Source organism: Cryptomeria japonica, chromosome 3, assembly GCF_030272615.1.
Source record: "Cryptomeria japonica chromosome 3, Sugi_1.0, whole genome shotgun sequence".
Taxonomy (NCBI): Eukaryota; Viridiplantae; Streptophyta; class Pinopsida; order Cupressales; family Cupressaceae; genus Cryptomeria; species Cryptomeria japonica.
The window spans coordinates 880482974-880627152 of record NC_081407.1 but is presented as its reverse complement, the minus strand read 5'-3'; positions in this window follow the sequence as shown (position 1 = coordinate 880627152).

Sequence of the window (144179 nt, the reverse complement as noted above, 5' to 3'; positions counted from 1 at the left end):
TATTTATCTAGAATCTAAGGCATCTATGTTTTTAGAATTACTGTTAATGTACCAACCCTTAAATTCAAATTTAAGCAAATACCCATGCCTCTTAAACAATAACCACTCCTTCAAAATGATGAACCATTTACTAGGGTATTTCAATTATGACTTCACACTACTACCATAAAAGAATATAAGGTTAAATAGAGAAGAGTTATTATTGAATAAGGAATTAAATTTTACAAATGACTTTTTAGTCATATTTACAAAACATACCTACTTTATATGTTTATAAGAGAGTTCCTAAGTATAGTATGCGACAATTTAACTTGCATATATTTAATTAAACTATTGCACATGCATATATTAATGCTTTCATGATTATCTTTTATATCAATTTAATTCCTTATTCAATAATATATATATCATTCATGATTGTTCTCTATTGTTTCAATGTCTGGGGGTTTGTATTTCCTCATTTGAGTTGATTCATGTTTTCATATGTTTCTCCATGCTTGGTTGTGAAGAGGTTTATTTGTTATTGTATTTGGAAGTTCATTTAATGATGTATCTTGTTGGATAAAGTTAGGAAGGCTTTATGTATGAATCTGATTCATTTTTCAGACCATGGATTCATGTATGATTCATTTGAGAGATCTATGTTGTTTATGTCTATCCTTTCTTGAAATGGAACCCTAGGTTAGAGGTTCCTAGGTGCAGTTTAGGGGGAGTGGCTCTCAATAGGGCTAGGGGCTCTAAAATGGCTAGCCAAGATAACCCATTATGATTTTATTTAACAAGTGATAAAGTAATAAATAAAACAGGGAAAAACATTAAACACAATCATTTTGATGCCTCTCCCATGGCCTTAGTGCTTGTACAAACTAAGGATGGGAGTGGGAAGGCCTAGCTCTTCGTGGGGCATTGATTTGGCATGATCAAACTTCCTTGTCTTCATGAAAGGATTGTTTGGTTCCACATTAGTTGTCAAATGGGGGCCAAGCTCTAGAGAGACTGCCAGGGTAACCCATGTTGAGGCTATATGATGATACTCTTCCTTATTTGTACTCTAGGGACCTTTCCTATGTGGTTGTGTTAGAATCCTCTTGTGGAACCTTATTGAGTATCTTAGTTATCCTTGTGTATATTCAGTTTCCTTTGTTATGGTGTTGTGTTTGTGAGTTGGCCTAGTTTGATTATGTGTGTGGGGCCTAGTGTCTATCTCCAAAGCATGGTGGGGTGGACCTAAGGGTTCCACATGATTGGGTGGTTGTTTCCAACCTCCATTAGGTACCAATGGACTTGTTCATGTGCGTTAGATGGAACTTGTATCTTCCTTCCATTATCTCTTTATTCATGATACATATTATTCAATTATTGCATTAGTAGATGATATGTATCATTGGAAATTATTATAATTGTATTTTTGGACACTCCTTAGGGAAATTGATGTAATATAATTAAAGTAATAAAAAAACAATGTAATCCTAGAGTAGTGTTTAAGTGGTTCAATGTTGGTACCAGCTACTCTTATGTGGATGGATGTTTTATCATATCAAGTATGCAAAAAGGTTATCATAGGAACACTTAGTTTGGTGTTTAAAATGAACCTAGTGATAGATATGAATGTTCTTACATTATGTAATGTTATTATCATTTCATTATGGTTTAAGTTTCTTAGATCTTGTTTAGGAGTGTTGCATTAGTAGAAACGTTAGGGAACCTGCAAGAGGAATTAGTTTATGTGAATGTTTATCTTCCACTTGTGCATTTGTTATAGTTAATTCCATGATGAGTTTATGATTTTAATGTACTTTGTTTAAAACAAAAATTATTTCTATGTTAAAGAAATAGCTGAATTGAAATGAACAATATCTCTTGATCATGAAATTATCGTTGAAACACTATGTCAAGAGACCAATATCATGACAAACACATTTGACTTTAAACACTGTCTCAGAATACTATCACATTGAATATATCATCATCAAAGCTCTTTGTAATAGTCTTTCACACATCTATACCAAATTTTCTTACAAATTATTTGCATCCACTGCACATCAATTCACACATTCCATATCTTCACTCATACATACACACTCCTTTATATACAAGGTTAATCATCAAAACCCTTGACTATGTTAGTTAAAGATTGAACAATATTACATAATCTGGCCACTTGAACCAATAACAATAATTGTGACCCACTCTAGGAGATAAAGAGGACCCAAAAAATCATAACACATTCTTTTCAAATGATTCCAATGAACCAAACATGCTAAAACATCTTCCAAAGTTGATATTAAATGAAATGTGTAGATAAGTAGTAAAGCACGTTAGCTAGTCAGCCAAATAATAAATCTTCAATGTAAATTCCATAATGCAGATCTACACATGCCGTGGTGAAACCCAAAAAACTAACCATAATCATCCTCCAAAGAAAACCTGAACCAAAAGAATATGGTCAAAGTAGGATACAACATCATAGTTAGTAAAAAACCAGACTAGTTGATAACACAAAACTCAAAACATCATAACTCGACTTGCCAATCAAATTATTACTTAAAAACTAAATTGGAACATTGCATAGACTACATGAACATATACTCCAAACCACAACATTTGAATCCACATAATTGAAAGCCACCATACATTCTCTAAACCTATTTTGATAGACAACCTTACTATAAAAAACAATACCAACCAACTATGCCAATTGCACAATAGAGTGTTGGCATATGCACACTCCAATGAGACATTGTAGGTGATTAAAGGTTTTGTCATTGATGGCAACCTTACAATCCTATGGAACCGGCAAGGCATTACATCGGCAAGGCATTGCACTACACCGGCACTCAGACCACTAGCACTAAGACCACTGGCACTGAAACAGAGAAAGGAAGCATACCGGCATAGAGGCCGACAGGATTTTTGATATATTATATTTTGTTTATTATTGTAAAAACTTTGTAAGCCGACTTGGCAAGTTGTAAAATGACTCCTATATATAAGAGAGATCATTGTAGACATTTTTGTAAGGTTGAAGAAGGAAGATAGAAGATTGTATTTAGGCGAATTAAGGTAGACCTATTATGCGAAATATAGGTTAAGGGTTTATGTAAGAAGTAGAGTAGAAACCAGTATTGGATCTGGCATTATAGATGCTATTTTGAAGCAGTACAAGATACTAGATTTGTATAATCCATCATTGTAAGTCAGTGAGACTTCCCATTGAGCAATGAGCTCTAGGCAATTGGCCTTCCTGCATGTGCAGGCCCCTCTTGTAAGTAATATTCTCTTATTGGCCAGTAAGTGAATATTGTGGGTCAGAAATCCCACCGAGGTTTTTCTCACACCAGCTTTCCTCATTAAATCATTGTGTTATGGTGTGTTTTTCATGTGGTTGCTTTTAATTCTGTTTATTGCATTATTTCTTGCATACTGGTACACTGTTATAATATGTTCTGCATGTTTTAAGTTAAGAAATTCTACTCACCAGTTAGATACTGATTCACCTCCCCCTCTCAGTAGCTGTGGGAATCCTAACAATTGGTATCAGAGCCTAGTCCTCTATTTTCAGAAGCCTAACAACTTGAGGAAGATCTTGACACCAGTAGATATGGAAAATCTGATGAAGCAACTAGAAGCAACTCTTTCAGACTATGATGGAGATAAATTGAAAAATATCAAATTAGAAGATAATCTAAAGGCAGCTCAGGATATCATTTAGGCACTTCAAGAAAATCTTACCATTTCAAGAAACAAGAGAAGAGAACTTTGTGAAAAGATGCAAAATGAGAATGATGAAAAGTAATCACTTAATGATAAGATAAGCAAGTTGAAACTGGAGAACATAACAATGAAGAATGAGATGCAGGATATGACTATGAGATTTTGTAAAGAAATTGAAGATAGAAAGAAGAATGAAGAAGATTTGACCAGAAGACTAAGTGATGCTACAAATGAAAACACAAGACTTAGTTATGAAAATGATTTATTGAAGACAGATCTGATGCACACTCAGAATGACTCAAATGAACTGATGAGGCAGAAAGAAGTATTAGAAAGAGAACTAGCTACTGCAAATCAACATAAAGAAAATTTCAAGAAAAGCTCAGAGGAACTTGGTAACTTGCTGAAAAATCAAAAACCTAAAGGTGACACTTCTGGAATTGGCTTTGAAGTTGGTGAAAGCTCTGGTACTACAAACACACAGGATCATAGCAAACCGGTAAGGCAACCTAATGCTTATAAATTCAATGGAAAATACTTTAACTATAATAAGTATGGTCATAGAGAAAATGAATGTAGATCTAGAAATTATCAGAATATCAACACACCCACCGGTGAATGTTCAAAATGAAACAAAGTTGGTCACAACTCTGAAAATTGTAGAATGGATGTGAGATGTTATGTTTTTGGAAGATTTGGCCACCTATCTAATCAATGTAGAACACAAACCGGCATAGGCTATGGCAAAGATATTCAAAAGAATAATGTGACTTGCTATGCATGTAACAAAATCAGACATATTGCAAAATTCTATAGAAGCAAAGGATCACCGACAGACAACAAAAGTTCTAGCTTGAAAGGGAAAGAAAAAGTTGAAGAGGTAAAACAAGAATTCTCAAAACAATGAATTAGAAAAGCTAATCTAAATGTTGGGAATAATCCTCCACGGGTAGAATCAATCAACACTCCACCGACATAACAGAGCATTACTCCACCAACAGAATAGAGTAGTGCTCCACCGACAGGAAGTTCTTCATCAAATTGAAGAAAGTTTCTTTGAGGGTTTGGCAATCTAATGACACGTGCTATTATTCCCTCGGTTAGAGATGAGAAGTTGGAAATTACTTCATTACTGACAGACAATGTTAAGTGACTACTTAACCGACATCCATTAAATGTGGTAGATGGCAAATTAACATTATAAATTTATGGTTTTGGCTCCATTTCACTTCACCGAGATTTCAAACATTCGAAGAGCGCGATATTTGCAAAGCTAAGGGATTTCGAGCAAAGAGGCGAAGCACTTCAAGCAATCAATCCATCCAAAGCCAGAAAAAGGTATTTATCATCATGGCATCCACCTCTGCACTTGAATATATAGCAAACCCTACTGTAGTCAAGGTTATAAAATGCCCTAGGCCCATATTTCAACTAGTTCTCGAGGTAGCAAAGAAAGATGACAATATAGGTGCTTTTTCCCAAATTCCAAAGGGAGTTGTTTTCACAGAAGATCCCCAAATATATATTCATTGCAACATAGAGGAATTAGGAGATGAAGAGATCAAAACAATATATAAATCTATCATATGTGATAATTTCAAAAATGTAAAACCGGAACATAAAATTATTGAAACCCTAGGATTTACTGAAATCCTTTGCATTCCTAAATTTCCAAAGGATGTGATTAGGATAGTCTTAAGCAGAGTACATGGTGAATTTTTCTGGTTAGATGCTTACCAAGGAAGCTGTGAAAGCTGTCACAGGGTTACCGTCCACTGATAAAACACCAGACAAGACCAAGAAGGTCTCAAATGACCTAGTAACTAAACTAATTGGTGCAACATCAGACAAAAGGTCCTTGAGGGTAAATGATGTAACATATATAAATATAATATTTGTTACCATAATTTTAGGGTATAAAGCTACTCATGCAAATAGAATCAACTCAGTTTCAAGTTTATGCATTAAGAGTGCTTATGACATGATTACAGACAATGTGAAAATTGACATATGTGAATGGTTAAAAGATGAGTTAATTGACAACTTAGGCAAGATAAAGAAAGATAAGAAAGGAACTTTTAGGTTTGGTAATCTGCTTGTATGCTTGATGCTACACATAACCAAATAGGTTCCTGGTATAGTCTATAAAGAACTTGGATTTGATATACTGGGAGGAAAACAATTAATAGAACTATTGAATAACATGGGTGAAGACAAGGAAAAGAATATTCATGACTACTTTCAAGGCCAAAATGAAGAAGAGAATCAGATTATCACAAAAGACTGTTGACAAATACAAGGATGATATATGTTTTGTAATAAAAAAGGATGAGATCTGGATGGAAGCATTCATCCCAAGAACAATCTGGGTAATAGAGATGGGTTATGAGACAGATGATCATATAATTGAAACTTATGCTAAAGCACTTCTGGAAGCACCAAATGAACCAAAGGAAGAAGTATTTGGTAGTGCTGAGATAATAGAAAGTCAAATTCAATATAAGAAGAGAGTGAAAAAGGTTGAAGTAGTTGTGAGAAGAGGCTCTGGACAAGCTAAAGCTATTAAAGAAGATGTATTGAAACAAACCGGTATCACTGAGGATGAGTTAGGAAATCTACAACCTAAAACTCACCTATCACTAGTAGCTACTTGTTTGGAGAATGACATGCCTGCAACTTTCAAAAGAGTTGTAAGGAAAAGAGATCCTTCACCGATAACCACACCCTCACCTAGGAGAACTAGACAGAAATAGCAAGCAATGAGATCTCCGGTTAAAAAGACTACACCAAAGAAGAAACTGACACCCAAGAAGAAGAAGAAGACAAAACAAAACATGGCCCCTCTTGACATATTGCTAAATGAAATTATAGAGGAAGGGAAACTAAAGAATATAAAGAAATTATATGACACTCTAACAACAGATGAAAAGGAACAAGTGGAAAACAGTGTTATTTTGCACATGGACATGTATAAGAAATTTTTGATGGAAGTGATAGATGAAGTACCAGATGAACTATTCAAAAGACTGGAAGCAAGAAGACAAGCTGTTATAGAGCTTGATAAGAAAATCAAAATTGAAAAGTTACTAGCTGTTTAACTAGTAAACTCACATAAGGAGATAGATGATTTAATTGCAGAAGCCAACCAGTCAGTATTCTCTACTGCACACTGGCATATTGCTTTAATGGTTGGAAGAGTTAATGAGGTAACTGAAGAAACATAAAATGCATGGGATATATTCCTAGTTGAAAAAGAAAAATAGGAAGAGTACATGAGCCACAAACCTATAAAGGTATATAAGAAGGACAAGGACAAGGGTAAAGGAAAAAATGGTGGACCTCCTAGTATCAAAGTAAAAGACAACTTACCCCCACCTCCTTTGATTACATCACTGGTAACAACAACTACATAAGATCAACCGACAGTTGAAAGTATGGATGTAGAGGATGTCAATCCTAATCTTGAAGTCTTATAGACAATAGATGTTGATACACAAAAGATCAACATTCTGGTAGATAAAGATACAACTGGCAAGATAGACATGGCTAGTAAGCCACCAGTAACTGAGAAAACTGATCAAACATAAGAGAAATCGACAGATGATAACACAGAGCAACAAACAGAGAAACAAGAAGAGCAAAAGGCTTCATAACAGATATAGGAACAAAGTCATGAGGAAATAGTACAACCGATAGTAGGAGAAGTACACAAACCATTGCTTAAGGAAATCCAAACACAAACAGACCTACCAGAGGTCACAACAAGCTTGGTTACTTCCTCCATCGGTGAAATTCAGAATGTTGGTTCCTCCTCAGGAGGCCACAAATCAACAAATGTAACTCAAGTACTCTTAGATTCAATCAAAAGGATAATAGATTGTAGTTCATAGGCTTATAAAGCTATAGATGACACAATCCCAATTTTGAAGGTAATAGCTCCTACCTGTAACATAGACAATAAGGATTCTGTAAAACACCTTGATACTTTGTGTAAATACATCACTGAGAACACAGTGACTATTGAGAAAATAAAGGAAGAGACTTTGAAGAATAAGATAGAAATTGAAAAGAAAAAATTCTTTGAAGATCAGATAAAGAAGTGTACTAGAGAATTTGACACACTTCTACCGGAACAGTGCAACTTATTAAAGGAATTTAAAACTCCGTATAAAGATACTTGCAAAACAAACTTTTTGACAATAGACATAGATAAGAAGATGAGCAAGGTACAGGATGAAATCAATAAACTTGCAGACAGTTTTGTTAACTCACCTGATACATTATCAGTTTTTGAACAGAAGATAACAACTTTTGAGGAAGAGTTACTTAAGCTAGGAAGAGAAAAGGAGAGAATAGTGGATAAGGCAAAGAATTTGAGACTAAGACTGAGTCCAAGATTGGACTATCTAGCATTTATGCGGAAGGAAATATCTGAGGTACTTGTACAGGGACAGAGAACACCGATAGAGCATATGCAACACCTCACCAGTACAGTTCAAAGAAGAGAGACAACAGGAAGTTTATGGAGAGTATAAACTTGATTTTGGCGGATCTATTTCAAATTGTAGCTACCCAGTTACAAGGTTGAGGCTACAACTCTATTGACACCTTGGCAACCTTTGTCATTGATGCCAAAGGGGGAGTAGTAGTATGAGAAAATAACCGGTAAAAGATTTATCTGCTTAGGGGGAGCTCTTATATTTTTGGTAACATATTTCTGGAAACATAATTTTGGATTACAATTTTGGATACACTTTTGAATTTTCTCATGAGTGTTGCCATCAATGCCAAAGGGGGAGATTTTTGGCATATGCACACACCAATGAGACATTGTAGGTGATTGAAGGTTTTGTCATTGATGGCAACCTTACAATCCTATGGCACTGGCAAGGCATTACATCGGCAAGGCATTACATTACACTGACACTAGCAAGATCAGACTCTACACTGACACTTAGACCACTGACACCAGCACAGAGAAAGGAAGCATACCGACAGAGAGGTCGACATGATTTTTAATATATTATATTTTGTTTATTATTGTAAAAACTTTGTAAGCCGACTTGGCAAGTTGTAAAATGACTCTTATATATAAGAGAGATCATTGTAGACATTTTTGTAAGGTTGAAGAAGGAAGATAGAAGATTGTATTTAGGTGAATTAAGACAGACCTATTATGCGAAATATAGGTTAAGGGTTTATGTAAGAAGCAGAGCAGAAACTAGTACTGGATCTAGCATTATAGATGCTATTTTGAAGCAGTACAAGATATTGGATTTGTATAATCCATCATTGTAAGTCAGTGAGATTTCCCATTGAGTAGTGAGCTCTAGGCAGTTGGCCTTCCTGCATGTGCAGGCCCCTTTTGTAAGTAATATTCTCTTATTGGCCAGTAAGTGAATATTGTGGGTCACAAATCCCACCAAGGTTTTTCCCACACCGGCTTTCCCCATTAAATCATTGTGTTATGGTGTGTTTTTCATGTGGTTGCTTTTAATTCTATTTATTGCATTATTTCTTGCATACCAGTACACTGTTATAATATGTTCTACATGTTTTAAGTTAAGAAATTCTACTCACCGGATAGATATTGATTCACCCCCCCCTCTCAGTATCTATGGGAATCCTAACATAGAGGACTTGCAATTTTGATAGTACAATATACATAGAACATAGACATTATATTTATAGCCACAACACATTATATTTACATACTGAAAGAATGCAAGGAATTATTCCATTGGGACATTAAATATTGTTTCCCACATATTGAATGTTCGACTATACCAACCTTCCAAAAATACTTCAGCATCTCCACAAGATAATTCAATAATATTAGATTACATAAAAAGTATTTCCTGCATATTGAGACTTCCACTAAACTATCCTTTATTCACCGTCAAAGACACCACAAATAACAATACCAAAACACATAAATACTCTTTCCTACATATTGAAACTTTAGTACACCAACCTTGCTTCAACATCAATGACAACACAAGATAGGTCAACATCAATGAAAACATAGGACATGTTCACATCAATGAGGAAAAAGTACAATCACTCAATTTTCCAACAAGCATGTCTTTTATGATGTCCTTTTAGGTCCTTTGTGGAGTCATGCTATTGCATCAAAATGGGGGATCATCTTCAAAGAAGGAATTCCATGATCAAGTTATAAGACACTTTCATTGTTAGATCTAGCCTCTGTTACATACCAACATGATTTCCTTTCAAGTATATTTTAATTTAATTTCAAGGTTGATTCCAAAATTGGGCTATGACTTAGGCAAATCCCTTTCTACCCAAAATTTTCCTTTTTTGTTTGTAGGAATAGGTGACAGAACCATAGAAATGGGTACAAAGCAAGCATGTGGAGATCTACAATCTATGATTCATCAGAGTTGAAAATATCAAGAGTGGGCTATTGGTTCCCAAATCAATAGATTCTAAGTCTTAGAGAAATTGCCACTAACTCATCAACAAACGTAGAATGGGACTTGGCCAACGAACGAGATTCAGTCACAAGACTGAAATCTCTTGCACTGTTGGCTCTATGAGACCAAGGCAAGTCAACCTACCTAATGTATAAACAACTTTCAACTTCAAATACTCATGACATTACACAATACAACATATCATCCCAATGAATATGTACTAAGGGAGATGGATAAACTCCTGGTTTTGGATACAAACTTAGACTGTAAACATTGATGCACTCATTGAGGTTGGGTTTCTATACTAATCTACTCCTAATGCAGAAAGAAAAAGAGATTTATGATAAAAGGAATGATTCCAAAAATTGAAAAACAATCCCATGACCAGTGCCTAATCAGGGCAACAAAGTTGACTCTACAACATGTAAATATGATATCCAAATAGAGTAATATGCAACCAATGAGCTTGCAATATTAGTTAATTACACCAATATTCTCTTTCCTAGTTTCAATAACAACCATACTTGAGGATGTCATATATACACAACACCATTTCTTTATCTTGTAATAAGCAAATTAATCTCTTCCTTGAAGAGAAGCAAAAAACAAAATAAACACGTGACTTGCAGGAATAAAATAAAAGACCCTTGATCATTTCATTTCATAAAATAGTGCCTACAAAAGAGAGACAACTGCAATAAAACATTTAAACATGCTTGTATTATAGTTGCATATTGTTTTAAAACATGAAAATACTACAAGCTATAAGAAACTAACTATAATCTGCACCTAACTATTAGTTGTACATGGAAGCCTTGCTTCTAGCACTTACAAAACTTGCATTCAAATTCATTAACTAATGAGAATAAGAGAAAAATATATACATCAAAGAGAGAAGACCTAAAAGAAAACCCTAAAGGCATCTTTGAAAAAGACATGTCTTCATCCTTGAAATCTGCAACTTGAAAATCTGCTCTTCTTCTCCTTCAAAAATTGGCTTAAATTGCACCTGCACCATGCTAGAAATTTCAAAAATCTGAAAAAATGCCATCTTTAGGAACTTGGCAATTCATAGCATTGCAGTTTGATCAAAATTTTTCAAATGTAGCTGCTGTTCTGCATTGTGTCAATAACACACTTTTCCCTCAGTTCTCAAAACTAAAAAATACCTCTTTTGTGAAAGTCAAAATCTAACTTTTTGTTGCATATTTCTTTTGGCTCAAAAATAGAAAAAACCCTTTTATTTGAAAAATTATTTACATTTTTTGGTCATATTCCCCTCTTTGACTTCAAAAAATACCCCCTTTAATTTTATTCTCTTTTCCATGGACATCCACCCACTTTTACCCTTTTCTGAGCATTTTCACTAACCTCCATTGTAGCAGTAAATACTTACAACTACAATTTTACTTTCTTATTTGCACATGAGATACTCGAGTATACAGAAAATGCCCCTTTGAGTGAAAAAGAATTAATCTATGCATTTGGTTTACCTTCTCTCCTTCACTCATACCTTTAGATACTCATCAAATCTCTGATTTATCATAGTATACCAAATGCTATCACTGAAAATTACTTTACCCAGTACATTGAAAACATGTCCTTATCCCTTTTACCAAAATTTCAACCATAGGTAAAATTTATCATTTCCCCTCAGTCTAAAGCCATATTGATTATCTTGAAACCATAAAAAATGCCCAAGTTGATTTAGGGTTTTGACCTATGCTGTCATCTAACCCTTCCCCTTTCTCCTTAGCTTCAACAAAAGCCTCAACCCTAGAGAGATCAGTAACATTACATGTGCTCAGGTTATCATGATTGCCAGTCAGGATCCTTCCCACAAAATCTCAACTCGTGAAGATTCTCTCCATGTCTTGATGCATCTTCCCTTATCGACATAGGCATGGCATCCCATCTACGTGCATGACCCCTGTTCTTTCAAACACCCCACATTCTATTGTTTGTGCTTTGGCGGATCTCTACACACTGGGTGCAATCTGCTATCATGGTGAATCAACTATGCTTCTCATTCATTACAAGCATACAATGGCACCACATAATACATTATTAGCCATCCATACTTCCACATTTTGTGTACATCACTGCTCCATATTTTGTATTGTGTGCCCACCGCTACTAGATCTTGGCTATCTACAAACTATAAATCATACGCTTCATTCATTAACTAGAGCAAAAAATTTCCATCGAGCACTATGGAGTAGAAATCCTTGGTGAGAAATGACAACCCTAATCATATTTGCTATGCATCCCGAAGACACACAAAAGACCCTTAAATCTTCCATTGCGTGGTGCTCATTGTTCTCTGGTTGCCCTAATTTTTTCTTTCATGCAGGCTCACTTTATTTCAACCCTTCTTGTTTTAGGTTGACACTGCCTTCTCTTATCATGCATAGTGTTTTGGTTTACCTTGGAAACCATGTGGGATAAAATTTTCATCTTCATTCTTGTCCCTCTTTCTTGCCCCGTGCCATGCGCATCAAGCATCCTCTTATTGCCTCGGATAAGAGTTTTTTATGCCGCTACGTGTACTCCTTTGCTATGCTTAGCCCACGCAGGTCCATTCTTCCATGCTAAAGCCCTGCAGGGTAAAAATAATGCTTGGGCCCTCCATATTTTATTTATCCCATGCGGCACATGTTTCCCTTACCAAAATCATGCGAGTTAAGAGATTTTTTTTTTTTGAATTTTTTTTTATGCCCGATGGAAACTTTATCCCTCTTCATGGGATGATAAGAATTTTATTTCATACTGTCTCTTTAAACATATAGGCCCACCATCTTTTGAGGAATAAAAGCATTTCATATATGAAATTTTAGATCATTCAAAATGATTTAAACATTCTTTCCTACAAAATCATGTGTTTAAAATAATAAGATGTTTTATTTCTTTCAATTGCCTCTTTAACCCAAAACAAGTTTTTGTAATATTATTTAGATCGAGATGATTTAAATAATTATTTTTATTTCAATGGGATTTAATCGGTCAAATTGGGTCATAGCATTAGTCGGGCCCCACATGGGCTCGACTAAAAAAAAAAAATGTTTTTGGGCAACTGGCTTGCTAGAAAGCTTTGAGACACTGATTGGATATGTTCTTGATGTGAGAAGTTAAATTTGGGATCATCAATCTTGTCATTTTGTAACTTTGAAATTTGGCCACAACACCTGATCAAGGCTTGCAGATTGGCACACCAATAGAATGTAATACTGAGAATCCATGGCAATAGATGGATTGTTATTATGACCTCCAAGGAAAAATATTTTAACCTGCAAAGTTGCCTACTTAGAAAATCTAGAAAGTGCTGGTTGAGAAACCCTGAAAAAGTTCATTTGGAATGGGCGTTGAAAACATATCAGATGAGGGGTTGGGGGGCTACAAACTAGGAATATGGCAGAAAATTTTATAAGGAATCATGGGGTACAACCACCTTTATGTGTAGGTCAACTGGGCATGAAATAAAAAATTCACAAACGGGGGTACAAATTGCTGTTTGACATAGTCCAATTTACAAGACTAAATTTCTGCAAATAGAATCAGCTTTGAAAACTTAGCAAATAGATTCATGGGGCTATACCACTTCGCATGGTTCTTCAAAAAATAGTAGAGAATCATGGTAAACTCTTGGTTATGCTTGACAATCATCCGACACAAAGATATAATGCCTCAAAAATGGCTTACTCAAAAAGGTACAATATGTGCAAACAACAATCCTAACTTGTGGACCTCCAAAAGAGACTTCTTAAACACATCATAACTGATCCGAAGAGGCTAAAAATGGACATATGGCATGTCCAATAGGTGCTTAACACTTTCCCAAGAGTATTTTCATGACAAACAACTGGTGCAAAAATATGGGTTGTGGAAAAGAGTAAGTCAAGCTGCCTGCTCAAAAGGGCAATTCTGGATACAATTAACAAAATTTTGAACCTGGGTCCTCAAAATTATGCAAAGTTTTTGATGTCCCAACATGGGCCAAGAAGAGTGCCTTAGTCTTGGGAGCTAGTCAAGATGGGCGACTTGCTACCTCTAGATATTTTTTTTGTAGGTTGGTTATAGTCTCATCTACTAGATCTTCTTCCAGAATTGGTCTGCTAGTTCACTATCTCCTTGTGCACATAGAAAGGTCATATTGTCACCCCATTTTGCATCCTTCTTCCTAAATTGTAGAGTCATCTTTCAGGTACTCCCATGAGGGACTAGTGAATTCACCTTATGACTGTTGGCATATGTGCAGAGTATGATGATATGTTGATATTGTATGTGTTGGTATTTTGGTATGGTTTTATCATTGATGTCAACACCTACTAAACACTTATCAACTTTGGCACTTCGGAGAATCAACAACATTCACTGGCAAGCAAGTGACTCATGCACAATCACCGGTATCTGGTACACTGGCAAGATATAATGATCACCGACACTTGGAATGATATTGAAAATACTTGGTTATGTCTAAGACATTGTGTGGACACTTTGTCTTGGATTTTTGTTCATTGGTACTATAGCATTTGCATATTTGCTATTACTGAAAAATAGGTCCAGGTTACACCGACAGGTTTATCTTTTCCAAATCAACATGGTACACTATGGAGATGACTTATTATTGTTGTAAATGCATTAAGCCAACATATTGAATCGGTTATTGCATTGGGTATTAATTGATATGTAAATTAATTTTATTGTAATATCTTGTAGAGCCGACCTACTAAAATTGGTCTTAGGTTATGGTATAAATGTAAGATCTTATTTGTAAGATCAAGTGTGTAATGTGAAAAAGGATTGTGTGAAGGTATATGCGAGAATAAGTAGAGCTATACACGCAGACATCATTTGAAGATTGAAGGAGGGTTTTTTTGAAGACAATCAGAACTACACCGGTACTGAATCCAACATATGAAGATGCTAATTTTAGCAGTACATTCTTATTGGATTTAACCATCCAATTGTAGTCAGTGTGACTCCCATTTTGTGATTGAGCAGTGAGCTCTAGGCGCTTGGCCTTTCTGCATGTGCATAGCCCATTTATGTACACTTACTATTTGCAGTAGTATCATCTGATTGTGGGTAAGGTTTCCCACCATGGGTTTTCCCCTTATAGGGTTTCCACATACAAATATTGGTGTTATGTGTTGTGGATGACTTTGTCTTTATGTTTCATGCACTAATCCTTACTGGTATAGCAATTAACTATTAAAACTGTCTACCGACATATTGAACTGGTTTAACGGTATTAAGTATTAAGTTGGTTAAGTTGTTTTTGGTTTGAATTTATTTGACAACAGATTCACCCCCCCCTCTCAGTTGTCTCCAGGACCTAACAATTGGTATTAGAGCCTAGTCCTCTTTTGCAGAAGTTTAACAGCTTGAGGAGATCCAATGTCTACTAACTATTTCAGGAAGGATAGTCCTAAACTTGATGGAACCAACTATGGCATATGGAAGATCAGAATGGAGACAAATTTAAATTGCATTGGAAAGGATATCTAGGATGTTACAAAGAATGGTTATACTGCTCCTACTCTAGGTCAACCTAATCCACCTATCTTGGTAAAGGATGAAGAAAATAATTGCAAAGCAAGAGATGCACTTTTGAGCGCATTATCAAATCAACAAATCATGGGATTATCAGATAGGTCTACTACTAAAGCTATTTGGGATCATTTGGAAACACTAAATGAAGGAGATTCCATAGTCAAAATTGCAAAACTTGAAAGCTTCCAGGTCAGGTATGAACATCTAAAAGTGGAAGAAGATGAAAGGATTTATGCTTTTATGGAAAGAGTAAATGAGATTGTTTTGGGTATTAAATGTTGTGGAGGAACCTTAAGTGAGGATGAAATTGTTTCAAAAGTCTTAAGAGGATTTCCATCGACATATAAAATGAAATTCACTGCTATAAATGAGTTAAGAACAATGCCTAATACATGAGTAACTAGGGATACATTGATTGGGAAACTTTCAGCTTTTGAAATTGAAGAATTTGGTCCTGTTGCTACTATAAAGATAGATTTGGCCTTTAAAGCATCAACATCATCTACTCCATCATTTGACAAATTTGATTGGAAAGTCTTTTATGCAAGAGAACTTGAAGAAAGCAGGAAAGAAAATGAAGAACTTGAAGAACTTGAAGCACTATTTGCAAGGAAAATGCCTAAAGGTCCAGTTGGAAGTAAGTATGAAGGTAAAGCATCCTTTAAATGTTTTAACTACAATAAGATTGGTCATATGGCTTCAAGATGCCGTGATAGACATGCTAGACTAACATAAGAAGCTAGAAGAACATACATGCCTAACCTTGAATATCAGAGATACATATTTAAGAAGAATAAAGACAAATCTTGTTACATTGTTGATGAAGGTGTGACTGATGATTTTGATGAGGATCCAACAGACAATGGATGGTTTTTTGTTTCTATAACTGAAGATCAACCGACACCTACTGCTCAACCGGTAGAACAGGCCTTGGCAGCTAAAGTTGAAGTAAAGGATGAATGGATAATTGATTCAGGATGCTCACATCATATGACAAGAGACAAAGGTAAATTCTTGAACTTTCAAGAATACAATGGAGGCTTAGTGAGATTTGGAGATGACAAAGCTTGTTTGATCAAAGGTAAGGTACAATATCTCTTGATGGTAAGCATAACAATAACAATGTTTACTATGTTGAGGGATTAAAGCATAATCTTTTGAGTGTTGGTCAATTAGTTGAGAAAGGATTTTAGTCACAATTCAAAAATGGAAAATGCAAAATCATGAATAGAACTGTTTTGGAAATTGCAACTAGTAATCAGACTAGAGGTAATATCTTTGTTGGTGTAAATAAATATTCATTATGGATATTATTACACTTTACTTAAGTTAACTTAGGATAATGCATTTCTTCGTAGTTTGGATTTGAGACACTTAGGGAAGTGTGCACATAGGGATAGAGCTTGTAGGAGAAATTCCACCTTTTGTGGTCTTGTTTTGTTGTTACACTCCACATTCGGTGGGTCATCCACCTCTTGTGGAATATTATATTATTTCTCCTACCCGCCCCTAGTATTTCTTACCTACCCTTGTTTCTCATTGAGCCACATGTCATGATTGTGTGCTCGTACATCCATATGGCCTTGCCTATATAAGAAGGCCTATATTCATTGTATTGGTGAATCCAGTTGATCATTTTCATATTGATGAGAATATAGTTTGTTCTTGTCATTCTTTTGTCTCTATTTTAATATTTTTCATTGTGCCCTTGATCTTGGTAAAATCTCTCATGATATCAGATCCATTGGGGCTTCATTGATTGGTTTTTGGAGACATCATGGAAGGCTTCTATTTTCGGATCTGAGGAACTCCACTTTTTGGAGGCATCTTCAAGCGTTTTCGACCTCACCATTGCGTCCAGGAGGCCGTTTTCATAAAAATCGAGTATAAATTCGACCTATTTTGGTAAAAATCAATTTTTGGGTGTGGAGGAAATTTTCTGCCTAATTCGGGCGGTACGGTATGATATTTTCAGATTTTTTTCAAAAAAAAAAAAAAAGTTGAAAATCATTTTTGGGATCCATACCTTTTGCACAGTCAGCAGCGCACAATCAGTGCCTAGTCAGCAGCACCCAGTCAGTGCCTAGTCAGCAGCACCCAATCAGTGCCCAGTCAACATTTTCTTAGGAATTTTTTAGACCCCTCTCCGTTGAGCAGTTTGGATTTTTGGGTCAACTTTGGAGGCCCATAACTTGCTCAATTTTGCTCCTTTTTGGGTGCAATTTTTTTTGATTTGGGCTACATTTTCATGCTCTTCCTAGTGGTGTGGTTATTTTATAGTTTTGGTGCATAGGGTTTTTGCAATTTTTAGATTCTCTCAGCTGTACCTGTCCAATCCTTAATTCTGCAACTTCGAAGGCCTCGTTTGAGCTCATACGACCTCCTTTTCAGGTGCTGTTTTTTTTGAAAGTGCATGTTTTTTCATCTACTTTCATAATCTATGATCAGATTTCAAATATTTTAAGTATAAATTGTACTTTCAGATATTAGTCTTATTTGGCCTATTTGGTACTTGTAAATTGCTTGGATCTTAGTTTAGATCTCTTGCATTATTAGTTTGAGTCTCTTTTGGCCTTATTGAGTTTTTTGTAAAATTGAAATTAGAAGTCCACTTTGCCATTTTTTACAAGTGGCCCATTGTACATGCACTAAGTATAAAGTGCCAAATCATCACTTTTGGGGGGGTTCTTTGATTGAGTGAATTTGGTGGGGTGTCTTGTGTGATTTTGTCTCTCTTTCCTTGTGCTCTTTCATTTTTGTTGTAATGAGTCCTCATAAATTGCCACCTTTAACTCCACATAATTATGCATCATGGAAAATTAAAGTATGGAGCAAATTAATGGAAACAAGTCTCACACATTACATAGATGGAACAATAGCAGCACCACCTGATCCTAAGGCTGATCCTAATGCTCAGTTAGAATGGCTCACTAAAAATTGTATGGCAGGGAATATGTGAACAAAAGACTTGAGGATTTTTGTACATTTGAGGGGATTGATCTTTAACATTCTATAGCATACACTCCACAATAGAACGGAGTTGCAGAACGCAAGAATAGAACTCTTAAAGAAATGGCTAGCTGTATGATACATGCACGTTCTCTTGATCCCGCCTTTTGGGTAGAGGCTATCAGTTGTGCCACACACATCCAGAATTAGGTTCCTCACAAAGCTTTGCAAGGTATTACTCCTTTTGAGGCTTGGGCTGGCAGGAAACCGATTGTGAGACATTTCAGAGTCTTTGGGTGTCCAGCATGGGCTCACATACCTCCATAGAAATGCAAGGCATTGGAACCTCAGAGTCGGCCTTGCATATTTGTTGGATATCCTGAGGGTGTTAAGGCATATAGATTGATGGATCCTGAGACACATGAGGTGTTCATTGAGAGGAGTGTTCACTTTGAGGAAAGCTCTCCTAGCTTAGCCTCTCTACCTCCTCCACCTTCCTCCATTGTGGATAGTGATGCCAGTGATTCAGATGATGAGACTCCTTCAACTCCGACTCGCAGGGTTACACCTCCACAGGGTCCACTTGTAGTTGAGGAGCCTCATTCTCCACATCCACCTAGACCTCATTGGGCTCGATAGACACTTGAGTCTGTGCGTTCTCTTGTTGGGGATCCTTCAGATACATGAAGAACTTGATCACAACATCAAGATCTTCCACATGCATTCATTGCTACTGCTTCCGATCCACAAACATTTCGGGAAGCATCAGGGGTTCTTGAGTGGGACCAAGCTATGGAAGAAGAGTATAGTTCCTTGATGAGGAACAACACATGGGATTTAGTCCATCTCCCTAACGGGAGAAAGATGGTTCAATGTAAGTGGATTCTATCAAACCAAATATGCAGCGAATGGTAGTGTGGATAAGTACAGGGCTCAGCTTGTTGCGAAAGGTTTCTCCCAAGTAGCAGTTGTTGACTATACTGAGACCTTTGCGCCCATAGCCAAGATGAACTCCATTCGCTTGACACTTGCTATTGCTACAACATATGGTTGGGTTGTACATCAGATGGATGTGAAGAGTGCTTTTCTTCATGGTGACCTTGATGAGGATATTTATATGGAGCAACCGCAGGGTTTTATCTAGGATACATCCTTGGTTTGCAGACTAAGGAAATCTCTCTATGGTCTTAAGTAGGCCCCCAGGGCTTGGTATGCCAAGATGGATTCCTTTCTTCTCTCAGCAAGGTTCACCAAGTGTCATTCTGATCCAAATGTCTATATTTTGCGACAAGATGACTCTCACTTGATACTTGTGCTCTATGTTGATGACTTGATCATTACAGGGAGTACCACATCCATCATTAGCAGGGTCAAATCTACTTTGCATGACAGATTTTCTATGACTGACTTGGGTCTTTTGTACTACTTTCTCGGGATAGAGATTTCACAGTCACCTTCTGAGATTACACTATCATAGCCCAAGTATGCTCTTGATCTACTTGCATGCTTTCATATGGCTAATTGTAAGCCTGCCCTGACTCCCTTTCTTTCAGGAGTCAAGCTTGAGGCTCAGTGTTCTTCTCCACCAGTTGATGCCACTTTGTATCGTTAGCTTGTGGGTAGTCTCATCTACTTGACCCATACACGCCCTGATATTTCATTTGCAGTTGGCATGGTTTCCCACTTCATGCAGGAACCACATGAGCTTCATTGGAAAGCTACCAAATGCATCCTTCATTACATCTAGGGTACACATCACTATGGATTCACTATGCAGCAGGCACAGGACTTCGCTTGGTTGGTTACACAGACTCTAATTGGGCTGGCGATCTTGATGATCCTAAGTCTACTTTTGGTTACAGTTTTCACCTTGGTTCAGGCCCCATTTGTTGGCAAAGCAAGAAGCAGCATGCTATTGCTCTTTCTTTGACTAAGGCTAAGTATCGAGGTGCTATTAATGCAGAGACTGAGACCATTTGGCTTCAGCAGATTCTCATAGAGTTTGGGTTCACCGCTCCATGACCGATAGTTCTACATTGCGACAATCAGAGTGCTATTGCAATCTCAAAGAACCTGATCCAGCACTAACGGACCAAAAACATCGAGATTCATATGCACTATATCCGAGAGCTCATTCAGGAGTAAGTCAATGATTTGCAATATTGTCCTATAGCAGAGCAGGTTGCAGATATATTCACCAAACCATTCACCAAGAGTAAGTTCCAATAGTTGCAAGCTCCCTTAGGGGTGCAGGATGTGTCATTAGGGAGGGCCAACTGACTTCTCCTTCCTCTCTTATGGGGGTGACGTTTTCCTCTTTGAGGTTTTGTCCTTCTTCTTTGAGAGTCTTTTAAACTTTCATCTCTCTTTTGGGGGGAGTTTTTTCCCACTAGGTTTTCTCCTTTTCTTCGTTTGTGAGAGATTGGTTTGCATGGTTTTGCTTGCATTTGCATATTGTACATGGGTACCTATAATGGCCTAGTAGCTAAGACCCATCTTGCATTACTAACTTGAGTATTCATTCCCCTAAGTTGCACTTAAGGGGGGGTGTTGGTGTAAATAAATATTCATTATGGATATTATTACACTTTACTTAAGTTAACTTAGGATAATGCATTTCTTCGTAGTTTGGATTTGAGACACTTAGGGAAGTGTGCACATAGGGATAGAGCTTATAGGAGAAATTCCACCTTTTGTGGTCTTGTTTTGTTGTTACACTCCACATTCGGTGGGTCATCGACCTCTTGTGGAATATTATATTATTTCTCCTACCTACCCCTAGTATTTCTTACCTACCCTTGTTTCTCATTGAGCCACATGTCATGATTATGTGCTTGTACATCCATATGACCTTGCCTATATAAGAAGGCCTATATTCATTTTATTGGTGAATCTAGTTGATCATTTTCATATTGATGAGAATATAGTTTGTTCTTGTCATTCTTTTGTCTCTATTTTAATACTTTTCATTGTGCCCTTGATCTTGGTAAAATCTCACAATCTTTCATTTGAATAAAAGTGAAAAGACATGCTTAATAGCACATATTGATGAAAGTTGGTTATGGCATAAGAGACTCTGTCATGTAAACTTTGATTGCATGGTGAAAATCAGTACTATTAAGGCAGTTAGAGATTTACCTAAAATTGTCAAACCTCACAATACAATATGCAAGCAATGTCAATTTGGAAAACGAGTTAGAGCTAGTTTCAAAAGTATTCCAAAAAAATCCAATAATGCTCTTGATTTAATTCACACCGATTTATGTGGTCCAACTAAAACTAAAAGCTTACAAGGTGATAGATATTTCATGCTAATCATTGATGACTATTCTAGAATGTGTTGGGTTACTTTTCTTAGAGAAAAATCAGAAGCACTGGGAAATTTCAAACTGTTCAAAGCAATGGTAGAAGATGAAACCGGTAAGAAAATCAAATGTCTAAGTTCAGATCAAGGAGGAGAATTTACATCTAAGGAATTTAATACATTCTGTGAAGTAAATGGGATCAGAAGATAGCTATTAGCACCTCGGACACCACAACAGAATAGAGTTGTTGAAAGGAAAAACATAACTATCTTGGATGCAGCAAGTAGTATGTTATCAGAAGAAAACCTACCACATGTTTATTGGAGAGAGGTAGTAAGTACAACAGTCTATACATTCAACAAAGTTCACATCAAACCTGAAACTGGTAAGACCCCTCATGAACTATGGTTTGGTATTACTCCTACTCTTAAATATTTTAGAATTTTTGGAAGAAAATGTTAAATCAGAAGAGATTAGTATATTGGCAAATTTGATCCTAGAAGTGATGTAGGAATATTTCTTGGTTATTCATCTAAGAGCAAGGCATATAGATGTTTTAACAAAAGATTGCAGAAAATTGTTGAAAGTACAAATGTAAAGATTGATGAACAATTCAGAGGAACTTCAAGGTATATAGACTTTGAACCGGCAACATAATTTTTGACAAATGAACCTACACTAAATCCATTGGTACAGAATGAAGATCCAGTTACACCGGTAGATTCCACAGTAACTGAGGAACAACAGCAAACAAAGGCACCTCGGTATGTAAGACTGAATCATTCTGAAGATCAGATAATTGGAAACAAGTTTAAAGGAGTTATGAGAAGAGGAAGATTGGCAAATGAAGAGGTATGTCTTATTTCTCAAATTGAACCATCATCAGTTAATGAGTCATGTGAAGATAAATTTTGGATTAAAGCTATGGAAGAAGAATTAGAAAAAATTGAGAAAAATAACTCTTGGACATTAGTTCCACGGCCTAAAGATAAAAATGTAATTGGAACCAAATGGGTATTTAGAAATAAACTTAATGAAGATGGTAAGGTTATCAGAAATAAAGAAAGACTAGTGTGTAAGGGACATTCTCATAAAGAAGGAATTGATTACAATGAAACCTTTGCATCGGTAGCTAGAATTGAGGTAGTCAGATTGTTTTTGGCTTTTGTAGCACATAAGAACTATAAAGTATATTAAATGGATATTAAATGTGCATTTTTTAATGGAGATCTTGAAGAAGAACTTTACATTGAACAACCTGATGGATTTTTTTTGACAAATAAAAAAGATATGGTTTGCAGGTTAAGAAAAGCTTTGTATGGATTGAAGCAGGCTCCAAGATTTTGGTATGCAAGATTGGATAAGTATCTTTTGAAGATTGGTTTCTAAAGGAAATGCAGCCGTCAATTTATACTATAAAGTGACTAATGATGACATCCTGGTTATAGAAGTATTTGTTGATGATATAATCTTTGGATGAGAAGATGGATTATGTAAAGAATTTTCTATTAAAATGCAACATGAATTTAAAATGTCTATGATTGGAGAAATAAAATTCTTTTTAGGATTGCAGATTTCATAGACTGATAAAGGTATATTCTTGAGTCAATCCAAGTACTTAAAAGAGTTAGTAAAGAAATTTGGGATGGAGAACTCTAAACCGGTAAGCACACCTATGACCACAAATGACAAATTATCACTAAGGGATGAATCTACACTGATTAATCTAACTAGATACAAATCTATGATAGGAGGTTTACTATATTTAACACAAACCAGACCTAATATTATGAATGTAGTATGTATTGTTTCAAGATTTCAAAGTAATCCTAGAGAAAATCATGAATCAACAGTAAAAAGGATTTTTTGGTACTTACAAGGTACTATAAATCTTGGATTATGGTATCCTAGAGATGAAAACTTTGAATTATGTGCATACACAGATGCAAATTGGGTAGGAGATGTGGATGATAGAAAAAGCACCACCGACGGAGCATTATTTCTTGGAAACAGACTAATTTCTTGGTTGAGTAAGAAACAAAGTTGTACATCTTTATCAATAGCAGAATTGGAATATGTTGCAACAACAACTAACTGTACACAGGTACTATAGCTCAAGCAAATGTTGAAAGACATAAAGGTAAAATGCAAGGAACCTATTACTGTCTATTGTGATAACATTGCAGCAATTGATATATCTAAGAATCCGGTATTACATTCCAAAACCAAACATGTTTCTATCAAACTGAATTTTCTAAGGGAAAATGTTGAAGCAAAGGAAATAAAACAGGTTTATGTGAATAATAAAGAGCAAATTGTAGATATCTTTACTAAACCTCTACCTAAGGAGACTTTTGAATATCTCAGACATCAGCTTGGGGTCATACCCCCACCGGTAGAGACTTAGGAAGTTGATGATTATGATCAATCGGCAGAATTAACAGAGAAATCTTTTATTCCGGCTTTGATGGGAAGCTACTTCTCTGGGGGAGTAGTTGGTATACTAAATTGATTGGTATTTTGTATATGAACTTGGCTTGGTAAGAAATTTGGCATTTGATGTCAAAGGGGGAGAGATTGGTATGGAAAAACACAAGGAAAACACATGTTGCTCCCAGGGGGAGAGATTGTTGTTTGGGAGAGATTATTACTCTCTGTATCTTGATTTCAGAGATTGTTGGTTTTTGGGTATTTAGCATTTCAGTTATGGCACTTTGATGGTTTTTCCATCTTGTGTTGCCATCAATACAAAAGGGAGAGATTGTTGGTATTTTGGTATGGTTTTGTCATTGATGTCAACACCTACTAAACACTTATCAACTCTGGCACTTTGGAGAATCAACAACATTCACCGGCAAGCAAGTGACTCATGCACAGTCATTGGTATCTGGTACACCGACAAGATATAATGATTACCGACACTTGGAATGATATTGAAAACGCTTGGTTATGTCAAAGACATTGTGTGGACACTTTGTCTTGGAGTTTTGTTCATTGGTACATTAGCATTTGCATATTTTCTATTACCGGCAAATAGGTCCAGGTTACACCGGTAGGTTTATCTTTTCCAGATCAGCATGGCACGCTATGGAGATGACTTATTATTGTTGTAAATGCATTAAGCTGACATGTTGAATCATATATTGCACCAGGTATTAATTGATATGTAAATTAATTTTATTGTAATATCTTGTAGAGCCGACCTACTAAAATTGGTCTTAGGTTATCGTATAAATGTAAGATCTTATTTGTAAGTTCAAGTGTGGAATGAGAAAAAGGATTGTGTGAAGGTATATGCGAGAATAAGAAGAGCTATACACACAAACATCATTTGAAGATTGAAGGAGGGTTTTTGTGAAGACAATTTGAACTACACCGGTACTGAATCCAGCATATGAAGATGCTAATTTTAGTAGTACATTTTTATTGGATTTAACCATCCAATTGTAGTTAGTGTGACTCCCATTTTGTGATTGAGTAGTGAGCTCTAGGTGTGTGGCCTTTCTACATGTGCAGACCCCATTTATGTACACTTACTATCTGTAGTAGTATCATCTGATTGTGGGTAAGGTTTCCCACCATGGTTTTTCACCTTACAGTGTTTCCACGTATAAATATTGGTGTTATGTGTTGTGGATGACTTTGTCTTTATGTTTCATGCACTAATCCTTACCGGTATAGCAATTAACTGTTAAAAATGTCTACCGACATATTGAACTGGTTTACAGGTATTAAGCATTAAGTTCGTTAAGTTGTTTTTGGTTTGAATTTATTTGACAACTGATTCACCCCCCCCTCTCATTTGACTCCGGGACCTAATAGTATGTTGTCATTGATGTCAATATGCTGAAGAGTGAACATGTATATTCAAGTAAGCAATTTACAAGAGAAATGGTATGATTTTGTGAACCAGTATATGTGAAAAAGTGAAGCGGTGTGTCTATCCAAGTGAACCGATATGTTGGAATGTGAACCAGTATATGGTATATGGTATGACTACCATTTGGTAGTCAACTTCAAGGTTTCCGGTTGAAGTATTCCAAGCCTATCGGATTCAACAGATGACATCGTGTGATGAGTTAGCATTATAATGAAGAACAGATTGTGTTGCCACGTCAACCTTGTGCGCGTGAAGGATCTTGCATGAAGGAGAATGATCTTATCTACCTCAGGAATGTGTGAAGTCTCTATAAACGATGAAGAACGCGTGATTGGTTATCGGCCTCCAAGAAGCGATGAAGAAGGAACGATGGAGAACATCCTGAGATCTATTCAAGACTGTTCTAAGCAATGTAATATGTTCAACGGTTAGGATTGAGACGACTAAATTGCTTAACCTAAATGTTTAGGGTCTAGGGTTTATGCTACCAACCTATCTTTCCTATAAGGTCAATGTTGTTTTTCATATTGAAGTTGTTGGCAAATGTTGGGTGTGTATCTAAGTGCAGAGATATGTGATTCTTGCCATACCAGATAAGAGAATAGATACCTATAGAGTGTGATTGCAAAAGGAACTAAAGTGGATCTACATTGGCATTGAAGTGTTATTACCAGATCATTGTAATACCTGTTGACCTCTAACCACTTCAACAGTTGGAAAATCCCTTATCAGGGTAGCTTTAATTAGCTTGCTATAAATCCTTTAATAGGGTGACTCAAAATACTCTAATAAGGTAACCTTTAACAGGGTTTAACCTTTAACCAATTATTTTATCTATCCCTTAATCGGATGATCCCTAGTGGGATCGATTCCTAACAGAACCTATTGTAAAGTCTTTAACTGGACTAGGCTCCTACCATAGTGGACTTCAAAAGGGTTTAAAGAATAGCTTGTGGGTATTCATCCCCACTGTGGTTTTTCCCAGTTCGGTTTCAACGTGAAAAATATGTGTGTTATGTGTGATGCTTTTCATGTGATTGTTTGTTATTCTCTGTCAAGCGGTAAAGCATGTTGAACCAGTAAGTCTTTACATTTCTGTTGATGTTTTACTAGTGTATGCATATGGGTGAAGTGGAAATAAGATGTTAGATTGTGTGGAAAGCTAAGAGTTACCGGTTTATGTGTTTCACATTCTTACTATGTTTAACTGGTAGTAATCTAGTTTAGACCGGTGTTATTGCTTGCCAGTCAAGTGCATTGTTTTCAGACAAACCGGTTGAAGGAAAAGTGTTTTTTTTAGTACTGATTCACCCCCCTCTCTCAGTATTGGTTTGGTACTAACTGTTCATCATTGAATCATCATTTGGTATCAGAGCATCTTCTAGGTCCTCTGTGTTGTAAGCTTAACCGCTTGAGGTAAAGATCCTACTCTAATAATGAAGAGGGAAGGTCCAAAGTTCAAAAAAGACAACTTTAAAATATGGAAGGACATAATGAAGATATGCATCAGAAGTATGGGTGCTCAACACTAGAGCTATGTTGAGAATGCTTATGTTATCCCTACTAGTACTCTCATAGATGATTAAAAGAGAGAGATTCAGGAGAATGGGCAAGTCATGGAAGCCCTAATCAGTAGTTTATCTGACATTGAGTTTATTGATGTTCATGGTAAAGAGAATCCTAAAGAGGTATGGGATGCACTTGAAAATATCTATGGCGGCGATGAGCATGTGAAACAAGCTAAGGAAGAAAGCCTTAGAGGAAAGTTTGAAGACATGTGGATGGTTGAAGGAGAGAGCATTCAACAATATGGAATAAGAATCAAAACCGTTGTTGGAGATATTAAGAGTGCAGGTGGTAAAATGGAAGATTCCACTATTGTTAGGAAATTTTTGAGATCCTTATTACTGGTCTATGCAATAAGGGTTGCTACTATTCAGAAGTTGAGGTTTGTAGACAAGACAAAGGTATCCTTGGATTCCATCATTGCAAAGTTAACAACTTATGAGCTAAATAATTATGATGGCAGTATTCACAAGACTGAATTAGCCTTTAGAGCATTTGCTGCACCATCTAGAAAGGCAAAGAAGTTAGTACCAGTGGTGAATAAAGACAAAGTAGAGAAATGGATGATGAGGAGATCCTGATGGAATTTGAAGCTCTTCTTGCTAAGAGACTTCCCAAGGGAACCGGTAAATATAGAGGTAATCTTCCTTTGAAATGATTTTCTTGTAACCGGATAGGACACATTGCTGTAAACTGCCCTAATGGTGACACCAAGGACAAACTAGAGAGGTTCAAGAAGTTCAAAGGAGGAAACTAGAGAAATTATTTTGTAGAAGTTGATGAAGATGTCATTGATGAGGAATCAGAAGATGAAGAAAGTGAAGATATTGTGTTTGTAGCAGTCAAGGAAGATGTGTCAGACAAGAAGGCTCTTGTCTCCCACTTTAATATTTCCAATGAAGGGATTATTGACAGTGGCTGTTTTGACCATATGATTGGTGACCGGAGTAAGTTTCTATCTCTGGAAGACTATGATGGTGGTGTGGTTCATTTTGGTAATGATGCACCATGTATGGTAAAAGGCAAATTGTCCATCTCTCTAAATGGAAGAAGTAGTGCTGACAATGTGTATTGGGTAGAAGGTCTTAGACACAACCTTTTGAGTGTTGCTCAACTGAATGATAATGGACTCACTTTGGAATTCAGAAATGGAGTGTGCAAAATCAAAGGAAAGAAATGTGAACTGATGGCTACCTGTATTTAGACCAAAGGTAACCTATTTCAGCTAAATGCTAATGTCAGTACATGTCTAATGGCTAAGTTTGAAGATAGACGGATATGGCATAGGAGACTTTGACATGTAAACTTTGATAATATTGTGAAGGCTAGTAAGATCAAGGTAGTTAGAGGATTGGCTATGCTGAGCAAACCGGAAAATCCTTTGTGTAGAGAGTGTCAATTGGGGAAAATGTCTTCCGCAACCTTCAAAGGTAAATCTTTCACTGCAGACAATTTACTTGATCTTGTGCATACTGATTTGTGTGGTCCTATGAAAACTAGGAGTGTGCAGGGAGATAGGTATTTTATGATCCTTACTGATGATTGCTCAAGAATGATGTGGGTCACATTCTTGAAGGACTAATCTGAAGCTTTTGGAAAGTTCAAAGTCTTCAGAGCGCTGGTTGAAAAAGAAAGCGGTAAGAGGATTACGTACCTAAGAACTGATCAAGGAGGAGAATTCACTTCTAGTGAATTGAACAAATATTGTGAAGAGAATGGAATCCAAGAACTCAGCTAGAACTATGTTGATCCAAGGGAAGGTTGCTCACACCTTTTGGAGAAAAATGGTGAGCACTGCAGTCTACACAATGAATCAGGTACTCATGAAAAAGGGTAAGGATTAACACCTTATGAATATTGGACCGGTAAGACACTAGTGGTAAGCTACTTTAGCTTGTTTGGTATTAAATGTTATATCAAGAGGAGTGAACAACAGAGCATTTTGATGCTAAATGTGATGAGGAAATATTCATAGGGTATTCCACAAAGAGAAAAGCTCTCAAATGTTTCAACAATAGAACTTAGAGAATTGTTGAAAGCATCAATGTTAGAGTTGATGAAACCTTTGAGAAATATGAGGAAATCGATAGTGAGCAAGTAGGAGATGAACTAGTAGTAACATTCTGGGAACCGGTTACAAAACAGCCTAGCACTAGTAACAGTGCTCCTACACTGGTAGATGCCAATGCTGATGAAGATGAGGATGAAGAAGAAAAGCAAGAGGAAAAAACCAAGATAATTCCTAGGTATGTAAAGCTGAATCGTGATCCAAAGCAGATCATAGGAGACAAGGATGGAGGAATTCTTACAAGAAGAAAAGTCTAAGAAAACTCTTGCATGATCTCTGAATTCGAGCCTAAAACATTCAGAGAGGCACATAAAGATGAAGAATGGATCAAGGAAATGGAAGAGGAACTTGACCAGATAGAAAAGAATGGTACATGGTCTTTGGTACCTAGACCGGAGCATAAAAATGTCATTGGCACCAAATGGGTTTTTAGAAATAAGCTAAATGAAGATGGCTCAATGGTTAGAAACAAAGCCAGATTGGTGTGTAAAGGATATGCCCAAGAAGAAGGAGAAGACTATGGAGAAACCTTTGCTCCAGGGATTCAAAGTATATCAAATGGATGTAAAATCTGCATTCCTGAATGGAATACTAGAAGAGGAGGTGTATATAGAGCAACCAAATGGGTTTTCCCTATTAGAAGATAATGACATGGTGTGTGGGCTACATTGTATGGACTAAAGTAGGCACCTAGATTATGGTATGAACACTTGCACTCCCATCTTGTGAAGATTGCATTTGAGAGAACAAGTGAGGATAGTAATATCTACTTGAAGTCAGAAGGAGACCAGATTCTAATCTGTGAGGTATTTGTTGATGACATAATTTTTGGAGGAGATGACAAGATGAGTCATGATTTTGTAGATGAGATGAAAAAGGAGTTTTTGATGTCACTTATAGGAGAGACTAAGTTCTTCATTGGACTACATATTCAACAAATGAAAGATGGAATCTTTATCACCTAGTCCAAATATGTCAAAGAGGGGTTGAAGACCTTTGGCATGGAAGACAAAAAACCAGTTGGTACACTGATGGTGACTGGTTGTAAATTTTCAAAAGGGGATGACTCAGGGTTGGTAAATGAGAAGGAATACCAATCAATGATTGGTAAATTGCACTATGTAGTACATAGTAGACCAGACATAGCACATGCAGTGGGCATTATTGCACAGTTCCATAAAAGCCCAAGAGAATCCCACTTGGTAGGAGTCAAGCGGAATTCGAGATATTTGAACTGAACTATTGACTATGGATTATGGTATCCATACAGTAATTATTTCAGCCTTAAAGTGTTTACAGATGCTGACTGGGTTGGTAATGTGGACGTTCGGAAGAGCACAACTGGTGGTGCATTCTTTCTTTGTGGTAGACTAGTCTCATGGATGAGTAAGAAGAAAAGCTATAGCTCTTAGTCTACAACAGAAGTGGAGTATGTTGTAGCATTTATGATCTGCACCCAGACAATCTGGATGAAGCATGTATTAAATAGCTTCAAAGTTCTTGTATCTGAACTGGTAAGTATATTTTGTGACTATAACAAAAGTGCGATTAACATCTCCAAGAAAAGAGTTTTACATTCTAGAACCAAGCACTTTGAGCTTAAGTACCATTTCATAAGGGAAAAGGTTCATAACAAAGAGGTTGTACTGGAACATGTCTCTAGTAAGGAGTAGTTAGTAGACATATTCACCAAGCCTCTACCGAAGGCTACCTTTACCTATTTGAGAGGTGAATTAGGGGTGCTGCCCCTTCAAGAGGTGAACTAAATGTGTGTGCTCCACATTAGTCAGGACTTACATTGATATATCTTTTTCAGGATTGGTGTGTTGAAGGATGCTACTCCTTAGGGGGAGCAACATAGTAGAAGAGAGATGTATTTGCGTTCACTTTGGCATTGTTGTCAAAGGGGGAGATGATGTGAAGTAGAGAAGATATCTGAAGTGTTGGGGGAGAAGATGTGAAGCGAAGAGATAACTTTGTATTGCTTTTGTATATTTCCATCAATGCCAAAGGGGGAGATTGTTGGGATATGTGCAGAGTATGATGACATGTTGATATTGTATGTTGTCATTGATGTCAATATGCTGAAGAGTGAACTAGTATATTGAAGTAAGAAACTTGCAAGAGAACCAGTATGATGTTGTGAACCAGTATATGTGAAAAAGTAAAGCGGTATGTCTGTCCAAGTGAACCGGTATGTTGGAATGTGAACCGGTATATGGTATATGGTATGACTACCGGTTGGTAGTCAACTTTAGGGTTTTCAGTTGAAGTATTGAAAGCCTGTGGGATTCAACAGATGACATCATGTGATGAGTTAGCATTTTAATGAAGAACATATTGTGTTGCCACATCAGCCTTGTGCACATGAAGGATCTTGCATGAAGGAGATTGATCCTATCTACCTCAGGAATTTGCAAAGTCTCTGTAAATGGGGGAGAATGTGTGATGGGTTATCAACCTCCACGAAGATGTGAAGAACGAATGATGGAGGACGTCTTGAGATTTGTTCAAGACTATTGTAAGCAATGCAATATGTTCAACGGTTAGGATTGAACCGACTGAATTGCTTAACCTAAATTTTTAGGGTTTAGGGTTTATGCTACCGACCTATCTTTCCTATAAGGTCAATGTTGTTTTTCATATTGAAGTTGTTGGCAAATGTTTGGGTGTGTATCTAAGTGTAGCGCTATGTGATTCTTGCCACACTAGATAAGAGAATAGATACCTATAGAGTGTGATTGCAGAAGGAAGGAACTAAAATGGATCTGCATTGGCATTGAATTGCTGTTACCAGATCATTGTAATACCTATTGACCTCTAACCACTTCAACAGTTGGAAAATCCCTTAACAGGGTATCTTTAAACGACTTGCTATAAATCTTTTAATAGGGTGACTCAAAATCATTGAGTTCTTAAAATCCTCTAACAAGGTAACCTTTAACGGGAATTAACCCTTAACCGGATGATGCCTAGCAGGACCGGTTCCTAACAGAACCTATTGTAAAGTCTTTAATCGGACTAGGCTCCTAACAGAGTGGACTTCAAAAGGGTTCAAAGAACAACTTGTGTATATTCATCCCCATCGTGGTTTTTCCCAGTTGGGTTTCCACATGAAAAATATGTGTGTTATGTGTGATGCTTTGTTATTCTCTATCAAGGAGTAAAGCATGTTGAACCAATATGTCTTTACATTTCTGTTGATGTTTTACTAGCGTATGCATATGGGTGAAGTGGAAATAAGATGTTAGATTGTGTGGAAAGCTAAGAGTTACTAGTTTATGTGTTTCACATCCTTACTGTGTTTAACTGGTAGTAATCTAGTTTAGACCGGTGTAATTGCTTGCCAGTCAAGTGAAGTGTTTTCAGTCAAACCGGTTCAAGGAAAAGTGTTTTTCTTAGTACTGATTCACCCCCCCCTCTCAGTATTGGTTTGGTACTAGCTATTTGACAACTTAATGATAAAAGAATAGTACCAAACCGATACTAAGAGGGGGGGGGTGAATCAGTGTAGGCAAAAGCACAACCTTAAACTGGTTTGTCAACTAACACCTATGCACTGACAAACAAACAGCAGCACCGGTCCTTCAATAGAGTTCAACCAGCAAAACCTAGTGTAACTGAGACAAGCAAAGACCGGTTGACACTTATCTTCTCATATTATCTAACTCTTCATTCCCATTTCACCCTAATACATGAACGAGCAATCTACCATCAAAGATGTACATATTACAACAAGATCAACATGCATCACCACTTAATCAGAAAACAATCATAACATCACATGAAGAAAGCATCACACATGACACACATATTTTTCACGTGGAAACCCAATAGGGAAAAACCACGGTGGGGATGAATACCCACAAGCTTATTTTTGAACTCTTTAGAAGTCCGCTCTGTTAGGAGCCTTGTTTGGTTAAAGACAGATACAATAGGTTCTGTTAGGAACTGATCCTATTAGGGATCACCCGGTTAAGGGATGGCTACAATATCCGGTTAAGGGTACCTTGTTAGAGGATTTCAAGAACTCAATAGCTAAAGGATATCAATGACTCAACAGCTTTGAGTTACCCTGTTAGAGGATTTTCAACAAGCCAGTTAAGGCTACCCTGTTAGGGGATTTCACAATTGTTGAAGTGGTTAAACATCAATAGGTATATCAATGACCTGATAATAGCACTCAATGCCAATGTAGATCTGCTCAAGCTCCTCTTTACCTTCTGCACTTACACTCTGTAGACATAACTTCTCTCCTTTGGTCTAGCAAGAATCATGTATCTCTTCTCTTAGATACACACACACAACTTTTGATGACAACCTCTGAAAGAATCACACCATCGACCTTATAGGACAATAGACAGGTCAGTAGCATAAACCCTAAACCCTAGACCTATTAGGTTAAGGAATTCAAATGGTTCAATCCTGCCCATTGATCATACTGTATTGAATGCAACAGTCTTGATCCAATCTCAAGACATTCTCCATCATTCATTTTCCACCGATCTCATGGCAGTTGATAACCCATCATAGGCTATCACCATTTATAGACTTTGTACATTCCCAAGGTAGATAGGAACACTCTTCTTTATGCAAGATCCTTCACGTGCACAAGGCTTACGTGGCAACACTATCTATTCTTTGTTATCATGCTAACTTCATCACATAAAGATCACCTGGAAGCACTCCAACCGAAAACCCTAAAGTTGAGACCACCAACTGGTAGTCACGCACTACTTCCATGTGCCGGTTCCCATAACCTTATGCCGGTTCATCTTGAACAAGCACACTGCTTCACTTTGGTACAGATACTGGTTCACAGTGTTATGCCGGTTCTTACATATGCCGATTCTCACCTCTTCAGTGTATTGACATCAATGACAACATATGCCGATTCTCACCTCTTCAGTGTATTGACATCAATGACAACATACAATGTCATTATGTCCACATACCCATTGTCATACCAGTTCACAAAATGCCAACAATATACAAAGATATCTCTCTACTAACTCATCTTCTCCCCAATTTCTACATATATCTTCTCTACTACACTTCTTCTCCCCCTTTGACAACAATACCGAAGTGGAGGCACAAACATCCTTGTTCCATTATGTTGCTCCTCCTGAGGAGTAGCATCCTTCAACACATCAATCAACAAAAAATTGACTATGCAATACCTGACTGACGTGGAACAAATACTTTTAATTTACCTCCCGAAGGGGCAGTACCCCCAATTCACCTCTTAAATACACGAATGTAGTCTTTGGGAGAGGCTTGGTGAATATGTCCACTAACTGCTCCTTACTGGAAACATGTTCTAGTGCAATCTCTTTATTCTGAACCTTTTCCCTCAAGAAATGATACTTAAGCTCAAAATGCTGGGTTCTAGAATGTAAAACCGGATTCTTTGAAATATTGATAGCACTTGTGTTATCATAGAATATACTTACCGGTTCAGATACAGGGATTTTGAAGCCATCTAATACATGCTTCATCCAGATTGTTTGAGTGTAGTTCATGAAAGCTGCAACATACTCTGCTTCTGCTGTAGACTGAGAGATACAACTCTGCATCTTACTCATCCATGAGACCGGTCTATCACCAATAAAGAATGCACCACTGGTTGTGCTTTTCCAATCATCCACATTACCTGCCCAATCAACATCTATGAATACTTTCAGGTTGAAATCATTGCTGTATGGGTACCACAATCCATAGTCAACTATTCCCTTCAAATACCTAAGAATCTACTTGACTGCAACCAAGTGGGATTATCTTGGACTTTTCTGGAACCTTGCAGTAATGCCAACTACATGTGCAATATCTCGTTTGCTATGCACTACATAATGCAACTTACCAATCATTGATCGATATTCCTTCTCATCAACCAATGCAGAATCATCCTCTTTTGATAATTTGCAACCGGTCACCATTGGTGTACCAACCGGTTTTCTATCTTCCATGCCAAAGGCCTTCAACACCTCTTTGACATATTTGGACTAAGTGATAAAGATCCCATCTTTCATCTACTGGATTCGTAGTCCAATGAAGAACTTAATCTCCCCTATGAGTGACATCTCAAACTCTTCCTTCATCTCATCAGCAAACTCATGACTCATCTTGTCATCTCCACCAAAGATAATGATCAACAAAAACTTCACAGATCAGGATCTGATCTCCTTCAGATTTCAAGTAGATATTGCTATCTTCACTTGTTCTCTCAAATCCAATCTTCACAAGATGGGAATGTAGATGTTCATACCATGCTCTAGGTGCCTGCTTTAGACCATATAAGGCTTTATGTAGCTTGCACACCATATCACTATCTTCAAATAGGGAAAACCCATCTGGTTGCTCTATATACACCTCCTCTTCAAGTACACCATTTAGGAATGTAGATTTTACATCCATTTGATATACCTTGAATCCTTTAAAAGCTGCATATGCAAGAAGCATACGAACTCCTTCCAATCTGGCTATAGGAGCAAAGGTTTTTCCATAGTCTTCTCCTTCTTCTTGAGCATATCCTTTGCACACAAATCTAGCTTTGTTCGTAATCACTGTGCCATCCTGATTCAGCTTGTTTCTGAACACCCATTTGGTGCCAATGATATTTTTATGCTCTGGTCTGGGTACCAAGGACCATGTACCATTTTTCTCTATTTGGTCAAGTTCATCTTCCATTGCCTTGATCCAGTCTTCATCTTTATGAGCCTCTTTGAATGAGTTAGGCTCAAATTCAGAGATAAAACATGAGTTTTCTCTGATCTTTCTTCTTGTAAGGATTCCTACATCCTTATCTCCTATGATCTGCTTAGGATCATGATTCAACTTGACATACCGAGGAATAGTCTTGACTGGTTCTTCTTGCTTTTCCTCCTCATCCTCATCTTCATTAGTATCAGCATTCACCAGTTTAGGAACACTGTTACTGGTACTTGGTTGACTAACAACCGGTTCCCAGAAGGTTGCAACCGGTTCATTTACAGCTTGCTCACTGCTGGTTTCCTCTGGTTTCTTAGAGTTTTCATCAACTCTCATATTGATACTCTTCATAATTCTTTGAGTCCTATTGTTGAAACACTTGAGAGGTTTACTCTTGGTGGAATATTCGAGGAATATTCCCTCATCACATTTATCTTCAAACTTGCCCTGATGTTCACTCCTCTTGATGTAACATTAGTTACCAAACACCCTAAAGTATCTAACCACAGGTGTCTTACTGGTCCAATACTCATAAGGAGTTTTGTCCTTACCTTTCTTGATGAGTACCTGGTTCATTGTGTAGACTGCAGTGCTTATCGCTTCTCTCCAAAAGGTGTGATCTACCTTTGTTTGAATCAACATGGTTCTAGCTGCTTCAACCATAGTCCAATTATTCCTCTTTGCTAGGCCATTCTGCTGTGGAGTCCGAGGAGCAGATAGTTGGCTCTTGATGCCAAATTCTTCACAATACTTGTTGAATTCTTTAGAAGTGAATTCCCCTCCTTTATTAGTTCTCAGGCACTTGATCCTTTTATCGCTTTCCTTATCCTCTAATGCTCTGAAAGCTTTGAACTTCACAAAGGCTTCAGACTTGTCTTTCAAGAATGTGACCCACATCATTCTTGAGCAGTCATCAGTGAGAATCATGAAGTACCTATCACCCTGCACACTTATAGTTTTCATAGGACCACACAAATCAGTATGCACAAGATCAAGCAAGTTGTCAATAGTGAAAGATTTACCTTTAAAGGTCAAGGAAGACATTTTCCCCAATTGACACTCTCTGCACAAGGTATTATCCGATTTTCTTAGCACCAACAACCCTCTAATTGCCTTGATCTTACTAGCCTTCACAATGTTATCAAAGTTTACATGACAGAGTCTCCTATGCCATATCCAGCTATCATCAAATTTAGCCATAAGACATGTACTTATATTTGCATTCATCTGAAATAGGTTACCTTTGGTCTGCATACCGGTAGCCATAATTTCACCATTCTTTCCTTGGATTCTACACACTCTATTCTTGAATTCCAGAGTGAGACCACTGTCATTCAGCTGGGCAACACTCAGAAGGTTGTGTCTGAGACTATCAACCCAATACACATTGTCAGCACTACTCTTTCCATTCAGAGAGATGGACCCTTTTCCTTTAACCATACATGGTGCATCATTGCCAAAATGAACCACGCCACCATCATACTCTTTCAAGGATAGAAACTTGCTCTAATCACTAGTCATATGGTAAGAGCAACCACTGTCAATAATTCACTCATTGGAATTATCAAAGCAGGAGACAAGTGCCTTCTTGTCTAACACATCTTCCTTTACAGCAACAAACACAATGTGTTCATTCACTTCATCTTCTGATTCCTCATCTGTGACACCTTCATCAACTGCAACAAAACAGTTTCTCTAGTTTCCTCCTTTGAATTTCCTGAATCTTTCCAGTTTATCCTTGTTATCACTATTAGGAAAGTTCATAGCAATATGTCCTATCTGGTTACACAAAAAACATTTCAAAGGGAGCTTACCTCTATATTTATCGGTTCCTTTTGGAAATTTCCTGGCAAGAAGAGCTTCAAATTCCATCAAAAACTCCTCATCATCCATTACTCTGCTCTGTCTTGGTTCACCACTAGTGCTTGCTTCTTTTCCTTTCCTGGATGGTACAACAAAAGCTCTAAAAGCTGATTCAGTCTTTTGAACACTGCCATCAAAACTATTTAGCTCATAAGCTATCAACTTTGCTATGATGGAGTCCAAGGATACCTTAGTCTTGTCTATTGATCTCAGCTCCTGATTATCAACAACCCTTATTGCATAGACCGGCAATAGGGATCTCAAGACTTTGCTTACCATAGTGGAATCTTCCATTTTACCACCTGCACTCTTGATATCTCCGACAATAGTTTTGATTCTAATACCATACTATTGAATGGTTTCACCTTCAACCATTCACATGTCTTCAAACTTTCCTCTAAGGCTTTCTTCCTTAGCTTGTTTTACATGCTCATCACCTCCATAGATATTTTCAAGAGCATCCCATACCTCTTTGGGATTAACCTTATCTTGGGCATCAATAAACTCAATGTCAGATAAACTACTGATTAGGGTTTCCATGACTTGCCCATTCTCCTGTATCTCTCTCTTTTGATCATCGGTGAGAGTACCGGTAGGGGCAACATAGGGATTCTCAATATAGCTCTAGTGTTGAACACCCATGCTTCAAATGAATATCTTCAATCTATCCTTCCATATAGTAAAATTTTCTTTGTTAAACTTTGGACCTTCCCTCTTCATCATTACAACAGGATATTTCCCTCAAGCAGTTAGGCTTACAACATAGAGGACCTGGAGGAGGCTCTGATACCAATTGATAACTTAATGATGAAAGAATAGTACCAAACTGGTACTAAGAGGGGGGGGGGTGAATCAGTATAGGCAAAAACACAACCTTAAACCGGTTTGTCAACTAACACTTATGCACGGATAGACAAACAATAGCACCGGTCCTTCAACAGAGTTCAACCGGCAAAACCTAGTGTAACTAAGACAAGCAAAGACTGATTCACACTTATCTTCTCAGATACTCTAACTCTTCATTTCCATTTCACCCTAATGTATGAACGTACAATCTACCATCAAAGATGTACATATTACAGCAAGATCAACATGCATCACCACTTAATCAGAAAACAATCATAACATCACATGAAGAAAGCATCACACATGACACACATATTTTTCACATGGAAACCCAACTGGGAAAAACCACGGTGGGGATGAATACCCACAAGCTTATTTTTAAACTCTTTGGAAGTCCGCTCTATTAGGAGCCTTGTTCGGTTAAAGATAGATACAATAGGTTCTATTAGGAACCGATCCTATTAGGGATCACCCGGTTAAGGGATGGCTACAATACCCGATTAAGGGTTAAACCTTGTTAAGGGTACCTTGTTAGAAGATTTCAAGAACTCAATAGCTAAAGGATATCAATGACTCAGTAGCTTCGAGTTACCCTGTTAGAGGATTTTCAACAAGCTGGTTAAGGCTATCCTGTTAGGGGATTTGACAACTATTGAAGTGGTTAAAGATCAATAGGTATATCAATGACCTGATAATAGCACTTAATGCCAATGCAGATCTGCTCAAGCTCCTCTTTACCTTTTGCACTTACACTTTGTAGACATAACTTCTCTCCTTTGGTCTGGCAAGAATCACGTATCTCTTCTCTTAGACACACACACACAAATTTTGCCAACAACCTCTGAAAGAATCACACCATCGACCTTATAGGACAATAGATAGGTCGGTAGCATAAACCCTAAACCCTAGACCTATTAGGTTAAGCAATTCAAACGGTTCAATCCTACCTATTGATCATACTGTATTGAATGCAACAATCTTGATCCAATCTCAAGATATTCTCCATCATTCATTTTCCACCGATTTCATGGTGGCTGATAACCTATCACACGTTATCACCATTAGAGACTTTGCACATTCCCGAGGTAGATAGGAACACTCTTCTTTATGGAAGATCCTTCACGCACAAAAGGATTATGTGGCAACACTATCTGTTCTTCATTATCATGCTAACTTCATCACATAAAGATCACCTTGAAGCACTCCAATTGGAAACCCTAAAGTTGAGACCACCAACTGGTAGTCATGCACTGCTTCCATGTGCCGGTTCCCATAACCTTATGTCAGTTCACCTTGAACAAGCACACCACTTCACTTTGGTACAGATATCGGTTCACAGTGTTATACCGGTTCTTACATATGCCAATTCTCATCTCTTCAGTGTGCTAACATCAATGACAACATATGCCGATTCTTACCTCTTCAGTGTATTGACATCAATGACAACATACAATGTCATTATGTCCACATACCGATTCTCATACTGGTTCACAAAATGCCAACACTATTCATCATTGAATCATCAATGACTTAGCACATCTCAGGACAAGTGGATAATTCTCCCTCTCAAAGTAATTAAAGAAAAAATAGGCCTAAGATTCCTAGTTTGTGAATACAACCTAGTGAACCATATTTCCCACATTACATCTTGGTGCATTACTTCTGATTTTTTATTTATAGATCTTATTCATATACATTGCATTTATTCATATTTACAATCATTTCTAAAACATATATCTTATGCATTGATAGTTATATTAATCATATATATAGTTCACTATAGATTACATCTTGGTGAATCTGGTGTGTCCTATACTTCTATCTTCTGATTTTCAAATCTAATTTGGTTATTTCATGATGAAATTTTGTAAATCTAACTGGTTTACGATTTCACATTTGATTAGATTTCTTCTTATTTGCCTTTATTAAAATCATGTGCTAGATAATGGTTTCTTTCACTTCTTGTTTCTTATTTTTAATTTATAGTACTCTTGCATATGACATCATTAAAATTTCAAAGATATATCCTACTTGCGAATCATTTCTCAAAGCTTTTATCCATGTTGGATGTTGTTTTATGATGATATTCTTAAGAAAATGCATACAATATGTAGATTGTTGGAAACTTGGAGAATGCTTGGGAACGTTGTCTATAATTTGTTGTGTTGTCATTGATGTCAAACTTACATGGTTGCTTGTTACATCTAGGTGTATGTGAATGAAGAAGTTTTTGTAGATGTTCAATAGTGTACATAGGTTGGAAACTTGGAGTTGTTGGTAATATATGTTGTCATTGATGCCAACCTGATGTCTTGTTATATTGTCTTTATCAGTAGTATGCAGTGTTGTAAAAGTTGTAGCAGATTGTTGCAGATGTTCAGATGAAGTATTTTTGAAAGGGTGGTATAGTATAAGTTTCGATATGCAAGTTTCTCTATCTGGTATTGCTGTTGAGTTTTATTGAGGTTTCTTTATCTGATGTTACTATTGATCTTGTTAAAAAGGAATTGGTGTTTGGTAGTGTATACATTTAGATATTTAGTACTTGGTGAATATGTATGAAATGTCTTTGGAAAGTTACAGTTGTGGCAAGTTCAATATGTAGGAAACAATATTTAATGTCCCAATGGAAGAAGTTTTTGTATTCCTCTGGATTGTGAAGAGTATGGTGTTCGAATTTGGATATAATTTTAATGTTATGTGACTAGTGTACTATCAAGTTTATAGGTCCTTTGATTGCTTTGATGATGAGATTAGTTGTTGTGACTTTTCGATAGTAAGAGTGTCCATCAAACTGGTCTATAATATGCTTAGTGGCTTTTGGATATGTGAATACAAGTGTTGCAGTTTTGAGGAAATGTTTTTTTGGTTTGTGCAATATTCCAATTGAATTATTTGGTGGTATATTTGTTTCACAAGTGAGTTATTTTGGGATGTGCTTGGTATGTTCAGTTGTGTTGAGTTTTCATTGTGCTTGACTAGGTTTTCTTGTTTGGATCATATTTTTTGGCCTGAATATGCTTTGGAGGTTGAGTTAGAATATTTTCATCAGTCTCACCATGGTGTGTGGAGATCTATGTTAAGTAATTTGTATTGGAAGGTGTTTGGGCCAACCAGTTGTTGAGTTTTATTGTTTATCTACATGTTACATCTGGTACCGAGTTTGGAAGATGCGTTAGCATGTGGGATTCACTGGATTCAACCTAGAAGGATGTGTGGTGATGGATGTGGGTCTCCTCTATCTCCTAGAGTGGACCTTGTTGAGTATTTTTGGTTTGGGTGCCCTATTTTGTGTCATATTGTATACTTTGTCTATGACTGACCCTTAACTAGGTTTTTGATGATCTAACTTGTATTTGAGTGTAGATGTATGAGTTGTGTGATAGAAAGTGTGTGAATTGATCTGAGTGATGTGCAAGTATTTGGTACTGAATATGTGCAAAAGTTAATTTGTGAAGTGTTTTGATGATGCTATATTCAGTGTGACAATTCTCTAAGACAGTGGTTGATGTTAGATGCGTTTGTCATGATATTGGTCAATTGACACATTGGTTTAAGGATAATTTCATGATCAAGAGATTCTTTTCATTTTGGTTCTCCTATTCTTTCAATTGCCAAAAGACAATGAGTCTCTTAGAATCTCTATATATGTTTCCCTAAAGTAGTGAGTTTTAGCTGTGCAAGTCATTGTATCTTTCCCTAAGGTTGCGTGCCTTATCCCTAGAAGTCCATTAGGTGCATATTTCTCCTTAGTAGCGAGCCTAAAATATTGTAATCAAATTTATTTATATTGTGTTTTTCACTTGTTAGCAACTGAATTTGTCACTGTGCTTTCTTTACCAATTTGCTCAATGGACAGCAACAAAACCTTGCAACATTGGATAAACCATCACAGAGAATGATGTTTTTCCTTGGCTTTCAAAGAGGAGCAACTCCCTCAAATGTTAATTTTATATTTCAAAATAATCCCTCCTCTCCAATAAATAAACAATTGTGACCAGAATAAAATATGAACATTTATTAATAGCACAAAGTCTATTAATAATTTTGGTATAAGTAATATGGAAAATGAAATAAATGCTTGTACATAGAAACATATAAATGAAAATTAAAAACACACAGTCTTTCAATATTCATAAAATCCTCCAATGAATAATTGCAAATATTGATAAAACATAGTTTATCAATATTTCTCCAAATCAGTGATACAAAGCCCACTCTGTGTGATCAGCACAAAGACTTTCACAGATAAATTCATGAGAGAAATCAATTATTCTTTTCTCAAGCCTGTATTTCAACTATGAGTAAAAACAATAAAATCTGGTTACAAATCTCTTTTTTTTTTTCTCGTAGAGCAGAGAGAATCCCCCAACAATAAAAATAATCACCTTTTAAAGAATTCACCCATACCTAAAGTGGTTGGGTAACTACCCGTAACTTCCCTTTTACCCAACTTTCTTTTTCAACAGTTTTTCCTCCCAAGTTTTGTTTACCCACTTACATTTCTTTTTCACTTTCATTAAGATTTCTACATATTTGTGTACAATAATTTTGCACATTACAATAAAAATTAATTCTTGAAAGAATTAATTTACATGAAAGATAAAAATCTTTGACTGAATTTCACCTAATTTTCACTTGACATAATTTGATATTTAGCTATTTTTCACAATATGATAATATTTAACTCTTACCAAATAATTTATTAAGCCCTTATTAAATGAAAGTATTAAAAATTTATGTGCATTTTTCATAATTAGCCAGTGAAAGGGTTACCTAAGATTTTTTTAAAAATCATAAGGTAACATTGGCTCTGCCTGGGGACTGCATTATGTGACGTAATGAAGAGAACTCTAGAATCTCTGAGACATCTCAATGCCTATTTGTTGGGCTACAGAGTCGTTGTTCATAAGGATAACCAATTTCAATAATTTAGGCTTCAAAACAAGCATTTCCAATTGAGAAAGTTCCTTGTATCTGCATTTGAATGTTTCTTTGAAGTGGTTTTGTAATTCAATTGTCATGCTTCATTGGATGTCTTTGAATCCCTATTTTGCTTAAGTAAAAGCAGGTATTTGAAAGGTACCCGAACCTTGTACAAACCAGGAGAGAGAACTGCTAAAAAAAGTGCCTGGTCACTTCAAAAAACAAAATGAACCCACTGAAAGGGATCAACTAAACACAACATTACAAAATAAAGTATCTCGGTATAGACAACAAAAGGAAAGCATAAAGACAACAAAGAGACCTAACTAGGGACAACAACAGAAACTAAATACTATTCATAATTTCCTTAGCATGAACAACCATTTGTTTCATGTTGTTCGCTGAGGTCTTCAGATCCTCCAACTCATGACCTTCGATGTCACCTTTTTTCTTTGTGTTCACTCTGGTCCTCCTTTCATGCCCTTTCTTGTTCGACCACTCTTTATCACCATCCTTTTCTGCATCATTCTTGAACCTGTTAATAAGGATGTTCATGTTGTCCACCGAGGATTTGAGGATTTGGAAATTTTGGTCGGCTATCTTCTTTACATTGAGCTCCAGCTTGTCAATTCTGGTGCTGAAATCTTTCATTTTGTTTTCCATTTCCTTAGGGTCTCCCATCTGGTTGACGTTTTTCTCTGTTGCCATAATTTTTCCAACCATACATTCGATAGCTTGCGCATCATGCAGAATGACCACCAGTTCTTTAACATGTTCCACCAAGGGCTTGTCACCAACTGTAATTCTTGCAATGGCCTGTGTATCAGTTTTCAAACTATTAACATCCTTCACCATAGTAGCAATGGTCTTATAGAAGGCCTTAACAGTGTCTTTGTCACCATTGTCACTTTTATCCCGTTTTTCCTCCTTATGTAGATTTGTGGTATTCATGGTCTCCAAATTATCCATCACTAGGTTACCCTCCCCTTCTTTATCTTGATTATCAACCACCTTGTTTTCTGTAGCCTCCTATTTTGATTCAATCTGAACATGATTGAAGTTGGAATTACTCCCCTTTTTAATGTTCTTTTTCTGAGCCTTCTTTCCAGTGGTTTTCCCTTTCCTTTTTTTAGTAGATTTTTCCTCAAGGGATTCAGTTGCAGAGTCCGACATATCAGAGTCCACAATAATCCTCCTTTTCTTGGCCCTAATCCTCCCTTTCTTGCTAGTTTCCTTTGACTCTCCCTCGGTTTTTGAGTCAAAATTAAAACCACTATCCTTACTTTCTCTAGTTTCATTTCTAGCATTTTTGCCTTTGATAGGCTTTTCAATGCACTTCCCCTTTAGCATTTTATAAACTAGGACCATAAGCCCCTAGTGGATGGCATGATCACCTTTAGGATCCCTCTGGATTTCCTTTATAGTATGATCCATAAAACAAGCTAGGTAATAGGGAAGGCTAACCCTTTCACCATGATGAAAATGATTAAGAAGAACGAAGTGATGTCCGTAGGCTCTGGTAAACCTACCGTCTAAGGTAATGTATTCAATAGAAGTGAAAAGAACAAACCTCCAAGGCCTACAAATTCTCTTTGGGGAGTGGTATGAATTGTCAATTTTGATCATCTTTCACCTCTCTCCATCCGTAACTGGAAACTTGTCTGTGGCTTTGTCAAATATTCATCTATCCCTATAAAATTTCATACCCTCAGTAGACATCCCCGTGGCCTCGGCAATAACCTCTTCGTCGACATTCATCATCTGTGAACCAATCAAAATTTTTCTTTTTTTCTAGTTCTTGATGAAGTAAGAAGTAATTGTGGGGTCTTTCCCACTTAGTCATTCCATGAAAACATTCATTCCTCCCTGCTGGAGGATATCCCAGACTTCATCATTCTTTCCCCAATTTGAGCATGAAGCAGGTTCAAATCTCTTCTTGTTACCTCCCATTTTTCTAGCTCCTTCCTTGCAATTCCTTCTCTCGATTTGATGACTTCCCCTCTGGTTTCTATGGTTATTCTTTGAGAGTTCCCGGAATCCATGCCAATTAATTATGATAAGACACCTATTTAAAAGTTCATTATCTTCAAACGAGCCTTGCATCGAAAAAGGCAGAAAGGTCATTAGAAATAATGATTAAAAGTACCACGTTGCCTTGTATAGCTTTGGTCTTGATTGAGCAAGGATTTCATTTTTCTTGCAATCTCCATTTCACCATAATTAGTAATGATGTCTCCCAATTGGCAGCCCAAGTTGGCAGCCTAGTCAGCACAAGAGTTGGCCTCCCTGTAAACATGTGTAAAAACACACATGTCAAACTCTTCGCTAATTTTCCTAGTAGCTTTAATAGCATTACTAATAGACCAAGATGACGGGAATTTCATATTTAAATAGTTGATAATGTTTAAGGAGTCTCCTTCACACCAAACTTTAGTGCATTTGGCTTCCTTTGCAATGATCATCCCATGATAGGCCGCCATGGCTTCGGCAACATGATTGGTTTGATTTCCTATGGGTATACATTTAATGATTTTACATATTCCCCATTCATCCCTTAGGACCAGTCCACATCCAGCAACCCCTGAGTTACCCTTGGAGCACCCATCAAAATTGATTTTCATACATCCTCCGGGCGGGCTGATCCATCTCACTCCCTCTCTAGGGTTGCTCTGAACACTCTCTTGAGCCTTTAGTTTCCACTTTTTATAGATACATTGATCCTCCTTAGTGTGAGGATTATCCAAACCACCTATGATATTCAGATTTTCCCTTATGCTTCTTATTTTTTCAAACACAATTTTAGCCTTAATAGTCTTTTCCCTAAAAATCCTATCATTTCTCTCTTTCCAAAGACCCCAACACATGTGGGGTAAAGCAATTTACCATAATAAGGTTGTAGTTTTGTTTTTTGAAGGATGATGCCAAGACTTAAAAATTTCCTGAATCGAATTAGGGAAGTTCCAACTAATATTGAATTAATCCATACAGCTTCCCCAAACATCAGGAGAGAAGGGACAGTGGAAGAGCATATGATTTATAGTCTCCTCATTTTGCTTGCAAAGAATATAGAAACTAGGCATGTTGATACCTCTTTTTCTAATATTCTCAGTAGTGATAATTTTGTCTTGAAGGCCTATCCAAAAGAAAATATTGATTTTGGGTATGAGTCCTTTCACCCAAGCTTTGGCCCAGTAAGGACTTTCCATGTTCTAGAACTGTTGATGATATAGAGAAGTCACTGAAAAAGTACCACTAGCTATGAGTTTCCAAATTATTTGGTCTTCTTCTTCAATCCTCACCATAGAGTTCATAACTTTGTTCAAACTACCTAAAGACTGATCCACTTGAGATAAGTCTTTCCACTATCCATCTTTCTAGTAATCCTCAACCTTGGTTCCAAATCTTTCCTTGCATTGGTTCTAATATCTGTTCCACTAAGGGTTTCCATTCAAAAGGGAATCCAAAAGCCAAGGGTGCTCCCAAAACTGAATAAGATTCCCTTTCCCCAACTTCTACTTTGTACCTTTGATAATTAAGTCTCTAGTCCTAGAGACATTTTTCCAAATATTGGAACCAATTGGGATGGTCTCTGCCTTGAGGAAACTTTGAAGATTCGGGCATTGGCTTTTGTATTTGTTGTCCCATATTTTTTTCCACTCTCCTTGATTTCTATATCCTCTCCAAATCTGCTTGGCCATGAGGTGATCATTTATGTCTCTTATTCTTCTAAGGCCAAGACCTCCTTTATTCTTAGGCTTACAGACCTTCTCTCATGTGATTAATTTCATTCTCTTCTTCTCTTCCACCCCTGTCCATAAGAAGGATCTCTAAATCTTTTCAATGGCCTCAACATACTTAGCTGGAATCCTGAATAGATTGATAGCATAGAGGGGGATACTTTGTAGGGTGGATTTAAGTAGTTGGACCTTACCTTCTTGACTAAGGAGTTCTCCCTTCCATCCATACATCTTTTTGTGGAATTTATCCACCATGGCTCCCCAAAGGGTGTCCGGGGGATCAAGGCCTAAGGGAAGCCCCAAGTAAGAAGCAGGCAGACTACCAATTTGGCCTCCCAAAATGTTACTAATTTTAATCCTCCTTCTCTTTGGGGTATTGATAAAATAAACAAAGCTTTTAGACCAATTAATTAGCTGACTAGTCGCCTCTCCATAGTTGTCCAAAGCCTTTTTTAGTCTTTTAGAGTCCTTAACAGTGGCTTTTCCCATTATTATAGAGTCATCAACAAACTGTTGATGAGAGCATATTTGATCAGCCGAAGAAGGATTCAAACTGCAAAACTCCCTTTTCTCAACCAGCTTACCATTACATCTCCCCAAGCATTCTGCCATGATGATGAAGATCACTGGAGATAGAGGATCCCCCTGCCTGAGACCTATTGAGGCTTTAAAGAAAGGAAAGGGGGAGCCATTCATTAAAACAGAGAAAGATGCCGAAGAAACAAGTTGTCTGATAAGGCTGACACTTCTAAGACTAAAGCCAAAAGCAGAGAGAACGTCCAACATAAAATCCCAATCCACTCTATCGTAGGCTTTAGAGAGATCCAGTTTCAAAAAAAAAACCTTCTTTTTTAGACAATGCTAGTGAGTGGATATTTTCATGAATAGAGATGATAGAATCCAAAATTTGTCTTCTTGGGACAAAACCGCTTTGCTGAGGTGATATGATGGAGGACAACAACTTCAAAATTCTAGAGGTTAGGACCTTAGAGATAATCTTATAGAGAGAGTTGCATAAACTTATAGGTCTAAAAAGATCCATAGAGTCTGCCCCCATCTTTTTAGGAATAAGAGCAATAAAAGTACCATTAACTTCCTTTAAAAGTTTCCTAGCACCAAAAAACTCTTTCACAGCTCTGGTGACATCTTCTCCTATAATATGCCAGTATATTTGGAAGAAAAACATCGGAAAGCCATCCGGACCTGGGGCTTTGTTGCCTTCAAAGGAATTGACAACTATCAAAATTTCTTCATAGGAAGGGATAACCGACAGGTGATCGTTCTGTTCCTCCCCCAAAATGGTAGGTATGCTGTCCAAGAGTTCACTCTGTGCCTGTATTTCCAAATTCTGGTCCTTAGCAAGTAAATTAGAGAAAAAATCCAGAGCAACCTTGCTCATGGAATCATCATCAACAACATATCTACCATTCACTTTAATTTGAACAATTCTATTCATGGCCTTATGTCTTAAGGTGGACATATGGAAGTATTTAGTGTTCCTATCCCCCTCCTTTAACCAGAGATTCCTCGATCTTTGTTTCTAGTAGATTTCCTCTTTAGCTATTATATCACGATATCTCATAAGACTAGCATCTTCAGTGTTTCTAGACACATTAGTGTAACCATTGATCTGTATCTCATCTTGGATTTCCTTGAGCTCTAAGAGGGTTGTAGCTTTTGAGGTAAAGATGTTCCCAAAGCAATCCTTATTCCACTTCTTAACATTATCTTTAACATTCTTCAGCTTTTTGACCACTTTGTACATGGCGTTCCCTTCAATACTGACCTGCCACCATTCTTTAATCTTATTTTTTAGATCTGGGTGTCTGGTCCACATTTTTTCAAATCTATAAGGGAAATGTCTTCTTCTATTCCTTACATCAGCCATGAAGGTTATGGGATAGTGATCTGATCCAGCCCTTATGTGAGAGGATAATGAACAATCATGAAGATTATACCAATCTAAGGAAAGCAGAGCTCTATCGAGTCTAACTTGGATCAGATTCTCACCACTTCTTCTATTGGTCCAGGTGTATTTGACTCCTTGAAACTCTAGATCATGAAGTGCAATATTGTTTATGAAGTCCATCAAGTCTAGTCAGCTGTCCAGATTAGCTTGACTCCCTCCCTTTTTCTCATTTTCCTTCAGGGGAGTATTGAAATCTCCCATAATTATCCAACTGTCCTCAACAAACTTACTTCCCAACCTAGTTAGATATCTCCACATCTCACTTCTTCCAGTCTTTGTGTTGGGGGCATAAATGTTAGTTAGAACCCAAGTTGTACAATTCTTAATGTGCTTAAATCTTATACAAGCCAGATTGTTGTCCTGAATCAACACCTCTCCTTCAACATTGTTTTTGTTCCAGAAGGTAACAATTCCTCCCGATGCACCTTCTGAACTACCTCCGCTGACTCCACCATTTTTGAACATATTCAAACTTTCAACTTTATGTTTAACCATCTTAGTTTCTTCAATCAAAAAAATATCAGGGTTTTTATCTCTAATCATATTTTTAACTAAATTATGCTTGTGGGGATTATTGAGTCCCCTAATGTTCCAGGAGATGATTTTCATGGATTTTTGGAAATACCTACCTCAAAGATGGTTCTTTGAATCCCTTTTATGAGGCTGCATTCCTTTGATTCATTTTCATCAACAATTTACTTGCCTGGCCTATGCTTCTATATCTTTCTAGCAGTAAATGATCTAAAGTTTGTGGAGCTCCTCTTTGTACTTACCATTGACATCTATTTAAAAGTTTCAAAAGAATTTTCAATCACCCAATTTGTGCACTTCTTGTAATCAACGCATTCTTTGGTGTGACATTTCATGAGATTGCATTTCCTTGAGGCATTTTGTCAAATAGTTCACATGTCTCTATATGCTTGCACATCTCTGGAATTACCCTACAAAAGCATTAGGCCACAACTTTACATATTTGAAGTGTTGGGGATTCAAATATCTTTCACCACCATTAGTCAGCTGGTTGGGGAATATTAAAACTCTCGAACACATAGCACACCTGGTTCCAATGTTCGGAGAAAGGCCAATCTTCCAACGTTCTTCATACATATACCTTCACAATGATTTGTTTATTCATTGTCTTTGTCAACAAGCTGCTCACATCAAGAAGACTTACCATTGTGTTTTTCAGCTTTACAAGCTCCATCCCTTCATATGTGACTTCACAAAATGCATAAATATCAGCTTGAATACTTTGCGGCCTGAGTATTTCTAGACATAATATAACTTTGGAGATTTTCATAGTGCAGAAGCACTTAATCATATTTGTAGAAATACTTACTCCACCACTTGCTTAAGATGTTGCATATTTTTATCCTTGAAGAAATAACATGAATGAATCTACAACGTACAATTCTTTTTCTCCATGCTACATTATGCTTGCCTACGTAATTTCTTTAATATTTGCTCCATCACTGAATGCAAGATATGGAACAAAATTGTGAAGCCAATAAAAACACCTATAATAATCCAATAGATAATGAGCCTCCAGTGTGCTTAAGAATCCTCCACTAAGATTATATTTTTGTAGAAGGCTTGTCGAATTCTGAGGCGCATTTAGGAAGAGGTTTGAAAATTATAGCATTGATGGTTAAATTGCTTGAGCATAAGACATAGTACATTTTTAGGGGGCCTTTATTTCAATAAAAATTTCAGAATGTGGGCCGATTTAGAGTAATGGGTAAATTTGCAAAGCTGTTGTAACCTTATTGAAGACAGGAACACACCCAACAAAAAAAAAAAAAGAAGCCAAAATTGGAAAGCAAAATGGGTTATTTACAATGGAAGGAGAGAAAAGAAAAGGCTAGATGTGACCATTTACAGGTCGAACAAAGTATGAGCCTCTTCTAATCAATTTTTTGTAAGCTGGAGGAAGATTTGTAAAAGAAATAAGAAGCAACATCAGTATAATATTTATCTCATCTATGGGAGAGGTACAAGGCATGGGTGGGAAAATAAATATGGATTCAAGATATTCCTCATTGTTTACATCCATATCATCTTTCGCAAAGAGAGTCACAATGTCAATGATTTTTGTCATACCTTGAATATCTTGATCTTGTAATTGCTTATATGAAAATTGTTGTGTTGATTCTCCCAAAGGTGCATTTGAGATGAGAACTTCAGAAGTCTAAAAATTATTGGAATCTTTTTCTTCTTCTTGCTGACTGTGACTTGATTTTGCTTCAAGATCATTGCCTTGTTCATGCCCGATGTCACCAACTTCTTCTTCTTTGCTCCCAAAGGTGCATTTGAGATGAGAACTTCAGAAGTCTAAAAATTATTGGAATCTTTTTCTTCTTCTTGCTGACTGTGACTTGATTTTGCTTCAAGATCATTGCCTTGTTCATGCCCGATGTCACCAACTTCTTCTTCTTTGCTCAATTCTTGAGGTGGAGATTTATTTATTTTCTGGATTGGCACAACACCATAAAAATCTTTCAAGAATTGTTTTTCTTTTATTAAATCTCCTACAACTTCATTGATTGGATTCTCTTTAAATGATGGTATAAAGAGTGAGATATATGTTTCATTCTCCTTTCTTGCTAGAATTTAATCTTTTAGTACTTCTGGATATCTCACAAAGGCCTTCTGGTATTTATCTTCAACAGAGCCTCCAACCTCCATCCTAGGGGAGGTACCTTAAAATTTTTGAAAATCGAATGCACAAGGCACTTCGATCCCCAACAGAGTCGCCAAAAATTGTTAGCAAATGAATTTGTCACTGTGATTTCTTTACCAATTTGTCCAATGGACAACAACAAAACCTTGCAACATTGGATAAACCATCATAGACAAGGATGATTTTCCTCTGCTTTCAAAGATGACCAACTCCCTCAAATGTTAATTTTATATTTCAAAATAATCCCTCCTCTCCAAGAAATAAACAATTGTGACTAGAATAAAATATGAACATTTATTAATAGCACAAAGTCTATTAATAATTTTGGTATAAGTAATATGGAAAATGGAATAAATTCTTGTACATAGAAACATATAAATGAATATTAACAACACACAGTCTTTCAATATTCATATAATCCTCCAATGAATAATTGCAAATATTGATAAAACATAGTTTATCAATATTTCTCCAAATCAGTGATACAAAGCCCACTCTCTTTGATCAACACAAAGACTTTCAAAGATAAATTCATGAGAGAAAGCAATTATTCTTTTCTCAAGCCTGTATTTCAGCTATGAGTAAAAACCATAAACTCTGGTTACAAATCTCCCTTTTTTTTTTTTTTTCCTGTAGAGGAGAGAGAATCCTCCAACATTAAAAATAATCCCCTTTTAAAGAATTCATCCACACCTAAAGTGTTAGAGTATTCGGGCATTTACTTGATTAATTAAATAATATTTGTTTAATTATTTAAGTTCCTTTAATCTCTTTTACACTTAAGCTAACTTTAGGTGTATAATAATTAATTCTTTTATTAATTATTACGTGCAAGCCTAGGTTTTCCTTTTTAGGGTTTCTTGACTTATTAGAGGATTATTATTTCATTGTATTGTAAGGAAAGGATTATCACATTACACATTTTGTGAATATTGAGCTCTCATCTTTTTGAGCATATTTTCTGTGTATTTGTTTTATATGTTATTTGCTTCCTTGCTTCTCCTTGTAATAGGTTATTCAGCTTGTAGAGATCATTTGGGCTCCTGTGGTGTTGTGTTTCTCAACTCTCACATGGTATCAGAGCATCAGATCAACAACTATCTGTTCTTGTTTTGAGAATTTTTACATTGGAAGCACATCTGGGGTTTTCAAGAATTTTTTTTTTGTACTTAGGGATAGGCCTTTTTTCTGAGCACTTTGGGCCTAAACGGACCTCACCATCATGCTCAGAAGGCCCAAAAAGCCCAATAGTCATATAAAACTTGACCATTTTTGGCTCTTGAGCTTCTGGGAGTATTTTTTCTCTAGTACCAAGCCGTACGACCTTGACACACAATTTGAGAAAAAAAATTTCAATTTTTTTTTTTTTGTTGCCCTTTTAAAGCATGCAGGTCAATTTTTGATTTTTTGCAAAAAAATTATAAAAATAAAAAATCCAAAGTCATTGAAAAAAAGCAAAAAAAAGGTTTTGTTTTACCAAAAATATTGTTTTGGGGGTTCTCCACAGTACGTAGGGTACCATGGGCCCCCCTACCACCCTGCAGGAGTGTCGTCGCTATCAATGTAGGCTCGGGCCCCATCGCCTACCGCCCTCCAGTGCCGCCAACACCATTTGGCCCCCACCGGCCCCGCTGCCACAGCTCCTCCCTGGCACCCACCTGCGACCCTTCCCGCCACCACAGCTAGTCGCCAGCCCCCACCAGCCCCGACCTCGCCGCTCGTAGCTCGTTGTCGGCCCCCCACCGTATCTCACTGCCGCCCACAGCTCCTCTGCCCGTGTTGCACTACGTCACCCGTGGCCTCCACCCGTAGGCATTTCCTTGCGCTCGCCACCCGACCTTTCACTACACCATCGCCGATGCTCTCCCTTGCCGACTGCTCCCTGTGCTCCCGTGCCGACTGGAACCCACCACCCAACCACTGTCGTGCCACCCGACCAATAGCACTGCGTCGCCCATGGGCCACCTCCATCTGCCCGTGCCACCAGACTACCCCTCCCTCTTATTTTGAAGGGGGGTTTGGTTTTTTCCTCATAACTTGGGAATACAGAGTCTTTTTTGTCCAGTTAATGTTCCTTCCATGACATTTGCCTCATGCTACGTGTCAAGTGAGTGTTCCTTCCATGACACTATGTATTGTCTTTGTGCCTTCGATGTTCCTGGTTCTTCGTCGTGCAATTCTTGTTGGCCGTTCTTTTCAGTGTACCTATCCCTCTCCCTTTTCAATATTATGGGGAGGTTGTCCTGTTGGTTCTAATGCTTCTGTGGTTTGATTGATCAACTTTTCAGGCTTTGGTTTCTCATACCATCTATATCTTCGAGTTAAGTTTTTTGCCTTTGTTTGCCTTCTGATTCGAGTAGTGGCATTTGAGGTCACTCATACAGATTACAGTCTTCTCTACCTGGTCATGTTCTATTTTAGTGGAGGTTCTTCAGATCATCAGTTATTCTTTGATAGTGTTTGCAGGTTCTTCATGTTTCAGTGATTCTTCTGATCTTCTCTTGTTCCTATCTTTTTGGAACATTCTTGTTTGGAGGCTTTTTCAGTCCTTCTTCTTGCTTTTTCCATCTCTGTTTGGAGTAGAGTTTTGTTCCCACGTGGTTTTCTCTATTTATCTGGTTCATAGAGATTTGGTTGTATTTGGGTACCTGATTAGGCCTTGTTGCCAGGACCCATCTTTCTTGCTTTCAGTAGCTGTTCTAGGTTTTAGCTTCTCCCTAAATCTAGCTTAAGGGGGAGTGTTAGAGTATTCAGGTATTTACTTGATTAATTAAACAATATTTGTTTAATTATTTAAGTTCCCTTTATCTCTTTTACACTTAAGCTAACTTTAGGTGCATAATAATTAATTCTTTTATTAATTATTATGTGCAAGCCTAGGTTTTCCTTTTTAGGGTTTCTTGACTTATTAGAGGATTATTCTTTTCATTGTATTGTAAGGAAAGGATTAGCACATTACACATTTTGTGAATATTGAGCTCTCATTGTTTTGAGAATATTTTCTGTGTATTTGTTTTATCTGTTATTTGCTTCCTTGCTTCTCCTTGTAATAGGTTATTCAGCTTGTAGAGATCATTTGGGCTCCTGTGGTGTTGTGTTTCTCAACTCTCACATAAAGTAGTTGGGTAACTACCTGTAACTTCCCTTTTACCCAACTTTATTTTTCAACAGTTTTTCCTCTCAAGTTTGGTTTACCCACTTACATTTCTTTTTCACTTTCATTAAGATTTCTACATATTTGTGTACAATAATTCTGCACATTACAATAAAAATTAATTCTTGAAAGAATTAATTTACATGAAAGATAAAAATCTTTGACTGAATTTCACCTAATTTTCACTTGACATAATTTGATATTTAACTATTTTGCACACTATGATAATATTTAATTCTTAAGGAATTAAATATTAGTACAAAATAATTTATTAAGCCCTTATTAAATGAAAGTATTAAAAATTTATGTCCATTTTTCATAATTAGCCAGTGAAAGGGTTACCTAAGATTTTTAAAAAAATCATAAGGTAAAATTACTCTCACCATATTTTGTCCCTATTGGGTTTTCCATGTATATTTGTTGTTCATGTGTTGATGGTTGATGTTTTCACTGTAGAATAGTTAAAAGTTGCTTAAATTTTGATAGATCAGTATTGTAGAAGATTCAAACCGATTCACCTGCCTCTTAGTCCTACTATGCGTTCAACATAGATCACATAAGATATTCTGTAGAAATTGATAATCCTAGAGATGACATTGTAATAACAAACACTTGTACCTCTCCTACGTTATCTTTTGTTAATGAGGCTAGAATCCATACTCCAAGACTCGCTCCTCAAAAGGACACCTTGGTGCAAGAGGGACAAGCTAATCATGTTAGTTTAACCACTTTAATTACTCTAGATCATTCCTATTCTCCTACATCTTATCTTCACCATCAAAATATTATAAAATAAGTTGATGTTATGCATTTATTCCTGATCTATCTCCTAACATAGCATTAAGAAAAGATGAAGATTTAGATGACCCTCCTTCCAAATCTACCAAAGAGGACATGAAATATGATGGTAGAAAGGAGAATCTCCCTACAAAGGATATTCCTTAGACTTAGTCAAATTTCAATAATTACTAAGCTCCTATTATCATTCTCTCTCTCTCTCTCTATCTATCTCCCTCTATCTCTAGACCTATATATCTTCCTATCACTCTACATATCCCTCCCTCTACTCCATATCTCTATATTGTTCTCTCCTCTCTCCCTAATCTCTAAACCTATCTCTCTCACTCTTATAGTTTCTCTCTCTCTCTCTCTCTCTCTACTTATCTCACTCTCAACCTTTCCCTATATACTAACCTCTATCTCCCCGTCCCTCTCTCTATATACCTCTAAATCCCTCCCTCCCTACCTCTATTTAAGTACACAAATCTCCCTCTCTTTTGATCCCTTCCCCCTCCTTCCCCCCTCTCTCTCTCTCTGTACCTCCCTCTCATTCCCTTCTTCTATTTTTCTACATAGATCTCCTTCCCTCCCCTCTCTCCCATTCTATATCTACTTATATCTATTTCCCCTCTCTCTCTTTATACATACCTGTCCCTCCTTCCCTACCTACCTCTATTTCTTTAAATAAATCTCCTTGCCACCTTCTCTCTTTATTCCTACATCCCTCCCTACTAACCTCTCTTCACCTCTCTACTTAACCACCTATCTATACTCTCTATCTCCCCTTTCCCTTTCTCTATTTATCTCCTTTCTCTATCCATCTATCTTCTCTCCTCTCTTTATCTCCCCTCCCCTCTATCCACTTACCTCTCTTTCCATCCCTCTCCACTTTTATCTCCCCTAATTCTCTACCTCCTTCCCTACATACTAATCTCTCTCTCTCTCTCTTTCTCTCTATCCATAATTTATCTCTCTCTCTCTCTATCCATAATTTATCTCTCTCTTTCTCTCCATCCATAATTTGTCTCTCTAACTAATTATCTCTATCTAAACTGCCTCTCTTTGAATACCTCTCCTTACCCCCCTCACTCCAACTCTCCCTTCCACCTTTGTCTATCTCACCTCTCTCTATCTCTCTCCTTCCCTCTCCACCTCTCTCTATCCATTCCCCCCTCTCAAATTATCACTATCTCCCTTATCCCTCTCTGTATATATATGTATATATGTATATATATATATATCCCTCTTTAAAATACCTCTATTTCTATCTTTCCTTCTATTTCCTAAACCTTCCCTTGCCAATTCTATAAATATCACCTCTCTCCCCACTCTCCCTCTCCATTACCTCTTTCTCAACCTAAAATTATTTTCCTAGCAATCCATAAGGTCTAACCTTTGATAAATAATTAAAATAATAATTATTATCTAGTCCCTTTATTTCCTTTGTTACCAAAAAAATAAAAAAAATCTCTTTATTTAAGTGACCATTTAATTCAGTTTCCCCTAATACATCCTTATATTTCATTATTGTCTAACTATATTGTAACCATGTGCACATGGAATAATCAATAGTTAATATTGGATTTGACAAACTCACTCCTCACAAATCCACTTGTGATAATGGGTGCTTCCATGACATTTTGTACTTTAAGGTATGGCCAAGGGGAAATTCTCCTCTTTTCAATAAATACTAATTTAAAACTTTCCTTGTACTCTAGAATTTGGAACAAGACAAATCTTGCCTTTATTTGAAAATATTTGAAGATACCTTTTCTAAATAACCCACCAAATCATATCCATCTCTTATTCCCTATATCTAACCTCCACCATATATCTTTCTAGCCACCCTTTCCAATAAATCTCCTCTCTCTTTCTTGAGAGCTTTCATCAATTATGAGCCCTTGATACTTTGATTTTATCCACAAGCCCTCCAGTTTATGGACTACAAAATCTAGAAAACAATATTATGTTGCAAAAATTCATAGGGTAGCTAGAAGACAATAACCTTTGAGTGTTCATTATTGTTTGTGATTTAACAATTTGATTGTTTTAGGTTGCTAAGTGTCACTTTCAACTCAACTCAACACAATTTAACTAATTGATTTTGATCAAAATATATTTATTATATAATGATACAATATAAATTATATAGGGTGATCTTATAATACTATGTCCCACTTTTTTGTATTAAAAAGAGACATTGAAATCAACATTTTTTACTAAATCTTTAGTTTCTAACACTTATAGTAGCTAAACTGTTAAAAAATTGAAGATGATGTGAGCCAATGATTTGTGAGATTTTGTGAGTAGATTCTATATATAAATTTTTTAAATTTAGAAATAACTTGTGAATTTTTTATGTAACTTTTAATAACTTACTTTTCATAGTAAACAACATTTTTAAAAAGTGACATTTATGTCGTAACACAACCTTTTTTATAAAAAAAGTTAAAATTTTAATTTTTAAAATATATTAATTATTTTTTATGTCACATGGATATTTTTGTAGGTTTTTCCAATTAATTTTTGAAGTCAAAGTAATTATATTTTGGATATAAGTGTATGTTTCATTGCATAGTTATTTTTGTATGGATTTGAAGTAACTTATTTTTTTCTTGAAATAAGGATATCGATATTCAAAGAACAAATAATTTTTTAGATTTTTTTTTTCTATTTTCTTATTTTCTCACATGTGTGAATCAAAAACCTTAATATTGATGAAAAAACTACATTCACAAGAAATTAATAAATAAATATAAGAATCAAATTAAATATATTCAAAATTAAATACTTTTTCAGAAAGCTTATAAGAAAGGGCTACACAACTATAAACAATAATATCTAAAATGAATTCATGAACTCCAAAAAGGTAAATTAAAAGTGGGTTTTTGTCAGCATTTTGATAGGTGCAGAGGAGACACTATCGCAAGTATGATTTAAGACTAGATGGGTTCTATCCAAAGGGGTTTGATCTAAGAGGCTTTGACATAAAACTATTCAATTAAAATCCTCTAAATGAAACCTTTGAAGGGTTAAATCATTACATTTTATAAAACATATGTGATTTTAAAAAAATCACGATATCCAAAAACCGAAACACATTATTTTGGCAACAGCTAAATAGTTTGGAATGAAATGCATAAAGTAAAGTCAATTATGAATAATGCAAACAACAAGTTACTATTATGAATTGACCTATCCAACATACATGTAAAATACAAGTGCAAAATAAATTAATACTCGTAAAATAATAATAAGCAAAAGTATCTAAAAGTACAAAGAAGAGTTAAAAATATCACAATCAAACAATGAATACCTTTTTTTTTTAATTCTTGCAAACTAATTCCACATGCAACTAATTTTAGATGAAAAATTCTCATTCAAATAGGTAATTGTGGATTGATATAAATCTAAATGTGCTCGATCACAAATTTTTGAACAACTTTATTGTTAAAATTATATGAAGATAAGTAGTCCTATAAAGCGATTTTGAAGTTAATGTGCGTGTGAGAGAGTGATCTATAAATTGGGACCTTACTTTTAAGTCTGTTAGGATAACTGGTGAACAAATGAGAGGGGGGGGGGTGAATCAGTTGTTAACAAATTATATCAATCAAACCACTTAATAACCTTTAACTCGATCACATAAATATTAAGTACCGGAATGGCAGAAACATATACCGGTAAGCAATAAAACTTAACAATAAAACAAATAATCAATACAATGCAACCATACCACATAACACCATGATTTGTGAAGCTGGTAAAAATGAGAATAAGGTGGGTTAGTTAGTAAACATGCAAATTGTATACGTCTAAAAATGGTCAACGCTTGCAGAGTCATACTTTAACATTTGCGCATTGCCTTATTTTAGGGTTTTTGCGTCATATTAACGTTTCTTCTATATTGCGCACTTAGTCTTTATCATTTGCGAGCATCGAGTCCTTCTTCTGCATTCTTCATTTTCAAATTTGGTCTTGTCGATAACAATCTTCAGTCATGATTTTGGTCGATCTTATCCTGTCGCATCAATGTGCGTGCTCATTTGACATATTTTGACATCGTCAATTCGATTTCATTTTGGACATCGTCAATCTTAATTGATGATAGAATTAGGGTTTTGTCAATCTCGTTAATTTTGTGATCGATTTGTCATCGATCTTGGTCCTCTTGTCAATCTCATCGATTTTGCGATCAATCTCTCATCGATCGTTGTTATTTTCAATCTTGTCATTTTGCGATCGATTTGTCATCGATCGTTGTCATTTTCAATCTTGTCATTTTGCGATCGATTTGTCATCGATCTTCATCCTTCTCAATCATGTCGATTTGGATCAATTAGTTATTGTTCCTCGTCAGTTGGTGCATTTATCAATCAAATCATTTATCAGCATTGGTCCTTCGTTAATCAGAATCATAATCGAATCGGCATCAATTATCTTTTGTCAAGACCTAATTGTCATCCTTGCATTTCTAATTCATCTTCTAGGATTTATTCATTTAATCTTGTTGGTCATTTCTCCCTCTAGGTTAAATAATTTATTTATTTATCCTAAGTCTTCTTGTCACAATTAAATATTTATTTAATTGGCTAATTAATTCTTTCTCCTTTTTTTAAAAATTAAATGAATGAAAAATTATTAATTAATTTGCCTAATTCCTCCTAATTCATAATTTTCTAATTTCCTAATTTCTAATTCATCTAATTTTCTATTTTCTCCTATTTTTCTAATATTTCTCCTAATTTCATGGGAATGACATAGCAAACTTGTCAATTTTGTCATAATTTGTCAATCAATCAATCTTGCATAGAAAGTGTCAATTTGTCATAATTTGTCATATTTGTCATTCTTGATTTGAAATTTCCTTTCAAATCTCTTCATTCTAATCTTGTCATCTCTCCAATTTGTCTATAAATTGGATGAATTTCTTCAATCAAAGGATCCCCAAATCAATCTCGCTTCTAGTATTCTTGCGCTGCCGTCTTGTCAATCTTGCTTTCATATTATGCTTATGCATTTGAAGGTGAGCTCCACAAAACAGAGCAATTTGAAGGAGAAAGAAGGACAATGGAGAATCATGGAGGAGACATCCTCATTTGTGATGGTTTGCGTTTGAATTGAATGTTTTATTTCCATATCTCTATTGAATGTTTGTAGGTTTTGTTATCATTGCAATATGGTTTTGTGATTGAGCTAGTTTATTGTTTATATTGCTTTGATGATTTCCAAATTCCTATCTACACAAATCAAACATGAAAGCATATGAAATCAAAGACATAACTCAAAAACACATAAAAACATGAACAATATGTATATAGCTCACAATCCTTTTACCTCTCCCTCGGATTGAGTGTGATGAAGTGAAGGCGCCCCTTGATGATGCTCCACTTGATGTGCTCCTTTGGTTTCTTGATGTGGATGGCTCTCCAAATATTGTGCACAAATGGATTGAGAAGGATTTTGAGGAATGATATGGATGAGATGATTAAATGTGGATGAGAGATGATTTTGGAATGATAAGGATGCTATGATGGGTTTTTTAGGCTCAAACTAGCAGCATAAGATTACTAAACTTGGAGATGATGAATGAAGGGATGGAGTCCTCAATTTATAGAAAGAGGAGATGAAGAATGGATGGCTAGGATGGATCGAAGATGAATGACTAGGATTTCTTGTGAGCTCACACAAGGCCCAAGAGAGGGTATGGAGACCAAGAGATATGCCTTAAAGGCATTTCTTGTCTCCACACTCCTCAAGGTGCATTGGGAAGACTTCCCAATGTACCTTGAGAAGAGAAAGGGATGGGACATTCCTTGAAGAATGGAGAGGAGGAATTTAAAATTCTTCAAAAAGGGATGATCATGGGGATTGGAGGAATAAGAAGGAATTAAAAATTCCTTGGGAGAGAAGATGCCTAGAGGAATAAGAGATTTTCACCTAGGAAAAGAGAATTTAAGGATAGTGGTTGGATGGAAGCGACAAGAAGTTGACCTTGTGGCTAATCATGATGATTAGCCACTAGCAACTCATTAGGAGGGGGATTAGAGGTAAGATTAGGTGGGATAGGATTTGTAGGAGGATTTGACTAGGAGAGAGAATGAGTGGGGGGAATTAAAAATTAGAAGAATAAGGTTAAATGAGTTTAGGGAGTTTCTAGAAGAATTTATTAGGTTAATGATGGATTAGGAAGATGATTTGTAGGAATTGTGTAGGTTAACTAATTAATTGAAATTAATTAGCTAAGGGGAGGATTTGAGAAGATTTAATTTTTAGAAAAATAAAAAGAGGGGTTGATTTATTAAATAAATCAATCACATACTATAGTGACAATATTAATTATAATTAATTAATATTGAGGAGAATTAGAATTTGCATAATTAATTAATAAATTAACTGTGAGAAATTATAAATTTAAGTGTCTACATTTTGCCCTTCTTTTACGCAGCGACAAATTTGGCGATGTGTAGAAGATAGAAGAAGAAAAAGATGCCCCAGCGTAAAGCGTGGGAGGTGTATGCCCCCTCAAGAATTTTTTTGGAAAAAAGGCGAAAAATTCTCGAAAATAAAGGAAGAAGAATTTGGGTGGAAGAGGTAAGTGAGGAAGAAATATGAAGCAGTTGTGGAAAAATTTGGAAGAAAAAAATGAAGATGCGAGACTGCAGAGGAAATGGGCCCTCACAGGGGCCCATATAAGCCACAATGGGCCCATATAAGCCATGGAGCCACTCTAACACATAAGCCTTGGAGCCACTCAGAGTGAAGAAGAAAAGAAGGAGAGATGGACCGCATTCCAATTTGTGATCATCATGCCGAGAGGATCTGACGATTCGACCGACCGACTAGCTATGGACCACCAGTGAGTAGGACTATCCCTCATTTGGAATTTTCAATTTTGGGTAAAAATTAGGGCTAGAAATGGAGGTCTAGGTTAGGCGAGGTGCACATGCTGATTGTTGTTTTAGCATGCATGCCCCTAGATTAGTGCAAGCATTGGCAACTAGTGCGGGTGCTCACGAAGGGGTCAGGAAAAATAGGGAATTTAGGGGGAATGGGGGGTTCAGCATGGGTGCTCGCGCATTAGCACGAGCATTCATGCTTTGATGCGGGTGCTCATGCTTTGACGTGGGTGCCCAAGGTATTATGTGGGCACTCGTGTTGATGGGTTTTGGAGGGGGTGAAAGCAGGGTAGAGTTCTTCTGTTGACATGAGTGCCTGGGAAGGGGGGAAATGCAATTTTGGCTTAGAATTTTGGGAAAGGGAAGAGTATGGTTGGTTTGGGGAGGTTAGGAGAGAATTTTTGGGCATAAAAGTAATGATTTGGTCTAATGGATGCAGGTGGAGAGGGGACCACTATCTTCGAGGGAGCATTGGCCTACTACGACGAGCCTATATCATGAGTTAGGCCATGATGAGCTGGAGGTGCTAGCTCTGCTAGGACTACATTATGTAGGCAAGTGGCCGAGGATACGAGTGCATACTGCCATGATGACGATGCTGGTGGAGAGGTGGGATAGTCATTATAACACCTTCCATTTGCTGACTGGAGAGGCCACAGTGACTCTGTTAGATGTTTGGAGGATCTTGAAGATCCCTATTCGTGACGTTATCCTTGAGTATCAGTTAGATGCAGCTCATTTTTATCTATGGGAGATGTGAAAGTATGAGACACGACCAATGTTAGATAGGAGTAGGATGCACTTAGGCCGGGCGATGGGTGTTCGGCGGATTCCTCGATTTGATTTGGTGATTTGTGGATTCCTGAATGGGCGAATCATTCCAGATTTCGGTGGTCATGGATTTCCTCTTGGGTGGAGCAGATGTTTATACTTCATGTTGCATGATGGACAACAGTATGCATGGGGCACGATGATGCTCTCCTAGCTATATCATGATATGCATCTGGTGGTCTACAAAGAGTATGCCAGTTTATCTGCAGGGGTCACACTTCTACACATCTGGACGTGGGAGCATATTGTAGTGACTTAGCCACTGGGGGTACATGACAAACAACCATGATAGCCGTTTGTTGGTAGATACAGGGGACTATTGCATTATACATAGACAGCGTCCATGTGGTTTTGGAGGAGGATTTTGGATGAGCTGGCGCAGTTCACGTGGAGACCTTTTTTGGGATGTGAGAGGTGGAGGGATGATTGGCAGATGTACTAGGTAGGAGTCAAGATGTGGATTTTTGGGAGATCTATATATATCATGGAGTATTATGATCCATTTAGGGTGGCCTGACAACTTGGGCAGGTATAGGATATAGTGGGGGATATTCCAATGTATCCTCGGATTACACAAGAGGTGAGGTATTGGGGCCCTACAGCGAGTCCCTTGGAGGGCCGGACTAGCTTCCAGACATAATTTCACTTAGTCTAGGATGAGAGGATGGGGGCAGGGGAGGATCTAGGCATGATAGGTGGATAGAAGAGCTGGTGGAAGGGGCACTTGCTAGTATGACTTACCATTCTTGGGGTGTTGAAGGATGAGGAGCTGCAACCAGGGGTTGATCGGGTGGTGGGTGGGGAGGATGATGGCCTAGGAGAGAGAGTTGTGGTTGGTGCAGGGCATGTTATAGGTGGACAATAGAGGAGAGTCCAGGTGGTATGGAGGAGGGATCCAGAGGAGGGAGAGGATGCCCCAGTGGGAGAGGTTGTAGAGGCTATAGTTGGTGAGAGAGAGGAGGTTGTACCTATGGATATTCTTGAGGCATAGGCAGAGGAGAGGGGAGGATTGACATAGGCTGATTTTGACCATGTACAGTAGGAGTGGGATACCTATCGAGTGAGGCTTCATTTAGCTAAGGATGAGCTATAGGTAGAGAGGGCTCAAAGGGAGAGCATGGGGGCAGAGGTGGAGCGGTTGACACACGAGATAGCTATTTTTATAGACAGTTTCCATACTGCCAAGACAAAGGTGGATGCCTTGAGGGAGGAGAGGGAGGAGTCAAAGAGGATGCTGGAGGAGGCCCGAATAGGGACAACCATAGTAGGACTACAAGATGTCATTCATCGGCAAGATGCTAAGTTAGAGGGGTTACAGGCTAGAGTGTAGAGGGCAAAGGCAAATGTGACACGGTTGTGGGGGGAGAGGGATGCAACCTGCCAGGCATTGGTTCTTGCAAGATTGGCGTAGATATTTTTTGATAGTATGCAGTAGCGGGAGAGGGTGGAGAGGGTATCTTAAGAGGCACAGTATTATAGGGGTCTATATCACGGAGCAGTTCCTATAGCACAGCGAGCAACCTTGTACACTAAGAGTGTGCGGTCTCATTTGACCCATAGTGAGCGGTCGATTTAGAGTCAGTAGACAGGGGGATCAGTGGGTTTTCAACCACCAGTAGGGGGGCAGGAGGATCAGGTGGGGGAGGTATAGCAAAGGGAGGTGGAGAGATAGGAGGGGAGAGCTAGCTCCTTGTTATGCTTGTGTATCATATTTTGACCCTTTGGGGCGATCATTGTATTATGACATACACATTTACCTATTTATATATACATGATTTGATGATGATGGATGATGTGTACTTTTTTATTATGATGGACTCTTTATTTTTCTTGTGATGCAATATATGGATGCAATTATGGATATGTTGTGCTGACCTATTTGTGATGCAGAGTGGATGCTTATAAATGTATGTTTATGATCTATTGCTGACATGTTTTTGGATGCAGGATGAGTGGCTTATGCTTTTTGATGTGCGTATATGCAAATGTGTGATGGATTTTATAATGAAATCTAAATGTAATGTTACATGGATGAACAATTATCTGTTATTTATGTGATGCAACCTAAGTGTAACTTTAAAATGTTTTGTGGAAAATGACTATCTAAATGAAATAAGTAATGCAATCTATATGATGTGAATAAATAATAAAGAGGGAATATGCCAATAATAACACAATGATCTTAGATAGAAAAATAAAAGAATATGGAATAAATAGGAAATGGAGAAAATTGAGGACTCCATGGGATTATTGAGTTTAGGATTTTATGGAATGATGGTGAAATTTTGTGCACAAGAAATATGGAGAGCCAACCTAGTTTGATATTGCCTTGGGTGACTTGTACCACTGATTATAGAAATTAGGATGCCATGAGAAACCCAAGGCGTGGACTGACTCTTAGACAAATGGGAATTCCTTACACACAACTATTCAAGTGTTGAGAAACACTAATACAAGGTTGTGGGTACATGCAAGGAAACCCTCAAACACATCGATACCTCTTGTACATGAGAAGGTAAGTGTTGATAAACACTAGTACTAGGTCACCGGTTTATACAAGAGAGATCCAAAACATGCCATGCTATGAAAATATGCCCCAGTATGCAACTATTGTAACATACCTAGATATGGCAAATCTAGGCATTCGTAGATAGTTGCAGTTGTAGGGAAAAATATGCAAGTCTAAATGAAAAATCCAATAAGTCAAAAAAGACACTCACTCATGAACAACTTGATACCTCTTGCCAAGAGTAGGATTAGGTTGCCAGGTGAGGGAAGGATTCATCCCTAGGGAAAAGTGGACTTTTGGATTAGGCAAGTGATCCTATGGTTTTGAAGATTGACTTGCGGACTTAGGACTGTTCTCAAGACTTCTTGAAGCTCACAGAGAGGCACAAAAGATCAGTTTAATGGGACATTCCTTAGTCATGACTCAGGCGAAGACTCATCATCATACGCATGTTTTAATGGGAGGTGGAAGGGAAGGAATTTTGCAAATGGGTGGACTAGATGGAGGGTGTTTTGCAACGTCGGCCCGATAGACAATGGATCCAGTTATTTACCTTGGTGCCTGCATGGAGGTTTTCACCAAGGTACTTGTCCATAGCGCCACAAAGTAGTTTTCACTAATGGACAAATTGTTTTTTCTTTCTTTTTCTGATTTTTAAATTTTTTTTGTGCCACAAGGCGCCTGTTTGCTAGGTTTTCACCAAAGTGAAGATTTTTTAGGATCTTTTTCTCATTCATTTTTTTTTTTTGACAATTTAAGACTTTCTGAGGACTAGGCATAAAATCTTTTGAGGTGCATGATATTCATTGGATCATCCAAAGGATCATCTTCAGGAGTAGCCAACTAATAAGCTCCTAATCCATATTTTGCTGTGATTACATATGGTCTAGGCCAATTAGGCTCGAACTTGCCTTTCTTTTCTATTTCTTGTAGGTTTTTCTGATTTTCCACGAGGACAAGATCACCAATTTGGAATTCCTGGGTTCTGACTTTTTTATGATAACTCATGCACAAACGGTTTTGATATACTTGTAGATGATTCAAGGCCTTGAGGCGCCTTTCATGTAATAATTCTAGCTCTTGTAAGCGGGCAATTCTATATTCCTCATTTGGTAGGATATTTTGCAGCGATACCCTTAGAGAGGGGATCTTGATCTCAAGGGGAAGGATGGCTTCGGAGCCAAAGACCAGGGAATAAGAGGTGGCACCTGTGGGGGTGTGGATGGAGGAGCTGTAGGCCCACAAAGCGCGATGGAGTTGGAGGTACCAATCATGACCAGCTTCATTGACTGCCCTTTTGAGGATTTTGATTAAGGTTTTATTAGAAGCCTCAGCTTGGCCATTGCCTTGGGGGTAATATAGGGTGGAAAAGCAATGTTGGATGTTGAATTTTTGGTAGAGTTCTTTGACATCTTTGTTTTTAAATTGTTTGCCATTAGCTGTGATAATAACTTTTGGAATGTCATATCAGCAGATCAGGTAGTTCAGGATGAATTTGGATATTTGCTTGCTAGAGGTAAAAGTAAGAGGGATAGCCTCTACCCACTTGGTGAAATACTCGGTGGCGGTGATAATGAATTTATGTCCGTTGGAAGATGGAGGGTGAATTTTCCCTACGAGATCGAGCCCCCACTGTGAGAAGGGCCATGGTGTAATGAATGGCTGCAATTCTTGTGATGGTGCATTTATCTTGTCGCCATGTTGTCAACAAGGGATGCATTTCTTCACATAGTTATATGCATCTACTTCCATTTTAGGCCAATAGTATCCTGTTCTCAAAAGTGTTTTAGCCAATGTGAGCCCACTTGAGAGTGCCCCACAGATTCCCTCGTGTAATTTGCGTAATGCCCATTCCGCCTCTTGTTTATCTAAACACCTTAGGAGGGAACCATCAAAATGCCTTCTGAATAGGGTGTCTCCAAGGATGGTGTAACGAGCACATCAATGACTGAAAGTTTGTTTTTGGGTTTTGGTAAGATGTGGGGGAATGGTGTTGTCTTTTAGGAAAGCGAAGGTTTCTTGGTACCAAGGGGAATTGGGACCAACAAGAGCACACACCATTTCAGACTCTGGTAGGTCATATGCTGGTATAAATAATTGCTCAACCAAGAACTCGCACTTCTGAGTGTGTGCTGGCATTTGAAGGAGGGAGCCAATGATGGCCATTGCATCTGCAACCCTGTTGTTTGTTTGTGGGATTTGATCAAACTTGATTGTCGGGAAGTGTTCCTTAAGATCTTCAACCATATTATGGTAGGGAAGGATTTTATCATCGTTTGTTTGGTACTCATCATTGACTTGTTTTTTGACGAGTTGGGAATCACCGTAGATTTCTAATTCCTTTATTTTCCAGTGGATAGCCAAGCGCAAACCCATGCTGAGTGCCTCATATTTTGCGATGTTGTTGGTACATGCAAAGGCTATCTTGTATGACTTTGGGATGCCATCTCCTTGAGGTGTGATCAATAATATTCTTGCCTCTGATCCATTTTGGGTGCAAGATGATCCATCAAAGTACAATCGCCATGTGGAGGATGTGGTAAATTCTATGAGAATGGGATCGTCACCTGGGAGTGGAGCTTCAACCAACTGATCTGCAATGACTTGTCCCTTGATTGCCTTTCTATCCACATATTCAATGTCAAACTCACTTAAGAGTATGACCCATTTAGCAGTTCTACGAGTGAGAGCAGCTTTTGACAAGAGATATTTAAGTGGATCAATCTTAGCAATTAGAAATGTTTTGTTGTTTAGCATATAGTGTCAGAGCTTCTATGTGCTAAACACCAATGCCAAGCATGCTCTTTCAATGAGGGTATAATTGAGTTCATACCTTACTAGTATCTAGCTGATGTAGTAAATGGCATGTTCCTTCCCTTGATCATCTATTTGTGCTAGCAATGCCCCCAATGCCACTGCGATAGCACATATCTACAAAATAAAGGGTTTTCCAGGAGTAGGAGGCATCAACACTGGAGCTGATGCTAGATATTCTTTTAGTTTCTCAAAGGCCTTTTGACATAAGTAGTTCCATTTTGTTTTTGTGTCCTTGCACAACAGGTGTGCAAATGGATGGCACTTATATGCTAGCTATGAAATAAAATGTCTAATAGATTGGAGTTTCCCTTGGAGACTATGCAGTTGTTTGAGAGTTTTTGGTGGATGCATTTCCATGATAGCTTTTACTTTTGTAGGATCGACCTCGATGCCTCTGCGGGAAATAATGAATCCTAATAGTTTTCCCGATTTGACTCCAAATACACACTTTTTGGGATTCAGGTGTACTTTGTATTTTTCTAATCTTTCAAAGATTTGCTTTAGAATAGGGATGTGTTCTTGCCTTGTCTTAGACTTGCCTAACAGATCATCCACATAATCCTCCATAATTTTGTGCAAGAGGTCATGAAAAATTGTTGTCATGGCACGTTGATATGTAGCTCCAACATTTTTGGGGCTAAAAGGCATGACTCGGTAATGAAAAGTCCCCATGGTGTTGTGAATGCAGTTTTATGATGATCCTCGTCTGCAATCCTAATTTAGTTGTATCCAGAAAATCCATCCATAAGCATCAACATCTCATGTCCTACTGTAAGGTCCACAATCATATCTATATTGGGGAGTAGGAAATCATCTTTAGGACAAGCTCTATTTAGATCTTGAAAATCTGTGCAGATGCGGATGCCCTTGGTGGGTTTGCCGACAGGTACAATGTTGGAGACCCATTTAGCGTAGTCTATTGGTTTGATGAATTCTACATCTAACATCTTTTGGAGTTTTGCCTTGACCAGGAGTGCAATATGCGGGTGCATTTTGTGCAATTTTATTTTTACAGGTTTTGCATCTGGGCGGACAACGAGATTGTGAAGCACCGAGGCGGGAACCAATCCTGGTATATCAGCACAGGACCATGCAAAATTGATTTTTACCTCTATAAGGAAGTTGATGAAATCCTGTTTCTCTTTTTCCGTGAGGGACTTGGCAATGACCACATTTTGTGGGATGGCTTCGGTGCCCATGTTGATGCTATCTATTTGTTCTATTAGCAAATTTGATCTATCTTGTGGAAGGTAACCAATGGTAGGGAGGTCAAGTCTCTCATTGTCAAGTGCCTTTTCTAGGTTTTCACTTTCAGATACGCCGTTTGTTTTTATTTTTTGCTCATCTAAAGGTGCCTTTGAGAGGTTTTCACCTAGGGAATCATGTTTTTTGCTTTGATTATCTTTTTTGCTACTAAGGGCATTGACTTGACTACCAAAGTATCCCTTCTCATGAAGTTGAATGCCCTCTACCCTGTTATAATTTTGCAGATTTCACACTGTCAGGAGAGTAATGAGAGAATTATCATCGACGCAGATGTCTAACGTGGGTTTGTCTCATTGGCCCCAGTCTATGAGTTTAGGATGGACAAGATGTAGCTAGTGTGAAGTGGAAGGGGTTATGGGGGTAATAGTATTGACATGAGAGTCAAACAAGATATTGGTTTTGTATTCATAAGGCATTTCGTGGAACTCCTCTTCGTGAGTGCTTTCGTAATCTAAAGAAGGACTTGAGGGGGCACCAACAATAGTAATCTTGGGCACCGGGGTGTACCCCAATCCTCTATTGTATTTGTAGGAGATAGGATTTATGGGTGTTTTTCTTCCTTTCTCCTTTGGTCTGAGGTCATGTCCTTTGTAACCCATTTTTTTGACTATGGCTGATGCTTTTGGGTACATCTTTTTGGATATTTTTGCTGGATCTTCATCTTCTTCCAAGTACAACCATGAAGAGACATTTTCTTCGAGGCTCTCCTCATCAAGTGGGCCCCATTACTGGAAGGTAGTGTTTTGGCATTGCATGACTGGTTTTGGGTCTTTCTTGAGCTCATTTGGTTTGCCAAAGGACTTAGGAGAGAGGGGGAGGTTCCATATTAATAAGACATCTTCCAATTTGTATTCTCCACAACCATTGTCAAGGATCTTGATTTGAGTATCTGGTTGGGATGAAGTGGAGGCAACATTTAATGTGTCAGATGGAGGTGTTGGAGAGGGTTTATTTAGTGGGCAATGATATGGATGCTTCCCCTCTAAGAGTTTGCAATATTGAAAAGGTTGGGGATCACCTTTGATAGTGATCTCTCTTCTATTAAATGGGAATTTGATGTATTGGTGATAGGTGGAGGGTACAACCTATAAGGAGTGAATCCATGGCCGACCGAGGAGAACATTGTAGGGGAGATCAAGATCTAATACTTGGCAAGGGGTTTCAATTGTAATAGGGCCCACTTGAAGAGGTAAGGTGATCATGCCCTTTGAAACTCTCTCTACATCATCATATGCTTTTATGGTGATCCTTCTTCATGTGTCTACCAAGTCCTCAGAAAGTCCCAATTGTTTTATTAACTTGTATGTACACAGATTAAGTCTGGATCCACCGTCTACCAAAATATGCTTGACCTTGTGCTTTTGGATATGGGCTTCAATGCATGCAAAGGTTTGTTGTGATCTTCATCTACAGGAGTGTCTTTGGAGGTAAATACAAGGTGCTGCTGGGTAGCAAGGTTTCCAATGAGAGCTTGGAATTGAGTAGCATTGATGTTATCAGGAATGCGAGACTCAAGGAGGGCTTGCTCCAAAATTTCCTTATGTACAGGGGAAGTCTTGAGTAGTTCTAAGATGGAAATTTGTGTGGGGGTCTTCCCAAGTTGGTCAAGGAGGTCAAATCGATGAGTGGAAGACATGGGTGGGGGGTTTGGTGGGGGAGGAACTCCTTGGATGGTGACTTTACCTTGGCGGGTGGTTACATTGCAATCATTCTGGGGATGGGAGGTGGAAGGCATGGCACCCTAAATGACTATCCTAGCTAGATTTGCTCTACTTTGGGGATGGGGAGGATTAATTCCTTGGATAGTTATGACATTAACATGGTTATCTGTGGGCTCAATGCAACCTACTAAAGAGTCAAAGCCAGTTATATGATTAGTGTAATCATAACTCACTACGTTAGATGATGAGCCTTTTCCTTTATCATGCTTCGAAAAGGGTTCCTGGTACATTTTAAGTTTGCCATTGTTATTACCAGGTTTTGCATTTGCCACTTCAATTTCACCCCTATCAATGAGATCTTGTATGTAGATTTTAAGCTTCATGCACTTTCATGTATCATGTCCCTTGATACGATGAGACTCACAATACTCATTCTCATTATGCCATCTAGGTTTGGGTTGATTAGGGTCAAACGGGTGAGTGATCGGAAAAACCACTGCACTTGCTTGGACGAGTTTTTGAAACATCATTTCAATAGGCTCAGCAAGAGGAGTGAAATCTCTTGGAGTCCTATTATTTGATTGAGGTGGTCATTCTTGGACTGAGACATTGTTGTGAGGTTTTTGGGATTGATTTTGATTGTTGAATTGATGATTATTGGTGGTGGATTTTGGGGGAGTAGCCACGGTTTGGACTTGCTTTGCATTAGTTACACCATTGTTGACCATGTTTTTGTTTTTAGACCAGAACTTTGGCTTGTTATTATGATAAGAGGAAGAAATTTGTGTCGATTTCTAGTAATGTTTCAAGGTTCCTTCCTCCAACAAGAGACGTTGAGGGCAAGGCTCTCATTGGTTAATTTTTGGAAGGATTTGATACATCGGGACTTCAAAGGTCTTGAAAGTTTGGGTACCAAGTTATTTTATTATAATTCAATTTGATGTTGCTCTGGCATGTCCCACTAGAATTTCTTAATAAGATGTCACCATCTTTGTAAGAAGTTGGCGAAAGTCTCTCTGGTCCTTTGTTTTGTGTTACATAGGTCCATCATGGAAACATTATTAGCCATGTTGTAGGCTTAGTGAGCTACAAATTTCTCTGCCAAGTTTGGAAAAGAGACAATGGAGCCTCATGGTAGAGATGAGAACCATGCCAGGGTATCTCCCATGAGACTTTTGGGAAAGAGTCTGCGAACGTATAGGTCACTATAGGAGACCTCTTGACATAAGATATGAAATTCCTAGACATGGTCGCGGGGATCTCCTTTGCCTTCATACTTGGTGAATTTATTGATCTCAAATCCTGGGGGGTAGGGTGAAACTGATATAGATGGGTCATAAGGACAAGGACAAAATTCCTCAAATGAGTAAGGTTTACTCTTATTAGTCCCTTCTTTCATGTCCTTGATGATATTTTTCATGTCTTGAATTTCCTTAATGAGGTCTTGTTGTGGATTTTGATAATGATAAATTGTATTTGCTCCAAGAATTGGATGAGTCAAGGAAGGTGCACCACCACCAATGTATTGATATGATGAGGAGGTGGGAACATGAGATGTGATGACAGATGTCGCAGGGATTTGAGTGATAATTGGTTGCGGTCCGCAAACTGTTGTGATGAGATTAAGTACAGCTTGGATGAAATTCACGACATTGTTGAAAGGAAGCGAAGTTTGTGGAATAGGGACATGTGGTTGAATGGAAGGAGGTGGTATAGAAGCATGTTGGAGAATAGATGAGATTGGATTCGATAGTGGTATAGATGGTAAGGAGGAAGAAGGTGGGATGGAGGCCATGGTGGGAGGTGTCATGGGTGGCATTGATTGATTTTGGATGATTGATGGGGCTCCAATTGATTAAGTTTGACTAACAGGTGTAGCATTTTATGTGGGAGCAAGGTCTCCTTGTGGTGGTTGGCCGAGAGCGGATCTATCAAATTCAGGTAGAAGTTGAGCTCCATTTTCAAGGAGAGTCTTTAGGAGTGTAGTAGGCTTGTGTTGGATGAACTTTTCAATCATCTCTTGGTTATAAGAGTCCGTTAGGAATGTTTGCACTTTCATAGAGAGTTCATCTTGGCTAACCATGTTAGGATTTTGGCTTTGATCTTGATTTCTAGGTTGCCCACTTTATGTAGGATCTTGCATGGGATCTTCATATAGGACACTAATGTCCAGCATGCCATATTGTTGTTCAACCATCTTTTTTTTTGGGATTGACTTGTGACAATACATGAATAATCTTAGAAAATATTGGAGGAAGAAATCTTTGATGAAAGGACTTAGCAAGATTTTTGTGGAATTTTTGGATTTTGTCTTTGATGACAAGGGATTTTGCTGATTGGTGGGTTCTTGGATTAGAGCCTGGATTTTATGAGGATTGACACCTTAGTCCTTGGATGAGGATTTTAGGTGGGGGATGAAACCACAAGAAAGGTAATGACCAAGTTGGGTAGAATTTAGACCTTGGAATGATGATTTAAAAAGTCTTTTTTCCACCACAGGTTGACTAATGACCCTAAGAAAAGTAAAGGCACAAGTTAAGAGTCTTGATTGACTCAAAAAGGATGAGGCAAAAGATACTTGGAGAGGTATCTTCTTCAAGCACAGGAGCCAATTGATTAATGATGAGGTATAAATGGAACTTCACAAGGCATGCAACCTTAATGTGAGGTTAAATTGTATTAAAGGATGATTGGATTTGGATTTTGATAATTGATTTGATAGCAGAGGGAGATTGATTTGATGTGCTAAGTCCTTAGGAATTTGAGGATGATTGATTGAGGAGGTATGATAGTGATGACTAAAAGGAACTTGATGAATAGGTTATTCTTGGCATGAACATGACTCAATAGATGATTGATTCAGATGGCAAGTTGTATGAAGGGATACAACCACCCTGATTTTGGTAATAGTTGGTGTTATAACTTGGGCTTATGAAACATGAGACGGACAAAGTTTTGACACAATTTTGGACTTTGGTGGGTAATGACTTGGATAATTGTTTGTGTTTGGATAAGTGTTTTTGCAAAGTGTTTGAGAATAATGACGTGTTCTCTAGTTTACTCTTGGCAAGTATGTATCAAACAAAGCAAACAAAATGATCAAATGTATTTTAACTCAAAGACACTGATGCTCATATACAACACTCCTAAGGCTAGCAAGGACAATAGTCATTGGATCTCAATTGGATTCCCAGCTATGCTTACCCAGAGTGAACACTTAGATGCTTTATCCCACTGGCTCCTCTCCACGACACTCACTTCTCCAGGGCAGCCAAACATCAATTCCCATGAAAACTCCTTATGGTGAACTTTGTGTCTCTACTAAGGGCCGTAATAATATGGGCGGCTTCGGAGGTTCGACCTCCTGCACCAATGACTAGAAGGTTTTCTAGCCACTATAAACAAGGTGTTTAGTAAGTCTTCCCGTTAGGAGCGACCCTTCATAGTTGTGCAATTGCAATTGAGGCCTATAACCCAATGAAGCACCAAGAACTTAGTAGTCATGCATGCGTGATTGAGATCTCTAGGACCCTACTAAGCACCAAATGTGAGAGTGAACTCTCATATAGCCCCAACCATTGACCCTTTCATAGTCAATGGCCTATTTATTATAGTGAGTTGGGAACCCCAGGTCCAGGTGTACTCACTTGGGTTGTTCCCCTCTTACCTTCTCGAAGAGCAAGTTGGGAGGGCAGGCCCGCTAAGGGTAAGCATGCAATCAAACAAGAAAAGGTTAGAGGGTCTGGATTTTTGATCATCTAGCTAGATGAGAGCATACTCTCCCACCTTTACGTTTTTCTTAAAACACATAAAACAATGATTCATTTACCCTTTAATTATCATCTAGGTGTCTAGTTAAAAAAAACACAATGTTTGGCTAGGTCTCCTAGGAAACCTACAAAAAAGTGGATTAGTAGTTTTTTTGATTTTTACGGTCTTGGATAGTCGATTCAAACTACAAAACTAAAAAAAATAAATTATTACCTACTGTACTGCACATATAGCGCATGCGTTGGAGTGCAGTTAGCTGTGCTGAAGTGCCTGCACAGACGTTGAAACACCTACATACGCGTTGTAGTAAATAAAACCAATAAAAAAAGATAACAGTAAATGCAAAACCGAGAAGGGTTTTATACCTATCTGTCGCATTGATCTGAATCACTCGCATTGAAATTCTTATGCTCGTGCCGAAACCCCTACGCTCGCGCAAAAATGGTTTCTCTCGTGCTGAAACCCTGAAAATAAAAACTTGACGCATTAGCAAGTAAAAATTTCAAAATTAAAATTTTAAAAATAGAGCGAGAATTTTATAAAAACTGTTGCGCTAATTTAAATCTCTCGCATTGAAATGCCTGCGCACATGGTAAATAGACAGACAGAGAGTAAATTTTTTAAAATTTAAAGAAAGGCGGGAAAAATTAAAATGTTATGAGGCGGTCACACTGATGCGCCTGCGTAGGCACCGATATAGGATTTTTGTCATGCTAAACCTGAGTTGCTCACGTTGATTTGTAGTCTCTCGTGCTGTTCCGGAACCTGCGTCTCACAACTCACAAAAACTCACAAAGATATTAGTTTTCAGGGACGTGGATCCCACCGGGCATGCCAAAATGAAGCTTGTAAAAAGGAGAATAAGGTGGATTATTTAGTAAACATGCAAATCAAACATGGAAGCATATGAAATCAAAGACGTAACTCAAAAACACATAAAAATATGAATAATATGCATATATCTCATAATCCTTTTACCTCTCCCTCAGATTGAGTGTGATGAAGTGAAGGCGCCCCTTGATGATGCTTCACTTCATGTTTTCGTTTGGTTGCTTGATGTGGATGACTCTACAAATATTGTGCATAAATGGATTAAGATAAATTTTGAAAAATGATATGGATGAGATGATTAAGTGTGGATGAGAGATGATTTTGACATGGTAAGGATGCTATGATGGCTTTTCTAGGCTCAAACTAGTAGCATAAGATTACTAAAAATAAAGATGATGAATGAAGGGATGGAGTCCTCAATTTATAGGAAGAGGAGAGGAAGAATGGATGGCTAGGATGGATCCAAGATGAAGGGCTAGGATTTCTTGTGAGCTCACACAAGGCCCAAGAGAGGGTGTGGAGACCAAGAGATATGACAAAGACATTTCTTGTCTCCACACTCCTCAAGGTGCATTGGGAAGACTTCCCAATGAACCTTGAGAAGAGAAAGGGATGGGACATTCCTTGAAGAAAGGGAAGGAGGAATTTAAAATTCTTCAAAAAGGGATGATCATGGGGATTGGAGGAATAAGAAGGAACTAAAAATTCCTTGGGAGGGGACATGCCTAGAGGAATGTGAGATTTTGAAAATCTCACATTCACCTAGGAAAAGAGCATTTAAGGATAGTGGTTCGATGGAAGGGACAACAAGTTGACCTTGTGGCTAATCATGATGATTAGCCACTAGCAACTCATTAGGAGGGACATTAGAGGAAAGATTAGGTGGAATAGGATTTGCAGGAGGATTTGACTAGGAGAGAGAATGAGTGGAGGGAATTAAAAATTAGAAGAATAAGGTTAAATGAGTTTAGGGAGTTTCTAGAAAAATTTATTAGGTTAATGATGGATTAGGAAGATGATTTGTAGGAATCATGTACGTTAACTAATTAATTGAAATTAATTAGCTAATGGGAGGATTTAAGAAGATTTAATTTTTAGAAGAATAAAAAGAGGGTTTGATTTATTAAGAAAATCAGTCACATACTATAGTGACAATATTAATTTTAATATATTAATATTGAGGAGAATTATAATTTACATAATTAATTAATAAATTAATTATGTGAGAAATTAAGATAATTAAAATAATTATTTTTAAGTGTCTACAATTTGTACGTGGAAAACCCAGAAAGGGAAAAACTGTGGTGGGAAGCCTACATACAGTCAGATGATACTTCTCGAGAAAGTATGTGATACAATGAGGGGCCTGCACATGCAGGAAGGCACACTGCCTAAAGCATAATTCTCATTACAAAAGAGTCTCACTGACTATAAAGAGGTTATATCCACCTCAAGATAAATTGACGAATAATGAACTACCAAAGATAGTATCTACCATGCCTGATTACAGTCTCAGTTAAGCTCAATACTGGAGGCCTTTTACCTCTTCCTTGATCCCAATTTGATCACCTATGATCTACAAAATCTCCTTCACGTATGATATTATATTTCATTCCCATTCCATGCCTTTCCCTAATCTACAATGAGATCTTACATCAATTTATACCAAACCTAAGGCCTAAATCAATTAGGTCAACCATCTAAAAGATATTACAATAAGGTCATTACATACACCCATATTGCAATGATATGCCATGTCAGCTCGAGACCAAAACAATAATAACCAATCCATAAATAATCTCGATAATGTGTAGAGAACACATTAACCTGATACCGGTCCATAACCTAGATAGGTAGCAGACCTAATCTGGGTCCACCATGTCAGAGAAATGCCTTCAATCAGTTTAAGCATGATTAAAGAACATCTTTAGCATCCTAAAATCCATCTAGAAATCTCACCAACATGACTTGTGCATCTTGTCAAGATTTCTCAGTGAAAGCTCTGCTGGTTAAACCTTAAACCCATGCCAGTAAGGGTTTACAAGAGTGTGTGATAGCATCCAATTACCAAGTCAATACCAACTGACCAAAACATACTCTAGAAGCATGTAATACTTTTAATCAAACATAGTCCATTGATCCAAATATGCCAGAAGTGTCCAACAGTTAGTCCTTTCTGCCGGTAACACTAGATCTTCTATCGGTAACCAACCATAATAGCTACTATTGACATCAATGAAAAAACATCAATGCAACACATAATCAAGTCATCTATATTGCCTACAATCTCCCCCTTTGGTATTGATGGCAACATTAGATGTGAAAAACATCTAAGTACTAAGAAATGCCAAACAAGTCTTCCCCTATGGAAGACAACCAATAATCTTCTGAATATCAATAACTCTTCCCTCGTGAATAATATCTCTGTAAATTTTTGAATTTATTTTTCACATCACTATCTCTCCCCCTTTGATATCAATGCCAAAAATCTGACTAAAATATCAAAGCAAGAATGTAAGCCTCTAAATCTCAAACCTGACTACTCTCCCTGAGTAGTAGCACCACTCATCAGTGCTGGAATGAATAGTATCTTTGATAATGCATGCTCGACTGATGACAAATTGTATCAATCAAGTCTCTTTCGGAGGGCCAGAAACCCCTAACCTATCTCTCAAATACTCAAATGATTCCTTAGACAATGGTTTAGTGAATATATCTGCAATCTGCTCTTTAGTGTTCACATAAACCAGTTTAACTTCCTTTCCTTCTACCTTGTCCTTTAGAAAGTTATACTTTATTGATATATGCTTAGTCTTACAATGAAATACTAGATTCTTAGACATGTCAATAGCTGCAGAGTTATCATAGTAGATAACTACTGGTTCACTACAATTTACCTTGATATCCTGCAACATTTGCTTCATCCATAAGACTTGAGTGCAATTAGTTGCTGCTGCAACATACTCAGCTTCTGCAGTAGATAAAGAAATGCATGACTATTTTTTGCTAATCCATGAAACCGGTTTCTTTCCAAGAAAGAAAGATCCACCAAAATTGCTCTTCCTATCATCACTATCTCCTGCCCAATCCGAATCAGTATATGCACATAAAGTGAAATCATCATCTCTAGAATACCATAAGCCATATTCTATTGTTCCTAGCAAATATAGGAATATCATCTTTATTACACATTCATGATTTTCTTTAGGATTACTTTGATATCTTGAAACAATACTTACTGCATTCAGAATATCCGGTCTAGTCTGAGTTAGATATAACAAGCCACCAATCATAGACTTATACCTTGTCAGATTTATTGGTGTAGATGTATCTTTGATAGATAATTTCTCACTTGTCACCATAGGAGTACATACCAATTTGGAATTATCCATACCAAACTTCTTCAATAATTCCCTTAGATACTTAGTTTGACAGATAAAAATGCCTTTGTCAGTTTGAGTAATCTGCAAACCTAAGAAAAATCTCATCTCACCAATCATGGACATTTCAAATTCATTCTTCATATTATTAGATAATTCCATGCACAATTTATCTTCTCCTCCAAATATGATATCATCAACAAATAGTTCAATAATCAGAATATTATCATCAGTGATCTTATAATACAAATTACTATCAGCACTGCCTTTTGTAAAATGAATCCTCAATAGATATTTATCCAACCTTGCATACCAATCTCTAGGAGCTTATTTCAATCCATATAAGGCTTTCTTCAATCTGCAAACCATATCTTTATCATCTATTAGTGAAAATCCATCAGACTGCTCAATGTATACTTCTTCCTCAAGTTCACCATTCAAGAATGCACATTTAACATTCATTTGATAGACCTTATAGTTCTTATAAGCTGCATAGCCAAGAAATAGTCTAACAACTTCAATTCTAGCTACAGGTGCAAATGTCTCACCATAATCAATTCCTTCCATTTAAGAATATCCTTTACAAACCAATCTAGCCTTGTTTCTAATGAATACTAAGCGGGGGGGTGAATTAGTATGCCAAAAATCTCTTTACTAAAACACTTACACAGTCTAAAGATAAATCGGTAAAATAGTCTAACAGACAAACCGGTTACCACATATGCAAACCAAAATGTGAATAAGGCATTCACAAACAAAAGAAATACAACCATAACACAAGATATTTGACATGGAAACCCAATTGGGAAAAACCACGGTGAGATGGAACTCACAAGTCACTATCTACAGAATAAAAACTAGACCAGTTAAGGTCGAACCGGTTAAGGTCTTACAATGTTCTTCACCAGAACAGATCCTGTTAGGAATCTCAATATCTGTTAGGAGATAAGTCTAATTAAAGACTACCTTGTTAGAGGATTTTAGATTCTCATGTGTGAACCACCTTGTTAGGGGATTTTATAAAGGCTTTGAGGCCTACCCGGTTAAGGGCTACAGACTTGTCAAAGATGTGAGTAATCAACAAGTGTTTGATCTATCTGATAGCACAAACTCCTTGGTTAGATCCAATGTTCCTCACAGTTAATGCATTCTAGCATTACTTTAGTCTTCTCTATCTCTCTCACAGTTACAACTTGATCTTCTCAGATAAGATCATTCTCAACTTCCACCTTAAACCCTAGCATGACATTAACCCTTTCAGCAACAACTTAAAACCCTAGACATGATGTCCTTTTAAAGGAAACTGATTTCATGTCAGTCCAATAGGATTACATTACAATTTCCTAGGTTTAATGAATCTAGACATACGCAGTAACATGACACAAAAAGCACCGTCAATGTGTCAGCACCATCAAACAATTGGTGGATTGGTAATTCATCACAAAATGCTGGCTGGTAACTCATCACAGAGTATTACCGGTTGCCGGTTTGACAAAAATGAAGACTGGTAAGAATGTGTTGTGCTGCTTTGCTCCCTCGTACTGCTTGGGATCTACAAATCGCTTGGGGTCGACATGCCGCTTCAGATTGGGAAACACATTCTACAAAATCACCACTAGTCTAAAGACTAGTATACAACATACCGGTTGGAACAAATACTAGTTGAGCTTGAGCTCATACATTTAAAGGGGATATCAATACAAGTGTGTGTCCATCAATGACAATCACAACATAAACAACAAAAATGCCAACAAGCTCTCCCTTTGGCATTGATGGCAACACTTAGGAAAATAAAATTTTGACATCTAAGTGTTTTACAACAAAAACTTGCCATTAACAAAATTGCTCCCCCTAAGCATATACACTATCCCTTAATCAACACAGTGTATAGCAATTTTGCATATAGAGCATAATCATTGAGACATCAGAGCATATATCAAAACATATATCAAAATGTCAAAACCAGATACTTCTCCCCCTGCGTCAGAAGATCAAAATTTAATAACCAAAAACCAGATATACTTCTCCCCCTTTGCCAACAATGACAAAGTACCGCTGAAAAACCCTGTTTCCATATATATATATAAATTTTATGACAATAATGAATAATACTTGTAAAAAACTGATTTATAGTCCTGCAAAAATTGTTTCATGGATAGAGACTAGGACTCAAGTAGGGAGGTTGCCACTTCCTTCTTTGTCTGCATCTAGGATACCTATTCCTCCATGACATCTACTGTGCTTAGTTCCTATGTGATTGTCAGGGCATCCAGGTTCATATAACACTTCTAAAGAATTTATAGTCATGGAAGTAAAACCAATTGAAGCTCTTGCAAATCCCTAGACAGTGTACTGATCTCTTGCTCCATCTTGGCTAACTGGATCTAAAACCGGTGAACAGTTTGCCCATATGCTGCAAAGGAATCATAAGGTGTCTTAAATGTGCCCAAGTAGGACTGTCAGTCCATTTGAAGCTTTTGCTTCTTGGCTAGCACATCATCATAGAACAGATGAGGTTGACAGATTTTGTTGAGTAGCAAGTTTCCCTCATCCAAGGCATTCCTTATGTCCTTTTGATCTTTCAGTAGATCAATCCTAAGCTCATTCATCTTTTTCACCAGAGCAACATTAAGAGCCTTTTGGTGCTCTTTCTTGACATTGGCCTTTGCTTCTTCTTCCAGGCTCTACACCTAATCATCCACTATAGTACATAGTAGTTTGAGCTATTCTAGTGATGATCTAGTGTTTGGAAGATTAGTACCGGGGATTAAACCGGTAAGGGTGTCTACTGCCACCTGAATAATATCCTGTTCCCTTTTCCTGCGAATGACTTCAAGGTGCTCTTGGGCAACCTTGATGCTCTACATAATCTTAGACTCACTTCCAAATTGGAGATCAATAGGACTCGAGATATCAGCTGGTTTGGCTTGGCTCCTGGTTTCCTTAGGAGTCTCCATCTGTGTGCTCTTCATTGCTTCAGCTGTCTTGTAAGCTTCTTCTTTCTTTTTCCTCTCCTTCTCTTCTTTCTCTTTCTCTTCTCTCCTTTTCTTGTCTTCCTCTTCCATCTTCTTCTTGTCTTCCTCTTCTTTCTTTTTCTTCTCTGCTTCTTCCTTCTTCTTTGCTTCCTCTTCCTTCTTCTTCTTCTGTTCTTCCTCTTCCTTCTTCTTCTGTTCTTCCTCTTCCTTCTTTCTCTTTTCTTCCTTATCCTCTTCTTCTTTCTTCTTCCTCTCATGTTCTTGCTTCTTCTTCTCTTCTTCCTCTTTTCTCTTTTTCTCATCTTCATCCCTCTTCTTCTTCTTTTCCTGTTCCTTTGCTGCTTCTTGTGTGTCCTTAGCCTGTTCATCACCCTATTCAGCTTGTTTCCCCTGTTTAGTTTCCTTAGAAGGTATGTTCTGAGTGACATCTTCTACTTCCAGGGCATCGACATCAATAGTGTCGATTGGTTCTTCCACCAGGTTTCCTTTCTCATCAAAAACCTCATCCGGTTTAGAGATAACCGATTCTTTTTCTGCTTGGATGTTGGCCATTCGTGCTTTGTGAGCTAGAACAACATGATTCATGTGCTGATGAGTGTATTTTTCCACATAATCAATTCTCCCCTCCAATAGCTAGTGTCTTCTTCTCCTTGTGAAGAAGAGACCTTTATTTTGATCCAATACATCAAATAATTCTGAATTTGAGAGTTCAGGAAAGTATTGTGAAAAGACTTTCTCCCTAATCTCCTGTTCCTTTTCAATGGCAATGCGCCATTTATTATCTAATGCTTTAAATAAAGAAGCTGGTGTCTGAGATTTAATCTCTAATGGCGACCGGTTATTCTTGCACAAATAAATAATGATTTCCTGTAATATTTCCTCCTTCTCCTCATCACTGAAATCATCATAGTAATCTACTAAATCATGAAGTAATTTTATCCTAATATTCTTAACTATCCTTTGAAAATATGTCAAAGGTTTGTATGAGGAGATGTCAATATTTACCGGTGCGGATGCTGTCGGTTCATTCTTCTTCATCTTCTTTGTCTGTCTTGCCTTCTTTGGCTTTTCATCAGACTTGGTTTCTTCTGTGTCTGGTTCATTTGTCTTAGTCTTCCTCTTTCTTTTGAAGACTTTTGCTAGTTTTACCTCCAGTTTCTTCTTTGTCGGTGACCGCTTGGTCACTCTTGGAGTTGCAGTGGTAGTCAGTGCTGATGTTGCAGGCACTGCCTTGGCTTTCTTTGCTACCAGTTCTTTTCCTTTCTTCATCGATGGTTCTTCAGTCGGTGCAATCCTCTCCAAGTAGGTTTCAGTCCTCTTAGACTTTGGATTAAGAGGCGAGGCAATAAGGGTTGAGGCATACCCTTCCAGCATGTCATACATAACCTCATAGTCCATTGGCTCTACTTCCTCCATTCTAGGCTCAACAGCCTCCATTAAACATTTATCCACCTGAATGGTGAAATAGATGTCATCTTCGTATTTCTTCACTATGTCACCTGAGATTCTTACCCTCTGACTCATCTTTCTTCTGAACTCCTCAAAATATTTGTTCAGTACTTCAGGGTAACCGGTTCCAATGGCTTGTATGCTTTCCTTTATCTGCTTGGTCAGGGGACCACTAGACATCTCCTACACTAGGAAAGTAGCCTTGGAAATAGAAGAACAACCCTACCAGTAGTTGTCCAAACCTAAACCTCAGTGAATTGTCTTGTTTGATTGTCTTTAGATTCTACAGGAGTTGCCTCTACATACCGGTGCATAATTCAAAAGATGCATCCTCTTTTATCATTTGGTAAGTGGCGTTTACTGCTGCAGCAGATACAAAAGCCAGTGAGCTTGGCTATTTCGGTTTTGGTCACTTTTCATAGGGCTAGCACTTCCCCTATGTTACAAAAGCCAGTGACTGCATGAATTGCCTAAGGCGTAATGTCATGCATCCTCTCCAGGTACATCTTATCACTGTGGACTCTGCTCAAAATAATCCTTATGTGATCCTCCATAAAATCTTTTAGAAAATATACTGCGTTATGGAATTTCTTCTTCTCTAAGACACTAATCTCTGGTTTGATCATTTTGTCCTTTCCACAAAATAGACCTAACTGAGTGTGAATAGCTAAAGACCCTAGGTCTTCTATTTTGTAATCAATATAATCAGAAATTCCCTCTTCAACTATGGTTTCAGTTTGAACTTGTGATAAGGCATTATATTTGGACTTCCTCTGAATAAAACTTTCTGACTCTATGGATGTACTCGAATTGGTATGAGATGTGGAAGCCATTGTAGAGTATTTCAGGAACATGAAAAATACCTTTCAAACACAAATTTAGGGCTTCCTGATTCTGCTTCACTCCACTCTCCGTCGGTTGCCAAGTCACCGCTTTGTGTTCTCCACTACCGCTTGCAAACTGGATTTGAATCACCTTCAAGATTATTCAATTTCTTGAAATCTAAGCTCAAATCACCTTTTCTTCGCTCTGCACTTGAAAACTTTTCTTCGCTCAAAAATAGATAGTGAGAAATGATTTGAAATAGGCTTTTATACATGTCTCTCACCTACAGCCATTAATGCTCCTCTATTAGGGTGTAAACCCTAATTTGCCTTTTTACCATTTCTAGTCTTTTGCCAAGCGACAAGTATCACATACCGGTTAAGGTCTTTTATCGGTGTCAACTGGGGGTTCAAAAGCATTTCGCCGTTTGCTCCCCCTAAGCCTTTGAGGCTTAGTTTGCTGGTTCTGATATTTCTACACTAGGTGCAGAAAATGGTTCCTCTTCCAACGTTGTTGGTTTCTTCCTCCAGGTTTTGTTCATGTCCCCTTGAACTTTTTCAACATCTATTTCTCCTTCCTGAGTGATCGGTATATCATCAGATATGCTTTTTCTACTTCTGTAGAATCTTGCAATGTGACCCAGTTTGTTGCAGTGATAGCAAACAAGTCTAAGTGCTCTCCAAGGTCCATTGTACATGCTTCCATTCTTCCTTTTGCATGTTGCAATAGTGTGACCATGACCATGACAGATCATGCAATTTTCTCTCCATCCGATTGCCGCTTGATGGCCACCGCTTCTCGATTGATGATTGAAGACATTAAACCGGTTGTGGTTCCAATTCCCAAAAGGTTCAAGACCAGTTCCTTGCGTCCTTTGAGGATATCTTCTAGTGTTATCCATCACAGACCTGCATTCAAATGCTCTATGCCCAAACTTGTTGCATGCATAACAATGACCATTGAACTTATTGGATCTAGGTACATTGTTAATAAAATATGGAAAATTATTGTAGGCTTTGCTCCTACATACATTGACAGTGTGTCCTTCTTTAAGACAGTTAAAGCAAACAGGTTTGAATTTTTGCTTACCTTTTCCTTTGAGTGCCGATTGCTTCTTTGATGCTTTAGCATTTGTTCCTAAGGATTCTCCTTCCTCATGTCCAGAGAAACCAAGACCATTGGTATTCTTTGCCGATCTAGATGACTCAAGCTTTTGCTCTAACTTGACAATACTTTTACCAAACTTAGCCAGTATTTCCTTTGACTCAAAGAGTTCTTTGGAAATAGCAGTGTTTGTCTCCATTAGACTTGCATTTTTCGAGATGGCTATGTTCAGTTCTCCTTGCATGTCTTCCTTTTCCATTCTGCTCTCATGAAGGCGAGCTGTTAGTGCACTAATCTCTTGTTTCAACTTGGAGATCTCATGATCTCTATCCTTTACCCGATCTTCAACTTTTCTCTAGTTCTCAAGCTCTTGACTAAACCGAATTGTCAGTCCTTCCAACTCCTTTCTCAGATTGGAGTTTGAATCATTCAGCTTATTTACTTCAGCAATCATGGCTTCCATGTTAGCTTCATCTTCAGAACTACTTTCAGATAGTTCCATCAGCCTCTCTGCATGTTCTCTCCTTTTTGCTTGAGATGCCTTGTATTTGACCATAAGATCATCATAGGCTTGCTCAGACTTAGTGAGTCATTGAGTAAGTTCCCTCATGGTGTATTCCCCCATATCTCTTTCCAAGAGGTTAAACTTATAGAAAGGTAGGCTCTGATACCAATTGATGAATACTAAGAGGGGGGGTGAATTAGTATGCCAAAAATCTCTGCACTAAAACACTTACATAGTCTAAAGATAAACTAGTAAAACAGTCTAACAGACAGACCGGTTACCACACATGCAAACCAAAATGTGAATAAGTCATTCACCCACAAAAGCAATACAACCATAAGATAAGATATTTGACATGGAAACCCAACTGGGAAAAACCACGGTGAGATGGAACTCACAAGTCAATATCTACATAATAGAAACCAGTCCGGTTAAGGTCAGACCAGTTAAGGTCTTACAATGTTCTTCACTAGAACAGATCCTGTTAGGAATCTCAATCTCTGTTAGGAGATAAGTCCGATTAAAGACTACCTTGTTAGAGGATTTTAGATTTACATGTGTGAACCACCTTGTTAGAGGATTTTACAAAGGCTTTGAGGCCTACCCGGTTAAGGGCTACAGACTTGTCAAAGATGTGAGTAATCAACAAGTGTTTGATCTATCTAATAGCACAAACTGCTTGGTTAGATCCAATATTGCTCACAGTTAATGCATTCTAGCGTTACTTCAGTCTTCTCTATCTCTCTCATAGTTACAACTTGATCTTCTCAGATAAGATCATTCTCAACTTCCACCTTAAACCCTAGTAGGACATTAACCCTTTCAGCAACAACTTAAAACCCTAGACATGATGTCCTTTTAAAGGAAACTGATTTCATGTCGATCCAATAGGATTACATTACAATTTCCTAGGTTCAATGAATCTAGACATATGTAGTAACACGACACAAAAAGCATTGTCAATGTTTCAGCACCGTCAAACAATCGGTGGATTGGTAACTCATCACAAAATGTCGGTTGGTAACTCATTACAGAGTATTACCGGTTCATTCAAAATACCGGTTGCCGGTTTGACAAAAATGAAGACTGGTAAGAATGTGTTGTGCTGCTTTTCTCCCTCATACTGCTTGGGATCTACGAACCGCTTGGGGTCGACACGCCGCTTCAGACTGGGAAACACATTCTACAAAATCACCACTAGTCTAAAGACTAGTATACAACATACCGGTTGGAACAAATACCGGTTGAGTTTGAGCTCATACATTTAAAGGGGATCTCAATACAAGTGTCTGTCCATCAATGACAATCACAACATAAACAACAAAAATGCCAATAGTTTCTTACAACTTGACCATCCTCATTCAATTTATTCCAAAAAACCCATTTAGTTCCAATAACATTCTTATTCTCAATCTTTTCTATCTGATCTAATTCATCCTCCATAACCTTTAACCTATTTTTATCTTTACAAGCTTCAATAACAGATGCCGGTTCAATTTGAGAAATAAGACATACCTCTTCATTTGCTAGTCTTCTTCTTGTCATAACTCAATTGTTCCTAACTCCAATGGTTTGATCTTCATAATGATTTAATCTTACATACTTGGTGTCTTCTGAACTTTAGGTTCACTGTTATGATCATCAGTCACAGTTGAATTTTTTGATTGTACTGTTGTAATTATCTTAGTTTCCTGTACCAGTTGAGGCAATGCCAGTTCAATTATGATCATTTCTACTACTGGTTCCCTATCATATGATATAGATTGGTTTTTGTATTGCTCATCTACTTTCAGATTAGCGCTCTCCACCATTTTTTGCAATCTTTTGTTATAACATCTATATGCTTTTATTTGAATTCAATAACCAAGAAATATCCCTTCATCACATCTATGATCATACTTCGCAATTGAATGATCCCTTTTGATATAGCATTTCCTTCCAAAAAGTCTTAAATATTTAACAATAGGTGTATGTCCAAATCATAATTCATAAGGGGTCTTACTAGTTTCACCTTTGATGTGAACTCTGTTGAATGTGTAGACTGTTGTACTCATTGATTCTCTCCAGTAGATGTGAGGCACTTTGGCTTCCATCATCATAGTTCCTGTTGCATCCAAAATGGTTATGTTCTTTCTTTCCACTACTCCATTTTGCTAAGGAGTCTTAGGTGTAGATAATTGTCTCCTAATTCCATTTGTCTCACAATAATTGTTAAATTCATGAGAAGTGAACTCACCGCCTTGATCTAATCTTAGACATTTGATTTTCAATCCAGTTTTTGTTTCAAACTTTGCTTTAAAGATCTTGAATTTCTCAAAGGCTTTAGACTTCTCCCTAAGAAAAGTCACCCACATCATTCTAGAATAATCATCAATTATTAGCATGAAATACCTATCACCTTGAAAGGTTCTAGTCCTTGATGGACCACATAAGTAAGTGTGAATCAAATTAAGTATGTCATTAGATTTACATGTATTCTCTTAAAATAAGTTCTAACTTTATTTCCCAATTGACAATCCTTACATATCAGATTATGAGGCTTCATAATCTTAGGTATATCTCCAACTGCCTTTGTTGAATTGATCTTAACAATACAATCAAAATTAACATGACACAACCTCTTATGCCATAACAAACTCTTATCAATATGAGAAATCAAACATGTCTTATTACCAGTGTTCAAGTGAAAGATATTACCTCCAGTCTGAGTACCAGTTGCAATCTCCAGACCAGTTTTTGTTAATGATTTTGCATTTTCTATCTTTAAACTGAAGTTGGAAACCCTTGTCTACCAATTGACCAACACTTAAGAGATTATGCTTTAAACCATCTACATAATAGACATTATCAGTATTATGCCTGCCATCCAGAGAAATAATACCTCTACCTTTGATCATACATGCTTTGTCATCTCCAAATCTGACTTGACCGTCATTGTATTCTTGCAGGGACAAAACTATTCTTTTATCTCCAATGATATGATGTGAGCATCCACTATCAATTACCCATTCATCCTTATGTTCAAATTTTTCTTCTAGGGCCTTTTCTTCATTCTTGATAGCCAATTCCTGTTCATCTTCCTTTAAACCATAGAACACCCATTCCTTTCCATCACCAGATCCACTAGGAGAGTCTGCTATTGGTTCATCCTGAGAGTCATCACTTACTCCTTCCTCATCTGCTATGTAGCACTGTTTTCTTTTCTTAAATCTATATATGTTTTGATTAGGCTTAAATGTTTTCTTAACTCTCTCTTCAAATCTTACATTCCTTTCAGGACATCTAGATGCAAAATGACCAATCTTATTACATGCAAAACATTTAAAGGTTTCTTTTCCTTCATACTTACTTCCTGCCAGTCCTTTAGGTACTCTTCTAGAACATAAGGCTTCAAGATTCTCAAATTCTTCATCTTCTTTCCTGATATGTTCCAATTCATTTTCATATAAGGCTTTCCAATCACTTTTACCAGTAGATGATGATGCATGAATTGTAGGTTCAAACTTTACAACTCCAGAAGATCCAAATTCTTGAAGGTCTAAAGCAGATAATTTCCCAATTAGAATATCTCTGTTAACTGAAGTGTTTGCCATTGTTCTCAACTCATTAATTGCAACTGCCTTCATCTTGTAATCCAGTGGAAGGGCTCTTAAGACTTTGGAAACTATTTCATCTTCACTCAGAGATGCTCCAGAACATTGAATTCGCATAACAATCTCATTTACTCTTTTCATAAATATAATAATTCTTTCATTATCTTCCATCTTCATGTTTTCATATCTTACTCGATAACCATCAAGTTTAGCAATTTTGACAGTAGGATCACCTTCATTTAGAGTTTGCAATTTATCCCACATAACCTTTGCTGATGATTAATTAGTCAATCCCATGATTTGTTGATTAGTAAGTGCACACAAGAGGGCTTCTATAGCTCTGCAATTATTTTCAATATTCTTGTCCAAGTCTGTAGGAGCAGGATTGCTTGATATCAAATTATAAGGTGTATATCCTTTCTCAATGATCTCCCAAATATCCTTGCCAAGACATCTAAGATGAGTGTCGATTTGAATTTTCCATATCCCATAATTTGTTCCATCAAGCTTAGGAATTTCTCTTCTGAAAATAGTTGCCAGTGGATTTGAAGAGTTAGCTACCATAGGATCTACCTCAAGCAGTTAAGCTTCTGCAAAACAGGACCAAAGCTTTGATACCAATTGTTAGGATAACTCGTGAACAACTAAGAGGGGGGGGGGGTGAATCAGTTGTTAATAGATTATATCAATCAAAACACTTAATAACCTTTAACCTAATCACATAAATATTAAGTACCAAAATGGCAGAAATAGATATTGGTAAGCAATAAAATAGATAATCAAAACAATGCAACCATACCACATAACACCATGATTTTTACATGAAAAATCCGAGAAGGGAAAAGCCATGGTGGGAAGCCTACCCATAGTCAAATGATACTTCTACAGAAAGTATGTGATACAATGAGGGGCTTGCACATTCAGGAAGGAACACTACCTAGAGCCTACTGCTCAGTACAAAAGAGTCTCATTGACTATAGAGAGGTTATAACCACCTCAAGAGAAATGGACAACAATCTAGAATAATGAACTACCAAAGATAACATCTACCATGCCTGATTACAGTACCGGTTAAGCTTAATACCGGAGGCCTTTGACCTCTTCCTTAATCCCAATTTGATCACCTATGATCAAACAAATAGTGTTCACATATGATACTACATTTCATTCCCATTCCATGCCTTTCCCTGATCTACAATGAGATTTTACATCAATTTATACCAACCCTAAGGCCTAAACCAATTAGGTCGGCCACCTAAAAGATATTACAATAAGATCATTACATACAACCATATTACAATAATATGCCATGTCAGCTTGAGACCAAAAAAATAATAACAAATTCATAAATCATCCCGGTAACGTGTAGAGAACACGTTAACATGATACCGGTCCATAACCTAGATAGGTACCGGACCTAATCTGGGTCCACCGTGCCAAAGCAATTTCTTTAGTTAGTTGAAGCATGATCAAAGAATATCTTTAGCATCTTGAAATCCATCTAGAAGCCGCACGAACACAACTCATGCATCCTGTTAAGATTTCTCAATGAAAGCTCTGCCGGTTAAACCTTAAACCCATGTCAGTAAGGGTTTACAAGAGTGTGTGATAGCATCCAATTACCAAGTCAATACCAACTGACCAAAACATACTCTAGAAGCATGTAACACATAAAATCAAACATACTCCATTGGTCCAAATATGCCGCAAGTGTCCAACAGATAGTCCTTTCTACCCGTAACCAACCATAGCAACTAGTGTTGACATCAATGACAAAACATCAATGCAACACATAATCAATTCATCGATATTGCCAACAAAGTCATACCCCTAGTACTAATCCTTCCACTTCCCACATTAATAATTTTAAAAGTATTTAGTTTTGTGTTTAATTTAGATGTATCTATGAATAAAGACTTCTAAGAAAGAAAATAATTGCCACTTGAATATATATATTGTTGGTTAATAGATTTTGTTCCCTTAAAAAATATAACAATATGACTATGCCCACGCAAGGGAACAAACTATCTATCAATAATTGGATAAGTTGTGATCACCTATGAACCTTTCCTTTGAATTTTAGAGGTACAAATCCCTCTTATGATATAAGTGTTGAGGTTTTTCTTGGGTATACTTTTGACTAGAAAGCAGGAAAGGAAAATTTTTATAAAATGAAATATGAAAAGTGCAGAACTAAAAATTCATGACCTCCATAACAAAGTATAAAGATCAATTTCCATATATGTCAAACTCAAATAATTCATCGGTATTCATACAAATATTTCTACTAAAGAATGATCACTATATATAAAAGGGTCATTAACAACAACTCACAGAATGTCTGATCCGAATTCATAACAATGCATAAAATAACTCTTAATCACAACACAAAGTCTGGGATAGAAAACCCATTCAACATATTCAATGAATCATTTAGATATAGACATGATGATAGCATCCAAGAAAATTAGAACTCCAATTGAAACAACACCAAGTCTCTTTCAAATTGAAATCCATTTTCTTTCTTCAAACATGTAGAATTACTATGAATTGAAAATTCAATGTATCCCCTTTTTCAAAACTCAGAGGCCTTAATTATGGTTCTAACTATCTATAAATAGTTTAACTTAACTAAAATAATGGATTCTTGGAGACAACTGATTAAAAAATGTTTAAACTTAACTTTGAAATAAACTGTCCACCAGGACCAATCGTTCAAGAACTAGATAAAAAATAAAACAACTAACTCAACAAGAAATCAAACAAAAACGCCCCCATCCACTTCTTCATCTTCCAACTCCTGATTAGTATCATCCACCACTTGACTTGCTACTATTGTGTCCATTGCATTACCTTGTAATTGTTGCACCACTTGTCAATTCACTTTCTTCCTGTAAGCTCTATAGCTTGATAGAACAAGAGATATACTTTTTGTCACAGGTTCTGCTATAGCTTCGACTCTATCTTTCCACCCGGCAACTTTCTGATTTGCTTCTGCAACTTTACCAGTGAAATCTTGAATTTCCTCATAAACTAAATTGAATACTATCATTGCATCCTTTAGGCATTCGAGTGACTTAGTGCTTGCATTGGTTGCAGAGAGACTATCCCCCACTTTTTGATGAAAAGTTTTCTTCACTATTTCTTTTTCTATCAACACCTTCCCATCACTGCCAAGTATGCTGATGCATATCGAAGACAGCTTTCAAGTCTCATCATAGATTTTTATTTTGGACTACTAAAGCAGTGAGTTGTGATTGAGTTTCACTTGCAACGTGGTGTTTCCATTCTAGCATCTCCACCCAAGTGGCGATGTCTTTTGCTTCAGAGTTTCCAATAATATGCTTAGAAATCAAAACAGCTTGAGGCAGCTTGCTAACCTCTCTCATTTTTAGGAGGGATGTGGATAGTCAGTGAGTTTCTTTCTTTATTATCTATTTTTCAACCTGATGGACATTTATCATCTAATTCAAAGTGTCATAATTTAGCAGACCATTCTCAATGAATGATAATTGTTTAAAAATTACTTGACTAGCCCAACTGTCAATTGCTTTGGTGTTGGTCTATGAGTCTTTAACGATTTATAACTTATTGGAGTTGATAAGTTCTATAATCAACAACCCTAAAGATGAAATAGTAGCAATAATTTTAGTTGAATAAGCAGATGAAATGAAGGAAGTAAGGACATCAACATATTGTGCGAACTATCGATTTTTCTTTTCTGTGGCTTTGGTTCTTCTGGATAGAACAATGACATAATGTTTAGCATGACATATGTCTCCAATTGTTGTTTTAGGTCCCATGTCAATCTTGCTTATATTAAACAATCTTTATCAATCTTTATTTTCTATACATTTTTATCAACTTTGGGATCAACAATCTCTAGGACATGGTGGCCCGCCTAGGAATTTACAATTTTCCTAGATGTTCACCTTGACTTTTTAGGTTTTGGTGTCTCCCCTAAGAGATGTGTTATTATATCAATCCTGATTTCAGTGGCGGGCAAGTATTTCTTCTTTTGCTTCTCGATTGCCTTCTTAAGCCATGGGGTCAATGAGGTATTCCGTGGACCTTTCATGGACAATTTATTGGTAGAGTTTTTGATTATAGAAAAATAGGTTTTACGGGACCCAAAACCTGCTTACATTATGAAAGATGAGCATGAATGAAACTAGAGAAGACAAGACCTAGACAAAACAAAAACCAACAACTTGGACAAAAGGACAACATAGAGCCAATGAGAAACTAGCATCCAAAATCTAGCATTGCATGTTAAATAAAAACTTTTATAGACTCCTTAACATGCTGAACCAACAACATCATGGCCTTAGCGGCTTCTCTTAGATCATTATTCTCTTGTTTCAGCTAAATGTCTTTCATCTTTGTCTCCATATCACCGGTTGTCTACCTGGTCCTTCGCCTAGAGATTTGATGAGTAGAGATGGAGTTTGGGATATCATCAATGATTACCAAATCTTTATTCTAAGTTTTCCTCTCTAAGTGATCCACCAAGGCATTCATATTTTGAGACAAGATTCTCAAGACTTCAAGACTGTGGGTCATGAAGCTTTTCAATGCCTTCTCAGTTTTAGCAACCCGATTGATTGTGGTCTCGTTATTCACCTCAGTCTTTTCTTTTACAATTTTAATAACATCCTCCAGATGTTTCAAATCCCCTTTTATAAGGTCTTTTTCTGACCGGTCCCGCATTTTAATTTTCTCCTCAGCTTCATTGGTTTCCACCTCCGCACTCTTTTTTCTTGAATTTGTTCCTTGATGAAATTGTGAATCTTATTTTCCAGGTCCCTCTGTTTGGTCTGAATGCTAGTTATATTTTCAATAACCTGCTTCTGATAATTAAAAGACTCCAGCATGTAGTTTCGAGCGGTATTCAAGATATTGTTCGCCGAATCCCTTCCTTGCTTAGAGCTCATGAAGTTAGGGTTGGCTTCCTCCATGGAGTTCTGGGCAACATTTCTGCTATCCGAACCCATAGGGTTAGAATCAGGGTTTTTAGTATTGGCATCTTTTTTCCCTTCCTCGTCTTCTCCAGCATACTCTTCCTCCTCACTCTCCACTTCAATCTCAACCTCCTTCCCCTGTTCCTCCTCCATGCCATCATTCACCTTCGTGTTCACATTATCAATGTCAGCTCTCCCTTTTTTATCTATAGGGGCATCAGACAGATCATCATCAGACTTAGAGTCATTAAAACTCTTAGAAATATGTGCATTTGTTACTAGGTTATCATCCTTGCTAACCCTAGATTTTTTCTTCAGGTGCTCATAAATGAGAAAAATAAGCCCCTGATGGTCTATGGGGTAAGATTTGGGCTTTTTGACATGGTCAGCCAAGCTCTTATTCAGGGAAGATGCTAAATAAAAGGGCAGAGAAATCTTAACCCCATGGCGGAAATGATTGAGAATTGCAAAATGATAATTGTAGACTTTTGTAAATCTACCATCAACAGTAAGGAATTCCATCAAAACCCTCATCATTTTCTGCCAAAAAGACTTTACCTGCTGGGAGAGGTAAGAAATGTTGGCTTTCTTGGCAAGCCGAGCCTTCTCATCCTGAGTTTTCAGGAAGTTTTTAATCACTTCAGCAGGAAGCTTTTGGTCTCTATAGAATTTTGTGCCCTCCTTTTGAAGTCCCGTGACTTTCGAAACCAAATCCTCATCAATCCTCTAGGTCTCCCCAAACAAAGTGACTTTGTTGTTGTTCCAACCCTTAGCGAAGCCTTGAGACACCAATTTTCTGCTACCATGCAACTTTTCCATATAATCGGTGAATCCATGTCTATGGAACCTCCTCCACACTTTCCGCTCACTCTTCCAGTTCTTGCAACCAGATGACTCATTCTGTTTTAGGTTACCTCCCATGTTGAGTAGCAGGTCAAAGTCTCCAAATAGTATATCTCACAAATTACAGGCCAAGACTTAAAAACAGACTCTTGAGAAAAATACAGAGATCACAGAATAGAGTACCATCCGTGATTTTAAATAAAATAATAAGGGCCGCAAAGATCCAACACTTATTATTATAATCCCCTTCACACAAATGATCATAAAAATGATGCCTAATAACAATGATAAACTGACAGTTCGCTTGCCCCCAATCTCTGTCTTTGATTTCTGGACCCCAAAAGGTGATCATGATTTTAACTTGACCCATTGATGCAATCAAATAATAATTGCTCCCTAACATCCCAATTTATTCGTTGTGTTATCAGGTGTCCTTATAGAGACATCATGAAGAGGAGTATGGGGGAATTCATTATCAATCAAGGAAACTAATGGAGTTTTTGTTAGTATTTTGATGATGTTTAGTTGTGATTGTCATTAATGGACACACACTTATTTGATGAATGAATTACTCTCAACTGATAGCTGTTCTAACCGGTATTGTATGCATAGTCTTTATTTGTTGAAGACTATCGATGTTTTGAAGAAGAAGCTTATTAGTCAAGTGGTATGAAAACCTCAAGCAAAATGAAGACCTTGAGCGACAATTAATCTTTTGATCAGATCGATTGTGATCCAATTTTCCAGTCTTCACTTGTTAACCGGTGGTTGGTATATGTAATTAACCGGTATACATGCAATGTGTGATGAGTTATCATCCACTGACACTTTAGCAGTGTTTCTATGTAGTGTTACCAAATGTGTCTAGATGCACTGTACCTAGGAAATTGTAGTCTAATCCTATTGGACTAACATGAAATCAAGTTCCTTTATAAGGACATCATGTCTAGGGTTTTCAGTATAGAAGAGAAGTTGATATGTGCTAGTTTTTTAGAGGAGAAAAGGTATCTCATGATTGAGATTGACAGTGCAAAGCATAAAAGACTTAAGTAATGCTTGAATGCATTAACAAAGAGTTGTCAAGGATCTAATCAAGCATTCTGTGCTACTATCTGGATTATTCACTTGTTGATTACTATCTTCAACAAGTCTAAAACCCTTAACCGGGTAGGCCCAGCCAAGCCTATTGTAAATCCTCTAACAAGGTGGTTCACAATCATGGATCTAAAATCCTTTAACAGGGGAGTCTATAATAGGACTTATCTCCTAACAGAGATCTATATTCCTAATAGGATCTGTTATGGTGAAGAACATTGTAAGGCCTTAACTGGTTTGGTTACTAATCTACAGCTGGTTGACTTGTGAGTTTTACTCACCGTGGTTTTTCCCATTTGAGTTTCCACATAAAAATATCTTATGTTATGGTGATTGTGCTTTTGTGGGTGAATTCTTTATTTTCTATTTGGCTTATTTACGTTTTAACTAGTTTATTGTTTAAACTACTACACCGGTCTGCTGAAAAATTGTTTAAGAGTTTGGTTAAGTTCTTAGGCATACTACTTCACCCCCCCTCTTAGTATTCATCAATTGGTATCAGAGCCAACCTTTCTACAAGTCTAACCACTTGGAAGGAGATATGGGGAATACAACATGAGGGAACTCACTCACCGTTTGGCTGAATCCGAAAGAGCCTATGATGAACTCAAGATCAAGTTTAAAGCCTCTTTAGCCAAGAGAAGAGAGCTTGCTAAGTAGTTGATTGAACTTACTAAAAACAACTCTTCTGATGAACCAGACATGGATGCTCTAGTTGGAGAAGTGGAGAAATTAAATGAATCCAAAACTAACTTAAGGAGGGAGTTAGAAGGACTGACTATCAGGATGAGTCAGGAATCAAAAAATAGGAGAAAAGTTGAAGATTTGGTAAAAGAGAAGGAGGATGGGATCTTTAAATTAAAGCAAGAAATAGGTACCATTACCATTTATCTACATGAGGGTAAAGAAGGGAAATAAGAAATGCAAGCTGAACTAAATGTAGTTATCTCTCAAAATGAAACCTTGATGAAGACCAATGATGCTCTTTCCAAAGAACTTTCTAAGACAAAAGAAATACTTGCTAAGTGCAACCAGAGTGCTATCAAGTTAGAACAAAAACTAGAATTGGTAAAGCCATCAAAGGATACCACTAGACTTGGTTTCTTTGGATAAGAGAAAGGTGAGACCTCTGGAACCAAGAATGATGCACTGAAGAAGCAATCAACACCCAAGGACAACAGTGGAAGTAAAGGTAAGAAAAATTTTAAACCTGTTTGCTATAAATGTCTTAAGGAAGGACATACTGCCAATGTATGTAGGAGAAAACCTTACAATAATTTTCCTTATTTTCAAAACAATGTGGCTAGACCTGGTAGATTTAATGGTCATTATTATACATGCAACAAGTTTGGGCATAGAGCTTTTGAGTGCAGGTCAGTTATGAACAACTCTGGGAATTATCCACCAAGATCTAATGGAGCTGTCCCTAAACCTCCTATGAACCAGAACCCAAACCAGTACAGAATTCATGACCATTGGTCAAATTGTTGTGAAGAGGCAACCAGTTGGAGAGAAATTTGTCTAATCTATCATGGTAGCAGTCACACTGCTACAACATGTAGAAGGAAGAATGGAAATGTGAACACCAAACTATGGAGAACACCTGGAATGGTATGTTATCACTACAACAAACTAAGACACACCACTAGAGCATGTAGATTGAGAAATAATCCATCAGGAGACATACAAATCAACACTGAAGGGAAGATTGATGTTGAAACCGTTCAAGTGGATATGGACAAAACTTGGAAAAAGAAATATGAAGTGAAGCCACATGATGAACCAGTTTCCGCATAAAGTGTGGAAATCCTTGAATCAATAAATTGAGCTTCAAAAAGCTTAGGGGGAACATATTGGTATAAATATTTAGAAACCCCCAATAATATATTGGTAAAACACTTTTATCGATAGTTGTTACCTATGAACTAACAGAAGAATCGAAGCGGTAAATGAAATTAGGGTTTGAACCCTAATAGTGATGCATTTATTATGATAGGTGGGAGCATGTTTAAAGGTGACTTTTGTCATCATTTCTACTTACCTAGTTTTTGAGAAACTTTGTTTAAGCTGAGAAGCGCAACCAGAGCTATTCATCTTGCATTCGAAAAGAATTTAGAAATGAATCTTGCACAAAATCTTGCAACCACTTCGTACTATTAGCGTGAAAGTCAAAGTGGTAATCAAGCATCCAGAGAAGTGTGTTTTTCTAGTCATTCACAAACCCTAAGCTCGAAGAATAAAGGTATTTCTCGCTAAAACATTTTGATGTTTTGGAATTCGTTTGATATGGCATCTGCATCTAATGTCCCCTCTCATTCTACTAAACCCGAGGACACACTTGAGCTTCTTAAGATGAGATATAATGCGCTCTCCCAATTTCCCGCTAGAGTCATTGTCCAAGGCGATGTTTCAGGATACATTGATTGCATACTAGAAGACCTAGGGTCCATAGTAATTCACTCCTAGTTGAGTTTGTTTTGTGGAGAGGATAAAAAGATTAAACCTGAATATAACATAATAGAAAAGTAGAAATTGCACAATGCAGTATACTTTATCAAAGAATTTATCAAGGAACACATCAAGATCATCCTCTAGTAGGGTTCACGGTGACAAGATGTACCTTGAACGAACTCATGACATTACAGTGGAGGCAATTTAGGCCACGATCAGATTCTGCAATATTGGGGAAGTGCCCGATCTTCAAAAAATCCCCAAAACTAGAGTAATAGAGCTCACCGGTTCTATAAGTGACCGATGAGCAATGACTGTCAACACCATTAGAGATGACTTGGTAAAATATGCATGTATGGTAATTGGATACAAAATATTCTATGCTAGTAGAATAAATTCTGTTCCTTCAATTGTGGTGCATGCCGCTTACAAAATGATAAAAGAAAATGCAGAATATGACCTATGTACCTGTATGTAGAAACAACTCATAGATAACCTAAAGTCAATCAAATCAGATAAAACTTAGAGGTTCAGGTTTGGTCAACTACTTATTGGTTTATTTTTCTACTTTCAAAGTTACTTTCCTGGATTCGGTGATGTTCAATGGTCAACTGATTTGCCGGTTTCCAAACAAATAAAGGAGAGTCTGCAAGCAGTAGGAACTGCATATCTGGAGACTTTGAAGAGGTATTTTGATGAATTCAAACTAAAAATGAACCAGAGAATGAGAATATCTGGTGATTTAGTTAAGAAATATGAAGATGACATCTATTTCATCATCAAAACAGATGAATGCATAATGGAAGCAGTCAAACCCAAAAAAGATGTGGTTGGATCTATGGGCTATGAGGTGGTAAATGATATATTTACAGGATATGCCTCAACTCTACTAGCCTCATCACTGGAACCCAAAAAGAAGAGGACTCGTACTTATTTAGAGAGGATCAAATCTACTAAGGAACCAAAGGAGATAAAAGGTAAAGTAGTACCATCAACATCGACACTAGTTACCTTTGTTGCTAATCCAAAAGTGAGCAAAAGGTCACCTTCTAAAAAGAAACCAGAGGCTATTCTGACAAAGGTGTTCAAATGAACAAGGAAAACCAAGAACAACTCACCAGATCCAGAAGACTCTGAATCAGAGGTAGAAGTAAAGAAGACAAGGCAATCTACCACGAAAATGAAGTCAACTGGTAATATACCAACAATCTCTACATAAAGACCATAAAGAATATAGTCAAATTAGATACTTCTTCTTACAAACCTATGACACATTGTCAAAGGACCATAAAGAATATTAGAAGAAAAATCCTTGATGATTTAAAAGACTATTTTGATGACTTCAATGATAATGAAAAGGAGGATGTTGAACAAGAACTTATTAAATATCTATGCATAAGTGATCGGTCACCTTCTGAGATTAAATCTGTTACATATAAATCTTTGTATGATTCATTGGACAAAAAATGGCGCATTGCTATTGAAAAAGAGAAAGACATCAGGGAGAAAATTTTTGCTCAATATTTTCCATATGTCTCTAATTCAGAATTGTTTGAACTCATTGATAAGAACAAAGGCATTTTCTTCATGCGAAGAAGAAGACTATAGCTACTCGAAGGCAAATCTTCTGAAGTAGAAAAAGACACCCATTTGAAGGTGAAACCTATTATCAACATGCAAAAAGTACACAAAGCTAATCGGTTGGTTGAACAAGATCCTGATCTATCCACAACCAAACCTGATGTAGCCTTTGACAGTATGGGTGAAAGAATAGTAGAACAAAATGACCCCATTGATGTTGATGCACTAGAAATAGAAGATACCACTCTAGATAAGGAGTAAGCTGAAAAAGAAAGATTAGAGAAAGAAAAGGAAGAGAAAGCATAAAATGAGAAACTTGAAAAAGAGAAAGATGAGAAAGAAAAACAAGAGAAAGAGCAAGCATGACTGGGAAAGAAGAAAAAGGAAGAAGAGGAAAAGAAGAAAAAGGAAGAAGAGGAAAAGAAGAAAAAGGAAGAAGAGGAGAAGAAGAAAAAGAAAGAAGAGGAGAAGAAGAAAAAGGAAGAAGAGGAGAAGGAGAAAAAGGAAGAAGAGGAGAAGAAGACAAAAGAAGAAGAAGAAAAGAGGAAAGAAATAGAGAAGAAGAAGGAAGAGGAGAAACAGAGAGAAGAATAGAGGAAGAAACAAGAGGAGAAGGCTGCCAAGGTAGCTCAAGAAAGAGAAGAAGATAAGAAGAGAAGACAAGTAGAGGTATAGGCCAAAGAAGGAGAACAGATTCCTAAGGCAACTGGAGATCAAGCCAAGCAGGTTGATTCCACCAGTTCCATTGATTTGACTCTTTCCTGTTTGACCCAATTGGCTGATGAAACTGAGCTACTACGAAGCATTCATTTAGCGCAGGAGAGATTGGAAGAACTAAGGAAAAAGAAAGAGCAGGATGTCATTCAGTTTGCCATTGACACCCTCTCCAATCTAATTCTTGATACTAATCTTCCCAGTATTGACTCCTCGCTGGGTAAGCTCAAACTACTTTGCACAGTAGTTGATGACCAGGTATAATGCTTGGAAGATGTTGCCCAGGCCACTACAAAGAAAAGCCATGAAAAGGCACTCGCAGTTGCCTTAGTACAACACATGAGTGATAATCGAGAAAAATTGCTTAAACAAAAAGATTATATAAGTTCAAATATGGGTGAAGGTCACCTACTCTTGAGTAAAATCTGTCAACCTCACCTATTCTATGAAGATGCTCTGAAACAAAAGACACTATTACAAATAGAGTTACAAAAGTACATCGACAACTTTGAACTGCCCTATGATCTGTTCACAACCTATGGACACATTGTTCATTAGTATCAACATCAAATTGCCAAGCTTGACTCAGAGATCTGCAATTCGACTCAAGATTTGCAGGAGATTCAGTTGCTCCTATTGCCAAAATTGTAGGTTCTTCAGTAATGCTTTCTGAACTTAGAAGCTATCACTGTGACCCAAGAGTTGAGCACCATAGATGCGATGGAATAATTAGCCTTCCAAATGAAGACTGAGAGTGAAGTTGCTGCGTCACTTCTTGAATCGTGGTCTTCAGACATGAATAATTTTCTGAAAAACTTTAAATCTCTTTTTGAGAAATTTTATTCTCTGTTGTCATAAACACATACTCTGTTTTTACGTTATGCAAACTGGCAAAATTTTGCATTTGCTTTGTCATTGTTGGAAAAGGGGGAGTAGTGTATCTATCTTCAAATTTTGACAAGTATTTTTGCACATACTTGCAATTTTTGTAAAGGGGGTAGTGTATATGCTTAGGGGGAGTAATTCTGCTCATGACATTTTTTTTGTTAGCACTTGGATGCCAATTTTTTTCTCCTAAGTGTTGCCATCAATGCGAAAGGGGGAGATTGTTGGTATTTTGATGATGTTTAGTTGTGATTGTCATTGATGGACACACACTTATTTGATGAATGAATTATTCTCAACCAGTAGGTGTTCTAACCGATATTGTATGTATAGTGTTTATTTGTTGAAAACTATCGGTGTTTTGAAGAAGAAGCTTATCAGTCAAGTGGTATGAAGACCTCAAGTAGAATGAAGACCCCAAGTGATAGTTAATCTTTTGAACAGAGTTGTCCTTTTCTTCTTGGGCGTTGTTATGGTGCTTTCTTTGCAAAATGAATTTCAATTTTTGGTTCTTCTCAGATGGGTCATTATTCCCACCAGACTGTGAGTCTTCCCGAGATGCATTTGTTTCCATTATTACCTTTCCAATCACCTTAGGAGAAGATTGAGAGGTGGTATTGGTTTCCTTGGGCGTTCCTTTCTATGAAGATGAACTAGAGCAACTTTTGATTGCACAATGCAACCAGATCTATGAACTGTCCACAACTTGGGAAGTTCTATCTTTTATACTCATTTCCTCTTCATCTTCAGGCCATTGAAAAGGGGGTAGGGTGGCATTCTGATATCAAACATCTATCAGGTTTGAATTATCCTCTATTACATTTGGGCAAAAGTACAAAACCGTGCCAGGTTTCAGGCCAACTTATCAGCACAAGTGAATTTAAGTAATTCTAACTAAAAATTAATTTTAGTCAAACATATGGTCTATATAGATTTATTATAGCTAAGTTATATATGGGCCACAATTTTTCCAATTGGAAGTGTCTACTAAATGTACATTTTATACTACTTTGGGTCTAATTACCGAAAAATATAAAAAATAAAAAAACCCGATGTTTCAACAACTCCTACTCTTATAAATAATATTTTTTTTGAACAGTAAAAATACCCTTTTATAGATCTATAAGTGAATTTTCCAAAATATATATCTTTTAATATTTTAATTTGTTTTTATATTTTATATATATATTTTTTATTGAAATTAGGTCATCAGCACCAAAATATAAGGTTGATTATCTTGTCAAGGAAAAATAGTAAAATTTATTAAATTTTTTTGAAAAAAATGTGATGCAGTAGAGAAAAGAATGTATGTCAAGATGATATAATTCTTTTATAATTTGGATAAAGAATTAAGAAAAAAGGTGGTGGGAATTGGAAAGAGTTATATTTCAACACATGCAACTTTTTAAATTTATTGAAAAATAGTAAAAAATATTTCCATGCACTAAAGTTTCAAGTTATCAATATACACAAAAAAATTCAAGAAAAAAATGTAAAATTTACTAAATAAAGTGTGGTGGTGTTTGTAACTTCAATTTCAACATTTTTTCAGCAACTCAATTATAGTGTTTACTTTATTAAAACTACATTCAAATAATTTTTTAAACTTTTGTTAAAATTACAAACATAAAATAGACATAAGAATATAAATTGTATTAGTTTACATCATTTCAAAATTCAAAACATATATTTCACTCTCTATTGATTTAATTTAAAAAGTTGAATCAACATTGACCATTTCCTTTATAAAAGTGTGACACATCTTTGTACTTTTACCCATTCTCAGGAAAAACATAGATGATGTTAAAATTCAACATCTGGTTCAAAGTGAGCCGCATGAAACCTTTTCTGAAAACTTCATTCTCGTCAAAACAATCTTCCCAAAAGTCTCCTAAATTAGGGACATGGGCATAATGAGCAGCTTCATAGAAATTCTTTCTAACATAACTCTTGCTGTCATGAGTCCTCATGGGTAGAGAACGCAGATTGAGGTCAACTATAAGTTTATCAAAAAACCTTGCAGATTCATTATTTTTGCAGGAAAAGTGAGACAAGCTTAGGGGAAAAGAGTACCCCTTCTTCCTCATTCAGACATACTTGATATTGGCAAAAGCCATCTGGTAGCACAACTCTAAAAATAAAAGGTAGTCGGAGGCATATATGGGGCTCTTCAACTGGGCTTTGTCATAACCTCCAACTCTTAAGTATAAAAAACTCTTGAATTGTATGGAAAAATTTCCATACATTTAGATTACGACCATAGCCTCCTCCAACATTCTCTTTTCAGGGTTTCCTTTAATTTCTCTGATGACTATCATGAGAAAGGTGTCATCTACATGAGATAAATTTCTCATACCCTCTCCTTTTTGCAGCTAAGGAAAATAATTGTAAACGGGGACACCATATGAAAGATTACCAACTTCTCTAAAACCCAACCAAGAAACTCTCCCACCAACTATTACATATAGAAGCACAATGCACAAATGAAATTGCTTTCTATCATTGAAATTAATAAGCTATTTATGGGGAGAGTCACATATTAATCTCGCCCAGTTAATTTGATTTTCATCATCACAGATGGTAAGGATAAAGTGACACATCCATTCCTCAAAAAATTTCACTTCGAGTCGATCGAGTATTCGACACAACACAATGATATCGATGATATCATCCCTAAAAAAGTTCTATTTTAATTCAGGATGGCAACTTAGACTTTCCAGGTTGAATAACTTTCAACCACCCTTTAGAAATTATATCCGAACACCAATCTACTTGATTGTGATATTATTCCCATCCCAACTGAAAGGACAAATCCATCTGCCCTTCTCTCTCTGGAATCCGCAGAGCAACATAAATGCTGTTTATGTCTATCTTAGCTATCACATTTTGATTTGTACCCCGTATTTCCCAGGAATCAGGATGATAATGATGTACACATGAAAAGACCAATTCAGGATATGCAATAGCAGAGGGGTAACCGCCAGCCTAAGTTAGTGCAGACTCAATGACCTTCTGTGTAATGGGAGACTTTTTTGAATTTTGCCACCTTTTATTGATGTCATGTATTCTGAATAGGTCAACCTCTACATCTTTGATAGAATCTAATCTATTCTCTATAGGTTGAGGGGTCTTGGATGCCATATAAATTGAGTGCAAAAATACAAGGGTTTCTAAAAGTGGATGAAAGCTTGAATTCAAATAAAACAAGAAAGAACTATGATTAAAGAAGGTGCCCATGAATGCCAATCTGGTGAGCTTCACTTACTATATCAACAAGAAAACCAGAAATGTCAACTTGATTTTAAACACAAAATCCTGAGTTTCCAAACCTAGTTTCATGCTTCCTCCAAAATGCCCTTCAATTATTTGAAAAGTTTGGAATGCCAAATGCATGCACAAGGTTGAAAACTATATGAAAACCTCAAGTAATTAATCACTTGGCTTTGGCATCTACTATACCATCTCGATATTTGAAATTAACTTTTTATTAATTGTCTCATTTATTACCCATTATGGAAAAGCATTCCACTAACGTCATCATGTAGATCACCGATCTTAAAGCCACCAATATTAGAGCACTGGGTGATCACATCCTTCAAGAAATGTAAAATAGAAAAGTAAGTGTGCAAGAAAACCCCTATCATGCGATCGACTGATATGTAACTTGTGAGGAACCCATTGTCATTGTATTATTGGGAGTTAGAGTATCAGATGAAACAAGACTAGGCGACAATGCGAAATTAAAAAAAAGGATAATTTCCATCGAGAGGCAATAGAATGATAAGGTATGGTGGGGTCCCTTTTGGACATAAACAAGACTTGACACCTAAAGGCTTTATTGGCTGATTGGTGGTTTCAAGAACTATGGAAGATAAAGAACTTATGTGATGAAGATGAACTTCACAACATTAGACATTACATTATCAATGGGTTGGTTGTGAAGACAAGTAACATATATATGTGTCTTTGTGTGTACACACACACATACATACATACATACATACATACATACATACCTACATACACACATACATACATACATACATACATACATACACACATACATACATACATACATACATACAAACATACATACATATATATATACATATACACATATATACACATATACACATACACATATATACATCTACACACATATATACATATACACACATATATACATATATACATATATATATATGTATGTATGTATGTATATATGTATGTTTATATATATGTATGTATATATGATATATGTATATATACATATATACATATAAACACACACACACACACACACATATATACATACACATTTATACTGTTGTAATCAAGGAACACTGGAGGGGGGGGGGGTGAATCAGTGTTCTACCTGTAAATAAAATTTCAAACTTATTTTCAGACCATCAGAAGAAAATGCAAGAAAGTATAATGTAGAAACACAAGATATTCACCCACAAATTCATAACACCGGGATTTTTATGTGGAAACCCAGAAAGGGAAAAACCATAGTGGGATTGTAACTCACAATATTCATCTACTATGACTAGGAGTACATAAATATTACTAAAGGGGATGCACATGCATTCAGGCACACTGCCTAGAACCAAAGATTCAATTACAATATGGAAGTCTCACTGACTTACAAATCATTTACAATGATAACTACAATGATTAAACTCCAAAATAGCATCTAACAATGCCTGGATGAGTTTTGGTTAAGTGCAAAAATTCTAACTGTAACACCTCTACAACTCTGCTTTGTGCTACTTCTAAGTTAGCCACTGGATCAAGAATGCACATGTGAAACTATGCCAAATAGGTTTCTTGATCACCATTTCTCATTTAATACCCAAAAAGATCTTCTACATCAATCATATATATCATCAATCACAAAATAAAACATTCATCATGTCGGCCATCCATAATATGCAATGTAACATGTAATCAGGTGTTGGCTTAGACCGGATCACTAAAACATATGCAGATCAACCAAATGACGTCAAAGTAATTTCTACATGTTGGCCCTATCATCCCATGCATGAATCCTGTTAGAATAACCAGTTAACAACTGAGAGGGCCGGGGGGGGGGGTGTGGGTGAATCAGTTGTTAACAGATTATGTGACTTACAGAACTTAAAACCTTATACCGAAATAACTGATAAAGCATTAAAGAATAATTGAAAACCAGAGAATCAATATCTTGTAACCATAATACATAACATCATGATTTATATGCTTCTTGCAGTCAGGGTGCGAAGTGACAAGGAGTGGGAATGGGTGCAGAGCGACAAGGAATGGGAATCGCAAATTTTAAATCTAGGAATGGCAAACTTCTTGGGGAAGGTGGATTTCCTAGGGAAGGCAGCTTTTTTGGGGTCAGAACTGGCAATCAGGCAAGAGGATAGGAATCTCAAGGTACAAAAGAGGACAAGGAAATAGTCAAATCAGTGGAGGACAAAGATTCCAAAACTGGGGGCCCACATGATAGAGGTAAAGGTAAAAAATGGTCTTCTCTTTTTGGAGTGAAGCCGCTGGCTAAATCAGGGCTCCCAGAAGTTACAAATATCTTTGATCCAGTTTCAAGGTTGATTGTTGTTTTTGTTTTGGATAAACTGGTAGATCTAACTATTGCTGGCTTAACCATGACTTTAGTTGGATGATTTACTGGCTTTAGGTGTAACATTGATGTTGTCAGGAATTACATAAGGAGGAAATGGGTTTTAAAAGGTCAAGTGGATGTGGTAGCGCTGCCTAGGGGGTTTTTTTCCTTTTCTTTTAACTCTGAAGAAGATATGAATAAAGCTCTATGTGAAGGTCCATGGATGTTCGGTAAGTCAACTTTGGCTCTTCAGAAATGGGTCCTGAACCTCGCCCTTGATGAATCCTTCTTTGTTTCAACGCCTATCTGGACTTGCCTCTCGGGTCTCCCGCTAGAATTCTAGAATGAGGAAGTCTTTAAGGGTATTGCGAATTCTTTTGGAGAACTTCTTTCGATTGATCCAATGATGGTGGCTAGATCAAGTTTAGTCTTTTCTTGGATCTGTGTAAATGTTAATCAAATGATGGATATGCCCCAATCCATAGAGATTATTTCTAAACTAGGGAAATGGACCCAAGCTATTGAATATGAATCACTCCTGTTTACCTGTTTCCATTGCAAGAAATCGAGGCATTGGGAAAAATCATTTTTGCTTAAGAAGAGTAAGGAAAGTAAGTCTGATAGCAATGTGAAGTATAAAAAGATTTGGCAAATGATCGATAAAAAAGGAGACTCATCAGCAGAGTTTGATCAAAATAAGGATGTAATGGAGCCAGCAAATGAGTTTAATAAGGGTGAGAATAGTAATAATGAAAAATAGGATTGTGTCTGCTCTAATATCCAAACAGAGAGTACCAAAGAGGGGGAGCAAGGTAGAGAGTTGAACAACAAAAATAAACCAGAGGACCAGGAGGTTGGATCTGTCAGTCAGGAGAAGGAAGGGGTAAGTCCCAATGAAGTTGTGCGTGTTCCTCTTTCTCAAAATCAATTCAGGAAAATTTTAATGAATCTCAAGAGTTTAACCCTTCTGATTTAGAGCCCTTATTGCTTTTAACTAATGGAAGGCCAAAGCCTCCTTAATGTAAAACCCCATCACATAGTGTGGTAATGGATATCCTGGAAGGAAATCTCAGGATTCTTGGTTTGAAAGAGGGAAAAGTGAATAAGGAGGAACTCAATGGAGGTATCTCAACTAGAAGCAGGAATAAGAAAAAGGCAGATGTTGGAAGCCAGAACAAAAAGAAGGGGAGGCCATCTCTAAAACATTAAAGGGAATAGGAAAGCTGGAAGAACTGTTTTGGTGGAACACAGTGTTCCATCGAGTTAGCCCTATCTTTGGTTAAAGTATGAAGATAATATCATTGAACATTAGAGGGCTGAATGCACCTGATAAGAAGGATGTGTTACAAAACATCATAAGAGATCATAAACCGGATGTGGTCCTTGTTCAGGAAACTAAGATGTCTAAGGATAAAGTGGAAAAGATCAGAATTTTTAAAAATAATGGTGTCATAGGATCTAGTTCGGAGGGAGCTTATGGAGGAACTGCGATTTTTTGGAATAAAAAACCATTAAAGGTAAGGAAATCATCTCTACTTTTAATAGGAACTCTGTGCAACTTGAGAATATCAAGGATAACTTTGTATGGGTGTTAACCAATGTCTATGTGCCTAATACCAAAACTGGGAGAGCACAATATTGGAGAAGCCTTGTTGATGACAGACTTAAGTTTGCTGATCAAAGCTGGATAATAATGGGAGATTTCAATACTCTGCTAAAAGAGGAAGAGAAGATGGGAGGTCTCCTCTTGCATCTTGATGGGAAACAAGACCTTATGGAGTTCATTAATGATCAAGCTCTTATGGATGTGGATCTTCAAGGGATTAACTATTCCTGGACTAATAGAATAACCAAAGCAGACCTGATTCAAGTGAAGTTAGATAGAACTTTAGTTTCTCCTGATTGCTTAGCCAAGTATAGCTAGTCTCTTGCTTCTATTATCAAAATTGGGTCAGACCATTATCCTATCTCTTTTAGTGCCAACTCTTTTTTGGCTAAGAGAAACTTCCCTTTTGGGTTTGAAAAAGTGTGGTTATCCCATCTATCATTGGAAGCTTGTGTTGCTGATTGGTGGAATTCTGAGGTTGAGGGTACGACTCTCTTTAGAATAGCTAAAAAGCTCAATATTATAAAGGCTAAAATTAAAATCTGGAATAAAGAGATTTTTGGGGAGATCTTTAAGAGTAAAATTCAAATTAAAACTGATATAAAAGAAGTTCAGGATACAATCCAAGAGAATGGGTTGTCTGATGATCTGAGGGAGGTGGAAAATGCTCTTTTGTCTAAATACCACACCATTATTTCTAATGAAGAGACATTCTAGAGACAAAGATCTAGAGCCCTATTCTTGAAGGAAGGTGATAAAAATACCTAGTTTTTTCACCTAACTACTCTTAAGCATAGGGCGGCTAATAAGATATCTATATTATCCTATAATAATGGGATTTTGACGGAGGATAATGACATTAGAAAGGAAGCTCTGGAGTATTTTGGTACCCTATTGGGAGAAGTGGATAACTTGGATATTAGTAATCAAAACATCCCATTGCAAGCTATTCCTTCTACCCTGACTGTGGATGATAATAACTTCTTATCTCGCATCCCCTCTAATCAGGAAATCAAAAAGGCGGTGTTTTCATTTCAGGGAGATAAATCAACTGGACCGGATGGGTTTCCTATGTTTTTCTTCCAATATTTTTGGCATATTGTGGAGATTGACATCTGCAAAGGTGTTAAAGAATTCTTTGGCTCTAGAAGGCTTCTTAAAGAACTGAATGCTACCTTCATTGTCCTAATCCCAAAGATCCTAGGAGTTGATTCTCTCAATAAGTTTAGACCCATTAGTCTTTGTAACTCTATTTACAAGATTTTATCCAAGGTTCTAACTTCCAGGCTACTGCAAATTCTTCCAAGAATTATCTCTGTCCAGCAGAATGGTTTTGTCTCTGGTAGATAGATTATGGACTCCATAATAGCTATTCTTGAAAATATCCATTCCCTAAAAGTTACTAATAATCAGGGGTTCTTTCTGAAGTTAGACATGGCTAAAGCTTATGATAGAGTGAACTGGTAGTTTCTCCTAGGGATTATGAGAGCATTTGGTTTTGGTGAAAAAGTTATTCAACTTTGCTCTCAACTTATGGAAACTTCCTCTTCTGCTGTTATCATCAATGGATCCCCGTCAAGTTTCTTGAAAAGCTCTAGAGGCCTTAGAAAGGGGGACTCCATATCCCCTATCTTGTTTACTATTTCAGTTGAAAGTTTGGGTAGATTTATATTTTAAAATGTGGAAGAAGGCAATCCTAGAGGTCTGAAACCATCTTCATCCAATTTCACTTGTACTCATGAATAGTTTGTTGATGATTCTATCACTATGGGGGAAGCTACCATTACGGAAGCTAAAAATATGAAGAATGTGCTGAATATTTATGAATCTGCCTCTGGTCAAAAAATTAATTAGGATAAGAGTTCTTTGTTCTTCATCAATACCCTTGTTCAAAGGCAATTAAGGATTGAAAGAATTCTTAGATGTAAAACATTTGTGTTTGCAAATGCACACTCCAATGAGACATTGTAGGTGATTGAAGGTTTTGTCATTGATGGCAACCTTACAATCCCATGACACCGACAAGGCAATCCACTAGCACTAACAAAGTTAGATTCTACATCGGCACAAAGACCACCGGCACAGGCAATGAAAGGAAGCATACCGGCACAGAAGTCGACAGGAATTTTGTTGTTAATATATTTTGTATATTATTGTAAAATCATTTTAAGCTGACTTGGCAACATTGTAAAATGACTCATATATATAAGAGATCATTGTAGAACATTTTATGTAAGAATGAAGGAAGGTAATAAGGTAGACCTATTATGCAAATTATAGGTTAAGGGTTTATGTAAGAAGCAGAGTAGAAACCAGTACTGGATCTAGCATTATAGATGCTATTTTGAAGTAGTACAAGACACTGGATTTATATAATCCATTTTGTAAGTTAGTGAGACTTCCTACTTTGTATTTGAGTAGTGAGCTCTAGGGACTTGGCCTTCCTACATGTGCAGGGCCCTATTGTAGCAGTAATATTCTCTTATTGGCCAGTAATTGAATATTGTGGGTCACAAATCCCATCAAGGTTTTTCCCACACTGGGTTTCCTCATTAAAATATTGTGTTATGGTGTGCTTTTCATGTGGTTGTTGTTATCTCTATTTATTGCATTATTTTCTATTTACTGGTATACAGTATTAATATGTTCTGCATGTTTTAAGTTAAGAAATTGCTCTAACCGGTCAGATACTGATTCACCCCCCCTCTCAGTATCTGTGGGAATCCTAACAATTGGTATTAGAGCTTGGTCCTCTATTTTCAAAAGCCTAATAGCTTGAGGAAGATGTTAACACCGATAGAGATGGAAAATTTGATGAATCAACTTGAAGGAGCTCTCTCAGACTATGATGCAGAAAAATTGAAAATATCAAACTTGAAGATGATCTAAAGGCTGCTCAGGATATTATTCAAGCACTTCAAGAAAATCTTACTATTTCATGAAACAAGAGAAGAGAATTTTGTGAAAAGATGCAAAATGAGAATGATGAAAAAGAAACTCTTAATGATATGATAAACAAGATGAAACAAGAGAACATGACAAAAAAGAATGAGATGCAGGATATGACTATGAGATTTTGTAAAGAAATTGAAGATAGAAAGAAGAATGAAGAAGATTTGACTAGAAGACTAAGTGATGCTGCAAATGAAAACACAAGACTCAGCTATAAAAATGATTTGTTCAAAATAGATCTGATGCACACTCAGAATGACTCAAATGAACTGATGAGGCAGGAAGAAGTCTTGGAAAGAGAACTAGATACTACAAATCAACATAAATAGAAATTCAAGAAAAGCCCAAAAGAACTTGGTAACTTGCTGAAGAATCAAAAACCTAAAGGTGACACTTGTGGAATTGGCTTTGAAGTTGGTGAGCTCTAGTACTGCAAACACACAGGATCATAGCAAAACGGTAAGACAACGTACTGCTTATAAATTTAATGGAAAATGCTTTAACTATAACAAGTATGGTCATAGAGAAAATCAATGTAGATCTAGAAATTATCAGAATATCAACACCCCCACCGGTCAATGTTCAAAATGCAACAAAGTTGGTCATAACTCTGAGAATTGTAGAATGAATGTGAGATGTTATGTTTGTGGAAGATTTGGACACTTATTTAATCAATGTAGAACACAAACCAGCATAGGTTATGGGAAGGCTATTTAGAAAAATAATGTGACTTGTTATGCTTGTAACAAGATTGGACATATTGCAAAATTTTGCAGAAGTAAGGCACCATCAACAGACAACAAAGGTTCTAGTTTGAAATGAAAAGAAAAAGTTGAAGAAGTTAAGCAACAATTCTCAAAACAATGGATTAGAAAGTCAGACCTAAATGGTGTTGGGAATACTCCTCCACTGGTAGAACTAAGCAACACTTCACCGACAGAACAGAGTAGCACTCCACTGGCAGGAGTCTCTTCATCTAATTGAAGAAAAATTCTTTTGAGGGTTTAACAATCAAATGTGAAACATGCCATTATTCCCTCGGTTGATGGTGAGAAGTAGAAATTACTTCTATACCGGCAAATAAAGTTAAGTGACTACTTAACTGACATGCATTAAATGTGGTAGTTGGTGAATTAACATTATAAATTAGTGATTTTGGCTCCATTTTACTTCACTGAGCATTCAAACATTTGAAGAGCAGGAAAATTTCCAGAGCTAAGGCATTTCGAGCAAAGAAGAAAAGCATTTCAACAATCAAACTTTCCAGAGGTAGAAAAAGGCATTTATAATCATGGCATCCTCTTCTGTACCTCAATTCATAGCAAACCCTACTGTAGTCAAGGTAATCAAATGCCCTAGGCCCGTATTTCAGCTAGTTCTTGAGAAAGCTAAAAAGGATGATAATGTTGGTGCATTTTCCCAAATCCCCAAAGGAGTTGTTTTTGTAGAAGACCCTAGAATGTACATCCATTGCAACATAGAAGAATGAGGAGATGAAGAAATTAAGAACATGTACAAAACTATTATATGTGATGATTCCGGTAATGTGAGCCTGAACACAAAATTATTGAAACCCTAGGATTCACTGGAATCCTCGGCATTTCAGATTTCCCTAAGGAAGTTATTAGGATAGTATTGAGCAGGGTACATGGTGCATTATTTTGCCTAGATTCGGTTCATAAAATTACCAAGGAAGCTATGAAAGCTGTAATAGGGTTACCTTCCACTGGTAATAGACCAGAAAAGACAAAGAAGGTCTCAAATGACCTGGTAATGAACCTAACAGGTGCAACATCCGACAAAAGGTCTTTAGGGGTGAATGATGTAACTGACATAAATGTGAGATTCATTAGCATGATTCTAGGTTACAAAACAACTCATGCAGACAAACTTTACTTAGTTTCCAGCTTATGCATAAAAAGTGCTCATGATATGGTTAAAGATAATGTGAAAATTGATGTATGTGAATGGTTAAAGGATGAACTTATTGACAATCTAGGAAAGATCAAGAAGGATAAGAAAGGGACATTTAAGTTTGGCAATTTACTTGTATGTTTAATGCTACATATAACAAAATAGGTGCCCGGTATAGGAAACAAGAACCTTGGATTTGACATACCGTTAGGGAAATAGTTATCTAACTTACTGAACTATATGGGTGAAAACAAAGAGAAGAATATCAATGAGTATTTTCTAACATTGAAGGCCCGGATGAAAAACAGAGTCAGACTATCATAGGTAATTGTAAATAAATATAAGGATGAGATATGTTTTGTCATCAAGAAGGATGAGATCTGGATGGAAGCAATTATCCCAAGAACAATTTGGGTTACTAAAATGGGTTATGAGATCGATGACCACATCATTGAAACATATGCAAAAGCCCTTTTGGAAGCACCCAAGGAACCTAAGGAAGAGGTATTTGGTGGTGCTGAAACCATTGAAAAATAGTTCCAATCAAAGAAAAATGTAATGAAGGTTGAGGCAATAGTAAGAAGGGGATCCCAATAGGCAAAGGCTATAAAGGAAGATGTACTCAAGAAAATTGACATCACTGAAGATGAGTTAGAAGCATTGCAACCTAAAACTCACCTTTCACTGGTAGCTACTTCTTTTAGAGAGTGATATGCCTTCAACATTTAAAAGAGTTGTAAGGAAAAGGGAACCTTCATCGGTATCTACACCTTCACCTAAAAGAACCAATTAAAAACAACAGGCAATGAGGTCCCTGGTCAAGAAGTCTAATCCTAAGAAGAAGAAGTTGACACCAAAGAAAAGGACTCAACAAAATGTTAATTCAATTGACAGACTATTGGATGAAATCATAGAAGATGGAAAACTTAAAAACATCAACAAACTATATGACTCACTATCAGTTGATGATAAAGAAAAGGTTGAAAACAGTGTTATTTTACACTTGGATATCTACGAGAAGTTCTTGATGGAAGTTGTAGATGAACTAACAGATGAACTATTCAAGAGACTGGAAGCAAGAAGACAAGTTGTTGTAGAGCTTGACAAGAAAATAAAAGTTGAAAAATTACTTGCTGTCTACCCAATTAACTCTCTGAAAGAAATAGATGATCTAATTGTAGAGGCTAACTGGTCAGTATTCTCTACTTCACACCGGCATATTGCACTAATGGTTGGAAGAGTAAATGAGGTTGCAGAGGAACTGAAAATGCATGGGATATGTTCCTTGTTTAGAAAGAAAAACAAGAAGAGTATAGAAACCCTAAACCAATCAAGGTATATCAGAAAGACAAGGATAAGGGAAAAGGAAAGGTTGGTGGACCTCCAAGCATCAAAATAAGAGATAATTTATGCCCACTACCTCTGGTTACTCCACCGGTAACAACAACTGAAGATCAACTGACTGATGAGAGTATGGATGTATCACAAGAGGATACAAATCCTAATTCTAAGGTACTATACATAGTTGATGTTGATAATTAGAAAGTCAACATTATGATAGACAAGGACACAACCAGTAAGATAGATATGGCTAGTGAGCAACCACTAAATAATGAAATAGATAGCACATAAGGAAAACTGATAGATGGTAATGTAGAGCAACAGGCTCCCTCTCAGCAACAGGATTATTTGGAAACAGTACCACCAGCAATAGGAGAACAACAAAAACCTTTACTTAAGGAAATGGAAACACAAATTGACCTACCAGAGATCACTACAAGCAAGGATATTGGTCCCACCGACGGAATTCAGAGTGTTGACCCTTCAACTGCAGGATTTAAATCAACAAATGTAACTGAAGTTCGTTTAGATTCTATAAAGAAAATAACATATTGTAGTTCACAGGCATATAAAGCTATAGGTGACACAATTCCAATTTTGAAGATGATAGCTCCAAAATGCAATGTAGATAATAAGGATTCTTTGAGTCAACTCGACACCTTGTCTAAGTATATTACTGACAACACAGTGACAATTGAGCAAATGAAGGAAGAAGCATTCAAAGAGATGTTAGAAAAAGAAAAAGGAAAATTCTTTGAGGAACAAATATAGAAGTGTACAAGGCAGCTTTACACACTTCTACCAGAACTGTGCAGTACACTTAAGGAGTTCAAAACTTTGTACAGAGACACTTGTAAAACAAACTTTTTGACAGTTGACATAGAGAAGAAAATGAGCAAGATACAGGAGGAAATTAATAAGCTAGCTGGCAATTTTATTAATTCATCTGATTCATTATCAATTTTTGAGCAAAAGATAACAGGTTTTGAGGAAGAGTTACTAAAGCTAGAAAGAGAAAAGGAGAAAATAAAAAGTAAGGCTAAGGATCTGAAATGGAGATTAAGTCCAAAGTTGGACTACCTCGCATGTTTAAGGAAAGAAATATCTGATGCATTAGTTCAAGGACACAAAACACCGGCAGAGTAAATGCAAAACCTCACCAGTACAGTTCAAAGAACAGAGGCAGCAATAAAAGACAGTAAAAAGTTTCTTGAAAGCCTAAATTTGGTTTTGGTGGATCTTTTTCAAAATTGTAACCACTCGGTTACAAGGTTGAGATAGGAAACCATACTCTATTGACACTTTGACAACCTTTGTCATTGACGCCGAAGGGGGTGTAGTGGTATGACAAAATAATCAGCTAAAGACTCATCTACTCAGGGGGAGTTCACACATTTTTGGTAACATATTTTTGGACTACACTTTTTGAATTTTCTCATGAGTGTTGCCATCAATGCTAAAGGGAGAAATTGTTGGCAAATGCACACTCCAATGAGATATTGCAGGTGATTGAAGGTTTTGTGATTGATGGCAACCTTACAATCCCATGACACTAGCAAGGCAATCCACCAGCACCAGCAAAGTTAGATTCTACACCCGCACACAAACCATCGACACTGATAGTTAAAGGAAGCATACCGGCACAGAAGCCGACATGAATTTTGTTGTTAATATATTTTGTTTATTATTGTAAAATTATTTTAAGCTGACTTGGAAACATTGTAAAATGACTCATATATATAAGAGATCATTGTAGAACATTTTATGTAAGAATGAAGGAAGGTAATAAGGCAGACCTATTATGCGAATTATAGGTTAAGGGTTTACGTAAGAAGCAAAGTAGAAACCGGTACTGGATCTGCATTATAGATTCTATTTTGAAGCAGTACAAGACATTGAATTTATATAATCCATTTTGTAAGTTAGTGAGACTTCCTATTTTGTATTTGAGTAGTGAGCTCTAGGCACTTAGCTTTCCTGCATGTGCAGACCCCTATTGTAGTAGTAATATTATCTTATTGGCCAGTAAGTGAATATTGTGGGTCACAAATCCCACCAAGATTTTTCCCACACTGGGTTTCTTTGTTAAAATATTGTGTTATGGTGTGCTTTTCATGTGGTTGTTATCTCTGTTTATTGCATTATTTTTTGTTTACCGGTATACAATATTAATATGTTCTGCATGTTTTAAGTTAAGAAATTGCTCTAACCGGTCAGATACTGATTCACCCCCCCTTCTCAGTATCTATGGGAATCCTAACAATCTGAACTTCCCTCTTCTTATCTAGGGCTTCCTCTGTGTATTAAGTCTGAGGATTTTTTTTGGAATAAGTTGATTGATAGATTTAACTCAAAACTGGGTTGGTGGAAAGCGGCGGTCCTTAGTCAAGTAGGCAAAGTTACTATGCTCAAAGCCACTCTCCAAAACTTGCCTGTTTATGCTCTCAGTTTGTTCAAAATCCCTAGAAAGTTTGCGGAAGCAATTGAAAGAATTCAAAAAAATTTCTTTGGTTGGGGGTGGAAGTAAAAAACAGAATTCCCCTTATTGCCTGGAGTAAAATCTATTCCCCTAAGGCCTTAGGGGGGTTGGGTTTAAGGAATCTCATCTCTATGAATAAGGCTTTATTAGCTAAACAAATTTGGAGAATGAAAGGGGAGGAAAGAGAATGGAATTTAATCTAGAAAAATAAATATCTTTATATGCAACCTTCTGAGGAAATTTTTTTAGATGATTCTTTTATTGTTGAAGGTTTTGCTATATGGAATGCAGTCCAATTTGCTAAAAGTTGGGCTGTTGCTAGTTGAATTTGGAATCTTGAAGATGGTAGGAAAATAAGATTATGGGAAGATAGGTGGATTTGGGACAAACCTCTGGAGGAAGTTCCAATCCTTAATGAATGGAAAGACTAGTTCAAAAGCAGGTTTGGGGAGTTGGTCAGAGACTACTAGAGAAATGGGAAATGGATTGATTTTAGCCAGCATTGTCCGGGGCTTAAGTTTCTTCAGATTGCTCTCTCTGCTAAAGTTCCTAGAGACAATAAAGATGACAGATTGATATGGAGGGAAATATTCTGTGTCCTCAGCTATGGCCATCCATAATGAATATGTGGAAGAAACTCCTATTTGGGCTAAAGTCTGGAATAAGAAGTTAGTTCCTAAGGTTAATATCTTTTTTTGGATTTTCATTAAAAATAAGGTTTTAACTCTGGACAACCTTCAAAAGAGAGGCTTTGTTTTTCCTAACAGGTGTTCTCTTTGTTGTAGGGAAGAAGAGACTACTTGCCATATTCTTAATCAATGTACATTTAGTTAAGAAATTTGAAAATTTATCTTAAGCAAGTGGAACTTGAGCTGGGTTTTTCCGAATTCCCTAGGGGATTCTTGGCAGCAATGGCAATGCCCTAGTTCTAATGCAAAGATTGTGGAGGCTTGGAAACTTACTTTCTTGAATGTTATCTAGAATATATGGAGAGAGCACAACAATAGTATTTTTAGGGATAAAAGTGCTATTGCTCAAATGGTGGTGGATAAAATTGATAGGAGCATATTTGAATGTATCTTTGGTACTGATAATGGACCAGCTATGGAAGAAGATTTCAATGAGAGGTGGAACCTCTCTACCACTACTAGTAAGGAGAAGGGTAGAGAAGTTCTTGTTTGGTGTTTTCCTCCTTAGGGGTGGATTAAGGCTAACTTTGATGGGGCCTCTAAGGGGAATCTGGGTAAAGCTAGATATGGGGGCACTGTCAGGAATTTCGCTAGAAGTTGCTTAGTGGCAATGGCTGGTCCTTTGGGGAGTTAAACTAGTAATTTTGCCTAAGCTTTAGCTACCCTGAATATCCTAATTATAGCTAAGAATCTTAATCATGATAAATTATGGGTCGAGGGAGATTCACTTAATATTATTAAGTGTCTGAAGGGGGAGTCGGAGCCATCTTGGTCAATTGAAAATATTATCCTGAAAGCTAGGGAAATCATCACTAGTTTTAAACAAATAATTATTCAACATGCCTTTAGAGAGAAAAATATGGTGGCAGACTGTCTGACGAACCTAGGATTTAACTCTGATTCTCAAATGATTTGGCATGGGGAAGATATTAATATGAACATTAAAGAGCTCCTTAGAAAGGATAGATTTACGGGGAGGGAAGGATCGTATAATCATGATAGGTTCTATGAATAATTTATGATTTGATGGAAAGGTAATGATTGCTTGGCAAAGAGGAAAAATCCCAACCATTTTTAATATTATGTCACACACTTTCTGGGTCACCCTTTTCAAAACCCCGAGTAACTATGGGAAAGAAGTGTTGAGTTTGCAGAGGAACAGAGCTGAGAATCTGAATTCAAATATGGTAGGAGATTTAAGGAGGGAGGAGCTAGATAGTACGTCAAGATGGAAGGTGATGCCAAAAGGGTGCCTCACAAGCATTATGGAGAAGTTGGTGGACTATGACAAAGGTAGGGTGAATCTAGTCATTTCCAAAATTTCTAAAAATTGGTGTAATGGGTCCTTTAAAATCTATAGGGTTAAGTTCAAATTGGATGCAGTACTCATTGCTACTGTGACTGGCTTGCCCCATTTTGGGCTTAATTTTTTTAGAGACCTCAAAATCTCCAATAATGCTATTAATTTGTTGCTGCGAAAGGAAAAAGAGAGGGCCCGAATTGGCAAAGCCACAGGGGGTTACTATGAAGCGTCTAATATCAAGAAAACCTAGGGATGGGTTTTGGACGCCATAATGGAATATATCACTATTGAGGGCCGATTTTCTAGGGCCCATGCTTACCACTTTGTTCTTTTAAACCATTTAAGACATGAAAAAAGGGTCTCCCTGCCCTACTACCTTTTTAGGTCCCTCAATAAACGTTGTGTTATTACTGTTTAAAAAATGGGTTTTCCTTTCCCATAAGTTGGCTATTGTTTTTGAAATTTTGAATTAGACCTACTGTCAGTTGGTTGAGCTCTATGTTAGGTCTTAGGGCTTTTAGGGTTTTAATTTCAAATTCTACAATATTTTTGCAAAATATTGAAAGCCCCTGGTTTCTAGTTCCTCGTTACTTTATCCACTTAAGTAATGGTTCTTAGGTTTGTAAGAAGTGTCCCCCCTTGTCATTTGCCTAGGCGGTCTTGTGAATTAATCATAAATTTTTATGCCTTTTACTTATTTGCCTCCTAGTGTTGTCAGGCCCATTAAGTCGTGCCATCTTTTAGGAAAATCTATGGCTTTCAATATTTCGCAAGGCAAAGTTGTGCATGGTTTAAAACTCGTGAAATGGTGAAAAGGAATTGTGTTCAAAACGGCTAAAAGGGTCTCACATAAAAGATGTTCATCTTCAATTTGATCTGACGGTTCGTGCTATTTCACAAGATAAAAAGGTTGGACAGTTAAACTTTGCGAAATGGCAAAATGATGTGGCATTCCAAGTAGATAGTCCAGTTGGTCTAGAAGGTGAGTAAGATGATGGCACATGGCAGAAAATGCAACAGTGAGCGAGGCAGGTTTGAGAGTTTAAAAGAAGGCGGGTCCCATAAGTGAGTCATGTCGTGGGATAAAAGGTGTTCTAATAGATACAAGTGGCAAAAATGTAGAGGAACCTAATGTTTTTCTCTTAGCAAATGAAAGACTAACATGTCAGCTTGGAAAATGACTAGATGCCAGCTGTTTGGAGTTGACTCAGAGGGCCCACATTTTCCAAAGTCAGTTCAGAGTGTAAAGATCGATCAATTCTCATTTGATTGGATAGCCCACATTATTTTGCAAAGGTAAAGTGCTTGCACTTTATGCCCTACAAAATGGCGAAAAGGTTTTGTGTTCCCAAGGGCAAACAAAACATGAAGTTAAAGGAAGATCAACTTCATCTTGATCTAATGGCTGGTATTATTTCACACTTGTAAGATGTTAGAAGGATATGCTTCGCGAAATGGTGAAAGTAAAGGGCATTCATCCTAGTGTAAGGCTAGACGGTGACATGTATATGAACATGTGGTTTCCGAAGAGCTTAAAGGCACCAAGGTGTAACCGACGGTTATAACATGTGGCTGACTCAGAATTAAACTTAAAGAGTCTCATAGGGCAAATGGTTGAAGTGCCACGTGGTATCTAGTAACCAGAGGAAGAGCGGGGTAAGCAAGCTAAGAAAAAGGTCTCACTTAAAGGATGATCATCTTCGATTTGATCCGATGGTTCGTGCTATTTTGCAGCCTAAATTCGAATGCAGATTAAGCTCTATGAAATAGTGAAGAACCATTAGTTGTCGAGTAGAAGCGCGGTTAGTGAAAAGGCTGACTGTCCAGGTGAGAGTTAAAGGTCAAGTAGTTTTAGTCTCATCTGACGCCTCGCGTAGTTTTGCAAAGGAAAGATGCTTACAAGATAAACCCCACGAAATGGCGAAATGAAATAAGGCCCGATGGAAAGGTAAAAGTTCAGAATGTAAAGATCAATCAAGTCTAATTTGATTGAATGGCCCGCGCTATTTCGCAAAGGTAAAGTGCTTGCACTTTAAGCCCTGTGAAATGGCGAAAAGGTTTTGCGTTCCCAAAGGCAAATAAAATAGGAAGTTAAAGGAAGATCAACTTCATCTTGATCTAATGGCTGGCATTATTTCATGAAGCAAAATTGCCAAGAATTTATGCCTTGCGAAATAGCGAAAAGAGAAAATACATAGGCATTGTGACCCGTTGGAGCGAAAATTTTGAATTCTTTCATGAATTCAATTCTGAAGGGATGGCCAAAGCATGTGGAGTTAATATCGTAGTTAAGAGCCCAACTACCATATATGATCTCGTATCAATTAAACCGAGGTATTATTCTAAAGAGTATTTGCAAAGAAGCAGTTGCAGAACGGATTTCTTCAGTTGCAGAGCTAATTCCTTCGAGTAAAAGTAGGTTTTTCTATACTCTTGTTCAACCATCATTTTTAACTGTGTGTGCTTTAAATTGAGGTTTTGATTTGTCGTAGAACAATTGAGGGTGATTGTTAGATTGCTTGGTTAGTTTTAAGAGATGGCACCTAAGAGGGATTTCTCAGGGAAGGTCAATTACCAAGAGAGGGCCATTTGTGATGATTTCCTTGAACAGTTGACATTGTCAACTAATGTGGCTTCCAAAATGAAAGAATTGGTGCTGAGAGCTCCTCGCCTGAAAATAGGAGAAGGTTTATATGATAAGGGTAATTGGTTAAGAGACCCTCAAATAGGGATGTTTGGGTTGGGATTATTCAAGGTTGGATTCAGCATGAGAAATTCTCCAGCCCCTTAGAACAGTATATGGGAGTTGGATGTTGGAAAGTTGGTGGTCCCTGGAGTTTTCTTTGATATAGATCTTTTGACCCAGATTGCACATAATTATGACCCAATTTCAAGAATTTTTAAGGATATCAGCGGGAAGACCCTCATTGAGATTAATGATGAGGAATTTAGGAATGCCTTTGGGTTAAGTGAATACACTAATTTTCTGGAGCCTATTGATTTTAAATCATTAGCTCAGGTGTATAGTGTGCAAAAGAACCACCTTAGGAATGGGCCTCTCAAAGAATTCTTTATGAAGATAGGCGGGTTGAAAGTTGTGGGACCTAACACTAAAGAGCCTTTTTCTATAAATTTGTTTACCCTTAGGGCTAAAGGATTATACTGGTCACTCTACCAAATCCTTAGGGAGGATGCTGAGGCAAGTATGCCTACTCACTACATGCTGATGGTTGCTTAGATTTTGAATCCTTCTGTGGCAATAACTTTTGATTATGCTTCTTTTATAACTGATGCTATCCATAATGGATTGATAGGGATCAAGAATGGGAAAGTAGATAGGCCTTTTGGGTGGTATTCCCTTCTTATGCATTTGTTTTTGTTCAAGGGTGGTGATTTTTTTGCAAGTGGGATGGATCTTGTGAAAGAGAAGGATGGAGAAAAGATGCTAGTGCAATTATGGAGCACAGTGCTGTCATGGGACAAAGAAGATGCAAGTTTTCTAGGGTTTGACAAATGTTTTGCATCAAAAGTTAGGACCCTTATCTGTTTGGAGAATCCAAGAATTCCTAAGGTGCTTTTGGAATTCATTAGGCCACAAGAATTTGCAGAGGACATAAAAATTGTTCACAATTGGGGTGATATCTACTTGTACCCTATTTCCACAGTTTTCAGAATATATGGTTTCATAGGTACCCCATTTTTGTTACCTTATCAAGTCCCCCTTAAAGTGGGAATTGTAGAGATTCTTAGGTAGATTGGTGTTTTGTAGGAGGCATAATTGATAGGCAGAGGTAAGAGGACCATTTTCCCTACAATTACCGTGGCACAACAATTTGTGATAACCAAAGGAGGTTGGAAATGTTTTGAAGATTTCCTTCAGCCATATCATTTGTCAACTGCAGTCTCCTAGTGTGTTGACCCTGAAGACTTCTTCAATTGAATGTTTAGGAAGAGGGCAATATGCAAGGCTAAACCCCACCAATTTCAGTTTCCTAAAGACCTCATTAGAAATGAGTTTGATTTAAATGAACAAGAGTTGAGAAAGGAAAAGTGAGTGGCTTATAAAAAGACCTTTGACTTGGTGCACCATTTTGACATAAGCTATGACCCTTTGTCTAGCTTTCACCCCTTTGCAGAGAAGATGAAGTTTTTGATTCTTAGTTTTGAGGAGGTGATGCAAACACTAAAAGAAAAGAGGGAGGTTGTAATCAAGAACAACCCTGCGAAAGAAAGACTTATTTTGAGTAGGTCTGCATCTGCTAGAACAGTCCCTCCCAGTGATTATATGTTGCACAAGAAATCTAATTACAGTGTGCTTATGCCTACTTCAGGGGAGCCCTCTACGTCTAAAGGAAAGAGGAAGATACATGATGTCATCAACATCCCTAATAGCCCAAAGAAACAAAGAGTGGGAAAAGAGGTACAACCTGAAGAACCTTTGTACTCTCCATCTCAATCACCTATCCATATAGGAGATGAACAGGCAGCAGCTGAGCAACTATTGCAATTATGCATTTTAGGAGAAATTGCCTACACTTATGATGAAGTAGAGGAAGGAATGCCAGAAGAGCCCTTAGCTACTGAAATGAATATCACCATCAATGAATTCAAAGGCCAAGAATGGGATCCTGAGATCAAACAAGCCAGTGAAGATTTCTTGGCTGATGAAAAGTTCATCACATCAGAAGCATTCATGCAATTTGTGTGGAAGTAGAGCATTGACAAATACAATGCAAGGTGTGAGAAAAGGAAGGGTGAGCAACCTCATAAAGACCTAGCTATAGTTGAGGAAGAAATAAAGCAAGAAATGGTTGAAGAATTTAAGACCATCACTCCTCAGCAAGGAAGAGACATGGTGGCTTAGGCTGGGGTACTCATTCTCCTTGAATGGGACATAGCAGATGCTTTAGTCTTGGAAGCAGTAAGAAAGGAGACAAAACCTATGGAGGGAGTTACTTTCAGTAAAGACAATGTTGCACTAGTCATGTGGTCTCTAAAAAGAGATGAAAATAAGAAGAAGGACACCTCAGGGTCATATTATCTTGGAGGAATGATGGTGAAGAGAGTGCAAACTACTGGGGTAGTGGAAGCCACTGGCACTGTACTAGAAACTGCAAAATTTAGTGTTGTAGTAGCAGAAAGGGAGGCTAAGGAAAAGGCAGATCTCTAGGTTAAACTAGCAGTTTTAAAAGCTACACTAATGCCCAAGAAGAGGTAAGGAACAAAGATAGCATCATTGCTAAATTGCAGAAGTAGCTAGCAGGATAGTATCATCAAGGTGAATCCTCAACACTCATGATCTCCTCTTCTCCTGCCAAACCTTCACCTACTAGCCCTATCATTGAGTTCCCACCATCTCCAGCACCTTCTAGCTCCCAAATGATTGAGATTACTCCTCATGAGTTAGAGAATTTAAAATAGGCTCAAGCCCTGTATGTAAAGAAGTACGAGGATAGAGTAAAGGCCACTGTCACTAGTTTTGCAGGTATAGTGAATGCCTCATTGCTATACAACAATGTAGGTAAAATTTTGGATATATGGAATGAGCTTAGGGGAGATAATGCCATTTTGACACCTATTTTTGACAAGTGGAGGCCTAGAGAGGAAGATTTAGAGTGTATGTGTGCATCTTATGAAGAAGCAGGGGCCAATCCTATCATTAAATCCACTTGTGACATCACCAAAGATTTAGTAAAATTAGTAGAAGGGGTGGATAATGTTGATAGGAAAGTTAACTTGTGCAAAAAGGAATATGCTGATCAGGTTTTTGAGTTGCTCCCAGGAGTTTTTGTTAGCCCTGATCAACTAAAGGACAAACTAGTGTGGCTTAAGGAGGTAGAAGCCAAACTGTCAGCAAGAATTAAAGGAATTATTGATCTAGATGATGCTTCCTTCTTTGTTGTGACAATATAGGAGATAGAGAAAATTAAGTCACATTATGGTTTTCTCAATTCAGAAGTCAACAAGATGAGAAACTCCTGGAAAAGGTTGACCAAGGCCAAGGCAAAAGTGATTAATTTCTCATGGCCAACCGATAATGTGTATGATGAGTGGACAACAAAATATGCCACCCATGATCTAGAATAGTTAGAGAGCGCCCTTGAAAAGGTAGAAGAGTTTGCAACCGAACAGCCTGTTAAAGAAGCTGCAGAGGCCGAAAAGAACTTGTAACTATTTTTGTAAAAGGCTTTATAACTTCTTTTTTGGAAAGAAATGATTGTAACAAACTCTCCTCAGAAAGTTTGAAGCTTTGTGCATCTATATTGTTATAAATGGATAATGGGACTAGAGAGAGAGGGATCGCAAAGAATTGTAAGAAAATGCTACAGAAATTTATCTGAGCTTTTATGAGTTTAATGGGGAATATTCAAAAGCTTCTTGTAATACTTTTTTGAAGATAATATCAATATATAGACCATCGGTTTTGAGTAAATCTTTGTGTTGTCTTCAAATGTGTTTGCATTTATTTACTGTTTCATATTGAATAATCCAAGGTTATTTTGTTTGAATAGGGGTTGCAAGGCAACTTTCAATAGATGTGTTTGCTAGCTTTTCTCTTTAGGAGGGAAATTAAATATGCAGGAATCACTTCTACTAGTAAATTACCTATGAGACATCTTGAATCTTGATGAGCATAGTTTGATTTGATATGTATAAATTCTTAGGTATGCTAGGCATATATATAGGGATTAAAAGAGGCTGAGCCAATGGGGTGTGTGGAGATATTCTGTTTGGGGAGTATTATTTGAATTTTGGTGACTCTGTGACCTTGGATAAGGCACTGGTATCGATCAAGGTTGTCTATTGCATGTTTTGTTGATCAAAATACTGAATATGAGTATAATCTTCATTCCTTTGTTTTAGTTAGTTTCAAGGTGAATAGATCCACTGGTTTTCTAGACTGGTTTGCTGTGGATTTATATTTTGAAAGTGTGAATCCAGTACACAAAGGTATACCCACCTGGACTATGAATAAGTCCGAAGTGTAGAAGGCTAAATCAAACCTTGTCATATGTTGTCCTAAGAATTTCCTTCCCCTTAACATTCCTCTTGCATAGAGTTTAATAATCTTATTATAAGGATGTTGAAGTGAGTCAGATTTTGAAGACAACACATAGTAAGAACCCCTCTAATCCGGTTTTGCATTGCGGGCTTTTGCTGCTCATTTATGAGGACTATAAAACCCTCACCATTCTAGAAAACAAGAGGTTATCCACCTCTACGAGGAAGAGAAAGCTATAGGGAGGCAATTCTAGCAAGGAGAAGGCATCTTCTAGCAAAAAAACTAAGAGTGCCTCTAGGACGGAAACTCATGAAGAAAAGACCAAAACAAATGAAATGGGAAAAGAAGGCAAGGAAATGGATACAGATGATTTTGATGGTGAAGACAGCTAGAAAGATGAGGAGGTGGGTATTGAGGAAGAAGGTGGTGATAATGAGTCTGACAATGAAATCCCTATCCACAGTGATTGCCCTAGCAAGGACAATAGCCACCCTATGGAGGATGTGGAGTATAAGGATAATGAGGATAAAGATGCAAATTTTGAGAGGGAGGAGAGCAAGGATCCTGAGAAGGATATGACTAAGGATAGTTTAAGTGAGGATAAGGAAAAATGCGGGTAAAGGGTTATTCATGGATAACCTTAGAAAACTCAATGAGGCGAGACTGGATTATGATAGATGGACCTATGAACTCTTGAAGAACTTGGAGAAAAATGGGAAATAGGCAGATGAGAAGAGGAAGGATAATGACAGGGATCAGATAAAATGGAAGCATGATATCGAGGAGAAGGTAAAATCACTAGAAGAAGGGAGTGTGGTGATGAAAAATTTGCTGGGCATTATCTCGAATATCCTATTAGTAGTCAGTAAAAACTTGGAAGATATTGCTAAGGTCTTTGATAATTCCAGTTTTCCTAAACCGATGGTGGACCTTAAGATGGATGAAGATACTATCTAGATTGGTAGTGGTGAAGCTACTCTAGCTAGTGCTTCTAAGAGGACTAGGGAAAGTGTCAAGAAAGCTATGGCTACTTGTGCTAAGGATATCCCTAATCTTAGGGAAAACATCAAAGAACTGCATGGGATTAGCAACACCTTGGCTAATGCCCTGAAAAAAATCAATTAGTTTCTTCTCTTGGGTCTTGCTGGTTTTGCTGGCTTTGTGGGGCTTTAGCTGATTCTCTATGGTTTTTCACTGGCTTTTCATTGGTTTGTCCTTTTTTGTCTCTTTTTGCTTTATCTACTAAGTTCTACTTGTAAAGGGTTTCGGGGCCCCTTCAAAACCTATTTTTACCTTAATAAAAAACATCATGATTTATATGTGGAAAACCTTGTAAAGGGAAAAACCATGGTGGGAAACCCTACCCACAGTTAGATGATACTTCTACAAAAAGTATATGGTGACAATAGGGGCCTACACATGAAGGAAGGTACACTGTTAGATAGTTAAAATAACTGGAAGACAACTAAGAGAGGGGGGTGAATTAGTTGTCTTAGATTACCATAACCTTAAGAAATTTAAAATGTTAATACCGGAACCCAAAACATTAATACCAGAATGCTTAAATAAAATACTAACATATAAACCAATTAAGCATAAACAATAATCAGAGAATAAATACCATCCTCATGACACTAAGATTTGTACATGGAAAAACTAGTAAAGGGAAAAACCATGGTGGGAAGCCTATCCACAATCAAATAACACTTCTGCAGTAAGTATGTGAATTACAACTAAGGGGCCTACACTTGTAGGAAGGCCATCAGCCTAGAGCATGATGAATCAATGATGAACAATTAGTACCCAACTGGTACTGAGAGGGGGGGGGGGTGAATCAGTACAGGCAAAAACACTTTTCCTTAAACCGGTTTGACTAAAAACACTGCATTTGACTGGCAAGCAATAACACTGGTCTAAACTAGATTACTACTAGTTAAACACAGTAAGAATGTGAAAGACATGAAGCGGTAACTCTTATCTTTCTACACAATCTAACATCTTATTTCCACTTCACCCATATGCATACACAAGTAATACATCAACAAAAATGAAAAGACTTACTGGTTCAACATGCTTTACTGCTTGTGAAAGGAAGTTGTTATTGGCCTTCCGGCTCTTGCCTCCCACCGGGATAGCATTTGTTCCACCGGGGCGCATTTGTCTAGCTTCCTGCCTTCTAGATAACTTGAGAAGACATCCATCTTGAAACTCTAGGGAAATTAAAGCATGCTCGAACGAAGAACCGGGATGACAATAAAGCATCCTGGGCTTGACAGAAAATAACAAAGTATCACATGAAAAGCATCACACATAACACACATATTTTTTCATGTGGAAACCCAACTGGGAAAAACCACGGTGGGGATGAATACCCATAAGCTATTCTTTGAACCCTTTTGAAGTCCACTTTGTTAAGAGCTTAGTCTGGTTAAAGACTTTACAATAGGTTCTGTTAGGAACCAATCCTGCTATGGATCACCCAGTTAAGGGATGGCTAAAATACCTGGTTAAGGTTTAAACCCTATTAAAGGTTACCTTGTTAGAGGATTTTAAGAACTCAAATATTTTGAGTCACCCTGTTAAAGGATTTACAACAAGTCGGTTAAAGCTACCCTGTTAAGGGATCTTCCAACTGTTGAAGTGGTTAGAGGTCAATAGGTATTACAGTGATCTGGTAACAACATTTTATTGCCAATGTAGATCCGCTTTAGTTTCTTCCTTCTGCAATCACACTCTATAGGTATCTTTTCTCTTATCTGGTTTGGCAAGAATCACATATATCTGCACTTAGATACACACACAACATTCGCCAACAACTCCAAAATGAAAAACATCATCGACCTTATAGGAAATAGATAAGTCGGTAGCATAACCCCTAAACCCTAAACATTTAGGTTTTACAATCCAGTCGGTTCAATCCTGACCATTAGTCACACTGCATCGAATATAATAGTCTTGAACAGATTTCAAGATGTCCTCCAACATTCATTCTTTGCCGCTTTAGGAAGCAGATAACTCATCACACGCTCTCCACTATTGACAGAGACTTCAAACATTCTTGAGGTAGATATGATCACTCTCCATGCAAGATCCTCAAGGAAATCCTTCATGCACACAAGGCTTATGTGGCAACACTTATTTGGTCTTCATACAATGCTAACTCATCACAAGATGTCATTGGTTGAATCACACAAGCTTGGAATGCATCAACCAGAAACCTTGAAGCTGAGACTACCAATCAATAGTCATGCCAAATGAAACCCCAATACCAAATTTCCATTTACCGGTTCTTTATCAACATACCAGTTCACCTTTAATAGACATACCGCTTCACTTTTTCACAAATACCGATTTACATCATCATACCGGTTCTCTTGCCAATTTTCTTACTACACCATCCTAGTTCATACTTCAGCATATTGACATCAATGACAATGTATAATATCATCATGTCATCATGCTCTGCACATATGCCAACAATCTCCCCTTTTGGCATTGATGGCAATATACACAGATATCTTTCTGCTTCTACTTCACATCTTCTCCCCAATATTGCAAATATCTTCTCCGCTTCACATCTTCTCCCCCTTTGACAACAATGCAAAAGTGGAGGCATACACATCTATGTTCCACTATGTTGCTCCCCCTAAGGAGTAGCACCTTTCAACACACCAATCCTGAAAAAGATATATCAATGTAAGACCTGACTGATGTGGAGCACACACCTTTAGCTCACCTCTTGAAGTGGCAGCACCCCTAATTCACCTCTCAAATAGATAAAGGTAGCCTTTAGTAGAGGCTTGGTGAATATGTCTGCTAACTACTCCTTACTGGAAACATGTTCCAATACAACATCTTTGTTCTGAACCTTTTCCCTCAAGAAATGATACCTGAGGTCGAAGTGCTTGGTTCTAGCATATAAAACCGGATTCTTGGAGATGTTAATTACACTTGTGTTGTCACAAAATATGCTTACCGGTTCAGATATAGGAATTTTGAAGCTATTTAATAGATGCTTCATCCAAATTGTCTGTGTGTAGTTCATAAATGCTGCAATATATTCTTCTTCTACTATAGACTGAGATATACAACTCTTCTTCTTACTCATCCAAGAGACTAGTCTACCACCAAGAAAGAATGCACCACCAATTGTGCTCTTCCGGTCATCCACATTACTAGCCCAGTCAATATTTTTAAACACTTTCAGGTTGAAATCATTACTATATGGATAGCATAATCCATAGTCAATAGTTCCCTTTAGATATCTAAGAATCCGCTTGATTGCTACCAAGTGGGATTCTCTTGGGCTCTTTTGGAACCGTGCAGTAATACCCACTACATGTGCAATTTCTGTCCTGCTATGTACTAAATAGTGTAATTTACCAATCATTGATCAATATTCCTTCCCATTTACCAACCCTGAATCATCCTCTTTTGATAATTTATAATGGGTCACCATTGGCATACCAACCGATTTGGTGTCTTCCATGCCAAAAGTCTTCAACACCTCTTTGACATACTTGGACTGAGTTATAAAGATTCCATCTTTCATTTGTTGAATTTGGAGTCCATTGAAGAACATAATATCACCTATAAGTGACATCTCAAATTCCTTTTTCATCTCATCTGCAAAATCATGACTCATCTTGTCATCTCCTCCAAAAATTATGTCATCAACAAATACCTCACTAATTAGAATCTGATCTCCTTTTGACTTCAGGTAGATATTACTATCCTTACTCGTTCTCTCAAATCCAATCTTCACAAGATGGGAGTGCAAGCATTTATACCATGCTCTAGGTGCCTTCTTTAGTCCATACAAGGCTTTATGTAGCCTACACACCATGTCATTATCTTCTGATAGGGAAAACCCATCTGGTTGCTATATATACACCTCCTCTTCTAGTATTCCATTCAGGAACACAGATTTTACATCCATTTGATATACTTTGAATACCTTGAATGCTGCATATGCAAGAAGCATATGAACTCATTTCAATCTGGCTATTGGAGCAAAGGTTTCTCCATAGTCTTCTCCTTCTTCTTGAGCATATCCTTTGCACACCAGTCTGGCTTTGTTTCTTACCACTGTGCCTTCTTCATTCAGATTATTTCTAAAAACCCATTCGGTGCCTATGATATTTTTATGCTCAGGTCTGGGTACTAGAGACCATGTACCATTCTTTTCTATCTAGTCAAGTTCCTCTTCCATTTGCTTGATCTAATCTTCATCTTTATGTGCCTCTCTGAATGTTTTAGGCTCAAATTTAGAGATCATGCAAGAGTTTTCTTTGACCTTTCTTCTTGTAAGAATTCCTGCATCCTTGTCTCCTATGATATGCTTTGGATCATGATTCAGCTTTACATACCTAGGAATGATCTTAGTCATTTCCTCTTTCTTTTCTTCTTCATCCTCATCTTCATCAACATTAACATCTACCGGTGTAGGAGCACTATTACTGATGCTAGGTTGTTTTGCAACCTGTTCCCAAAAGGTTACTACTTGTTCATCTCCTACTTGCTCACTGTCGGTTTCCTCAGATTTCTCAGAGGTTTCATCAACTCTAACATTGATGCTTTCAACAATTTTCTGAGTCCTATTGTTGAAACATTTGAGAGCTTTTCTCTTTGTGGAATACCCTAGGAATATTCACTCATCACATTTTGCATCAAACTTGCTCTGATGTTCACTCCTCTTGATATAACATTTGCTACCAAACACTCTAAAGTAGCTTACCACTGGTGTCTTACATATCCAATACTCATAAGGTGTTTTATCCTTACCCTTTTTGATGAGTACCTGGTTCATTGTGTAGACTGTAGTGCTCACCGCTTCTCTCCAAAAAGTGTGAGCAACTTTTCCTTGGATCAGCATTGTTCTAGCTTCTTTAACTACACTCCGGCTATTTCTCTCTGCTAGGCCATTCTACTATGGAGTCCGGGGGGCAGATAGTTTCCTCTTGATGTCATTCTCTTCACAATACTTGTTGAATTCACTAGAAATGAATTCTCCTCCTTGATCAGTTCTCAGGCACTTAATCCTCTTATGACTTTCTTTTTCAACTAGTGCTCTGAAGGATTTGAACTTTCCAAAGGCTTCAGACTTGTCCTTCAAGAATATTATTGAGAAATCATTAGTTAGAATCATAAAATACCTATCTCCCTACACACTCCTAGTTTTCATAGGACCACACAAATCAGTATGCACAAGATCAAGTAAATTGTCTGCAGTGAAAGGTTTACCTTTGAAGGTTGAGGAAGACATTTTCCCCAGTTGACACTCTCTGCACAAAGGATTCTCTGGTTTTCTCAACTTAGGCAATCCTCTAACTGCCTTGATCTTACCGGCCTTCACAATATTATCAAAGTTTACATGGAAAAGTCTCCTATGCCATATCCAGCTATCCTCAAACTTAGCCATTAGACATGTACTGACATTAGCATTTAGTTGAAATAGGTTACCTTTGGTCTGCATACTAGTAGCCATCAGTTCACGATTCTTTCCTTCAATTTTGCACACTCCATTTTTGAATTCCAGAGTGAGTCCATTATCATTCAGTTGAGAAACACTCAAAAGGTTGTGTCTGAGAGCTTCTACCCATTACACATTGTCAGAACTTCTTCTTCCATTCACAGAGATAGACCCTCTGCCTTTTACGACACATGGTGCATCATTACCAAAACAAACCTCACCACCATCATATTCTTGTAGAGATAGAAACTTACTCTGATCACCAGTCATATGGTGAGAACAACCACTGTCAATAATCCACTAATTGGAATTATCAAAGTGGGAGACAAGAGCCTTCTTGTCTAACACATCTTCCTTAACTGCTACAAACACAATGTATTCACTTTCTACATCTTCTGACTCCTCATCAGTGACACCTTCATCAACTACTACAAAATAGTTTCTCCGATTTCCTCCTTTGAACTTCTTGAACTTTTTCGGTTTGTCCTTACTATCACCATTAGGAGTGTTTACAACAATGTCTCCTATCCTATTGCAAGAAAATCATTTCAAAGGAAGTTTACCTCTGTATTTACTGGTTCCCTTGGGAAGTCTCTTGGCAAGAAGAGCTTGAAATTCCATCAGGATCTCCTCATCATCCATTTCTCTACTTTGTCTTGGTTCACCACTAGTACTAGCTTCTTTGCCTTTTCTAGATGGTGCAACAGATGCTCTGAAGGCTAATTCAGTCTTCTGAATACTATCATCATAATTATTTAGCTCATAATCTATTAACTTTGCAATTATGGGGTCCAGGGATACCTTTGTCTTGTCTACAGACCTCAAATCCTGAATAGCAACAACCCTTATTGCGTAGACTGGTAATAAGGATCTCAAAACTTTGCTAACAACAGTGGAATATTCCATTTTACCACCTGCACTCTTGATATTTCCAACAACAATTTTGTTTCTTATTCCATATTGTTAAATGGCCTCTCCTTCAACCATCTGCATGTCTTAAAACTTTCCTCTAAGGGTTTCTTCCTTAGCTTGTTTCACATGCTCTTCACTGCCATAGATATTCTCAGGAGCATCCCATACTTCTTTGGGATTCTCTTTATCCTGAACATCAATAAAATCAATGTCAGATAAACTGCTGATTAGGGCTTCCATGACTTGCCCATTCTCCCGAATCTCTTGATTTTGATGATAGGTGAGAGTACAAGTAGGGATAACATAATCATTCTCAACATAGCTCCAATGTTGAGCACCCATGCTTCTGATGTATATCTTCATTCTGTCCTTCCACATTTTAATGTTGTCTATGTTGAACTTTGGACCTTCCCTCTTCATCATTAGAGTAGGATCTTTCCCTCAAGCGGTTAAGCTTACAACACAGAAAACCTGGAAGACACTTTGATACCAATTGATGAATCAATGATGAACAATTAGTACCAAACTAGTACTAAGAGAGGGGGGGTGAATTAGTATAGGCAAAAACACTTTTCCTTAAATCAGCTTGACTAAAAACACTGCACTTGACTGGCAAGCAATAACACTAGTCTAAACCAGATTACTACTGGTTAAACACAGTAAGAATGTGAAAGACATAAAGCGGGAACTCTTAGCTTTCCACACAATCTAACATCTTATTTCCACTTCACCCATATGCATACACAAGTAATATATCAACAAAAATGTAAAGACTTACTGGCTCAACATGCTTTACTACTTGACAGAAAATAACAAAGCATCACATCAAAAGCATCACACATAACACACATATTTTTTCACGTGGAAACCCAACTGGGAAAAACAATGGTGGGGATGAATACCCACAAGCTGTTCTTTGAACCCTTTTGAAGTCTACTCTATTAGGAGCCTAGTCCTGTTAAAGACTTTACAATAGGTTCTGTTAGGAATCGATCCTGCTAGGGGTCACCCAATTAAGGGATGGCTAAAATACCTAGTTAAGGTTAAACCCTCTTAAAGGTTACCTTGTTAGAGGTTTTTAAGAACTCAAAGATTTTAAGTCACCCTGTTAAAGGATTTACAACAAGCCGGTTAAAGCTACCCTGTTAAGGGATTTTCCAACTGTTGAAGTGGTTAGAGGTAAACATGTATTACAATAATCTGGTAACAGCACTTCAATGCCAATGCATATCCACTTTAGTTCCTTCGTTCTGCAATCACACTCTATAGGTATCTATTCTCTTATCTGGTCTGGCAAGAATCATGTATCTTTGTACTTAGATACACACACAACATTTGCCAACAACTCCAAAATGAGAAACATCATCATCCTTATAAGAAATAGATAGGTTGGTAGCATAAACCCTAAACCCTAAACATTTAGGTTTTATAATCTAGTCGGTTCAATCCTGACCGTTAGTCACACTCCATCGAATACAACAATATTGAATAGACCTCAAGAGGCTCTCCAACATTCATTCTTTAACACTTCAGGAAGCAAATCACTCATCACATGCTCTCCACCGTTTACAAAGACTTTGCACATTGCCGAGGTAGATATGATCACTCTCCATGCAAGATCCTCAAGGAAATCCTTCATGCGCACAAGGTTGACATGGCGGTCTTCATACAATGCTAACTCATCACAAGATGTCATCGGTTGAATTGCACAAGCTTGGAATGCATCAACTAGAAACCTTGAAGCTGAGACTGCCAACTGGTAGTCATGCCAAATGAAACCCCAATACAAAACTTCCATTTACTGATTCTTATTTCAATATACTTGTTCACCTTTAATAGACATACCGCTTCACTTTTTCACAAACACCGGTTTACATCATCATACCGATTCTCTTGCCAGTTTGCTTACCACACCATACTGGTTCATACTTCAGCATATTGACATCACTGACAACATACAATATCATCATGTCATAATGCTCTGCACATATGCCAACAGGGCACACTGCTCATCTAAAAAGGAGTCTCACTGACTACATAGAAATCCATACTACAATCTGGAAGAATGAATGAACTACAAAGATAGCATCTCCTATGCCTGAATACAGATCCAGTTAAGTTCAATATCGAAGGACTAAAATCCTCTTACATAAATCCAATTTGATCTCCAATGATAGATCAAATCCTCTGCTAGAATGATATTACATTATTCGCATATTACATATCCATATGTGTTTCCTATATCCTGATATCATCTACAATGAGATCTTACATCATATATATACAAATCCTCAACCATAAATAATCAAGTCAGCCACCAGATAATAAACCAATTACATAATTACAAAACATGTCGGCCTTGGACCAAACAAATAATATCCAACCAATAAGAAATCTCGGAAACAGATCGAGAGGTCCAATCCACACGTTACATTGAGCCAGTCCATAACCTAGATACACTAGGACCCAATTTAGGTCCACACACGCTAAAGCAATGATCTCAATCTGCCAAGTCTTGAACATGATCACCGTCAGCATCTTGAATCCATACTGGAAGCTTCACGAACACCACTTATGCATATCATCAAAGATCTTCATCCAAGCTCTATCGGTGAAACCCTCGCCAGAACCACAAACCAAGCTTCCAAGAAAACATGATAGCATCTGATCACTAGGACAAAACCAACTAACTTAACATGAATATGAGTAAACCAATTCCTTAATCCAAACATACTGGAGTATACCAAATAATATCAAATCAAATCCAACCAAAAACCAAACAACCTACCAGGACCATAAGGGTATGGGTAAAGCATCCAAAACAACTAGTGTTGACATCAATGATAAAAGATCAATACAATTAATAATCAATTCCTCTAAATGACCAACAATCTACCCCTTTGGCATTGATGGCAACACTAGATGTGAAAAACATCCAATTGCCAAGAAATGCCAAACAAGTCTCCCCCAATGGAAGACAACCAATAATCTCCCATACAAAGATATAGCAATGAAGTTCTAAAACAAAGAACAAAATCCCCCTATGAATAATATCTTTGTAAAGCTTCGTTTCTCACATATATCACTCCCTCTTTGACATCAATGCTGAAAATATGACAAGAATATCAAAGCAAAAACAAAAACCATTAAAATAAAAGGCTAACTACTCCCCCTGAGCAGTAGCATCCCCACATCAATGCTGAAATGAATAATATCTCAGATAATACATAACAGACTCATGGCAAATTACATCAATCAATTCTCTGCCAGAGGGGCATAAACCCCTAATCCATCTCTCAGGTTCTAAAATAATCCTTTAGGAAAACATTTAGTGAAAATATCTACAATCTTCTCTTTAGTGTTCACATAAACTAGTCTAACTTAATTTTCTTCCACCTTCTCCTTCAAAAAGTTATACTTGATAGATATGTGCTTTATCTTAGAGTGAAATACCAGATTATTTGATATGTCAATAGAAACAGAGTTATCACAGTGAAAAACTACCGGTCCAGTGCAATTCACTTTAATATCCTTCAACAATTGCTTCATCCATAGAACCTGTGTACAGTTAGTAGCAGCAACAACATACTCATATTCAGTAGTAGATAAAGAAGTACATGATTGCTTCTTGCTGATCCATGAATCCAATTTATTTCCAAGAAAGAAAGCTCCACCAGAAGTACTTTTTCGGTCATCAACATCTCCATCCCAATCAACATTTGTATATGCACATAAAGTAAACTCATCATCCTTAGGGTACCACAAACCATATTCGGATGTACCTTGTAAGTATCTGAAAATCCTTTTCACCGCAATCTCATGATTTTCTCTAGGATCACTCTAAAATCTTGCATTCCTAGCTCTAGGTGCCTGTTTCAATCCATATAAATCTTTCCTTAACCTGCAAACCATGTTTGTATCATCTAAAATTGAAAAAACATCAAGTTGCTCAATATAAACTTCCTCATCAAGATCCCCATTCTGAAATACACACTTAACATCCATCTGATAAACCTTGTAGTTTTTATGGGTAGTATAGGTAAGAAATAATCTTACAGCTTCAATCCTAGCTATAGGTGCAAAAGTCTCACCATAATTAATTCCTTCCTTCTGAGAATATTCTTTATAAACCAATTTAGCCTTATTCCTTACAACTTGTCCATCCTCATTGATTTTATTCCAAAAAAACCCATTTAGTTCTAGTAACATTCTTATTTTTAGGCTGGGGAACTAAAGTCCATGTGTTATTCTTCTCAATCTAATCTAATTTTTCCATAGCTTTCAACCAACATTCATCATTACATGCTTCAATTGCTGATACCGGTTCAACTTGAGAAATTAAACATACCTCATTACTTGCCAATCTCCTTCTTGTCATCACTCCATTGTTCTTATCCCCAATGATTTGATCTTCTGAATGATTCAATATAACATACCTAGGAGTCTTTGGACTCTCTATTCTTCTTCCCAATTCTTCAGTTACTATTGAATTTTCTGATACTGCAAGAGTAACTTGTTCAACATTCTATTCTGGTAAAGGTGCTACCGATTCAGATATAATCATTTCCATTGCCAGTTCTTTCTCATAAACTCTGATTTTCTTGTATTCAACTCATCCACCTTGACATTAGCGCTCTCCACAATTCTCTGCAGTCTCTTGTTATAACATCTATATGCTTCACTTTCATTAGAATAACAAGAAAATATGCCTTCATCACATCTAGGATCAAATTTTCCAATGATATCATCTTTCCTGATATAGAATTTACTACCACAGATTCTAAAATACTTAACTATAGGTGTATTGCTAAACCATAATTCATAAGGTGTCTTACTGGTTTCTCCTTTGATGTGTACTCTGTTGAATGTATAGACTATTATGCTCACTGCTTCTCTCTAGTAGATATGAGGTAGACTAGCTTCCATCATCATTGTTCTAGCAGCATCCAAGAAAGTTTTGGTCTTCCTTTCCACAACTCCATTCTGCTGAGGTGTCTGGGGAGTCAAAAATTGTCCCCTTATACCATGCTTCTCACAAAAGATTAAACTCACTAGATGTGAATTCTCCACCATGATCTGACCTCAAACATTTAATCTTCAATCTTGTCCTAGTTTCCTATTTATCCTTAAAGATTTTAAACTTTTTAAAAGCCTCATATTTCTCCCTTAGAAATGTAACCCACATCATTCTAGAATAATCATCAATGATTAGCATGAAATATCTATCACCTTGAAAACTTTTAACTCTAGCAGGGCCACACAAATTAGTACGAATAAGATCATGAACATCATTTGATTTATATTTTATACTCTTAAAAGATGTTCTGACCTGTTTTCCCATTTGATATTCTTTACATACCAGATTATATGGCTTCCCAATCTTAGGTATATTTCTAACTACCTTAGTTGAATTGATCTTTACAATGCAATGAAAATTCACATGACATAGCCTCTTATGCCATAGCCAACTCTCACTAATTTGTCCAATCAAACATGTCTTCTCACCAGAATTGAAATGAAATATATTACCTTTTGTCTGTGTATCGGTTGCAATCTCCAAACCAGATTTATTAATGATTTTGTGTTTTCCATCCTTGAACTGTAATTGAAATTGCTTATACACCAATTTTCCTACACTCAAAATATTATGCTTCAAACCTTTAAAAAAATAAACATTATCAATATTGTGCTTACCATCCAATGATATAGTTCGTTCTCCTCTAATCATACATGCTTTTTCATCTGCAAATCTAACTAGATAGCCATCACATTATTTCAAAGATAGAAAGTTCCCTTTATCTCTAGTCATATGATGTGAACATCCACTGTCAATTACCCATTCATCCTTATCTTCAATTTTAGAAGTAAGTGCCTTTTCTTTAGGTACTTTCTCTTCCAGTGCCGAAACATCTTCCTTGATAGCCAGGAACACCCATTCCTTTCTATTGTCAGAATTGTTTGCAATTGACACTCTATTGGTTGGTTTCTCTATGTTGTCATTGATGGAAACATGATTTTGTGTTTTGGCTTCATGTTTTGATTCTATGGTGTTCCAGTAGATACTTCACTAATTCTACACCGACACTGGCATTGACAGGACATGGACTTCTTTGGTCATCGACAATGCAGGCCGACATGGTATAGTAAAAGTTGTATAGGGTATATAGGGCAGTTTGATTAGATCATTTTGATATAGATAGAGAGATAGACATGAGATAAGAGATTATGGATATCTGCATGTAATATGATGTGAAATATATCAGAGAGATCATGTATGTGAGGAATTTATTGTAAGGGTTATTCCGGTACAAAGGTTTAGGGTTTCAATTGGAACAGACAGAGCTTAAACCAAAACTGTATTCTAGCATAGAAGATGATATCTTAGAAGTTCACACTTCTCCTGATTCTTGTTTGGAATTTTATGTAGTCAGTGAGGCTCCTATTGTGATTGAGCAGTGTGCTCTAGGCTATAAGCCTTCCTGCAAGTGCAGGCCCCTCATATTTTGTAATATCTCTTCATATGGCCAGTTGGTTGATATTGTGGGTCACAAATCCCATGGTGTTTTTTCCTCTTTGAGGTTTTCCATGTTTAAATATGTGTGTTATGATTCTCATTTATGTGTTTGGCTTATTAGTTGGTTTACTTCTTTCAATTCTATTTATACCGGTATACTGGTTGTTGTTTGAATGTTTTAATACGGCTAAAATCTACTATTCTGGTATAACACTGATTTACCCCCCCTCTCAGTGTTATTGGTTTCCAACAATTGGTATCAGAGCCTTGTGCCTCAGAGGAAGTATAACAACTTGAGGAAGATCCTGAAACGAGAATCAAAGAATATGGCTTTGGAGAAGCAACTTGAGATGGCATTTGAAGATTATGATGTTGAAAGGTTGAAGAACTTAAAGCTACAAGATGAATTGAATTCTGGTAAGGAATTCATTGTTTTCATACAAGAGAGGCTATAATCTATTCAAGATAGTAGGAAGGAACTTTTGCAAAATCAGGACGATGAAGAGAAAAATGCACTTAAGGAACAATGTTAGAGATTGAGATAGGAGAACATGGTAATGAAAAATGAAATGCAAGTTATAACTATGAGGATGTCTAAGGAGATTAAGGACAAAAAGAAAAAGGAAGACAATCTTATTGTATCCTTGAAGAACAAGTTTGAAGAATGTGGTAGGTTGGTTCATGAAAATGATATGTTAAGAACGGATTTAGTACAATCCTAGAGAAATGAGAAAGAGCTTGAGAGACAAATGATAATACTAATTGAAGATTTAACGATTGCAAGGGAGTAAAAAATTCAAGATCAACTCAGCACAGCTTGATGAGTTATTGAAGAGACAGGGGAAAATTGGAGATTCTAGTGGACTCGGATTTGAGCAAGGACAGAGTTTCAGTACTACTAATGAAGAAAAAAACCATAAGGCACCAGTAAGACAATTCAATGCTTATAAATTCAATGGTAGATGTTTTATTTGTAATAGATTTGGTCACATGGCTAGGCAATATAGAAACAGAGAAATCAAAACCCTGATTTTGCTCCTAGTAAATGTTCTAAATGCAATAAGTTTGGTCATAGGACAAAAGATTGCAGAATGAATGTTAAATGCTATGCTTGTGGAAAATTTGGATATATGGCTAATTAGTGCATGTCAACCAATTTCACTAGTTTTAGAAAACCAATTCAAAAGAACAATGTTACATGTTGTGCATGTAATGAAGTTGGACATATTGCTAAGTTCTATAGAAGCATAAATCCACCGGTTAGTAATGAAGGATCAAACGAGAAAGGAAAAGAGAAGGTTAGTGAAATTTAGAAAGATCATACTCAGAGATGGGTTAGGAAGACTGAAGAACAATCATCAGATGGGAATTTCTTCATTACTTATCTGGTAGAAGAGGCTGCTCCTGCACCAAAAGTGAGCACATTTGGTAACTAAGGAAGATGCCTTAGGTGTAAGAAAAATTCATGAAGATGCTACATATGCCCTGGGAAGAGATTCTAGATAATTTTCTAGATATTGGAGAGGATTATCCGACATGGATAGGTTTTGAGCGAGATCCAGTATCTCTCATCGACAATCATTTATGTGAATGGAAGATTAGGGTTTTTCATGGAGGTTAAAAGATCGAATTCACTTCATTGTTAATCACCTTGCATTCAGAGTGACTTCAGAGTGATTAAGAGTGACTAAGTGCGATTAGAGGCTATTCAAGGCAATCAAATTTCTTCTTGAAGGATTTTATAGGCGTTTGGGATGTTAGGATTAATGATAGTCCCAAAGATACTGAGAGGGGGGGGGGGGGGTGAATTAGTATCCAACTGGTTAACATAATATTTAACGTTATTAAGTATTTTGCATTCCAAAACAGTGTACCGGTAAATAAGAATTAATGCAGTAAATAGGAACAATAAAGACAACATAGAAAACACACCATAACACAAGATGTTTAATGAGGAAACCCTGTGTGGGAAAAACCTTTGTTGGATTTGTGACCCATAATATTCACTCACTGGTGAATGAATAAATATTACTTACAATGAGGGGCTTGCACATGCAAGAAGGCCAACTGCTTAGAGCTTACTACTTAATAAGAGTCTCACTGACTACAAAAGTGTGTTATCAAAATCTAATACAATGTGCTACTTCAAATCAGCATCAACTATGCCAGGTTCATTACCGGTTTAAGCTAATTCTATAACCAAAACCTTCACTATCAACATATATCTCCTTATACAAAAATATCATTCATTCATGTTATCCTTGTACCATACTTCTTACACAAAATGACCTATAAGATCTCATACATA